Here is a 141,178-nt window from a genome sequence, read left to right on the forward strand (position 1 = left end):
TGAGGGTCCTGCTGCGCTGTGCTGGGTGTCTAACCTGCAGCTAGACGGGGGCTTTAAAGAGCTCCCCCCACCCCAGAAAGCTCTGCTGGCTTGGCAGACTCAGCCACAGCTCAGCACCCCTTTCCTTCAAATCCCGTTGGCTGTGCTGGTCATCTCTGACACCCACAGCCCCAGAGAGGGGCCTGGGGTCCCAAGGCAAAGCGCATCCTTCCCTGAGTTCCCTGCAGCCTCAGCTTCCTGGTCTGAGCAGTGGGCATGAGGGGACCCACTTCACACTGCTGAGAAGGAACTGTGTTCGTTTCTGTCGCCTTTGTAACTGCAGCATCTAGAAAAGCACCCGACATACCTAAGAAAGATGAGAAATGCTCGGTGGACACTTGTTAATAATGAAAGAGGAATGAAAGTGCACTGAGGCCTGCGGGGGTGCTTAGCAGTCATTTGATCCGACAAGACAGATGTTTCCATTTTCAGGGCTTCTAAAAAGTTCTCCCCTGCCTTCAAATACTTCCTCCGCTGCCAAGAACCCCCCAATTCTCCCAACATCTTGGTTTTGTTTTTGTTTTTGGTCGGGGGAGGTATTTAGGTTTATTCATTGATTTATTCTTAGAGGTGGTACTGAGGATTGCACCCAGGACCTCGTGCATGCTAAGCGTGCGCTCTGCCACTTGAGATATACCCTCCCCCCCCCGTCATTGGGTAAGGGTGTTATAACTTCAGAGGCCCAAACGCATTCATTAGTCAACACATTAGCAACACAGCTTAGCTTCTCCGGTTAAGTCCTCACTGCCCACAATCGGTGCGGAGAACAGTGCCCTGGAGACACAGGACATGGACTAGCGGCGTGTCCGAGCAGGAAGGTGCCCTGGGCCACTCAGCGTCTGCTTCATTCTACAGATCTGGGAACTGAAGCCCAGAGACGGGAGGGGGGTTTCCATGTCACACAGCAAGTTGGTGGTAGTCAGCACTAGAACCCAGGTCCCTGACAACCGTGCCAGTGCTCTGGCACTGCCCGTCACAGTTCACTGGTCACTCACTCAATAAGTTTTAGGCACCACTTTGAGCCAGAAGCAGATGAACACACACACAGTAGGGTCGTACCTGCACTGTGGGAGCCCCCAACAGAAACTGTCACTTCCAGGCTGAGTCAGCGCCTGCTCCACAAAGGAGGTACTGATACTGATGTGGACCCCGAGGAACGAGCAGGGAAAAGCCAGGAGAGGGCAGCCTAAGCTGAATAAACAGCGCCCGTCTGGGATTTAGGAGCCAGGTGTGCGCCTGGTGAGCTGCCCAAGACTGGCAGAGACAGGGCCCAGAGAGGGCCGGGGCCGAGCAGAAGCAGGAGGAGGGGCTGGAAGACCAGCCGCCCCACCTCAGTCTTTGGAAGAAGCCTCCGCGAGGCTAGGTCTCTGAGGATGGACACACGCCCCCCGCCCCCAGGCCTCTCGTCCAGAGTGCTACACGAGGCGCCTCTTCTCCCGTGATGCGCTTTCCCATAAATAGTTGCTGCTGACGGAGGTGGAGGGAGGCAGTATTGAGGCCCCTGGGGCTGGATCTGTCAGGGAACAAGCCAGGAGGGGTCACCCATGTTCCGGATGGGAACACGGAGATGCAGCTGGGAGAAGCCAGTCAGGGGCACAGCCCAGGTTAATACAGAGGACAGAGCTTCAAAGACATAAGGAGTGGAGACTGGCTGGGGGCTGGAAACCTGGGTTCTAAGCCTGTCCCACCCCCGACCTTGTTCCCTAGCAGTGCTGTTTCTCAGCAGCCTCTGTCTTCTCTGAGGGGTCACAAGGCCAGGCTGAGACAGGGCTGCTGGCGTCACTGGGTATGGCCTTGCTTTCCCACAGCCATCCTTTCCTAGCTCTCCTGCTCCGCATCAGAAACCTGATCACCCTTCACCCACCTAGCTGGGTCCCATGGGGGATTTATTACTGGCTGCCCTGCCGTCTGCCCCAGGGTAATAAATTAGGGCCAAGCAGAATCGGCACCATCCTGAGTGTGGAGCGTATAAAAGGAGAAGGGTTCTTCAGTGGATCCCGAAGAGAGCTGGGGGCCAGGTGAAGGCTGGACCCGTGGAGCAGAATGCCTCGCTGGGGACTCCTGCTGGCGCTCTGGGGCTCCTGCACCTTTGGTCTCCCTGTAGACACTGGTGCCTTCAGACGGTAACTCGGCTGGGAGGGAGGGTGGCAGGGGCAGGGGAAGGGATTCTGACTTTCCTAACACCCCAACTTTCAGATGTGTGATGTCATCCAATCCACATGACCAGCAGGGCAGGGAGGTATGGTCCCAATTCAGAAAGGTTGGGTGACTCGCCCAGCATCACAGCCTGGAGGCCGTGTCTTTCGATCCCTGGCCAGAGCTTTCACTTCCCGCACAGATCACCATGCTAGGCAAGAAGGGGGTACTCAGCGATGACTGAGACATACTTCATGCCCTCAAAGAGCTCACAGCCTGATTACTAAGAAGGCTGTGGTATGGTTAAGTCTACCAGGGAAGCTGCGGGACATAGTTCCACGCAAGGCTTCTTCTAGAGTTGAATTGCCTTGGTTTGCTTTCTGCTCCACTAGCAGAACCAACTAGTTCTGGAACCACGGGCAAGATGCTGAACCTCTCCAGGTCTCAGTTTACCATTTTTAAAACAGGCATAATGACAGCACCTACATTACAGAGCCGCTTGGAAGACTGAACCAGACGATGCGTGCAAATCCCTTTGCTCGGTGCGGGTGCGCTGCAAAACCCAGCTGCGGTTACACGTCGGGGCACATTATCACAAATGTTAAAAGAAAGGCTTAAGGCAGCCCAAGGGAAGGAAGAGAAAGACATAACATTCCTCTTTGGTGCCAGGCCCTGCAGGAACAAGCAATTCTTCAAGGCTGCGGAAGGGGAGAGGTTGGGTGGGTGAGAGCCTCGTGGAGAAAGGGTTTCAGATTGGGGGGTGCAGATGGGACCAGAAGACTTGAAAGTAAGAGGATGAGTTTTAATAACAGAAATGGTTGCTGAGGATTTCACAGGATCCTTTTCCATATCTCAACTTGAGCTACCCTCCCAAAAACCCAACAGCCCCATTTTATAGCTGAGGACACTGAGGCTCAGGGAGGTCGCACATAAGAGGCTAAGCCTGGGCACACACTGGGCCTCTTGTTTCAAAGCCTCTTTCCACTGCTCCCGGGCTCATGGAGAGAAACAGCTGGGTTGGGGGCACAATGTGAGGGACTGGGAGCTTCCCAGCAGCGTGTGCCTGAGCGCAGCCCCCACCCCTGGGGGAAAGACTGATAGAGGTAAAACCGTTCTTCCTCGTTCTCTTCAAAAGCAGAAGAATGGGATTGGGTTAGGATGCAGAGGGCGTCAGGTTTTCGAAACACGCTTAGAGGAATTTTGCCACCTGCCGGGCGCAGGGCACCATGCAAGGCTCTTTGGGAGATCTGACAGCTGGACCCCATTCTCAAGGTACCGTGGTTGCCTTTTACATACACAAACGCCTTTCAGGTTTATCAAGCAGTGGTCAGCTCGGTTAATCTGCACAGTGATTCTCAGAGGTGGGTACTACCATTAAGTCCATTTTTATAGAGGAGTTAATGTGGGCTCAGAGAAGGCCCAGAGAGGTTAGGTAAATTGCTCAGAATCACACAGGTAGGAAGGGATTCAAGCATGTCCTCACAACCACCATGCCCTCACCAGCTCAGACCACACCACCTCCATGGACAGGAGGCTGTGCAGGGCTGGCTGTGAGCACCTGAGAAAAACGGAGCAGGACCCCAGGTGAGGGTGAGGCCAGGGTGGACGGAGATCATGGGGCAAGCTTCCTGGAAGTGAGGGTGCGTGCTGGGCTTTCAAGGATGAAAGAGTGGGGGCCAGGGCGGGGGTGGGGGGGGCACAGGAAGGGACTTTCTGAAAAGGAAAGGTCCAAAGCAGAGGCTGTTCAGAGTAAACAGTGGAAAATGAGCCCTCTTTGGATTCAAGTCTTCTCCAACCCTCCATTTTCCCATCTGTGAAATGAGAGGCTAGAGAATCAGCCTTGAAAAATCAGAATTGTGAAAACACTTTGGGAACAGCAGACTATGTTATGAATATGACGAGTCATTTCCATTAAGATATCAGGCTGACAGGCATGAAAGTTGTGTTTATGTTTGTGGGCATAATCGGTACAGGGAATGCGTGGGGTGTTAGAGGACGGGGCAGTCCAAGTACAGGGGAAGAGGAGGGGTACCCCAGACGCTGGGCTGCAACCCTGGGGTCCCCCAGCCCCGGCAGCCAGGGACATCTTCCTCCAGGCTTTGGCGCACAGAGCTTCATGTCAGAGCCCAGGGGACCCTACATGGGAAACAGGGGCAGACACACCGCTTTGAATCCCTGCTCCGTCACTACGGAGTCACCTCATCCCTGCGAGCCTCTGTTTCCTTATCATAAAGTGAGGACGGTGACAGCCAGCTTGCAGAGTTGTTATGAGGGTTACATGGATGGGCGGGGGGCGTGCACAGTGTCTGGCACTCATCTGGTGGCAGCTCAGTACGCTGTGAATTTCCCAAGTCTCCTTAATTCTGCCTCCCAAAGGTGATAGGAAAGTGTCAGGACAAGAAGCCGAGGGACTGGGACTTAGGATCAAGAAGGCACATCTTTCCAAGGACAGGCTGCCCAGGCACTCTGGAGATGCCTGCCTCTCCCCCTGCCGGAGCCGGTTCAGTCAGTCCACTCCATTCGCGGCCCTGGCTGGGCGCCTGCCTGCGGGCATCCCGGAGCCCCGCAGTGGCCGCTGCAGGTGTCTGCTGCCACCTGCAGGCTCCACGTGGCACTGCCTCCTCCTGTCCAGCCTTGACGGGGGCACCCCCAGCCTTCCTCTCCTTAGAGGGGAAGTCAGTGCTGTTTCCTCCTGTCTCCTCGCCTGCTGGATCTCCTAGAAGGCAGAGATGATCTTTATATCTCTAGTATCCAGCATGGTGCAGGGGCAGAGTTAAGTGTTCGACACGTGATTATGGAAGGGATGAATGAACGAACGAACGGCCTTGAGGTGACAGAGCTCCCACTCAGACAACAGGAGGGAGTTAGCGGAGGGCTACTTGGCAGCACAGGTGGTCACAGAGGTCTGCAAATTCTCCTGCAGAGGCCTACAGGCCCAAGAGCGATTCTTAGGTGCCCGGACTAGGATTGGGGGTAGTTGTCTTAGAAGCTTCCAGAACTCCGCCATTATTACGGGGAGTACAGAGCTCTTCCTTTTCTTACTCCATCCTGAGCCAGGATCTTCCTCAAGAAAATGCCCTCGGTCCGGGAAAGCCTGAAGGAGCGAGGTGTGGACGTGGCCAGGCTCGGTGCTGAGTGGAGCCAGTTCACCAAGAGACTCTCGTTTGGCAACAGAACCACGCCCGTGGTCCTCACCAACTACCTGGATGTGAGTGCCCGGCTCGGGCCTTTCTCCTCCCATCTCCTCCCTCTCTTGGGCCTAAGGCTTTCTTTGCAGTTTCCATGCTGTTTTTGAGTTGCTGAGGGGCACTAAGCACATTCCAAAATTCCCATTTTATTGCCAGAAAGCCTGGGGCACAGAAGGCAGGAAGGAGCCCGGCGGCAGGGGCAGGTGGGGAACTCGGGAATCCAGGCTCTGGGTGGATTGGGGTGGGCGGGCGGGGTGCGTGACCTCGGATGCAGGTTTCTGAGCCCAGGCTCAGTGCAGTTTGACTACTCACTGCATCGGTGGTTCCTTAACAGGTGCTTGGGGCATCATCCTGCTTCATTTCAGTACTTAATTTTTGCCGTCTTGTCTCACTGAACCTCTTACTTCCCGGGAAGTCGTAAGACAGGGCTAAGCATCCCCCAGTCCCTGCTGGAAAATGGACATGTAGAGAGGCTGCATGAGCTGTCTCATGTCGCCCCGAGCAGGCAAGACCTAAGTCTCCCAGAGCCCCTCTAGCCACCTCTTTCCTGTCACCCCTACAGACCCAGTACTACGGCGAGGTCGGCATTGGCACCCCACCGCAGACCTTCAAAGTCATCTTTGACACCGGCTCGGCTAACCTCTGGGTGCCCTCCACCAAGTGCAGCCCTCTCTACACGGCCTGTGGTGAGACCCAGGACTCGTGGTGCCTGTCCCCAAAGCCCCCGCCCTGTCACACTTGGGCAGTCCTGCCTCACACCTGCTAAATCCTTCCTGGCACCACTCAAGCTGCTGCCTCCCCGCCTCTGCTCCCGCAGCCCCTGAGAGGAGAGAAGAAGGAAAGGGCCCTCGTGTTTCTGCCATGGCCACGGGGTGGAAAAGCTGGCCCAGGGAGGCCCCAGCCCACCAGAAAGCCAGCTCTTCCTGAGACTGGGAGAGGACTGAATTCTCAGCCCCCTCCCAGGCCCCTGGGCCGTCTGCACCCTGAGTGAGCTTCCTGGGACCAGAATCTTCTCCCCATCCCAGTGTCAGCAATTACTTTAAAATACTTCATTTGAGACAAAATCCTCAGAGATATAAGTACAGATCAGGGCCCCAAGAAACACTGTCCTTGATTGATGAAACACATGTTTTTCCAAGCCTCCAAGCTCAGGGCCTCCCCATCCCTGCACTCAGGCCTCAACACACAGGCCGTATGCACAGGAACCGCCTCCCTCTTCCTGCCTGGGCCGCCCTCAGCCCTGAGCCTGTGTCCCTCCCCCAGAGATTCACAGCCTCTACGACTCCTCGGAGTCCTCCAGCTACGTGGAGAATGGGACAGAGTTCACCATCCACTACGGATCCGGGAAGGTCAAAGGCTTCCTGAGCCAGGACGTGGTGACTGTAAGTGGGGCTTCCCAGTTCATCCGATCCCCTTCCTGCCCTTCTAGTCCCTGGACCTCTCCCGCCACCCTAGGGCCCATGATGAGGGATGGGGCAGGCCAGCCCACCGTGGGGCTTGGGAAGTTGAGGAGCACCCTCCTCTCTACTTCCCTGCAAAGCAGCAGCACCTGGGGTAGAGCAGACCTGCGCTCCCGGCTCAGCCTGGGTGATTGATGGAGGCTTCTGCATCTAACGCAGGGCTGGTCCTGAGCCCAACAGCCTCTAGCAAGAAACCTGCCTGAGGTCACCGAGCTCTCCCTGGGGCAGGGCTGTTGCGGACATTGTGGTCAGCATCACTTCTGGGGTCACACATAGGTTTTAAGGTCATAGTTGAGGTTAGGCTTCAGATTAAGGACAGGCCTGATTTTTATTGTCATTTGGTCTATGTCTCACCCACTCCATCCTAGAGTTTCTCTCTCCAGCCCCTGCTCTGATGGAGTTGGGGGCAGGGCACGCATGGAACTGAGAGGAAATCACTGTGGTCCTTACTCCCCTTGTCTGTGAAAGCGGGAGGAAGGAGCATGAAGGGCAGGCCTGGCTGAGCTAAAGGAATTGTTAGCCCATCATAAGGGTAGGGGACCAAAACCCAGTCCTGCCGATGTGAAGGCGGGGCCGTTGGGGAGCTCCTGGCATCTTTCCTACTACCGCTTGGCAGTACCACCTTCTCAGCCTCTGCCCCTTCCAGCCATCGGATGAGCCCAGTTCTCTCTGGACCCACCGCCTAGATGTGTATTAGGAGAGGTGATACGCCTGGGGGGCTGATGAAATGGTCTGACCCCAAACTGTCACACCCTGGGGCATGTCAGTCCCTGGGGCCCCCACTGTGGAAGCCTAGATCAGCCTCTGGCCAGAGGATGGGCCATGGGCTAGTCTGCTCTGGTCCTGCCTCCCACAGGTGGGCGGAATCACAGTGACACAGACATTTGGAGAGGTCACGGAGCTGCCCCTGGTGCCCTTCATGCTGGCCAAGTTTGATGGCGTCCTGGGCATGGGCTTCCCCGCACAGGCTGTCGGAGGGGTCACCCCGGTCTTTGACCACATCCTCTCCCAGGGGGTGCTGGAGGAGCACGTCTTCTCTGTCTACTACAGCAGGTAGGCCTGGCCCCAGGGCAGAGGCGGGGGAAGGGAAGGAGGCAGGGAGCTGGGATAGGAGGAACAGAGTTCTGGGCCAGGATTTCGAAGTGTTCATGACTAGGTGGTATTCAATCCATATGTAGAAGCTACACTATCCAATATGGAAGCCGATGCTTAAATCTGAATTAATTAAAATGAAATAAAATGAGGCATCAAGTCCTTAGTCACACGACACCTCTCAAGCACTCAGCAGCCACAGTGGCTAGCGGCTAGCACATCGGAGAGCACAGGTGTATGACATTTCCATTTTTGCAGAAAGTTCTTTTAGACATCACTGCTCTCGAACAAGAGGAGAATACAGGACGGGGGTGATGGGAAGTAAGGCGTTGCTGTGTCCAGCAGACCCTCCCTGGGAGGATCCTTGGCTCCTCAGATACAGAGATAGCTGCCTTCATTCATTCATGAATCCTTTTGTCTATCTTCTCATTCACTGATTCGACAAATATTGGGCAATTATATGGCAAGCGCTGTGCCAGGCTCTGGGGGTACAGCCATTAACACAGTGTGTAAGCCAGAGTCCCTGCCCTCGCAGAGCTTACAGTCTGGCAGAGAAGACGAGAAACATGACAACGTGGTGAGCAACAACAGGGGCTGAACCCTTGTGCTTTCAGCTCTCGGCTGAGCTTCTCTGCAGCTCAGCCAGCCTTGGGGAAGCTGCTGTCAGCTGTTCAGCAGAGCTGTGATCTGCTCTGAGCGGCTGGGTTGAGAAAGACAGGATGAGATGAAGATCAGAAGGGTGAAAACACGAGGCCAGTAGCAGTCAGGACAGAGGGGAGGGTCAGAGTCCAGAGAAATCGTGTAGATAAGATGGAAAGGCGTGTCTGGTTTGGTGAGAGACCGGGAGGGACTGAGAAAAGGCCACCAATTGGCTGTCAGGGGCAGTCAGGGGAAGGGATGTTTTGGAGGTCGGGCAGGGCCAGATGGCAAGCAGTGAAGAGGTGGCTGTGGGTGTCCAGAAGGGAAAGGCAGATGTAGGCTGCCCTGAGAAATTTGACAGGGGTGGGAGGGTCAGATGGGGGTGCAGGCAGAGCGGCAGACAGAAGCAGAGAAAAAAAGGGTGGGTGTCTTTTGATGCTGGAGGATGCCTGAGTATGCTTGCAGGTGGAGGAAGGAGCCAGTGGAAAGTGAGAGACTAAGAATGTGGGGGGCGGAAAAAAAGGAGATAATTGAGGGTACAGAAGCCCGGAGGCCATGGAAGGGAGGAGCATGCAGCAAACAGGAAGAAGGCGGGCCTTGTTCAGGTAGGGCCTACCTCTTCCTTTACCCTGGGATGAGAAGGAGGGAACGTCCAGGGGGATCATGAAGGGCTGAGAGAGGCCAAGGAGACTGGTGGAGGGAACTCGTGCTAGCACATGCGCATAGGTACTGGATTTGTAAAATGCAAATTGATGGCACTTGCACCAAAAACGTGTGCAAACTATACACCATGCACACATGTGCATGTACACATGCCTCTGCTATGAATGCTGGAAAACCCCATCCCTTTCACACACACACACACACACACACACACACACACACACACACACACACAGGAAACCAGCCCCAAGGTAGGCCCTGAGCTAGGGGAGGCATCCTGCAGCCTGGAGGAGAGGAAAGCAAGGGGCATGAACTTCAGACTGGGAAGCACTGGGAGCCTTGGCTCCAGTCCCCCACTCACCCCACTCACCGCCGGGGTGACTTCACCTCCTGGTGATTCCACTGCCTGCGAGGTAAAGAGAGGGCATAAAACCCACCTTGCCAAACAACAGGCCGGTGAGGCTCGCCTGAAACAAAGGCTTCCATCCTGCTGTGTCTCTTTCTCTGCAGAAATTCCAAGTAAGGAGATGGAAACCCCCTACTTGGCCCTGACCCACCAGAGCACTTGGCCCAGTATCACACATGCCACCTGCCCAAAACTCACCTCGGCAGGCCCAGGCTCCGCTGGAGGCCGCGGTTCTCCTCCCCTCCTCCCCCTGCGCCTCAGGCCCCTGCCCACCCCCACCCGACAGCTCCCAGAGGCCCGTCCCCTGTCCTATGCACCTGCTCAGCCCGCAGCTATCAAACCCAAGGGAGGGTGGGGCCAATTTGCATCCTATTTGCATTCTACTCCCTGCCCTTGTGCCTGTTTCTTTTCTGTGACCTCTCTGGGGATGCTTTTTTGGGTGCAGCTGGACTATCCTGGAACCACCTCTGGGTGGGCTTGGGGAGTGCAGAAGCAGTAGGCCCTGCAGCTTCCCCGCCCTGCCAACCACCCTGCCTTCCCCTGCCCGAGCCGGCATCTGGCACCGGCACCCGTGCCCAACTTCCCTTGCTGCTGGGGCTATTGAGTCTCTAAGGCTGTGCGTCTCCAAGAGCCTCTGATCTTCCCCTTAGGAACTCCCACTTGCTGGGGGGAGAGATTGTGCTGGGAGGGAGCGACCCCCAGTATTACCAGGAGAATTTCCACTATGTGAGCATCAGCAAGACTGGCTCCTGGCAGATCAAAATGAAAGGGTCAGGAATCCCCACCCCTCTTCTCTCTCCAGAAATGCTGCTGCTGCTGGGGGTGGGGTCAGAAAGGGGAGGGTTACCGTCCTGCCCTCTCTTCTAATGCTGCTGATTCTTAAGGCTCAGCTGACATTTGCTCTCTGCCTGCTTTGTCCAGGGATGGGGGACACTGAGATAGATGGCCAGAGGGGAGGGGGCCTACTGAGAGAAAGTGGAGTGTCACTAAGCCATGTGCTGATGGAGGGGGCAGCACCTTTCCTCCTCCAGCTCACGCATTAACCATCCTTCACTGCACCACTGGACCACAAGCATGGCCTCCCATCACTTGCTGTCACTCAGGAAAGCTATGCAGCCTGGTGATGCCCCATCAGGCTCCTGTCCATCTGTCTGTCTGACTGTGGCCTCCTCCAGGGTGTCTGTGAGGTCAGCCACCTTGCTCTGTGAGGAGGGCTGCATGGTGGTGGTGGATACCGGTGCATCCTACATCTCGGGTCCCACCAGCTCCATGAGGCTGCTCATGGAGACCCTGGGGGCCAAGGAGCTGAGCCCGGATGAAGTAAGGAGCTAGGGAGGGAGGGAGGGTACCAAGGATGGGGGGAGCAGCACCTGGTCCAGGCCCCCAAATCACTCCAGGAAACATTAGGTCCCAAACGAGACTGTTCCAGGCCTCCCTCTCCTGCCTCTCATACCCTTCCCATGTGTGGCTTTGTCTCTAGTAGTAGGGGACTGGGGACTTGGGGACTGTGCCCAGCCCTCTCCAGAGGAGGGACCAGGCCACAAGCACAGGGCTGTGTCTGCTGGGGGACCTCCCACACTCAAATGGGCTCCCTTTGCCCTCCCTGATGCCAGTATGTCGTGAACTGTAACCAAGTGCCCACACTTCCCGATATCTCCTTCCACCTCGGAGGCAGGGCCTACACACTTACCAGTGCGGACTACGTATTGCAGGTGAGTCTCCAGTCTGCCCCTGGGTGACAGGGGAAGGGTGGGCAGGGGTCCTCAAAAAGAGACGAGGCATTATGCACAGATTACATGCTAGATCAGCGGTTCTCAAACTAGGTTGCTATTAGAGTCATCTGGGAGCTTTTAGAACTCCCAGTAACAGGCCATGTCCCATACTTACTGAATCTCTGCGGATAGCAACTGGGCATCGGGGTTTTCAAGACTCGCCAGGTGATTCCAACATGCAGCAAATTCGGGGATCACCGTGCTCATCTCCTGATCTCCGTTTTCTCATCAATGCTGCGCTCATACGTTCTCATCCACTTGTTTTCCTCAGTGGGTTTAGAGGCGTTAAATACCTTGTCTAGGATCAGAAGCTCTGCCAGACTGTAAGCTCCTGAAGGCAGCACTGTGTCTAATGCATTGTTAGCCCAACATCCAGCTTCGTGCCTGCATCCAGGAGGGGTGTGATGCATAATGGTTGAAGGGGTCAGGATGCAATGGGGGCCCACTGTGGATGGGGCATGGGACGGCTGTGGGGGGTCAGGAGAGGTGGTTATGTGTTGGGCAGTGGGGAACCTCTCTTGCTTCCTGCTAGGACCCATACAATGATGATAATCTTTGCACACTGGCCCTCCACGGTCTGGACGTCCCTCCACCCACTGGGCCAGTCTGGGTCCTGGGTGCCACCTTCATCCGCAAGTTCTACACAGAGTTTGATCGGCGTAACAATCGCATTGGCTTTGCTCTGGCACGCTGAGGCCCTCTGCTGCCTGGCAGGCCCTGCCCTCAGCCCTAGCCCAGAGCTAGAGCACTCTGGGTGCCGCCCACTCGCCTGTCTTTGTGCCTTCTCTCAGGGGCACGGTGCATGGAGCTTTTCCTGGATGTGTGCCCTGCCCCTAGCACTGGCTCTTCCCTGCTTTGAGAACAAACAGAATAAAGACTTCATATTCACAACCCCGTTGCACCTGGGTTCACTAGGGTTTGAAACAGTGGGAGGCATAGCCATGTGATCATGTGCAGACAAGAATGTGACAGAATGATAAACTATACATTCCCTCACAGGCACAGGTCCCTGCGTGCAGGGCTGATGTCATCCATCCAACGTCAGCAGGGCTCAAGTGGACTTGTTTATATAACCTGGGTGGGAAGTTTGCAGAGAGCCAGCCCCTTGAGGACCAGGGCTACAACTGTGGCAGTGGACTGTGGGCCGGGAAGATGCTCCCAGCTCATGGAAGCCAGCCTCAAGTTCAGGCTCTGCACTCAGGCCCTGCAAACCACCGCCCCACCCCCACTCCCACACAGCCAGTGAGACATGCAATCTAAGGCACTAACACCTAAAAGCGGAGACCACCAGAGATCGGACTGATACTCCCTTTTTACATGTGGAGAAACTGAGGCTCAGGGAATGAAAGCTTTGGCCAAGACTGCTCAGTGAAGTGTGAAAAATCAAGACTGGAACGCTGCCAGTCTGACTCAGGTCCTGGGGGCATCCCTTCTTACCACATACAGGTGTATCTTCATCCTGGCGTGGAGCCAGGTGCGCAAGCACACAGATGCATGTACTGCTGTCCTCCATCTCACCAACTTGGGACTCAGCATGCTGAAGTCTTCTCCCCCTCCCAGCCCTTGGCCTGTCTGCAGGGGATGTGTAGCTTGGGGAATGTGAGGTGGCATCCACCTGCAGTCACTGAGGTCATCCCTCTTCATGATAACTGCTCACCCTTCTTTTCACCAAAAAGGGTGAGGTACTGAGTAGCCCACCCAGGCCCCAGAGAACCTTATACGTCTAGAATCACAGCCCCTTGGGATTATATGGGACCCCAGAGTCCCTCTAGGGCTGCATTCCCGCATCTGCAGCAACCCTGTGCAGAGCCAAGGGCACAGTTCTGAGTTTGCTTGCCAGCTTGACTCTATTTCCTCATTGCAAAAAAGAAGAGTTGGAATCAGTGTCCTTCCCAGCTTGACATCCTGGGGCTCCATGCCTTAGGGAGGCAGCACCTCCCGCCCATCGTCTCCTACCCTGTTCAGTAGGACAGCCATAGATGGCTATTTACATTAAACGTACAATTAAATTAAATGTCACACTAGCAACATTTCAAGTGCTGGATAGTCACATGTGGCCACTGCAATGGACAGTACAGATAATAGAACATTTCCATCACCGCAGAAGTTCCCCTGGGCAGAGCTGGGTTCTGGACAGCAATCATGATAGGGCCTTGTGACTGAGAGGTTCCTGAATAGCTGAAAGGGACAACGTGGAGAAATAGGCACTTTTCTGGGTGGTACAGTGAGGGCTCTCCCACGTGGGCTGGTGAGTAGGGAAGTCCCTATTGGCTCATCCACCCCCAAATGTAGCCCCCAAGGTCTCCTCTCCATCGAAAAAGGTCTTTGAGATGCAGCAGGGGCTGCTCCCTCCCGCAGGACCTCTTCCAGGAGTCTAGGGACTGGGGTGGGGGCAGGAAGCTGGGGCACAGGTGGTCCCGACCAAGTTGACCTCTTGGGAGCAGCCGTATCTCCATACTCCAGGATGGAGTGGGGGCGCAGGAAGAGCCTTGCCACGACCCCGCCTCAGACTACACAAGGGGAGCGGCCCGAGGCGAGGGAGGGAGGAGGCCACCTCGCCGTCTCGGAAGTGGGGGAGCGAGCCTGGGGCAGAAGGGCCAGAGCCCCGGGTCGGGGCGGACCCGCCCGCCCTGGCCCCGCCCCCGGCCCCGCCCCCGGCCCCTGCGTCACGGCCTCTCCGGGGGCGTCACCCGGCCTCGCGCTCCAGGTAGCGGCGGCCGCGGCGGCCCCGAGCGGCGGGCAGCGCTCCCCCGCGGCCCGCGGGGCCGGGGAGGGGGCGGAGAGGGGGCGTTCCCGCGGCCCCAGCCCCGCGGCCCGCCGCCCATGATGTCACAATCGCGGCCAGCCGCGGCGTTCCCGGCTCGGCTTCGGGGGCCCGGCTGCGAGGCGGCGACTGAAGCGGGCCGCCGGCTCCTGAGTCATGGACTTCCCCTGGCCCCTCCTCTACCACTCCCACTCCCGCGCCGGGCCCCCCCGCGGCGGCTAGCGTCCGCGCCGCGGCTCCAAGGGGGTGGGGCTGCAGGGAATGGCTGTGCCCCCTTCGGCTCCCCTGCCGTGCTCGCCCTTTTACCTGAGGAGGCAGGCGTCTTGCCCGCAGTGCTCATGGGGCATGGAGGAGAAGGCGGCGGCCGGCGCGGGCTGCCGGGAGCCGCCGGGCCCCCCGAGGGCCGCCGCCGTCCCGTGCTTCGGCATATCTGTGGACCAGGACGACATCCTCCCCGGCGCCCTGCGCCTCATCCGGGAGCTGCGGCCGCATTGGAAGCCCGAGCAAGTTCGGACCAAGGTAGCCGAGCGGGCGCGGGGCCCGCAACGGGGACCCCCCGGGGCTGGAACGGGGATGCGTGGACGTCTGTCCGTGCATCCTTCCGGGTGTCTGTCCCAGGGGTGCGCGGCTGCTGCGCAGGAGAGGGCTGAAATGGTGGTTTGTGTATTTATTTCTTTCTCCATCTATTTTGGTCCCTAAGCAAAGCTAGGCTCCCGCCTCTCTCGGCCCTCCACACGCACCGCCCCTCTTGGGGCTCTCGGGCACGCCGGAGGTCCACCTGCCCGCTGTCGGCACGCTTCGCGTGCGGGCCCCACCCCCTGTGGCCGCGTGCTGATGCCCCTCGCTGCCCAGAAGCGCGTACCCAGCCGGCTCTGAAACCTGCAAAGCAGGAACTTTTAAGGGCACCCCCCGACACACACACACACTTATATACACATCGCTGCCCCTTTGCCAACCCATGGGAGCATCTGTCGGTCCCAGGAGCCACCCTGTGGAATTTGGCTGGCCCCTAGCCCTGCGCTGTGTGGAAAGCCTCACTGTCTCTGGGCTCTGGCTCCCCCACCCTCCACCCCAACCCCACTCGGCACCTTCCCACCCTGCTGGGCGCACTCGCAGGGACACAGATGTGGGCAGAGCCTCCCCCTGAGAAGCCTCAGGCTGACTCCTCAGCTGACTTGCCTCCCCTGTAAAGAGTCTTCACCTGCCCCACCCCCTCTGGGAGCTGCCTGGGGAGGAGGGTGCCTGGAGTGGGACACCTGCAGCTTGTGCTGGAGTGGTTGGGGCTCCATGCTAATAGGCCTTCTGGGTGGGGAAAAGTGAGGTTCTGGGCCAAGTGTGGAGGCTGACAGACCCCTCTTGGGGGAGGGGTGGGTGGGTAACATTTTCAAAATAAAAAACTGTTCGGTGTAAAACTGTCGGCATCAAGCAGGCCTGAGGTTGATTCCAGCTCTGGCCTAACATGCTATCTTCCAGTCCCTCCCTTCTCTGAGCCTCAGTTTCCCCATCTTTTATTGGTTCAGATGTCCCTTAAGGCCCCTTCCAGCTCTGTTCACACGTGGTTCCTTCCTCTTTGTCACCCTATGCAGAGAGCCAGCTGTCCCAGCCCAGGCTCTGCTCTCTCTGTCTCTTCTGCCCTAAGGAGCTCTGACTGCCAAAGCCCTGGTGGGTGCCAACCTCAGTACCCTCCTGTACCTCTGCCCCTGGGTGGGGCAAGAGGGACAGCAAGGAGTCCTCTGCCTGGCAGGTGGAGAGACGCAGGTTGGGTCAGGCTGTACCCGTCCTGGGTGACTCCCAGCCCTCCTCTGCCACATTCTTTCAGGGCCTGATGGGAGAGTGAAGAGGGGGAGGGGGCGTCTACCCACCAAGTTGTGTGGAAATTCCTCCACTGCCAAATCCCATCCACTAGAGGCAGACGCAGGAGAAGTGTGCCTGCCATTTTTTTTCTCGAACTCTCTGGTCTACCTCAAGCATTGGGAGAAGGGAGAGCACTAGGAGCTGTGCTGAGCTCTTTACTAGTGAGAGGGCAAAAGGATAGGGTTTCTGCGTGATTGTGCTCAGCATTCAAATGAGCGCCCTGTGCTGGAGCTGGAGCATCACGGGGCCAGAGCAGAGTCCCTGCCCCACCCATCCCCTCACTGCCCTCTCCCCCATGCCAGCGCTTCACTGATGGCATCACCAACAAGCTGGTGGCCTGCTACGTGGAGGAGGACATGCGGGACTGTGTGCTGGTCCGAGTGTATGGAGAACGGACGGAGCTGCTGGTGGACCGGGAGAATGAAGTCAGGAACTTCCAGCTGCTGCGAGCACATGGCTGCGCCCCCAAACTCTACTGCACCTTCCAGAACGGGCTGTGTTACGAATACATGCGGGGCATGGCCCTGGGGCCCGAGCACATCCGTGAGCCCCGGCTCTTCAGGTGAGGAAGGTGCCCAGGGCACTGTTCATGTCCATGATGCCACAGGCCTTGGGCTTTGAAATCCTTGGCCAGCTTCCTTGATAGGGTAGAGTCCATGAATGAGAGTCTTATGATCTGTGAACTCCCTGAAACTGCATGAAAAGTTTGTGTCTATCTGCCTTTCTCTGCAGAGAGGAATTATATAGCTTTGTATGGATTTGCAGTGGGATCTGCTAAAAGGGAGCATTCTTGGGGCGACAAGTGAGGATTTTGGTGACTGTGGGACCACAGGCGAGATCTGCTCCCTGGCCCATGCCTCAGTCCTCTGCCCATCCCAAGTCTGACCTGGAAACATCTTGGAACCTTGGAAGTGAAATCAACCAAGTCCCCAGAGCATTCAGGGTTTCCTGTCCCTCCCCTCCTGCCAAGAAGTCAAGCATGCCTGGAAAGTGGGCCTTATCCAGGGTGAGTGTGGTTTTACCAGCCTAGGGAGGAGCCATCCCTCCCCCTAGTCTGAGCTCTTTCTGGGCTTCCTGACAAGATGGGAGCCCGCGTTTGGGGAACTGCTGAGGCTTCCTTCCAGAGGTTCACAAGGACCCCTGGTCCCCCAGGAGCCCCTCCCAGTAAATGCCTGGATGTGTAGGACCCAGGAATTGGACTTAACCTTTAAGCCCTGTGGGTGCCAGTGTGAGGTCTGGAAGGGGGAGAACCAAAGAGGAGCTGGTATAACGCTCTCCTCTGACCATGCTGGGCAGGGATGTCAGGCAGGAGCCTCCTTCCTCCCCACAGCACCACGCCCACATGCAGGGCACTCACACTGCAGCGAGGCCAGAGGCAAGCTGCAGTTTACCCCTGACACCAGGGACAGGGGTCTGCCTGAGACCCTTGGGATGTGTCCTGTCCCACCTTAGGGGAAGGAGCCTTCCCAATCCCAGGGAGGAACAGGAAAGCTCATGTAGGGAATAGAAACCAAGAAATTTCTTTGCTACCCTCAAGCTAGTGTAACTGGCCCTATTTGCAGGGAACCCATCTAGGGACTTAGAAGGAGGGAATCTGAGTGTATCCCGTCCCCATGCTCCTGAGCATTGCCTCTCTGGCTGGTTGGGCCCAGGATATTCAAGTGGAGTTGTATGTTGTAGCCATGTGTGTGTGTCTGGAGGTCAGCAGAACATACAACCCTGTGTGAGGGTCTTCTCAGGCTCCAGCTGATAGATGCACCAGCTGGAGATGCGAGGTCGGAGTGGGGTAGGGGAACCCTGTCCTGGCTTCTCCCACAGCGCTCCTCCCAGCTCTCCCTCAGTCTTGTGCAGAGGAGCTCAGACACTGGCAGGTCCTCACCACTCCCAGGCTCCCGCCACCTCTGTGAGTCTGGTGCTGTCACTCATTTTCTCATGGGAACAATTACCATTGTCAGGAAGATTGAAGATGGATTTAGGTTTGATAAGAAGAACTTTACATTTGGGGGAGAGCCAGCACCCGGGATAAGTGTAGGAGGTAGACCCTTCCTTGGTGACTTTCCCAGGAGAGACCGTTACCCTTCTGGGGTGAAGGTGGATCTCGGAGGGAAAGGCAGGGAGCAGGCCTCAGGAGCCACCTCCCTATGGTCCCCTGAACCCCACCTTCCAACTCTGCCTTCAGAGACTTTGCAGCAAAGAAATGCTGAGCGTTGGGGTCACTTTCATTGCTATTCCAGACAACAGCCCCGTTGATATTCAAGGAGACACTGTTTCAGGCTCTTTTCGAATCTTCCTTTGCAAAGGGAAGCCCTGGGTCTCAGGTCTTGCCTTGCTCAAAACCTGACTGGCTCCCTCCTGGCCCAGAGCCTCTAGCCTCTGAAAACACAGCCCTCATCCCTCACCTGCTCGGTTGCCGCCACGCCCCTTGCCCCTCCACCCTTCAGGAGGTGGGAGGCTGGGGGGGGGGTGCTTTGGGAGGAGCTCTGCTGTCCTGTTGGGTGATGTCCTGCCCCCTCCCAGGACCTGGCAAGGGGGGTGGCATCCCTGGAACAGCTCGGTAACAAGGTTTCAAACAGCCTTTGTTGTCTTTCCCAGTGATTATTATTCGAGCAACAGGCAGAGGCGAAGGAAGCTTGAATGTTGGAGGCTTGGCAGCTGGGTGGGGGTGGGGCTCCCGAAGGGAGAGCTGGCTGAGGACCCGGCCAGCCGGCTGGGACGCAGGGCCTCAGACGCTGGGGTCCTTATCAAGGTCCTCCCTCTCTGACCGGTCAGGCCTCCATGCACCCCCGCCCTCTCCCAGCAACCTTCCCAAGCTCTGCTCTCTCCTCTCTCCACCACCCCCTCCTTCTCTCCCGGGACCTTGGATAATGTCCACCAGAAAACTTGAAAATAGAACACGGGTTTGTTTTGCGTCCTTGGCACCCAGCCGCCAGCATCAACTCCCTGCCTCAGAGGAAGGGGCTGCCCTAGGCTGGCCTGCTTCCCTCCCCACCTTGGCCAGGCTGATAAAAGATGGGCATTTCTTCCCCGTCTGGCATCACCGCCCCCTGATCACTTGGTGTCCTGCATGTACCTCCCCCTGAGGTATGAGGGCATGGGTCAGAGTCCAACATGGGGAGGAGGGGTACCACCCCCATCCCCAGGTGACCCCTCTGCCCTCAGGGGTTTCTGTAGGTACACAAGCTTGGGGTGGGGCTCGGCCACTGACCTGTGGCCAACAGCCCACTGCTGTGCCCTTCTGCTCCCTGCAGAGCTGCTGGACTGAAAGCCTTATCTTATTTTCATGCCTTCTGCTGAGACCTCCTTCCTGCAGGACTGAGAGCTCCTAACAGATCTGTAATAGTCCCACACTCGGCCCCAGTGGACCTTGTAGGGCCATTTCTTTCTGGCCAAGGTGGGGCTGAACTGGGGAGGGGCTGAACTGGGGAGGGCCTGCCTGCACTCATGCTCTATCTTCCTGTTTCTTGCTGTAGGCTGATCGCTTTAGAAATGGCCAAGATTCACACCATCCACGCCAACGGCAGCCTGCCCAAGCCCACCCTCTGGCACAAGATGCACAATTATTTCACCCTCGTGAAGAATGAAATCAACCCCAGGTACAAAGATCTGAGAGCGTTCAAGGCTGCCACTGTCTCTACGGCATTAGTATGACCTCCCCTCCCCAGCGCACCCCGACAGGAGGTTTAGGGGGCTTCGGTCCTGATTGCTGAGCCTCTGTTTCCAAGCAGAGTTGGGCCGATTGGCTAAATCTCAGGAACTTGGATGTGCAGTTTTGTCCCTATGTGCTTATTTCTCCTTAAGTGTGCTGGTTGTGGCAGGGACTAGGGTCGAGGACAGCGTCTCCTCGTTTTACTGGAAGGGTACTGAGCTCAGAGATTAAGCTTTGCCCAGTGTCACAGGGCTAGTCAGAGGCAGGGCGTCTGTTTCCCAGCCCAGAGCCCTTTCTCCCTGAGCTGCCTTCTGAGCAGTGAGAAAGGAGGGCCCGGCCCTCCTGAGAATGAGGTGGAGCTGAGTTCAGAGTCAGTCAGAAGAACTCAGCTCATCAGCCGACAAGCCCTTGGGACTTCAAGCTTCCTGCTGCTTACTTTGACGCCTCTTGTCCCCACATGCCTCTGGGGCCCCTGCTTCCCACCTTGTTCAAGCTGACAGCTTCCTACTTCTTCACTGCTCTCTCCAGGGAGGGGGTGCCCTCCACCCATCCTGACATTACCTTTCCCCAGACAGTTCCCTGAACCTTAACCTGGGAGCCCTTCTCGCCTTCCGATCCCTGACTCCCCAGCACACCCTTGAGTGCTGAGAAAAGGATGGTGACGTGGAGAAAAGACTAGGGTCACCCCTGCCCACCTCCGAAGGGCCATAGTGAGTCTCTGAGCTCTCCCTGTTGCCCCTTGGGGTTGAACATCACTCTTCTCCATGTATTCATGGGAGCAGGACACAGAAGATGACAAGACAATACTTAACCATCCCGTTCATGTGTCTGTGTCACATGCGCACACGCATGACTTTATATAGATCCTCCTGCTCGCTGATTCCCAAGCACTGCTTTGGGACCATTTGTCTAGGACAGCCTGTGCTCAGACCTTCCATGTCACATGTCATCTGGGGACAAGGGCTGCCTTCCCTCTTAGGATAGAAGAGCGCGCGGAGGGCAGGACCCTCTGAGCATCCACCCACCACTTTCATTAGACAGATGAGAACACTGAGGCCCGGAGGAGGCATGTGCCTTGCCCAAGGTGCCACCGATCAGTGGCAGTGTAAGGACTAGAGTCCAGGCCTGATGCTCAGGCCTGACCCTTGTTGCTGCAGCTGCTTTTGGCTGAACTGTCACTGTGTAATCTTGAGGGGGTGACCTTGTGGGGAGGGGAGTGCTCCCTGAAGAAGAGCCAGCCAACTTCCTTTGCTTTTGTCACACCTTAGACCCCGGACAAACCAAGTTGCTTACGTCGAGCCTCTTGAGGGGCTGATACCTGCCCCGAACTGTCTAACCTGCCGCAAGCAGAGGCTTGATAAGCAATCACTCAGATGAGGTGAAGCGTTTAGGTCTGGTCATTGCCTGATAACCCTGATTTAGTCAATCCTTTATTTCACAAACATTCACTGATTGGGATTTAAAACAATAAAAAAAAACCTTGAAGGTGACATGGGCCCTGCCTTCCAGGAGCTTAGGAACCATCCATGGAAATAGGACCTGCCCATGCAGGGCGTGTGATGTCCTCTGGGGTGCGGGCACCAGGGAAAGTCTTCTTGGCAGAGGTGGTATGGCAGAGACGAGAAGAGAGGCCACGCCGGCTGGAGGAGGCAGCATGAACATGGCTTGCTTGTGGATGGGGAGTAGAGGAGGCTAGCTGGAGCTTCAGGAGGGCTTGGGGATGGGTCACGGGAGAGGGGATTGCAGAGGTGAGTTGGAGCTAGATTGTGAGTGGCCTTCAATGCCAGGTTCAGGAGCCAAGGTTAAGTTAGCAGGCAGTGGAGAGTCATCGTGAAGGTGTTGGAGCCAAGGACTCAAGACTGTGATTTGGGAAGGAAGCCTTGTGGTGTTGTAAAGGACAGATTTGGATGGCAGTTGGGGGATTCCAGGTAGGGAGGGCCGCTGGGGGAGTGGGGGAATTAGACACTGGATGGGCTCCATCTAGGACTGGGATTCCCAAATTTGAGCATGAGACTCCCCTAGGGTGCTTGCTCAGTGCACAGTCCAAGCCTCACCCTGGAGACTGATTGGGAGGGCTTGCATTGGACCCTGGGAATCTGCATTTTGGCAGGCTCCCCAGGTGATCCTGAGGCAGGGGATCAAGGAACCACATTCTGAGGAACGTTGCCCTAGGGCAGCTTCACTGCAGGGGGTAGAGGGGATGGAGAATAGGAGGGTGAGTCAGACCTGGTGGAAATAGATCTGGTGGTCTCGGTGTTGGGTTGGGCATGGAGGAGTCCAGGGTGGCTGGGGAATGTGGGGTTATAACTGCTTCAGAGGAGATAGGTTGATTGGTATGAGGGCAAAGGTGATGGGCTGGTAAGTTCCAACACTTAGAAACACTTCTCCATGGGTTGAGGGTATTTCCCATCCACCCCGCCACCTGGGTCCTGAGCACTGAGCAGACACTTGCCAGGCAGCAGCGCCTTCTTCAGGAAGGACCCCCCGGCTTCCCTGAGGAGGCCCTTCACGCGCTTCTTGCTGCCTCTGAAGGACGGAGGAGTAGGAGGAGCCGTGCCGCCTGGGATGTGAAAGTTTCTGTGATGCGGTGGTGGTTACTCTTCTGCCAACCCCACAGCCTTGAGAGTTGAGTTATGCCAGGGCTGAAGGTAGCAAAGCTGGCAATGTTTCAAGTGTTCAGAGGAGGGAAGCAGGGTGGCTGAGGTAGGCTGCCCAGGGAGGTGGAAGGCCTGGGTTGTTCCCACAGCAGCCAGATGCGTGGCCTTGGGATGGGTAAGGTAGGGCTCAGACAGAGGTCAGGGCCTGGGCAGCAGGCATCTTGGATGTCAAAGACCTGTTTTTCAGGCTGCGACTTGGTCAAACCAAAGGAAGCCTCCTAATTCTTAACTTTGGACGGTCTCAGTCCAAGGAAGAAAAAAAGGAATCTTAAAAGAAAACGTAGCTTCCTAAGGAAAGCCAAGATTGAAATGCATCTTCCCGCCCCTAGCAGACTCCTGGGCTTGGAGTGGCCTGTGCAGAGCCCCCCCACAGTTCGTAGGCTCGACTTGATTTGGGATTCTTGGAAAGGCTGAGGACTCCTTTCCTTAGGTGAGGAAGTAGAGTACCCAGCTGTGTAAGACGCATCTGGAGGCTGGAGGAAGCCTCTGCCCTTCCTTGAGCCTCAGTTTCCCCATGGAGTTGGACTGGGGCCCTAAGATCCACTTTGGCTCTGACCTTCTCAAAACCTGGGTCGGGGGCGTGCTGCCCGTCCTTTTCCAGAGGGGGTGCCTTAGTTGCTGAATACTCTTCCCTGAGTCTGGCTTCTGGGCTGGGTGAGGGGTGATGGGGCGTCCTGTGGGAGGACCAGACAGGGGGTGTCTCCTTCTCATCCTCCTGCACGTACCCGCACCGCCCTGGACAAGAAAGCAAACAGGACACACATGGATGGAGGGAACACCCTAGCCTCCTCCCCTCGACCCATTGGTGGTTCCAGGGTTTTAAGGGCTCTGCTAACTATTTGGCTTTTCAGTGTACACAGACCTGTGTGCTTCCAGGGACCAAAGTTCAGAGCCTCAGAGCGCAGTCCGCCCTCCCCAGCCTCCCCACGGCCTCTGAGAAGGCATCGATCGACCTGTTCAACCATCCCTCCACGTGTACTTTTTTCAGCAGAAATGCCTGCCATCTGCAGCAGGACAGGGTGGGGCGGAGGGACAGGCGGCCTCCACGTGTCTTTGTTCCTGCCCCCAAGTTGCCCACACACAGGCAGGGGCCTGGGGCAGGGAAACACTCACGGTTCGAGGGGGAAGGGGCATTGCTGGGGCGTTCCAGAGCAAGAGCTTTCTGACTGAAAGGCCCTGATATCCCCTAGGCCTCGTAGAAGTGGACCCAAGAAGCAATTTTTTTGCTTTCTAGTCTTGGCCCAGGTGGTCTTGCTGTGCAATGGGAAGTTGGACTGGATGATCTCTGGTCCTTTCCCCCTGTACCGCTGGCCGCTAGAGCGTGAGGGAGACACACCAGGACATCCCTCTGCCTCCTCAAGAGGGCGCCAGTGCTCCCGCCCTCCTGGGGCGCTGTTACTCTTCCACTGGGGGAGCTTTGCGGGGTCTTGTTCTCCACAGCCACACCTTCCCCAGGAGCTGTTCCTACTGTCCTGAGAGCAGGCCTGTCTGCGCCCCTCCCCCGCCGCCCCGGTTGTCCTACTCTGGAGTAACTGAGGTGGGACACTCGCCCTCCCCTCCCCTGACATCTCCCTGTGCCTCCGTCCGATATCCCTTTCCCTTTCATGAAGCAGCAGGGTGCTGTTTGGTTAGGGTTTTTATGCTTTGCAAGATGATTTTTATGTTCACGTTTTAGTCAGCTTCTTGGAGTAACCACAGAAGTCAGAAAGACAGGAAAGCTCAGTGCCATTTTCCAGATGACAGAAGGGAAGGTCAAAGGTCCCTCTGCAGTAAGAAGTCAGGAGAGGGCCAGAGCTCAGGGCTTTGGAGGCCAAGCACCTGCCTGTCTGCTCTCAGCCCTCCCTCCACTGGCCACTTTTTGCCCCTGTCCAGCCTTTCTGCAGATGTCCCTAAGGTCGAAGTGTTGGAACAGGAGCTGGCCTGGCTGAAGGAGCACCTGCCCCAGTTGGACTCCCCTGTGGTGTTTTGTCACAATGACCTGCTCTGCAAGAATATTATCTATGACAGCACCAAAGGTATGGCTTCTCTGGCCCCAGCTGGGCAGCAGCAGGGCTTGGGCTGGTTGACCTGCTGGCTTCAGGGTCCTCTTCCTCAGCCTGGCACTTGGACAAGCGAAGTGAGACCTGCTGGTGTAGGGCTCAAGTTAATTTGTAGGAGAGAAATGAAAAAGACACAGATTCCCACTTAGAAAAATCTTTGCCAAGACTCAAAATCGTGGTTGGTGGAGCCATTCCCCCGACTATGTTTTGGGCTTACGAGGGTATCTTGGCGGCACAGAGCCTTCACAGAGAGAACCTCGCTGTGTTCCCGATTAGAGCATCACCCCCGGGGAGTGCTCCGCTTTACTTCTGGTCCTCAGCCATGCTGAGGACAGACGTCTGTAGATGGACAGAGCCTGAGAACCCAGCTATGTGAGAGGGGCAGCTGGAGCTGGGGAAAGGGCAGGTGGCAAATGGACAGGTGGAAGGAAGCAGCTTAGAAGACTGTCACTGGGAAGCTGGGTGAGGCTGGGTTGCTGCAGTGGCCAGGGGGAGTCAGTGGGTGTGTTCCTGAGGTCTGTGGAAGCTTGACCCGGCCCCATTTCCAGGTCAGGGGCTAACTGTCACTGCCTCTCCTCTACCTTGTAGGTCATGTGCGGTTCATTGACTACGAATATGCCGGCTACAATTACCAAGCTTTTGACATTGGCAACCATTTCAATGAGTTTGCAGGTGAGAAGGCATTATTATGTAGCCTATGTCCAAGATACCCTCCTTATGATGGAGGACCAGGTCCAGGGGGAGGGGGAGAGGGGTTCTGTACCTGGGGAGTGGAGGCTGGACACCCCTGTCCTCAGCACGGCACAGTTCGGGGAGATGGGGAGGCCCAGCCTGCCTTGAGAGCTCCAGGTCTTGTGGGGAAGCCCAGACCCCCCCGACACAGAGCCGGTCCTGCTGGCCCGAGTGGCACTTTGGTACAAATAAGAAAAACGCGCCCTCTGTAGGATCCCTGAGGATACTCGGCTTGACGTGTGAGTTACAAAAAGACCCCTTTCTCTGGCCAGAGACAGCCCCTGCCAGCTGGGCCAGCACAGGGCAACACCAGCCTCCACTCACCCTCTTGTCCAAGCTCCTTTGTACCCAGTACAGCCCGCACAATTGTAAATAGGGGCCCTGCGGGCAGATAAAGAAGCAGAACAGGCTGCAGTAGCTGTTTGCCTGGTGGCCTGATGAGATTAATCTTGGTGGAGCTAGGGAGGGCTGTGCTCTCTGAGTCTCGACTCCCCAGGTTCACACCTGGGCTTTGTTGCTTACTAGCTGCGTGACCCTCGGGGCAGGTTACTTACCTTCTTGGTGTCTGGTGTTTGCTGCTGACGTCCGGCAGGCAGGAAGCTGTCCTGCAGCCGAGAGAGGCTGGAGTGGGCATGGATGCAGGCATGGATGCGAGCATGGATGCGGTTGGAGGAGGGGCGTGTCCTGGGGGTAGGAAGGCTGGCCTTCCGTAAAGGCAGGTGTGTACAATAGAATCCTTTGTGTAAAGGAAGCAGGGCAGGTTTTTCCAGCTTGAGGGCTTCATTGTTGAACAATTAGATGGGGCCAAAGGGGCAGCTGGTGGATGGAGCTGGACACTGGGGACACTGGGCTAGAGGGACATCCCCAGGCTGACAATGTGGGGGCATGGTGTGGTCAGTCCCTGTGGCCTGGGATAGCTGAGGCATATGCAAGCCAGCTGCAGAGCCACTGCCTGGCCCAGCCTCAGGCACTCCCCAATCCAGGCCAGTCCAGGCGGATGCAGAACCTCGGGCCCGGAGAGAAGACATTTGTGTCCCTTCTGGCACCCCAGGTGACCAGGTCTGTCACGCACTGCTTGCACCCGAGGGCATGACTCCCCAGGGTGGCCACCAGCTGCATCTAGGAACTCAGGGGACAGATGGGGCCTCAGCTGGGCAGAGCAGCTGAGCTGTGGGGTGGCGCAGAGCAGAGGCTGGCCACCCGCAGGGCAGGTAAGTACTCAGCTGCCAGACCCACCCGCCTTTCCAAAGGGGTAATTTTTAAGCATTTTTTAAGTCCTTCTCACCCACCCCACAGAGCAAAGTCTAGCTGGAATTTCTCACAGGGGGCAAATTGCGTTCTGCTTCCTAGTTGAGAAAGAAGGAGGAGGGCGGCAGAGGAGACGGAGGGACCCCCTGGGTTCTGAGGAGCACAGAGACCTGTGCTGGGTGCTGGGAGCTAAGAACCAGCCTCTGACTGGCTGTGTGACCTTGAGCAAATGTCTGCTCCCTGGGCCTGGGCTTCTTGTCGCGCCGTTCTCTGGGGGCCCGGGAGACTGCGCTTCTCCGGGGACTGAAGGAAGAGGAGGAGGAAGGGACCAGGGAAAGTGGCTCTGGGCTGGCCCTGCCTTAAGTAAACCACTTCTTTCTGTATCAGCTCTGAAGCCGGGGTCCCTGCCACCATGCCCAGGTTGTGGCGGTGTGTGTTGGGCTGGCAGCTTGAGGACTCGAGGAAGGGGGGGACTGGACAAGCTCAGGGGTTCCAAGCTGCATTTCGAATCATGTGGAGAATGGGTGGGGGCTGGGGAAACTGTATTTTGGCCAAGCCCTCCAGTTGATGCTTTTTTAAGGAACCGGCTCAACATGGTCCAGGAAGCAGTGTTTGAGACACATTAAGTCCAGCTCCCTCACTTTGTAAGTGAGAGGAAGGGGCCTGCCTGAAGTTGCCTCCAGGTTAGCATTAGACCTCAGCCACCTAGGCCCGTGAGTCAGGGCTTTGACTGAGCGCCTCTTACGGGCCGTGGTTTTATAGAGGGTGCGGGCATACAGTAAGTGCTGCCTTAGGGGTCCCCATCACTCTCAAGACTGTGCCCCTCAGCGAGTCTCCCTCTCTCTCTGCTTTCATCCAGCTCAGCGCACTGAAAGCAGTGCCCTCAGCTGGGATAGGGGTCGACACTCCACACGTTAGAGTCTGGTGGTCAGAGAAGCTGCTTTCTGAGGCTCAGCCCCACCGGGCAAAGTAGATGGAGGTTTTGAGGGCTTCAGGGAGCACCTCCTGAGTTGGAGGAGACCCCTAGGCTGCCCCGCCTCCTAGCGACTTGGGTGTGGCTGCCTCCCGCGCAGGTGTGAACGAGGTGGATTACTGCTGGTACCCAGCGCGGGAGACCCAGCTGCAGTGGCTCGGCTACTACCTGCAGGCACAGAAGGGGGCGGCCGCGGCCCCCAGGGAGGTGGAGAGGCTCTACGTTCAAGTCAACAAGTTTGCCCTGGTGAGTGCTTGTGGCTGGGGGCAGGGAGGGGCAGGGGAGGGAGAAGGCAGGAGGGACTCAGGACCCACCCCCAGCTCTTACCTTCCCACAGCCTTGTGGTGGATGGAGGAGGAAGCAGAGCCCAGGGTTGGGTGTGAGGTCCTGGGGACTCCCATCATGTGATCCTGGAACCCAGCCTAGGGGTGTGGTCTGGGAAGACCCATCGTGGGCATCCCCTTAGTACTAAGATGCCCTGTTCCCTGCTTTTCTCCCATTTCATCACGTCTAGGCGCTCTTCTTCCTCGAGAACTACTTCCAAGAAAGATCCCAGCTCCCTATTTTAGCACTTCTCTCATTTGGACAAGTTCTTTCTAGTGTCTAACCCTTAGCCTTTCATGCTGCAGTTAAATACATGATTTTTTTTTTAAGCCTTTGGAGGAGATAGAAAATGTCAGTTCTAATCCTCCTTGTTAACTGTCTCCACTGACTCAGAACTCTGTGTAAGCCTTTCCGTTCAGGCTCTTCCTTCACAAATGACTGTGCTGTCAGTTCTGGATTTTGAGTGCTGCTTATCCAAGGTACACAGTTCATGCCAGGTCTCCACCGGTGTGTGCCCAGGGGATTACTAACTAGTCTTGTTAATGTCAGCTATGCAGAAGCAAAAAGATAATACAGCTGCCCCGAATTTCACAATATGTCATAGAGCTTCAATAAAATCTTTAATTACCTATGATTTGGGATTGCCTAGTCCATCTTCCTCATTGACCAAGACTGATTCTCCATCAGGTTCTTCCCCTTAACTGCCCCACCCAGGCCTTCTGCTTGCTTAATTTTTACTAATCATTCCCACGTGCTAATTGATCTATGCCCCTCCCCCTTTAAAGTCCTGAAAAGGGAAGAAAATGGAGGGAGGGGCTGTATAGCCAACCCCAGAGTGAGTGGGACTTGGGGTGGGGGATGGCCCGGGAAAGCAGTGGCATCACTGGTGTCTGCTCAGTGGCAGCAGGAAGCATGGTGCTCTGGCTTCTTGAGCTCGAAGTGGCCTGGGCCCCGTGGGGTCTGGCTCCGGGGAAGCAGTTGTGGACTCGCGCCCCCTTGTCCTACAATTACGTTCATTTTCTAACCTGACCCGCCTCTTGATAAAAGAGAGGGAAAGGGGTGGAAGAGGTCAGTTTAGGGGTCTTCCAGCAGTCTGGGCCAGTGATGACCATGTGGCCAGGGCACTGCCGACGGGGTACCAGCCCCTCCACTGGCCACCAGGCCTGAGCTCTGGCTTAGGAATTCTTCTCGTCCTGGATGCCTTGGCCTTGAAGATTCTCATGGTCCGGGAGTGGCCAGGGCTGGAGTTTGGGTCCTGCTTGGGCTGGGGAACAAGCTGAAAGTCCCCATCCTGCTTAAGCCCCAAGGCTACTCTGCTTACCTTTTTCTAGAAGGAGTGAAACCCCCAAAACCATCCAGTGACTTGGCCTCTGGAATACCCCCACCTGTGCTGGGGACACCCCACTGTGTCTCGGCCAGTGCCCCGGTTCTGTGTCTGAGACTTTGTCCTTCCAGCTCCATGGGGTCCATGACAGGTATGGGGGGCTCGCCACAGTGACCTCCTCTGGTCTATTTCCAGGCGTCTCACTTCTTCTGGGCACTCTGGGCCCTCATCCAGAACCAGTTCTCCACCATCGACTTCGATTTCCTCAGGTGAGTGCAGGGAACAAGTCAGAGGGGGAGGTGGGGAGGAAAGGAAGGGCCTCGGGCCCAAAATGTGACAAAGGACAGCCCAGATCAACTGTCTGGAGCACAGGCTTCCGCTCTGCTGGCTCACCTCCATTCAGCCAGCCCACATCCAGTGGGGTCGCTGCTCCAGGGCAGATGCCTGCGGACGCACGCAAGCCCAGAGCGCCTCTCTGAACGTGGTCAGCAGCCCTCACACCCCGCCTCCTGTCTCGTAGGAGATCCTCGTTCCTTCTTACAGCCTGCCACCTACTCACAGCCTACCACCTACCCACAGCCTACCAACCACCTACTCACAGCCTACCGCCTACTCACAGCCTACCAACCACCTACTCACAGCCTACCAACCACCTACTCACAGCCTACCAACCACCTACTCACAGCCTACCAACCGCCTACTCACAGCCTACCACCTACCCAAAGCCTACCAACCACCTACTAACAGCCTACCGCCTACTCACAGCCTACCAACAACCTACTCACAGCCTGCCACCTACTCACAGCCTACCACCCACCCACAGCCTACCAACCACCTACTCACAGCCTACCGCCTACTCACAGCCTACCAACCACCTACTCACAGCCTACCACCTACCCACAGCCTACCAACCACCTACTCACAGCCTACCGCCTACTAACAACCTACCAACCGCCTACTCACAGCCTACCACCTACTCACAGCCTACCAACCGCCTACTCACAGCCTACCAACCGCCTACTCACAGCCTACCACCTACTGACAGCCTACCGCCTACTCACAGCCTACCAACCACCGACTCACAGCCTACCGCCTACTCACAGCCTACCGCCTACTCACAGCCTACCAACCGCCTACTCACAGCCTACCACCTACCCAAAGCCTACCAACCACCTACTAACAGCCTACCGCCTACTCACAGCCTACCAACAACCTACTCACAGCCTACCACCTACTCACAGCCTACCGCCTACTCACAGCCTACCAACCGCCTACTCACAGCCTACCACCTACTGACAGCCTACCGCCTACTCACAGCCTACCAACCACCGACTCACAGCCTACCGCCTACTCACAGCCTACCGCCTACTCACAGCCTACCAACCGCCTACTCACGGCCTACCGCCTACTCACAGCCTACCACCTACTCACAGCATACCGCCTACTCACAGCCTACCAACCGCCTACTCACCGCCTACCGCCTACTCACAGCCTACCGCCTACTCACAGCCTACCAACCGCCTACTCACAGCCTACCGCCTACTCACAGCCTACCAACCACCTACTCACAGCCTACCAACCGCCTACTCACAGCCTACCGCCTACTCACAGCCAACCACCTACTCACAGCCTACCAACCGCCTACTCACAGCCTACCAACCGCCTACTCACAGCCTACCAACCACCTACTCACAGCCTACCAACCCCCTCTCACAGCCTACCGCCTACTCACACCCTACCGCCTACTCACAGCCTACCAACCACCTACTCACAGCCTACCAACCCCCTCTCACAGCCTACCGCCTACTCACACCCTACCGCCTACTCACAGCCTACCAACCACCTACTCACAGCCTACCACCTACTCACAGCCTACCAACCACCTACTCACAGCCTACCGCCTACTCACAGCCTACCAACCGCCTACTCACAGCCTACCACCTACTCACAGCCTACCAACCGCCTACTCACAGCCTACCAACCGCCTACTCACAGCCTACCACCTACTAACAGCATACCAACCACCTACTCACAGCCAACCACCTACTCACAGACTACCGCCTACTAACAGCATACTAACCACCTACTCACAGCCTACCGCCTACTCACAGCCTACCAACCGCCTACTCACAGCCTACCGCCTACTCACAGCCTACCAACCGCCTACTCACAGCCTACCGCCTACTCACAGCCTACCAACCGCCTACTCACAGCCTACCAACCGCCTACTCACAGCCTACCACCTACTAACAGCATACCAACCACCTACTCACAGACTACCGCCTACTAACAGCATACTAACCACCTACTCACAGCCTACCGCCTACTCACAGCCTACCAACCGCCTACTCACAGCCTACCAACTGCCTACTCACAGCCTACCGCCTACTCACAGCCTACCACCTACTCACAGCCTACCGCCTACTCACAGCCTACCACCTACTCACAGCCTACCAACCACCTACTCACAGCCTACCGCCTACTCAGCCTACCGCCTACTCACAGCCTACCAACTGCCTACTCACAGCCTACCGCCTACTCACAGCCTACCACCTACTCACAGCCTACCAACCACCTACTCACAGCCTACCGCCTACTCACAGCCAACCACCTACTCACAGCCTACCAACCACCTACTCACAGCCTACCGCCTACTCACAGCCTACCAACCGCCTACTCACAGCCTACCGCCTACTCACAGCCTACCATCCGCCTACTCACAGCCTACCAACCACCTACTCACAGCCTACCACCTACTCACAGCCTACCGCCTACTCTCAGCCTACCAACCGCCTACTCACCGCCTACCGCCTACTCACAGCCTACCACCTACTCACAGCCTACCAACCGCCTACTCACAGCCTACCTCCTACTCACAGCCTACCACCTACTCACAGCCTACCAACCGCCTACTCACACCCTACCGCCTACTCACAGCCTACCACCTACTCACAGCCTACCAACCACCTACTCACAGCCTACCACCTACTCACAGCCTACCAACCACCTACTCACAGCCTACCAACCACCTTATCACAGCCTACCGCCTATTCACAGCCTACCAACCACCTACTCACAGCCTACCGCCTACTCACAGCCAACCACCTACTCACAGCCTACCGCCTACTCATAGCCTACCAACCGCCTACTCACAGCCTACCAACCGCCTACTCACAGCCTACCAACCGCCTACTCACAGCCTACCGCCTACTCACAGCCTACCACCTACTCACAGCCTACCAACCACCTACTCACAGCCTACCGCCTACTCACAGCCTACCACCTACTCACAGCCTACCAACCACCGACTCACAGCCTACCGCCTACTCACAGCCTACCGCCTACTCACAGCCTACCAACCGCCTACTCACGGCCTACCGCCTACTCACAGCCTACCACCTACTCACAGCATACCGCCTACTCACAGCCTACCAACCGCCTACTCACCGCCTACCGCCTACTCACAGCCTACCGCCTACTCACAGCCTACCAACCGCCTACTCACAGCCTACCGCCTACTCACAGCCTACCAACCACCTACTCACAGCCTACCAACCGCCTACTCACAGCCTACCGCCTACTCACAGCCAACCACCTACTCACAGCCTACCAACCGCCTACTCACAGCCTACCAACCGCCTACTCACAGCCTACCAACCACCTACTCACAGCCTACCAACCCCCTCTCACAGCCTACCGCCTACTCACACCCTACCGCCTACTCACAGCCTACCAACCACCTACTCACAGCCTACCAACCCCCTCTCACAGCCTACCGCCTACTCACACCCTACCGCCTACTCACAGCCTACCAACCACCTACTCACAGCCTACCACCTACTCACAGCCTACCAACCACCTACTCACAGCCTACCGCCTACTCACAGCCTACCAACCGCCTACTCACAGCCTACCACCTACTCACAGCCTACCAACCGCCTACTCACAGCCTACCAACCGCCTACTCACAGCCTACCACCTACTAACAGCATACCAACCACCTACTCACAGCCAACCACCTACTCACAGACTACCGCCTACTAACAGCATACTAACCACCTACTCACAGCCTACCGCCTACTCACAGCCTACCAACCGCCTACTCACAGCCTACCGCCTACTCACAGCCTACCAACCGCCTACTCACAGCCTACCGCCTACTCACAGCCTACCAACCGCCTACTCACAGCCTACCAACCGCCTACTCACAGCCTACCACCTACTAACAGCATACCAACCACCTACTCACAGACTACCGCCTACTAACAGCATACTAACCACCTACTCACAGCCTACCGCCTACTCACAGCCTACCAACCGCCTACTCACAGCCTACCAACTGCCTACTCACAGCCTACCGCCTACTCACAGCCTACCACCTACTCACAGCCTACCGCCTACTCACAGCCTACCACCTACTCACAGCCTACCAACCACCTACTCACAGCCTACCGCCTACTCAGCCTACCGCCTACTCACAGCCTACCAACTGCCTACTCACAGCCTACCGCCTACTCACAGCCTACCACCTACTCACAGCCTACCAACCACCTACTCACAGCCTACCGCCTACTCACAGCCAACCACCTACTCACAGCCTACCAACCACCTACTCACAGCCTACCGCCTACTCACAGCCTACCAACCGCCTACTCACAGCCTACCGCCTACTCACAGCCTACCATCCGCCTACTCACAGCCTACCAACCACCTACTCACAGCCTACCACCTACTCACAGCCTACCGCCTACTCTCAGCCTACCAACCGCCTACTCACCGCCTACCGCCTACTCACAGCCTACCACCTACTCACAGCCTACCAACCGCCTACTCACAGCCTACCTCCTACTCACAGCCTACCACCTACTCACAGCCTACCAACCGCCTACTCACACCCTACCGCCTACTCACAGCCTACCACCTACTCACAGCCTACCAACCACCTACTCACAGCCTACCACCTACTCACAGCCTACCAACCACCTACTCACAGCCTACCAACCACCTTATCACAGCCTACCGCCTATTCACAGCCTACCAACCACCTACTCACAGCCTACCGCCTACTCACAGCCAACCACCTACTCACAGCCTACCGCCTACTCATAGCCTACCAACCGCCTACTCACAGCCTACCAACCGCCTACTCACAGCCTACCAACCGCCTACTCACAGCCTACCGCCTACTCACAGCCTACCACCTACTCACAGCCTACCAACCACCTACTCACAGCCTACCGCCTACTCACAGCCTACCACCTACTCACAGCCTACCAACCACCTACTCACAGCCTGCCGCCTACTCACAGCCTACCGCCTACTCACAGCCTACCACCTACTCACAGCCTTCCAACCACCTACTCACTGCCTACCACCGACTCACTGCTCCGGCTCTTCCGCCAGAGCTCTTCCACACAGAGCCTGGTGGCAAAGGAAATTGTTGGAAATAGATCTGAAAGATCACGAATCCGACCCTCATTTTATATCAGAGGGGACAGAGTTCCAGAGGGCAGAATGACTCACTGGGGTCACCTGGGTGGCCAGGGGCTATACCAAGACTTTACTTGAATACTGAACTACTTAAACGGCCCTGTCGTGTGAGATACATGTGTTCCTAAAGGACCAGGAATCATGTTGTCTTCCATTCTTGTCCAGTTTCTGTCTTTATCTTTTCCACCCACCCTCCGCTGAAAAGGAATCACTATGCTGGCTTCAAAGTGTTCACAAAAATTAGAGAAATGGAAGTCAAAGCCACAGCCAGACCCCCTCACACCCACTGGGATGGCCACCCTTAAATAAATAGGAAATAACAAGTGTCAGTGAGGATATGGAGACACGGAAACCCTTGTGCACTGCTGCTGGGAATATAAAATGGTGCAGCTTTTGTGGGAAATTATACTCTGCTTCCTCAAAAAGTTAAAAAATAGAACTACTGTATAATCCTGCAATCTTACTGCTGGGTATATACCCCAAAGAATTGAAAGCAGGGTCTCAAAGATGTTTGCACAGCCATGTTCATAGTAGGATTATCCACAAAAGCCAAGAGGTGGAAGCAACCCGAGTGTCCACTGATGGATAAATGAATAAACAAAACGTGGTCTCTGCATACAAAGGAATATTATCCCGCCTTTAAAAGGAAGGAGATTGTGCCACATGCTCCAACAGGGATGAGCCTCGAGGACATTGTACTAAGTGAAACAAGCCAGTCACAAAAAAAAAGACGAGTATCGTATGATTCCACTTAGATGAGGAAGCTAAAGTAGTCAAATTCATCGAGACAGAAAGTAGAATGGTGGTGGCTGGAGGGAAGTGGGTAGTTGCTGTGCGGTGGAGACAGAGTTCCAGTTTTGCAAAATGAAAGAGTTGCGGAGATCTGTTGGTCAACAATATGAATGCACTGACCACACTGAGCTGTGAAAAATCAACAGACAACCAAACATGTTTGGGGAAGGGTTGCTCCAGTCTGATCTAAGAAAAATAAAAGTATAGGTGAAGTAAAACAAAACAAAACAAAACAAAAAAACCCATTCTGGGCTGGGGTCCATTTTCCCTGACCTAGATGGTACGAGTTTGGTGAGAACTTACCTTGTGATGTGAGTGCCCCAAGCAGGGCTCACCCAGCTTCCCTTTTTACCCCCAGTTCCCTTTCCTGTTTTTTGGCAGGTACGCAGTGATCCGATTCAACCAGTATTTCAAGGTGAAGCCTCAAGTGTCAGCCTTGGAGATGCCAAAGTGACCAGCTTCCCCATCCTTCCCCTACCCATCTGCCTGGCCAGACCTGTTCTCCAGGGCTCAGTTCTGCTCTGGGGTCTGCACCCTTGGACAAGGTGGGAGAGGGGACAGGTGGGAGTCCCGGGAGAAGGCAGCTCTGTCCTAGTTGCCAGCCCCCAGTGATGTTCCTGGAGGTCACATTCTTGTTTGGAGGGGCTGATAGGACCCAGCTCTGGGGGTTCCTTCAGCTTGCCAGACGGGAAGGGCAGGGGCCGGGAGCGCCTGCAGCCAGCCAGTGCTCAGACCACAACCACCCTGGAAAGCCCAGCATTCCTAGCCCCAGGTCATGGAATCTGGGCTGCCTTAGATGTGTCTTTGACCTTCCTGGCTTGGGGAGGGGGGAAGGTGGGAGGGCTCCTTTCTACCTCCAGTGTCCTGAGCCCCCAGCCTGTCTCCCCCTACATGCCCTGTGTGGGAGGTGCTGAGCCCAAACCAGCGTCCTGCCAGCTCTGACAGATGGATGCACAAATCTTGGTGGGAGTGGTCTGGACTTGGGTTTGATGGCTCCCCTAGTAGCCCCCTCATCTGAGATCCCTCCCTTTCTCCAAACCAGATCCAATCAAAACAACCCTGTCCCGAACCTCAGCCCGAGGACACGTGCTCTCCTCCAGTGCCCTTTCTGCTCCGTGCTTGTGTTCTGTCCCTCTGGTGCCTGCCAGGAGGGAAGGCAAGGGAATGGTGACATCCTGGGCCACCAAAGACTGGCTCTGCTTCATGCTGTGGCTTGGCCAGAGGGGACGTAGCCAAGAGTGGGGTGATTGGACAGCACCTTCCTGCCGCGTTCCCTCCCCTGCCCTCCAGGCCCTCACTTCCAAGGAACAGTCTCTCCATGTCCACCTTCTGTCCTGAAGTTGACCCAAGGTCCCCCGACTTGGGAATGACTAGTAGGGGTCAAAGGGCAGGGGCCAGGGACATCCAGGGCTTGCCCAGTGTGCTGGGGCCCAGGCAGGATGGGTTGTGAAGGTGTTGGAGGAGCTGTTGCCCCAGACTCTCAGGGGCCTCCCCTCCTTTCTGTCCTCACAGCCTCTTGGGCCCTCCTGGCTCTGGCCCATAAAATGATTCATTTGTAAATTATCATGGTTTTCTGCATTAAAAATGGCCATTTATGGACCACTCTGTCTGAGCGCCAATGGTGAGGATTCGACTTGGATGTGTGATTAGTTCTTCTGCGGTGGTGTGGGGAGGGGTGCTCCAGCCCCTCCTCTCTGGGGTCCCTTTGGGCTGCACACTTTCCACCACACCCTCCGTGCACCTGGCTCCCAGGGCCTGGGTTCTTGGTTTGGGGTAGCTCTGGACAGGGATGGTAGTTTCATAGCTCCTCTGTTTTTGACCACTTTGCAAGAATAAGTTGACCCTGAGAAGGCACAGCTTAGAGGGAACCAGGCTGTGGATTCCAAGAACTTGGCCTCCCCAAGTGATGGACCAGTAAGACCCTGAACAGAAGTCCTCAGGACTTCTTCCTGGGTCCTCTCTGGCTCCTTGCTGTTGGGGAGTTGGATGAGGGGTTGCTGTGCCTGAGAGCAGGCAAGGGGGATTTCTGGAACCAATCTGTCACCTTCTGAGAAGGCCAGAGGGAAGGGAGAGCAGAAGCACAAAGGTGAGTGGGGCACCCCTGCAGCAGCTCAGGCTCACCTCCAGGGCAGCCCCTGCCTCCAGGGCCTCCAGAAGGAGCCCGGTGCCCTTAGTGGTAGCAACGCAACAGGAGCAGCTGCCTGCCAGGTGGACTCTGGCTGTTTGGCTTTTGCTTGCAGAAGTACCAGGGTGCCATGGCAACCGCTGGAGCTGAGCTGGCACAGGCAGCTGGGGCCTTCTTCAAGGTCATGGTGATCCAGGGAGGCCAGGCCCCTGGTGGGTAGCAGTATCGAGCCTAGGAGGGGTGCCAGTGGGGACATGGGGGAAAGGTCTAGTCCAGCATAGGGACGGTGCCACGGCTGGGCAGGTAGGGCCCCGAGAGTCATCTGTGGGTTCAGGTGGTCATGGGTGCAGCCTTCCTGTGGACTAAATGGCAGGGTCACCCTCCTTGTTTTTCTCCGACCCACCTCTGGAGCTGAGGGCAGAAATAACCACTGCAAAGGCAGCTCCATTTCCAGCCTCCTGGGGCTTTGATGTCACAGCACTGAGATGGTGGTGCAGTGGTGGGCAGTGAATGGCTGGGACAGGGACCCCTCGCAGGTGTACCCCTACAGCCCCAGCCACCACCCACACCAAAGGAGCTCACTGCAGGCACCATCCCACTGCCTGCCTGAGAAAGCGTCCTCACTGCCCCAGTTCTCCAGGGGAGTGGACAGGTGGGGGCAGGGAGGGGGCTGGGGAGTTCAGGCACACCCCTCCCCCACAAAACCCAGAGTCCCACCATCTCTCCTTTCACTGCCTCCCAGACTAACCAGCCCCCTGGCCCATCTGGCTCAGCACCAGGCCTTGGAGACTCTGAGGAGTCTGACACTCTGCTCTGGCCAAAGCGCTCCTGGGCAGAGGGTCATCTCTGCAGGGCTCGGACCCTCAGCCTCCACAAGAGAGGCACAGAGAGGACAAAGGACAAGCTCATGCCCCAGCCTTCCTAGTAATGTCCCAGATGCTCTGTTCCTGGCCTTTCAACCCACCTGACCCCGTCCTGCCTCTCCTGGGGCCAGGGGGGTGGGGCTGCAGGGCACCAACCACAGGTTCCCCAGGCAGAGCCATTCCTGCCCTTAGGGAATGCAGGGCATGTGACTCTTGTCCCAGCAGCTGGAGTAAGTTCAGGACAAGGGTTGCTGGAGTGGGAGAGAGGCAGTACTGGCCTCAGGTCCCCTGAGGCCACAGAGGACCTGGGAATAGGGAAGTCAGAGGCGCTCCGGACTGGCAGAGGCCACACAAACCTGGCTGGGAGTGTCCTGACCAGACTGCCCAGATTTGGTTTGGAACACAGTCCGGGAAGGTAGTGGGGACTAGAGGGTTGCAGAGATGGGCAGCGACGTTGAAATGAGCAACTCTCCCCTGTGGCCACTAGGGGGCAGGCGCCAGTCAGCCATGCTCCTCTTCCCAGGGACCGCCTGTGTCTTCTTGAGGGGACGAGGAAGCTGGGCTCTGCTACTTGCCACTGCCCTGCCAGAGACCTGGGGTGGAGAGGTCAAAGGAGAGGAGGCTCAAAGCTCTGGGAGGCTGGGCTGGGGAAAACCAGCAAAGACTAGCAGCCAGGACGCTCCCTAGATCAAAAAGCCGGGACCCTATTCTTGAAATGACTTTACTCCCAAGTTTGTGGCCCTGGAGTCAACCACACCTACCTTCTCTCACCACCACTCTCTCCAATTTAGAAATCCCCTTTCCAGCATTCAAGAGCCTCTGCTTGAATACTTCCTGTGTTGGGAAGCTCTCTACCACTTCTGACCATCTTTGTCAAGGTTTTTTATGTTAAGCCAAAAATATTGACCAATGCGATTTTCACCAAGAGGCCAAGTGATCAACAATAGTTCAATTAGAGAGAAAAAGAGGCCAAGTGCTAGTGCTACCCTCTGAGCCACATCGAGTATCTATGTGTTGTTCACCTGACAGCTTTGTCCACCTCACGATCTTGTCCTTTCTGCCCTCCCCTAGTCTCCTCTTTTCCGGACTAAACATCCCTGGCCCCAGCCTAGTGGATGGGCCACCAGCCCCTCTAGTCCTCCGTACAAGATGCCTGCCTCTGGGCCCCTTCAGTGTGACAGCGGCCTCCTCTGTTGAAGGGCCTAGGACAAGCAAGATGCACTTGAGACCAGGACTGTGTGGTGTATACTGGCCCATCACCTCCCTTGTTATTAACACATGCTTCTGTTAATTCAACCCAAGTCTCTCTCACACCCACTGTTCAGCTTTGTTGCCCTCATTCCATATTCATGGCATTAATTTTTTAGCCATGAGAGTTGGTCTTTTATCAACACTTGTTGCGTTTTGAGAGTTTCAGTCTGTTCTTCAGCTCTTTCAGGTCTAATGCACTATTATTTCTCCTAGTGTGATGTGTAAGTCTTTGAAATCCTGCTTCAAAGAGCCCTGAAGCACATAGAGAGCCTGCTTCATTAATCAGTATCCTGGGGGCCTCATAAATGGGCTCATGGTGTCTCTGTGTGCCCCTTTCTGGGATGAGGGTCCACAGCTTTCATAAGATTCTCAAAGGGCTCCTTCTCCAAAAGAGGATAAAGGCCATGTAAAAGGTTCAACCTCCTTGTTTTCAGATGAAGACAATGCGGACCAAAGGGGAGACATGATACCCCACCACCACCACCCCAACACACACAAAGCCATGCGTCTAGTTCTGGGGAGAACCAAAGCTTCCTGACTCTTACTCCAGTGCTCTCACCTCTCACCATTGCCTTCTTTCTTAGGACCTGGGTGGGCACTTTGTGGTGAGGTCTGGCTCACCTCCTTGAAATAGGGGTGGTATCTTAGAGTGTGGGTTGCAGGGGTGGCATCTGACCTGGGCCTCCCTTCATGTTTCCTCCCAGGCTCCATGCCTGCAGTTCCCCAGAGCTGCCACCAGGGGGCAGTGGTGCCTGGGCTGGTGGCACATTTACGAATTCTGGACTTGGGCCAGCCTCCCGGCTCCCCACCTCCCCCAGCAAGGGCCAGATTCTGAAATGGTCTGTCTTTATTACGCCAACAGAGAACAAAACAAAAAAAAATCCCCAAGTGTAAACAGGAGAAATGTGCTGGTTAAGTTACTCATCATTATCTTATTATTAACAAAATAAAGCACTATCTATGTTTACAGTCATAAAAATAAAAAAAAAAAAAAACAGCCTGGAGAGAAGTTGGGCTTGGGAACTAGAAGGGAAGGGGAGAAGGTGGGGGGTGGACACAGGCTCCACATCTGTCCCTGGGGGATTCGGGGTTCCCGCCCACCCTGACCCCAGGGCTGTTCTGGATCTTTGGAGTCAGGTGCCAACGGGATTTGATTTTCTTAGGGAAAGACGTTGTGGAAGGGATCAGGAGCGGAGGCAGGTTCCCCGGTGTGGAGTGGCGGAGGGGAGGGGAGCGGGCAGAGCGGTGTGGAAGGGGATGAAGCCTGAGTCTTCTCACCAATCTCTTCCAGGAATGGGGAGGCCCCAGCCTCAAAAGGGAGACGTGGAGACCAGCTGCCACGAGAGCCCTGCTCTCCAGGGCTTCTGTCACTGACAGGAAGGGGGCACCATCCGTCCTCCTGCCCCCCCCACCCCATTCCTGGCACTCAGGTTGGGACCAGGGGCCAGGGCACCAGGACAGAGCCCCTTAGAGGCCGAGGACATTCCTAGGCTGCTCGGAGCTAAAAATGGCTCCCTGGGAACTGACAGGCTGAGTCTGGGAGGGAGTGAAGGGGCAGCAGGGGAGGTCAGGACGGCTAGGGGGCCCAGGGCAGACCAGGGGCCTTCAGAGATCCTGTGGGCATCAAAGGGGCAAGGGCAGACACCGAGGAAGGGAGAGACACAAAAAGGCCCTGCAGAGAAACAAGGACAGAGAGAAATGCACCAAGGACACACACAACCTGAGACACCCAGACTGACAAAGAGGTAGCAATTAGGGGACAAAGAAGCAGAGAAAGAGCCCCCTGGAGAAGCGAGAATGGCATGAAGAGACACCCACAGGAACTCAGCCCCGGTGCCTGGCACATAGTGGGCACTCAATAAATATCTTGTGCAACGAAAGAACGGATGAAAACATGGGCACGTGCGCACATGCGTTACACACGCATGCACACACGCACACACAGCAGCCAGAGGCATGACAGGCTTGGCAGAGGATAGACAGGACAGCCAGACCTTTCTGCACAAAGTACAAAGTGATCCTGGTGCTAGAGGAGCGATCTGGGGTGCTGTGGTGGAGGGGGAGACATGTTGGTCCCATGATGGCTGGTCCAGCCAGGAAAGAATGGAAGCAAAGCATGTAGCCCTAGGGGGACAGGTCTGTAGCTGCCATACCCCCAGGGTGGGCAGACCTGCAGGAAGGGAAGGTCATCCAGTGTCCCCTGGCCATGAGCCCCAAGGGTCACGGAGCTCAGCCAGCCCGGCCCACCACCACCATGCAGGACCTGCCCCCGAGGCCATCAGCTCCTCAGGTGTGCCCGCAGGTGTGGTGGGGAGGGGGCATCTCCCCTCATGAATGTATCTACAGATGCACGCTGTGCCCATCTCCCGGGCATGCCCAAGTCCAAGTACCAACATAGGCCAAGTGTGGTGGCTGTGCCCACTGGCTTGGGGCCAGATCTTCCCCAGGGAGGAGGCCAGGCCCACCCAGCTGGGCTCAGTCTGTGAGCACCACCAGCTCCCCGTCACTCTTCTCCTCGGCCTCCGAGTCCTCGTCCTCGCTGTACCGGTACATCTCGCCATCGGCCACCGAGTGCCTGTCGTCCGGGCCCTCGCCCTCCTCCCGGAGGCTGCAGGTGTTGACAATGACAGGCATATTCGGGTCCAGGCTGCGGGGCACAAAGTGGTCCACCAGGGGCTGTGTCAGGGGCACGCCTGCCACCCGAGGGTACAGGACCTCCGAGGCGCTCATCTGCATCTGGCCGGGCTGCGGGCTGCGGGGCAGAAAAGACGCACGGTTACAGGGGGCCTGACCCTGCTCCCCTCCGCGCCCCTTCAGGGCGTGCCCTCCCACCTCACATCCTTTGGGCTCAAGACACACACGCTCTGCGCCCTGATGGCAAATTCACAGTCAGCTACAGACTGACACATGCTTGCAGCCCCAGGGCCAGATAGTCCTGGAGGATCGCGTGTGAATCCAATATCTGGAAATTGTATATTTCAAATGCCCCAGGGTATTTCCTGTTCAAAGGAATCCACTAAGATCCTTGGTCAGGAATCCTCTGTAAGACACGTACCTCGATTTTTAGTACCTCTGAATTTGTATTGTGTTTGTCAGAAAGGGGACCCACAAGCACATTTCTCCAGATACACGCTTGTCCCTCACGGTCACTCAGTCACGAAGCAATTCCTGAGCCACTAGGTGCTTACCATAGACACAGTCACACACACGGGCCCAGCCACACACAGATGATGCCAACACACTCATGCACACGTACCCACGGCCAAGCCACACAGTAACCCCCACCGCTCACAAAAGCTACACACACATATGCGCGCACACACACTCATACACACACAGTTACAGCCGCTGGGGAGGCCTGCTCACGGGGTCGCATAGCTCTGGCGGGCATCCTGGCGCCGGGTCCTCATCAGAGCCTTGTACTCGCCCACCCGCAGGCGCTTGCCCTCCACGATGCAGGTGCGCTTGGGCCGCGGCTTGTACTTGTAGTCGGGGTACTTCTCCAGGTGCTGCCGGCTCAGTCTCGCCTGCTCCTCGTAGTAGGGCTGCTTCTCCTGGTTGGTCATGGACTTCCAGCGGGAGCCTGGCCCAGTGCCCGGGGGCGGGCAGTCAGCACTGGGCTCTGCCGACACCCCCCCCCCAGTCCCCTGCAGGCCCTGGAGGCCCCGAGAAGGTTTTGATCCCCAGACATACATGCACGCACATACACATAGCAAGGGCCTGGCCCCTTGTGGGTGCTCCGTGGTGCTGAGCAAATGAATGAAGCTGGCATGTATAAGCGTATCCAACTGCCAGCTTAAGACACAGCACCCACCCATATACCAGACCATCTGGCAACTGGTGGCCTCTGGTCTGCATGATTTGCACAAACCAAAGAGTAGCCACCAGGCCGCAGCAATGCCGAGAGCTCCCTGAGGACAAAATGCTTGGTGCCTCAGTACGCAAGAGGCTTGTGTAGACACTGGAGGAGCTGAGGCTTGAAAACAACCGCCCTCTTCTAGCCCCACTTGTCCTGGCCTACATTTCTCCCCAAAGAGGACGTGTAATTTTAAAAACCTTTCTTTACTGACAGCCCGAGAATATCCATCTCTCCTGTTTCCTGCCAGAGCCAGCTCCAAGGGTCAGGGCAAGCAGGGGAACAATTAGGGGAGATCAGTGGGGCCAAAGAATGTGTATACACACACACACACACACACACACACACACACTCCCTTCCCCTTCCCCCTCCTCTAGTTCTCGGGTGAGAGCCATACAGTGTACAAGACCCCAGGACCCAGCCACCCCACATCCTGCCTGACTCTCACACCCCATGATTCCACTGGAGTTCAATATGGCGTGGACTATCTCCAGCAAGCTCCAAGTAGACCCAGCTGGCTCCCGCCACCAGGTTCTGCTGGACTCTGACGCCTGGAGCACCTAGAGCCCCCAGAGCCCCCACCCGCTCGCCCTTACCGAGGATCTTGCTGATGCTTGAGTTGTGCATGTCTGGGAAGGCTTGGAGGATCTTCCTCCGCTCGTCCTTGGCCCACACCATGAAGGCATTCATGGGCCTCTTGATGTGGCTGCTGTTCCGAGACTCAGGGAAGTGGCGGGAGCCTGGGGAGCAGGGGAGAAGTCAGCCAGGCAGGGCAGCCGATGTGGGGTGAGGAGAGCCCTCCAAGGCCGGCAGAAAAAGACACGTCCAGCTTGACCACCAGGGGGCGCGGGCAGGCTCCCACAGGGGCCACAGATGGCCAGCAGTAAGACATCAGCAGACGCCTAGCCCGGGACCCAGAGACAAGACAAGGGACAGGCACATAAGGGGACTCCACAGACAGACTAAGGGAGACCAGGGACTGGAAACACGACCTGACCCACCCTGGCCCTGGGGGGAAGCAGAGGTGGGCCCTCCTGCCCATCAGCCCAGTACCCGGGGCCCTCACCATCCACGTCACAGCCCAGCATGGCTTCTTCCAGCGGGTGCACACAGCTCTCCTCCAGCCGCTCCTTGGCTGGGGATGTGTCCAGGCTAATGAGGTCCTGGGTAGACAGGGGTAGCTTGTGCATCAGCCCCTCTGCGCCACCCTGCTCCCCTCCCCGCTCTTCCAGCTGGCTGTCCCAGCACAGGGGAGTGGGAGCCCCTACCTTACGGAAGGGGGTGTTCGGGGAACTGTCTAAGGCCCCACTGTGGCCGTGCAGCAGCTGTCTGGCATCCTGGATGGCTTTGGTGACAGCGTCCCCTTCACCAAGGAAGCCTATGGGAAGAAGGAGAGCGAAAAAAGGGAAAAGAGGGGTTATCGAGGGGATTGACCCAGTTCATGCCTTGCCACCCCTGGGCTGGAGCTCCCCCTTCCCTTCTGTTGCACTGCACGTCCCCTAGAGGGCGCCATTTACATCCCCAGTCACTCCTACTAGAAGTGAGAAACCACCCCTGAAATTGTGCAACTCAGTGGCCTGAATCCCTGATGGCGGGGTGCCCAGTCAGATACGGTGGGGGGAAGGAGGGAGGGGATCTTCTGAGACACTGAATGCTGAAATTGAAGGGGGTTGGAGAGAGGAGGTCTAACCCCTTGTTTTACAAAAACTGTAACCCACAGGGGGAAGGGACATGCCAGGGCCATCTCCTGCCCCCCTGGCTCTCCCCAAGAAGAAGGCTGAAGGAAGAGGTGCAGGAGCCTTACCCAAAGGCAGGCTGGGGGGGCTGGCCTGCAGGTCCCGCGTGGGGGCCCCATGGCTTGGGGGGCGGGGGCCACAGCTGCCCATCTTCAGGCTGGGGGAGCTGGAAGCGCTGGGCAGCTCGGGCGCCTTGGGCTTGGCCGTGAGGTTCAGGGGTTGGGAGGGCTCCTGAGGGAGACCCAGAAGCCAGAGGGTGAGAGACACCAAAGGAGACCCCCCACAGAGGGACAGCGGGGACACATGGTGACAGAGGGACAGAGGAGACAACAGACCTAGAACAGCCCAGGAGACACAGGAAAAGAAGACAGAAGGAGCATGTGAACAAGAGCAAAGGGCCCCCCAGGGTCCCCTCGGCCACCGCGGGCCAGTGGGTGGGGCGGTACCTGTAGGGGGTGGTGGGCAGGCATGGCCCCAGGCCTCTTCACCACGGGGGCGGGGGGCGTGTGCAGCAGCTGCAGCGGGTACTCCACTGTGGAAAAGGCGGCAGGGAGAAAAGTCCTGGATGAGCACAGAACAGCAGACACCCTGCTTGACGAGGTCCCAGCAGCGCCAAGCAGGCAGAGGCCCAGGGGCTGGCGCAGCTTGCTTCCAACCACTGCCCTCCCAGCCCCAGAGCGCTGCTGGGGACCTCCCAAGCCCTCGGCCCCCACTGCCCCGCACACTGATCGGCCTCCTCACCCAGCTCCTGCCCTTCCCGACCGACGGACCACGGAATTTCAACCCACTGGTGACGTGAGAACAGGTACACGCATATTCATTCTGCGGACACTTGCATTTTATACCTACTATGTGCAGGGTACAAAAGCAGCAACCTGTGGTGTAGCCTGTCTCGTGTGCACTATCTCACGATAGTGTGTGGCATATAACAGGTACTCAGTACATCATCCCATTTTACAGGTCACGAAACTGAGACCGGGAGAAGTTACATGGGTGCCCACAATGTTAATCAATGGGAGCACCAAGATCTGAGAGCTCCGGGTTCTCTAGACTTTTCCCCACTACACAGCACTCTCTCTGCTCTACCTAGCCTACCTCACTGTCCCTCAAGCTGGCCCAGCATCACGGACTTGACAGTTGAGGGGGGGAGATAAGCCATGTGGACAAACCACTGACCACATGGCCGGAGGTGACAGGCACTACAGGGTGGCATGCCAGAGGACTCTGTTCAGCTGGGGTGACTGGAGCAGGCTTCCTGGAGGAGGTGGGGCGCGAATGAGCGTGGCAGGTGGGCAGGTGGAAATGGAGCCGGCGGGTGTGGGAGCGAGAGGTGGGGAGTGAGACTGGCATGCGGTGGGCCCGTGAGGGCTGCGCTCGGGAGTTCGGACCCTAGGCTGTAGGCAATTGGGCATCACCTGAGGCTTGTGGGCAGGAGAGGGGTGTTGTTCATACTCAGCCTGGGGCGGGGGTGGGGCGTCTGGCAGCCTGCAGCCTCTGCTTACTAGGATTCTATAGCAAACGAAGCAGGTGGAGCCTAGCCAGTCCAGGTTTTCCACAACTTGCTTCCTGCCTCCCTTGTCTGGAAAGCATGTGGCCCCCTCCCCCAACCAGACCTGGGCCCTCCTCAGCCCAGCAGCTCGGCTCCAGGCACCTAGCATTGCAATGGTTTTGCGTAACCTGTCCTTCCCCTGCACCCCTCCCCCTTCCCAGTCCCCACTCCCTCACCTCAAACAGGAAGCTTCCTTCAAAGTAGGGCCTGACTTCCTTCGTTTTTGTGTTTCTCCTTCCCCTCACCCTGGAGTCAGTGGGGTTGATCGATGAACTGTGCCCATGGCCCGAGGGCCTGGCTGGTGGACCCATAGGTGCTCACCTGGATGGGACTGCCCTGCCTTCTCTCTCCCACGGAGCAGGGAGACTTGAAAGCTGCTCCCCTCCTGGGGCAATTCCAGGCGGCATCTCTGCCCTGCCCCCAGGGCCTCTCACAAGGAGTCCAGGATCACAGCCTAACGATTCTGTCTCTGCCTCGGTCCCACTGTCACTGCCTCAGTTCAGGCTGGATCCCCTCAACAGGTCTGTACCCCTCTGCTTCCTAGCACCTCCAGCCAGTGTGCAACGCGTCCTCTACTGAAACATTCGTGCGTGTCCCATAGTGTACAAAATAAATGCTAAAGTCCATGCTCAGCCCCAACTGCCCTCCCCCGCCACATCCCACCACCCTGCCCTGTGCTGCCCTCAGCTCCACGGGGCCCCTGCCTGGACCACCCTTTCCCCGGCCCTCCACCCTCAGCTCCCAGCTTCACCCTCACAAGTCTGCTCCCCCAGGACCCAACAAGCGGCACCTCCTCAAGAAGCCTTCCCAGATGCCCCGGCTACTGGTATCCTTCATTCTCTCTCCCCAGACTTGAGCTCAAAGTCCACATGTCTTCACCCCCAGGGCTGCCCAGCAATCACTCAGCACCTGACACGTGGTCGGTCGTGGTCGCTGAGTCTCAGTGACGGCGCAGAAGGTCAGGGCAGGAGCAAGAGATGTATAAATCTCAGTTAATGTTCAAGATATTGAAGATATTAGGGAACTGGGGGACTAGGCCTAGACTGGTGACATCTGCTTACATCTGGAAAGCAGTTAAATGGTTTTCTAAGTGTGATTTCTCTTCATTCTCCCAGTGAAATTCAGAAAGAAGGGATTATTCTCCCACTAGACAGATTCCAAGCGGAGGCCCAGAAAGGCCACACTGCACATCTGCGGATGAGAGCAGTTTCTGGGCTCCTTCCCTGACCTCGGGGCAGCCCTCCCCTCTCCCACACTCACCTGGTTTGCAGGGGATGGGCTGGATGGGCAGAGCCAGCTGGGAGTCAGGGGTGACAGGCAGAGGCTGGTGGCCTGGGGGGAAGGCTGGGATCATGACGTAAGGCATGTTGACCTGCTGGGGGCAAAGAAACCCTGTGTGAGTCCCTGAGGGTCAACCAGCTACCCAGCTGTGTCGGCCCTGGACACAGGAGACAGACCCAGGGATGAGAGACACAGGCCTGGGGCAGAGACAGTCTTCCAAAGGATCCAGCTGACCCCACGCCCCTTCATGGGCTCCTGTCTTCCTGCCTCAGGTCCCAGCCGGGAGGAAGATGCTCTAGGCCCTGCCCTTGAAAAAAGGGGACGAATAAAGGGGAAGGGGCTAGGGCAGAAATAAGCCCCCTCCGTAGGGTCAGGCCTGAGTGCTTCTGCTTAGTCCACATCCCCTCTCCTTCCCTGTCCCTAATACCTGTCAACTTCTCAACCTCCCGCCCTCCCACCACCCAGCCTTCGCCTCTTTTTACCTGGATCTGCTGCTGAAGGAGGTTGATCTTATGCTGCTGCTGGATCAGCTGTTGCTGCTGCTTAGCGATCTGGCAGAAGGAAAGAGCAGGCGACAGGAGCGGGGACATTAGGCCCCAGGACCCCACCCCGCACAGGGCCTTTGTGGCCCCCATCCACACCCTGCCTTCCATGCTACTGCGGACCACGGGGGACAGCTGGACAGGGCAAGAGGCAGAACAGCCAACCTCAGAACTTATTCTCCTTTTGCGGGGAGCTCACCCTTCTGTCAGAGGCCTGGGATGGAGGCTGGGCAGGGAGCAGCCAGCCACCTTCGCTTGGAGCCTCTCAGCGCCCCTCCACCCCCCGGCCCCTCCCAACATCCAGAGATGGGAATCCTACAGCCCCCGCCAGTGCCCTGTCTGCGCCGGCTAGGCCTTCCCCCACCACGTCCCTCTCCAGGCCCACCCGGACCCCCGCCCCTGGAAAGAACCCCAGACACCAGGGCCAGCAGGGACCTACCTGCTCCTGCTGCTGCCGGGCCAGCTCCATCTGCTGCTGTTGCTTCTCAAAGAGCATCGCAGCCATGTTCTTCTGCTCCGAGTGGGCGGTCAGGAGCTGGTCCCGCAGGGTGGACAGCTGGTGGATCATGACCAGGAGCTGGAGCTCCTTCTCTGCCAGGCTCTCCTGGGTCCCTGCTCCACAGGGAAACAACCACCACTGAGAATTTTTGTTTGTTCATCTGTCCAGCCGTCCATTCGTATGACATTGAGCAACTGCTATGCCCCAGAGGCCCCTGTTACAGGCAGGACGGCAGAGGTGACTGAGACATAATCCTTGCCCTGGAGGGGGCTCCTCCTCTTGTCAGCTGACAACTGCGTGCTCTCCCCATCAGTCACTGTTTCCAGGCCCTGGAAATGCTGATGGTGGAGCGTCTCAGCCCTGGCCCACCTCTTGGACGTCCTCAAGTGGCCAGTGCCCGAGGGTCAGAGTGGACAACCCACCTCACAGGTGGGCCCAGCGTGACACCCTCAAGCTTTGGAGCAAGACAGGTCTGGGTTCAAATTCCCCTTTGAACCCATCCCTCCTGGGAGCTGTTGGGCAAGCGACCAACTTCTCTGCACTTTAGTGTTTTGAATCTACAAACGAGCACAATGATTGTCACTTCACAGGGTTGCTGTGAGGGTTAGTGGTATTGAATTAGAAGCTTCGTCCTGGATCTGCCACGTGGTCCTCAGCTAGCAAACATCAATGCTTCCCTGTCTCCAGTCTTAGTCTCCTAAGTGCCAGGCTGCAGAGCACCTGCATCAGAATTACCCGAGGAGCCTCTGAAAACTACAGATGCCCAGGCCCCCATCCTCTGGGGTTCTCATTCGGTAGGTGGAGGTGGGGCCTGGGCACCTGCTTTGTTTTAAAGCTCCCTTTGTGTGGTGTCATCAACCACACTGGGAAACTTATCACTCTAATGAATCCAAGCCACAGCCTTTTAATTCGCTCAGTTAGGTCCCTGGTGGCCTAGAATTAATTTTCGGCAGTGAACGGGAACGTTCGGCTCATTTTATAGTTAGATCCAGGAAGTGGCAATGACATGCTTGAGGTCATAAGGATCTTGGCAGGAGCCCAAACCCCTACCCAGGGGATCTGATTCCCTCCAGGCCTCTGCTTCAAGGGAAGGAGCCCAGGGCGGGGGCCCTGGGGAAGGGGTGGTGCTGACCGCAAGGGCTGGAGTGACACGGACCAAGTGTGAGGCACCAAGGAGCCCCAGGAGTTGCCCTACAGACCTAGACCGCATGGCCAGGCCTGGAGAAGGGCATGGGGTCCAGACACCTCTCCCCTGCCCACCCACACGGGCCTTCACCTTTGACATCTTTGGTTTCCACAGAGCTCCTTCCCAGAAACCTCTCCTTCCAGTCACTGGACAGCAGCTTCTCGATGGCCGGCACAACTGGAAGGCACCAACGGCATAAGGAGCAGCCAGTCTGGCACCTCCCTCCCCAGGCCCCTGTCTCTAACTAGGGCAGGCATCTTACCTTCTTTTAAATTTCGGTTGAAGTCCAGCTTCTCCTGGCTTCCAGAAGCAGCCTCGGAGCCTCCTGGTCTCCTGGGTTCTGGGGATCCATTGCTCTCCAGGGAGCTGCTGTCCTGCAAGACATGCTGAATGTCACTGTCACCCCCCAAGAGAAGGAGGGGCAGACTGCAGTGGGGGGCAGGATGCTGAGCACCCCAGAAGTGTGCACCCTGAGGGGACCCCTGAATTACCCCCAGCCCGAGGAGGGCCCTCCCTCCCCACCTGCCCTACCTTTGTTCTGACGTGGCTTGATAGGTACGGTGAAAAGAACAGAAGGTTTAAAGACAAGAGACCTGGGCTCAGTGACACAAGGTGCTTGATGCCACATGAGTCCCTGAACTTCCCTGAACCTGACCTCCCTCTTCTGAAAACAGAATACTAATATCTCCCCGTCATAGGATTGTTGCTGGGAGATCAAGGGAGTTAATGCATGTGAATGAGGTTCGCCACTGCAGAGTCAGAGGCCAAAAGTCGCTATTAATTATTTCTCCCTTGTATATACCTACCACTCCAGCCCAGCTGGTTACCCCCAAAGACCCCACCCTACCCCTCTTTAAGACACCGTCCCCTTTTCTCTTCTCATCTGAGTCCTCTCCATTCTTTAAGGCCCAGCTTAAAGCCCTATTCCTCCAGGAAGTCCTCCTTGATCACCACCCCTAACCCCAAGCCCTCCTGGCTGGATCTCTCCTTAGAGCCCTTAAAACTCTCCTCATTTTCACTCATTTGGCTTTTGACTATATATTCCTTTTTTACACCTCTTGCATGGAATCGTGGCATTTTTAACAGCTGCAAGAATCCTCCCTGCTCTGGAAGTTCAGTTCTGCCATTTCAGGGACGAGGAACCACAGGGTCTTGAACAGCGATTTAACTCTGGTTTGAGCAGTAAGACTCATATTCTCAGACCAGTGGGAACAAGCAGCAGGTTACCTTTAAGCCAGACTTTTGGGCGCGTGTGTCATGTCTGTCTCTCAACTAGTCCCCAAGGGTAAGGACTGGTCACACACAGGTGAGCAGTTCCTGTCAGGTGAGTGAGGGAGTCCACGTCCTGCTCAGACAGGTAGCCTGACCCGCCCCCCTATGTCGCGCCCCAGAGATGGACACTTCCGCCTGCTGCTCGGCCCGGCCAGGGCGCCCGCCACGGGCAGTGGCACAGGCACAGGGGCTACAGAGGCGGGGTGGGGACACTGACCCAGGAGCCCCTAGGAGAGTGCTGGGCACCTGGGCTGGAGCTTGAGGGTCAGCACCATCCTGGGGGACCCGGGCTGGGTCTCCGGGCTGGGGCTCGGCTGCGGTGGCCGAGCCCTGGGGGGCTTCGTGGCAGGGCTCCTTCTTTCCCTCTGACTTGACAGTACAGTTCACCATGGTGCCAGCGTCATCCAGGGCCAGCTGGGCAGAGCCGGGGCTCCTCATGGACATCCTGCAGGGGGTGGGGGCGCAGAGTGAGTGAGCTGGGACCTGAGCCCCAGAGGCAGTGCCTCGGCCATCCGGTCGCCCACTCTAAACAGGTTCACTCCTGCAAAAGGCAAGCTTTCATTCGGAACCCACTGTGGCAAGCTAGAAAAGATTCTTGTCCCTGTTTTTTTTTTTTTTAAACAGAAAAGTCTAGAGAAGGCTGGGCCGAATTTCGTCACAGCCTGCCTGTTGCAATGCTGGCAGAGTGGGCTGATGGGGCCACCTGAGAAGGCCGGAGATTGTTAACCGGCTGCTCCGGAACCCAGTAAAGCCAAGATTACATATACACTATGTGTCTGTAGTGTCTGTGTATGTTGTGTATGTACGTATTGATAATTAGTTACCGAAATTTAAAAGCTCAAGAGGTATCACATCACTGGATTTGAACCTCTCCTGAAGTTGGTCTGTGGCAATAATTGGCTGGAATTGGGCAGCAGTCACTCCTTATGCACAGTCTGCCTACTCTCCTCCACTCCCTCCTACTCCCCGAAAGGAAAACCAAATATCAACTACCTTATATAATACATTTAGTCTTTGTTTTTCTTACAGCAGAGGGAAGGTAAAAGTGAACTAGCTCTTATCTGCATGCACCTGTCAGCCAAAAGTGAGGGAAAAAACAAGCCGAGAGATGAGTGGCTTTAAGAAAGCTATTTTCTTCTGTCTAGCTAGCGTCTCTCAATTGGAGTCTGGCCCCTCAGGCATCTGCAGTCCCTGGTGTGAGCGGGACAGCGCGCACTGCCTCCCGCTGCTGATACCCACCGCCCGGGATGGCTGAGCAGCTGAGCGGGGTCCTGGGGAGAAGTTTTCAGTGGTCACACCAGGTGCACGGCCCAGAGCGCACCTGCTCACCCTCCAAAGTCATGGAAGACCAGTGCGGACACACAGCAGGTCCTTAGTAGGCAGGGGTCTTCCCTCAGCTGCTCCACCAGCTGCTGCGTGACCTTGGGCAAGTTACTTAACCTCTCCACACCTGCTTCCTCATCTGTAAAATGGGCGGCGGGAGGGTCATGAATTAATATTTACGTGGTGTTTAGAACAGTGCATGGTACCAGGAAGCATCACGGTGGCCTCTGTGAAACCACTGCTGCCTGGCATGCAGCACAAGGACCGCAGCCTCAGCAGAGCCCGGGGGGCTTGCCTGAGAAATAAAGTCATTGGTCACCCACAAATCAGAATTTCTGTGGGTGGCGCCGTGGGTCTCTTTTAACAAGCGCTCCAGGTAATTCTGATATATACTAGTTTGAGAAGCATCATTAAATAAAAATTTTTGAAAAAATGTTTACACGGGCATTAAATTTTTAGGAGGGGAGTGTTGGGCAAAACTTAGATACAGTAAGACGTCTCTTAACTGCAGGTGCAGTGTTGTATTTGCACATTACAGCAATTCTGTGTAAGAAAATGTTTCTGGTAATGTACAACGAATGATGCAGAGGGCCGTGGACAGTAGGTGTAAACAGCTGTACACAATCTGCGTCCAGTATTTTACGTGAAATAACTGAAGCACCATTCGAGTCGAGATGTATGTGTTTGATTTGATGCCATCCTACACATCAGACCAGACTTTCAAAGGGCAGGGTGCCCTGGGGGTCTGGCGGCGGTGCCCCAGGGACAGGGCGCTGCAGGTGAGGCGAGAACATCAGCCCAGGAGGAAAGGAGAGACCCCAGCCCGGCTGCCCTGCGGCTTCAAGGTGCAGCTCTGGGTCCCCTCCCACCACCCAGGGACCTGGAGGGCGGCCAGGAAGCGGACGGCTCGGCCCATCCAGGCCCTGGGAGGGGCGCAGAGCCGGGCAGAGCAGGGGGGCCGGGCGCGGGGGAGGAGGAGCCGGGGAGGGGTATTATCCTGGAGCTGAGGGCAGCAATTACATAACAAACAAACCCGGGGCTCAAGCTGTGAATTAATCAAACCGCTGAAAATAAAACCTTCCTCTCAGGAACTTCAGACAAAAGAAATGAAAACAACCAGGCTGGCTGGAAAATAAAAGACAGCAGCACTGAAAGGGGGACAAAAGGAAACCAGACAATAGGGTGTTGGACAAAGGCAATAAAGCCAAAGGAAGTGTGACGGGCGAACAATGCGGGCCTGTGGGCTTCTGATCCCCGGCCGGCTCCGCACCGCGGGCCCACACCCACCGCGCCGGGCAGGCCTCCGGGTTTGCCACCTCGCCCGGGGCTGGGGTCCTGAGGGCTCTCTCCTCCACGCGGTCTCAACTTCGTGGCCTTCCAGCTCCTACCTCAAAGCCTGTCCTCCCTCTGCAGCCCGGAGAGCCCGGAGGCCGCCGCAGGGCGCTCGGTGACGGGAGCCGTTGGGAAAGGCCAGGCCTGGTGGGCACCGGCCTGGGGAGCCCCCCCACCTCCGGCGCCTGACGCCGACCCAGAGCTGTGGACCGCTATCCACCCTCCCAGCTGAAGGCGGAGGTGGAGGAGGTGATGATCTGTCCTAATGAGCTCCCGGGACCGCGATGCCCGGTATCCTGGCCACTCGCCCACGGCTACTGAGCACCTGTACCAGGGTCAGTCCCAAAGGAAACGTGCTGACTATAAAGGACACCCCCGCCTTGGAAGGAAGGCTTAGCATGAAAAAGAGAATGTGAAGCAGCTCACTAATAATTGGTTATTGATTACATGTTGAAATTATAATATTCTGGATACTATTGGGTTAAATCAAATACACTGTTAAAAATCATGTCACCTGTTTCTTTTCTGCACTTCTTATCACAATAGGAACATTAAAAGTATACATGTGGCTTGCAGTGTCTTTCTGTCGGACCAGGCTGCACTAGGAGAACCCCTCCCTTTTAGCTTGCTGGCCTTTCTACCCACACTCAACCCCCACGAGCACCTCCAGCTGGGCACTGGGATTATCCTCATATTGAGGGTCCCGCCTCCTGAGGCTCCCAGGGGCTCATCCTGGCCTCTGGGCATAGTGCCTGGTAACAAAGAAAATGGCTCCTGGTGACCAGCCAAGCTGGCTTGGAGGTGTCAGTCTGTTCACTAGGGCGTGGTACCCACCAGATAACCCTGCCAGGTCCTGCTGGCAGCCCAGACAAGGGCCCTTCATTCCCACTGGCTGGCGTCTGGCTCTACTTCAGGCTCTGGGCACTGGCTCTCTTGTTGGTCCCCCTCTCTGGATCCATTTGTTGATGGAGAAGCAACAGCCCGGCTTGATGCAGAGTGCAGGCTTCAGGATTCAATAACTTGGATTCAAATTCCTGCCCTGCCACCAGCTGACTTATGTGACCGTGGGCAAATTAATTAACTCCGAGCCCCGGGTTCCTAATCCATATAATGGGGTATAATAACCTATATCTCACAGGAGTCCCTGAAAATCAAATAATACGGGGCAAGCATCCATTCAGTTGTCATACAGCCCAGGATGCTCCTAGAGCCAGGTAGCTGAGAGAAAAGTCTCTGGGGTCAGACAGACCTGCGTCTATTTGAATCCCAAGTCTGCCTAATTAATTGCTGTGCAACCTTGGGCAAGTGACAACTTCTCTGAACCGGCTTCCTCCTCAGTGAAATGGGAATAAAACCCCCCAATATGAAAGGATGAGCCTTCCAATAACACTTCCCACTTGGCAATGATACGTTACATATTTAAGTTATTTTTGACTTGCCGGTAGCCCGAGAACCCACCCAGCCCTGCCCAGGGCACTGTGGGAATGTCTGTTTGATTCACTTTTCAGGGGGGTGGTAATTAGGTTTATACATTTATTTTCTGATGCAGGTGCCAGGGATTGTACCCAGGACCTCCTGCGTGCTCAGCATGCACTCTGCCACTAGAGCTATACCCCCTCCCTTGAAACAGGCTTATTTTTGCTCATCACTGTGACCAGAGTCCAGCACAGTACCTGGAGCACGGCAGGTGCTCAAAATAAATGCTTGTACAACACTCAGAGGGCACAGTATACCTCGGCGGCACGGCACAAGGCAGCCTGGGTGCATATCAAGCGCCAGCTGCTGTTACCATCGTTGTTAGAGAGATGTTGCTCTCCGGAGTTTGTTTCCCACGCCCCCATCTCCTGTGCCCAGTTATCCTCAGCTGCCTCTTCCTTGCATCTAAGCACTTCCTGTGAGTGACCCCAATCTCCCAGTAGCAAAGTAAGTCCGTGTCCTTTGTTTTCACCTTAGGACATGCAAGAAACACTTGCCTTAACTTTTGAATTTAAAGACCCTGTTGGAGTCTTCCCTTTAGGTCTCTCCTTTTCCGGAAAGTTTAAAAATAATCCCCTCAAATCCCCTCATTACTCCTTCCCTACGGAATATGCTCCGTGCTTCAACATCCACATGGTTTTCCAGGAGGGTTTCAGGTAAGCGGCCACACCCTCCCCTCTCCCCAGATGCCCAGAAGCCAAGGACTCTTAGTACACAGGAGACGTCAGTAACTGGGCTCCCCCAGTTCCCCCCAGGCCCTGGTCCAGGGCCACAAGCCCACGCGTACTCTGGTTGGACTCTATGTGCCCAGCTTCCTCCCTCTCACCTAGCCTTACTCATATTTTATAAACTGAGGCCCAGAGAAGTCTGGTTCCTGTGGCTTGTTTGATCAGTACTGCTCCCAGCATAGAGTGAGAGGACCTTGAACCAGTCAGGACACAGAACGGCATCCCTGCTCTGCCCTCCCTTCCCTTCTTGGGAGCCTACCCCACAGACCCTCTGCTGCCTTCTCCTTGGCCTCACCTCACCTGAGCATCCATAAAAGGGGAAGGCCCTAGGGGGACCGGGCTCTGGCCATCCTCACCCTTGATGCCGCAGAGTCTTGAGTCTCGGAGCTAATGTCTGGGAGGCCCTGGGGCCCCCAAATCCAGTGCTTGGACAAGACATAGAGACGCCTGCCCTCCACAGAGGACCAGGGCCTCAGAGCACAGCTCTTATGTGACAAAGCAGACTACAGGTGGCGATCTCTTTTCTCCTCCCCACAACCAACCCAGCCCCCTGACGCCCCATCCACCCTAGGCACACACACAGAGCTCCCTCCTACCCAAAACAAATCACCAGCCACTTCCTCTCCCAATCAGCCAACAACCAGCCCAGCTGGACTGGAATCAAAGGAGTTTTGACTCTCAGACCTTCCTCCTTCCACAATGACAGCCCCCTCGCTGCCCCTCCCAAAATATCTAGATACAGATAAAGATAGAGATAAATTCCAGTCATCGGAGCATGACGGGTGACTCAGCCCCAAGGGTACAGGAAAACAGCCCGGACAGACAGGCAGACCCTCGGGGGAGGGCTAATGACACATTTCCCCACTGGCACACACCGAACCTGTCCGCTGAGACTCCCACTTCCAGGCTGGCCCTGAGGACGTGGTGCTGAGGGGCACTGCCAGGGAGACAACCACGTGGCAGGGGAGGTGCAGGGCCTGAGTCCCAAGGGAATGTCACTTCCTTTCAAAGCCCCAGAGAGCCGAGAGCCTCAGGCAGCCCTAAACAATAGCCCAAGGCGTGGGTGCCCAGAACGGTGCCCCGGTGCCACATCCTGCCATTCTTCTCCCAGGCCGCACCCTGCCACCCTTCCTGGCTACGCCCCATCCTATCTCCGATGTTTACTCAGAGCTGGGAGCTGGCCTGGCCGCAGGCTTGGAACAAAGCTTTCCTGAGAGGCCCCCTCACCCTCTCCAGCCTCTGTGGGCCCTGAGGGTATCAGATCCACGGTGTGGCCCAGTCTGGTCTAGCCCAGCACAGGGAGGAGGGCACAGCCAAACCCCCCAGCCCCCCGGGCTGTTTCCAGGCTGGTCAAGATAGTATGTAGCGACCTGGTGCAGCAGCCAAGACCAGCTGGACGGAGGTTTGGTGAACCCCCGGGCTCCTGCACCCTCAGCCTGCTAGGGGAGGCAGCCTCTTCCGTGCATCTGGCACAGAAGCCCAGCTGCAGACAGAGCTTTGGCAGCTGCCAAGATTCAGCTGACCCCCAGCCCAAGGGCACAAAGGACTGAAGGAGCTGGAGAGAAACTGAGGCTGTGATGTTCCCATCCACAGCGCCATCTGAGACTTCCCTCAGCCCGGGAGGAGAGTCCAGGAAGAGACAGAGGGGACAGCTGGGAAGTGCTGTTGAGGGTCCCAGTGGGATGGGTACCTGCCCCACTGGCCTGGGGTAAAACTGCAAAGACTTAAACGAGGTCTCCAGGAAACCCTTTCTCTGGGGGCCCTCCTGCCTTCAGGACCTGATGCTGTATCCAGCCCCTCCCCAGCCCCATCAGCAGCCCACCCACAGTGCTAGGAGGCAGCCCCCAGTCCTGCCCTTACCTCCCAGTGGCCAGGTCCAAGCCTACATCCTGCGCAGGGCTGTGTGTCTTGTCTTCTGCACAAGCAACGCCCAGCCCAGCCAGCACACAGCAGAAATGGTGCAGCCAGGCCCGACTGGCCTTGTTAAAGGCCTCCCTTTTGGGATAACCCTGAACATTAAGACAAGGGAGAGGAGGCAAAAAGGAGCATGCAAGGGCAGAGCACCCACTGGGCTGCGAGCACTGGGCGAGGGGCTCGCCACTCATTTCTGTCTCATCCAAGTGGAGAAGCCAGGACTCACTGGTGCCCAAACCCATGTCTCTTCATCTATCAGCTGATGCTCCAGTCACTCTCCTCCACCCCAGATAAGAGGATCTGGTCCAGCAAAGATAGATGTGCCCCTGTCTTCGCTGCTCACAGGATTCTGGTTGTTTTTGACTGAAGTCATGGCCAAGGAAGAATTAGTCAAGAGAAACCAAGGCCGCTTTGGGAACTTGGGGAAAAGATTCAACCTCTCAAAACCTCCATTTCTTCATGTGTAAAATGGAGATTCTAATACCTACTTTGTGATTAGAAGGTAAGCACAAGCTTGGAGAACCTGGTACAATTCAGGGAAGGAGAGAGGGAGAGAGACCTAAAGCGAGAAGGGTGCTCTCCCTCCCCGCCCCCAGAGCACCAACCTACCGGCGGCGAGCAAGACACCCACCCTGCCTTCCTCCCCGGCAGGCCCTGCATGTCCCTGACTCTCCAGAGGCGGGCAGGTAGGTGAGACCTTCTGGCATTGCTGGGAGGCATCCTGACATGGCTAAGAGAAATGGGCTTTATTGTCACCCAGACCAGTGCTTGAAGCCTGGCTCCAGCATGTACTACTGTGCGACGATGGGGAAGTTTGAGTTTCTCCACCACTAAAATGGAACAAATAATAACCCTCTCACAGATTTACTGAGAGGGCTGAATGTGATGTTTGTTCAAAAGTTTGCTCTCTGAACCCTCCTATCACCTTTGGGGACACCTCCCCCACCCCTGCAGGGCCAAACACGCATGTCAGCCTCTTCCACCTCCACCTGCCCCGCAGATCCCCCTCTCCTTGGCACCATTTCACACGCTGCTTAGGCTGTCTGCACACTCTGTGGGTGTCCCCAGCCACCCTGAAATCTCCCCTGGCCGGTGCCCACACTGAGCCAGGCACCCAGGCCCAGCACACGGCAGACAGGCTGAAAGGACCCAAATTTGCCAAGGAAACCCCGCATACTCAGCGCCACTGCCTGCCTGGTCCACCCCTTGGGCCGGGCCTTCCCGTCCCCGGGCTGATGACACTACCATTCTGCAGACCTCACAAGTGCCTCATTTCCTCCGGAGCCGGAGCCGAGAAGGCAAAGTGTTGTTCTGCGAACCCCTGCAGTCCCCGGCCAACCCCGGGAGGGGGCAGGAAGGTGGACCACAGAGGGGGAAGCGGACAAGTGGGAACGGCCTGTGAACACCAGGATGAAGTCCCATCTTTGCAAGGCACCGCTCCTCCCAGGCTGGCACGGGCTGGGCAGCGTTTGGCTTCTGCATGGTGACAAGTCCAAGCCATACAGACTAAGCTCTAGGGGTCTGTGGTGACACTCTGGTTCTGGAGACACCTGCAGGTGTTTCAAACCCCAACAATTCTCTAACTAGCAGCATGGATAGGCGGACTTACTAGCTCTCCAAACCTACCACTGCCTTTAACTATAAACGCAACATGGCAACATATACCCAGCAGTGTGGCTGTGAGGCGTGAACAGTACAGTGCAGGAAAGGCCGGGGCCAGGGCATATGCATCCTAACCCAGGGCTTGGGGGGCAAGCGGCGGGTGGAGAGTCACCGGTTCCACGCTGCTCTAAGTTGGAGCCCGGTGGATACTTAAGACTTAACCTCTATACACCTCAGATGCTTTATCTGTGAAGGGGGCTGACAATAGCTACTTGTCACGGTTGCTGGAGAATCAGTAAGTCTTGTATATAAAATACTTAGCGCAACGCCTGGCACAAAGCCGGCTGGCACTGAGCATTGTTATCATGGTCACACGAATGAATGACTGTGCTTCCAGGGAACTTCTGCCAGCCAGAGCAGTCGGCCTCAAGCCGGTGAATGTTTTGAAGGCCCTTCTTAAAGGTATTTCAACTATCAGCCTCCACATATCTGGGAACCCACAGTCCCCTCTCAAAGTGGGCATCCTGGGGTCCCCGAGGGCTCAGGAAAGGTATCTGATTCCCTCCCTAATTCTTCTCCCTCTTCCTGCCTCAGGCACCCACGGCAGGGGCAGGGGAAATGGAGCAGTGATCGAGATGGGTAAATGGTAAATGCCGGTCACCAAGAAGGCCACCAGGCTGTGTTGACAGGGAACAATCTAGCACCCAGAAAGCCAGCATGCAAATAATCAAATATACTTGGCCTCATCCTCTAGTCCCTGGGATGTACCTCCCTAAGGCTCCATAAAAGACACACCTTGAGAGAAGGTCTGGGGGCTTCCAGAGGGGCGCAAGCATCCAGCTCCCCAGCTTGAGCAGACAATGGAGAAACAAGGTGGCTCACGGTGGCCGTGGCCCGAGGGCTGGACCGGATGCACCGCCTCACCTTTGGGCGCCTTGCTCAGGTCTGCTGCTTCCCCCATCGCCTCCCCTTCCCCGACCCCAGGGGTTCTGGGTGGGACACCACCTGTGCCTTGTGAAAACCTAATCACCACCATCTCCCCCAAGACAAGCTCACTCATCGGAAACCCCAACTGAGCAGCTCTTGCTCAAGCAGCGTTCATTCTTCCAGCAAACAAAGTGTTCCGTTCTGTTTCTCTGCAAAGGCCGTGTTTCCTCTCCCATTATCTACCCCATCGGCAGCCAAGCCTGCCGCGAAAGCAAGATTTCTTCTTTCTTTTTGTTATTTTCATGGTCTCCTTTATTTATGGGTGGCTGTTTTTTCTTGCCTTTGGCTCCTTTTCAAAAAGGCAGGGGAGCAAGGGGAGGAGAGCTGTATCACCGTCTCTGATTTCATCTAAAATGCTCACCAAACAGTCCCGGGGGCAGCCAGCCTGCACCCCAGTCTGCCTGGGACCCCAACTTCCATCACTGCCACCCTTTGGAAACTGGGGCAGGACCACCTCAACCAAGAAAAGAGCCAGACCAGGCAAAGGGGTGGGATGAACTATGATTCTGGGGGTGGGGTGGGGTCTTGACATCTGGAGCCCTCGGTGGTAATAATAATTAAATAATAACAGTGACATTCAAAGTATTTAACAACCAAATGATGAGCAGGAACTAATTAGATGAGACTCTCGGGACAACCAGGTGAGGTGGCAGATGCCAGCCACACACAACTGGTTGCCACTCTGCTGTATATCAGCTGAAGGCTACCTCTGACCATTGCGAACATTTCCTGAGTATTTAGTACATGCCAAGCACTGTTTGACTCACTTTTATTTACATTCATTTATTTAAATTTCACCATAATCATCTGAGGTAGATGGTATTATTGTTCCCATTTTACAGATGGAGAAACTGAGGCACAGAGGTGATTTGAGCCCGGGCAGTCTAGCATCAGAATCCTCTCAACCAGACAACAGGAATCAAGCACACAATAAGCTAAGTTCATCTGTAGGGACTGGCTCTTTTAATACTTTCAACAGCCCTACGAAATAGTTACTATTATCACCTGTTTTTTTTTAATTATTGTATTACTTAATTATTTTTTATCTTGGGGGAGGTAACTAGGTTTACTTACTTTTAGAGGAGGTACTGGGGATTGAACCCAGGACCTCATGCATGGTAAGCAGGCACTCTAGCACTTGAGCTAAACCCTCTCCCCTCTTTATTATCATCTGTTTTACGAATGAGGACACAAAGGCTTAAGGAGGTGAAGCAACTGCCCACGGTCACAGCCAGTGAGTGGTAAGCAAGATACCCACCCAGCTACTGGCTGTTGAGTCCCTTCTTTTATGTACTGAACTGTACTGGCTTCTCTTCCACTTATCTGAGGTCCCGAGAGCCATGGAAAAATCATCTCCTGGAGCCTGAATCACCTGCCCCTCTACCCCAAGCTCTGCCGGGCCACTGCTGCTCTCATGATGGGGACCCAGGCAGGTCCTCGTTCAGTTGCTGTGAGAGAAGTCAAAGGCAAATGCTACATGCAGCCATCAAATGACTCAAAGCATGACTACTGCATCATCCTCTGAGTGAGGTAGGGGTGCAGAGCTGCCCCAGCCCCGACCTCCCTAACAGCTATCAGCTCTCCTTTGCTTCCTGGCCACCCTTCTTTGCCCTCTGCCCCCACACCTCCACTCCCGCTCCCTAAGCTTCCACCAACAGCATCAAGCAGAGCTGTGAACTTCATAGACCCTGCAACATACGTGCCTAACGAGTGGCTACAGTCACCTTATTTTCTTATCAATTTTTCTCTGACTATAAAAGGGATGTGTGCTCATTGCAGAAAATCTGCAAAATTTAGGATAACATAAAGAAGACAAAAAAATTAGTCTCTCATTTCCCATCAATCCAGAGGTGGCAGCTGATAACAATTTGGCATATTTTTCCATCAAATAAATCTTTTTTCTATGCAAGGTTTTTTCTTTTTCATCGTTGAGCTCATAAGCAAGGTTTTATACTACTCCTCGCCCTCCTAGCTTCCAACAGTATATCAGGGGAAGTTCTCACGGTACTAAAAATCAGAAATTATTACAAATTCTTTATAAAGCCATTTGCCATGGCTGCACATCTCCTCCAAGGCATCTACAATAATTTACTTTATCCAACGCCCATGGTTAAAACAGTTCAACTCTTTAAATCTCATATTGCTGAAATCTCCTCTTCACCCCCAAGGTCATCCACCCTCCAGGCACTTTTAGTGGGTCAGGGCCATTCTGCTCCAGTGACAGATGGCAAGGAAAGGGCCCTGACAATCAGCAGGCAGAACAAGGTGGCGGAAGGACCTCACCTGCCTCCTCGTGATGGGACAGTGTAGCAAAGGGGGTACAGGACGGCGGATGGAGGCCACGAGGGAGGCCCGGAGGCATAGGCCCAGGGCCTGACGGCGTCTGCAATGGGGAGGGCACGTCTCAGTGTTTCTTGGGGCCTGACTTCCCCTTATAAGGATGGGGAACCACAATGAGATGCCAGTTCACTCCCATTATAAAATGGCTATTACTTAAAAGAAAAGGAAAAAAGAAGTGTTGGCAACAAGACAGCTGCTGTGGAAAATAACATGGCGGTTCCTCAGAAACTTAAACAGAGAATAATCATATGACCCAAAATTCCCCTTCTGGGTCTATACCCCGAAAGAAGTGAGGGCAAGGCCTGGAAGAGAGTGTTCACACGGCTCATACAGCACTATTTACAAGAGCCAAAAGGTGGGAACAACCCAAGTGTCTGGAGGGATGAATGGATAAAACAAAATGTGATACACATACAACAAAATATTATCAGCCTTAAAAAGGAAGGAAATTTGTGGGGGGGGGGAGGCTGGTAGCATGCAGGCTTAGCATGCATGAGGTCCTGGGTTCAATCCCTGGCACCTCCATTAAAAAATAAATAAATAAATAAGCCCAATTACCTTCTCCCACAAAAAACAAAAACAGAAACAAAAAAAAAAAAGAAAAGGAAGGAAATTCTGACACATAGATGAACCTTGAAAACATTACGCTAAGTGAGATAAGCTGGACACAAGAGGACTCTGCTTACATGAGGTACGTGGAATAAATTCATAGAGACAGAAAGTAAAGTAGAGGATGCTAGGGGCTGGGGAGAGGGGCAGCGGGGAGTTACTATTTAATGGGAACAGAGATTCAGATTGAGATGATGCAAAGTTCTGGAGATGGACGGCAGTGAGGGCTGCACCATGTGAATGTACTTAATGCCCCTGAACTATATAATTAAAAATGGTTAAATTGATAAAATTTTGTTATTGTATACCTTACCACAAAAAAAAAAAAAAAATAGAGAATGAGAAATTGCTAATAATGTACACTTTCACGGGGCCTTTAATCTGCAGATGGACAGAGGCGAGAGCACAAACACAGACTCACAGATGGGGGACTCATGTCACACCGGGTGTCAGGGAGAGTGGCCGGCTGGAGACCAGCTGCCTTCGGAGAACCCCATGCTCACAAAGCCATAATTAACATCACTAATTGAAGTGTCTAAAAGAGCCAGAGCCAGACAGTGCCAGACCTGCCCCACCAACTAGAAGTCCGGCCCCTCAGTGCCTCCCTCGCCTCCAGGAACAATCGAAGGCCTCCACCTGCCACACAGAGACAGGTGTATTTAGGATTCCTCAGCAGGGAGGGCAAGGGATCTGGGGGCAGGAAGATGGGGACAGAGGGAGAGCTTTAGCTTCCTTTAAGTCGGCTCCTTGGCTTTCCTGGCTCCTTTCCTTTGCCTTTCCTCGCATGTCCTTCTTAGGGTAGCAGTTTCAAGACAAGCCCTAGGCTGATGCTTGGTTTCTAGAACAGCACCCCCGCTCCCCACCCCCCAGCTTGCTGAACAACCCTGGGAAAGTCACTCTACAGCTCTGGGCCTCTCGAGGTCCCTCTGAGGAGGACATGATGACAGTAATCCAAACAACTGCTCTAAAGTGGAAGGTCTGAGCTAACAGGGGGGTCACTAGGGTACAGGCCACCTGGGGAGAGAAGAGGGGATGGAGGGCCTTCCCAGCCTGCAGGGTCATCCGCTTGTCCCACAGATGCTGGCTTCTTGGGCCACCCGGACTGTCCTTTTCCTCCTCAACGAGTGACAGGCTGGGACCAAAGTCCCATCCAGCCCTAAGGTTCATCGGACATTTCCGTCTTCTAGTACTGGTGCCTTTACTGGTAAAAGTTACCCAGTTCCCACTTACCCAAGAACACATCACAGGGTTCCCAGTGTCTCTAAGAGCCTGTGCTCCGAGGCCTGATTAAGAGAGCAGGTCACGCTGATGGCAGTCCACCGTGAAGAGAACCTTAGGGATTTCCTTCGGAAACCGAAAAAAGCCACTGGCATCTCTGTCCAGAGAGGATGAGATGAGTGTCACCCTGCCTGCCTGTGCCTCCCCAGGTCCTCCCTCTGCCCCCACTGGGCCTTTAGAGCGGCTCGGCTTCCCTTCCCCCACAGCCTGCTGCCCTGACGGGGGGGTGGGGGGGGGTGAATGATGGGGTCACTGGAGGTGCCCAGCTCCGTTGCTTAGGAAGGAATTTAACCCTCTCCCTCCTGCCTCATAACTATCTACCCTAACATACCTACCTGTGTAGAGGGAAAAAAATCATTGCAGAGAAGCTATAGCCGGCCCAGGTGATAATTCCAAGTGCACAGTGGCAATGATTTGGAAGCGGAAGATTGGAGTTCGAGCCCTAGTTCTGCCACAAAATCAGGATGCAGCCCTGGGCAAGTCTTAATTCCCCGAGCCTCAGTTTTCCTATCTGTAAATTGGGAGTCAAAATATACACTGCCAGATTGCTAGGAGCCTCAGCACAGTGATTTCCTAAACACTTCAAAGCACTTCATACATTAGGTGGTTTAAAAGGCCTCATACAAGGATGAGGGATCTGGATGCCTTTAACTCACTGTAGGGCCTGGAACACCCCACCCAACCTTGCAAGATCTCAGTTTTTCCATTTGCACATGGAGTGAATTAATTCTTCCCCCAGAGATAAAACTGTAAATGGGGAAGGGCTCCAAGGTCTTTGATGCTGTGGAAACAAAAGTCCTGCTAAGTCCCTGGCTTCCACCTCCAGGCTGCAGCCCAAATCAGCAGAGGGACAGTGACAGCACCTGCCATTTTTCAAGTGAGCAGAACAAGCCAAGCATCGCGCAGGTATTTTCGGCAGCAACAAAACTCATTTTTATAATTGAGGCACCTGAATTTTACCAGGTGGAGGCAACATCCCACTGAAGGTCCACCGGACTCCAAGTCCAAAACCATAGCACAAGACCTTCCCCTCAGGCACACCCAACCCCAGTTAGCCCTCTCTGCCGTGGGGCTGGGTGCCCGGGGACAGCCTTCACTTCCTGCCAGGTTCCTGCAGGCAGCTCCCGAGCACCCAGAGTCCAAAGGTTAGTCAAAGTCTGTCTATTACTGTGAATTCTTAAAATTCACCAGCAGTTGGGTTTGGTGAACACAAAGGATTCACGCCTCAAAGTGAGGCCAGTTCAGATGTGAATTTCATCAGTGTTGCAAAAATCCATTATACTTGGTGTAGGACTGTCCCCTTAGTGACCAGTTTACAGGACAACACTGGGGAAAGGACAAAAGGCTTTGTCCACTTTGAGACAAACTATCATTTCTGCTCTACCTGGCAATGCCTTGTGTGCCGCTAGTATGTGAAAAAGTTCACTCCCTTTTCTGGGCCACTCCCCAGCACCAGCACAGTGGTGTCCACGCACTGGGGTGCACACCCTGGCCCACCTCCACCCCACATCCCACCCCTGCTCCAAGCTCCTGGAACGCTTGGGCAGCAGCTCTCGCCCTTGTTTCTTTGAGGGCATGGGTCACTCTGTTAACAACCACCACAGCAACAAATACCTGGATAAGAGTCCCATGTACCAGACACTGTCTGAATACTTTCCACGTAACCCTTTTTATTCAGTCATCTCAATACCAGCTGTGACTGTCCGTGGCATTTTAAGGTTGCGGAAGCTGAAGCACAGAGAAGCTAAGTAACTTGGCCAGGGTCACACAGAGCATCTGTGTGCCAAATTTGAAGGAAGAATACGGTGGGAGGCTGACAGAAGTGTCATAGTCGACAAAATCTGTCCCCACCACACTCTGGAGAGGTGCCTCTCTCCATTTCCCAGGCCCTACAAAAGCCATGCTCATGACCCAAGGGAGGGGCTGCCCCTACACCCAAGCAGACGCCAGAAGAGCCACACCATCCCCACCCCATCACAAGCCCCAGCAACCACCACCACGATGGCCATGATGCTAATATCAGCTCCCATTTATTGGAATCTTCTATACTCCGGCCCTGTACCAAGCACCGTACATCACTTCATTGAATCCTTTAAACCTTATGAGGTAGGTATTATTCTTTTCCTACTTTGTCGGTGAAAAAACTAGGCTGTAAGAAAGTTTTAGTATTTGCCACCAATCACACAGCTCAGAAGAAGAGCTAGGACTCAAACTGGGGTCTGTCTGAGTCCACCTTGCATCCAGCCTCCCAACCCAAGCCCATGGAGATGGAACTAGTCCTAGCGCCCAGGCCAACTCAGCTGAAAGGCTCTGTTCCCACATCGCAGCTCTGTGTCCCATGATCCCGCCTCAGTCCCCAGAGAGATCACAGCTTCCCTGTGGGCAAGGTCTGGTCTCCCCCTGCCGCCTCACCCAGCGCCTTCACATCATGAGGGCTTGCTAAATAAAGCTTATCGATTCCCTGAAAATCTTATTTGTTAAGAAATATATCACATCACTGCCTTTAAAAGACATCCAGGGGAAGATATAGCTCAAGTGGTAGGGCACGTGCTTAGCATGCACAAGGTCCCGGGTTCAATCCCCAGCACCTCCTCCAAAAATAAAGAAATAAATAAACCTAATTACCTCCCTCCCCCTACTCCAAAAAAAAAAAAGACATCCAGAGATTAGTAGTCATCCATCCAGAGCAAAATAAGGTTGCTCATTCATTGAGGAAACGGCACATCCCAGGGAAGTTGGCCCCACTCACTTGACCCCCCGGGGGGCCTAAGCCAAGATGAGTGTGGGTCAGGGCGGCCAGGGAAAAGGAACACGCCATCCCCAGGCTTGGCCCACACCCTGGGAACCCAGGCCCTACAGGGAAGGGGAAGTTGTCTCGATTACAGACGGTTCACCACAATTGAAGGCAGCACAAACGTCTTTGAATGGAAAGAAAAAGCAGAGAGTTCTGTTTGAATTTTTTGCAGAACAATGAGAGAAAAACTTCATCTTGAATGAAGGAGCCACCCATTCTCAAAATTCTCTGAAACACTCTCTGGTTCCTTACTGCTAACAAAGTCCCAGCTCCTTGGCCTATATTCAAGGCTCCCTCTGACCTTGGTGCTCTCTGCCTAACTGCACCCTGAGCTAAAGGCCCCCTTTCCACCCCAGCAGGGCCCCTCAGCCCGGGGCTGCTAGCTTAGTCACCGCTGCTCCTCGCAGCACCTGGTACAGAGGTCTTGGCAGACGCAGGGGCTCCCAGTGGAGCCCTGAGTCGGATGCTGGGCACAGAGTACGTGCTCCATATGCATTTAATGAACTCATCCGTGCTGAATCAAAACAGAGTTCATCCTTTCATGAAGCCTTGGCAAGAGCCTTGAGCCAGCCAGGGAAGAAGATGTCAACCCGTGGACAGAGGACAAGGAACCCGCCTCAGGACTGAGTGGCCATCAGCTGTGTGAGGATAATAATAAGATAATAGTCCAAACCTCCCAGCTGGAAGCCAGGCGCCTTCTCTCACCGCCTAACATCCACCCCCCCCCCCCAACTCAACACCACCCTTCTGCCAGTGCATTACATTCTCTGCCCTGGCTCTTTCCAGAGTCCCACAAAAGCTTCTTATCCTTCCAGTGCATCTGCCCTTCAACAACCATCCAACGGCACCAGGACTGGAGACATAACTGGAATTCGAGAAAAAGCCACTTGAGTGGTTCGCTCTCCCCAAAGCGGCCTGGACTCCTCCCAGCCATGAAGCAGCGCCTGGGGGATCAGGCACCACCATTCGGGGGTGCTGACCCCTTGACGAATGGCTAATGTAGCAACTGCTAGTCAAAGCCAAACAGCTGGGAGGAGAATGAGGGGAAATCAAGGGAGGAATGATACCAAACTTACGGGAGGAGTGGATGGAGGAAGGGGGCTTGCTTCCAGGAATGGGGACCGGTGATGAGTCCAGGGAAGCGTGGAGGCCAGCCTGGCAGAGGAGGCACCACAGACGCTGCTCCTGCCCTCTCCATTGTCTTCCGGGACCCCCACAAAGCCACCTGCACACACGCAGCCCAGGCGCCCGCAGGGCTCTATCTACTGCCCCGATCTCGCGGCCTCCGAGCTAAATTCCACCAGCTCAGCACTTCTGCAGAAAAGGGGGTTGTGCTTCTGCACCATTCTTTCCACAGGGTGGTCATCTCGCCCGCTCCCCCTCTTCCGGGGTTCTCCTGGCACACAGCTGCTCTCCTTTCCTTGTAGGGCTGCAGTGACTCTGCTCTGGGCGTCACTGCCCTGACCCCGTTTCACAGGAAGAAAACCCAGCAGCCCAGAGGGCATGATGTGAGCGGGGAGCCCACTCACCTGCTCACGGGAGCCATCGGGGTTCACATGGGAGGGCGTCTCCCCACACAGGGCTGGGCTCAAACTGGCCCCAGGCTAAAGCTGCCCCCAGCACAGGCCAAGGCACCGCACGGCCAGTTATAACATTGCTGACCGGTTCGTCCTTCCTGTCCGGCCTCTCGCCGTGGCCCTAGGAGTCTTCCCCCAACCCTGGAGAACAGAATGTGCTTGGCTGGAGACCTGGTGGTCATAAATTGCTAATAACAGATTCTCACTCTGAAAAACAAAATAATAGAAGGCCTGGCCCTTCCTTTCTGCTCCTCTCATCCCCAACACTATTTCCTACAAGGCCAAGAAGAGGAAGAAATGCCTCCTTTGGCCACAGTCCAGGAGAGCAATCTCTTCCTCCGAGGCTCACTCTCCCCACCAACCTCTCCCTTCAAGGGCACAAAAGCCAGGCCCCGAGGAGCCTGTACAGGGTATGTCTTTGTTTTCCAACGTTCCTTCTTGTCTCTAATCTTGCTTTATCCTCAGATTTATTGAGCACCTGCTAAGTGCCAAGCTTGTGCATCTGCGTGTGAAGGTGCCCCGACACACGTCACAGGGGAGGGGTGGCCACTGGGGCCCGATGCGGAGGACTGGGGAGGACAGGACTGTGTGTCCCTGATAAAAAGCGGCGGTGGCGGCGGGGCAGCCCTCCGTGTTCACCCCAGGGAGGGCGAGCGATGGTGGGCCTCACCCGAAGCGGACCCTCTCTGTTTCTGGTCACCAGCCCCCTGGTGGGGAGGAAACGAAACAGGAGTGAGGCCAGACACGAGCAAAAAGCCAGAAGCAGCCATCTTTGAAAAGAACAACCATAAAAGGAAAATCTGAATGTGCCTAGGGATAGATTATAAAATTGTGTTCGGTGTATTGGTTATATGCAAATTATATGCAAATATGTGCACGGCCCTTGGAAAAATCCAAGTGTCACTGCTGCTCTTTCTGCCTCTCTCTTACTCAAGCAGTTTCCAGGGCTACCTAGGAAGCTATCTGCCCCCCTGGCCAGGGGACCCCCAGAGTACTGTCTATCCTCAGCCCCATCTCCCCGCGTTCCCCTTTGCACCACCTTCTCTCCTTGGCTTCACCTCACCTTGAGGCCACCTAAGAAATGGGAGTACAGAGGAGGAAGAGAAAATGGGGCTATGGCCACGCTAGGCACGGCCAAGGTGGCAAGTGAGGGAGGAGGGGAGGATGGTGCCCTCTGCCAAGGCAAACATCCTTCCAGATCTGGGCTCGGGATGGGCTCCCCACAACCGTCGGGAGGCCCAGGGGGCTCCAGACATTCCTAGATGCCCCTAGCCCTTCTCATCACCAATTCTCCCAAACCAATGGCAGGATGCCAGGGCAGGAGGCCAGAGGACTCTGTAGCAAGGTCCCAAAGTAGGTTCCCATGTGGCCCAGATGTGCCACCTGGACCAGCTTCAGCCCTTCGGACCCACAGCCCGTGGGGAACTAAGAAGGTCCCACCACTTGGACGAGTCGCTGTCTCCAAACCTCAATTTCCTCATCCACAAAATGAGGCGTTAGATACCCTGTGCCCTTTCAAACTGATCAAGTTTTGTGAGGGAGGCATCCCTAAGATGAGCCGGGTGGAAGGAGGCACACCGTGGAGGGCACCACCAAGTACAGATGCGGGATCGTGACCAAACGTCTGACTCCACATCTGGATTTTGAAACTGCAACACAAAGGACCAGGGTAGCTGTCATCGTCCTCATCTGACTCTATGGCCACAGCAACGTAGCCTTCTCATTTTGCCCCGGGAGGGGTCCAAATGGTCCTTCCCAAGCTGCAGATGGGAAAAGCGAGGTTCCGAGAGGTAAAGTGACAAGCCTGAGGGCACACAGTCTAGACCAGGGCCTTGGTCTCCTCTGGTGCCCACTGGCCTCAGCTGCCCATTGGCTCCTTGAACACCAGCACAGCGATGTCAGAGGACCCCTGGAAGGCTTCAGCCCTGCGGGAAAGGCAGGATGGGCACCCCACTGCCTACAGCACGGGGAACAGCGCCTGGGCTGGGACCACTGCAGGTCAGCTCCCTCCACTCAATCCAGCAGGCCCAGCTGGTGCCCCGGGAAGGATGCTGGCCGGTCCTTCTGGTCCTGGGTCTCTGACCTGACTGATCTACCCAGGAAATGGGCATTCTGGCTCATTACCAGTTTGATAATCATATAAGGAAGTAGACAGGCCACAGTTTCCCTCCTACAGACACAGAGACCGAGGCCCAGAAAGGTGTATGGTATCAGCAAGACCACACGGACGGCAGCCCTAGCAGCTCCTGTGTACTGTACAATTGCTGTATCTCAGCCCGTAACACACCCTCGCGCCCATCCTCCTGATAACTCTGCCGGGGGCGAGACGCCATTACCCCCATTTTATGCGTGAGGAAAATGCAGCTCAAAGAAATTAGGCACATGGCCCAACGTCCAGGCTCAAAATCCAAAAGCTTCAAATCCAGAATTTTCTGCCTCTAAAACTCCCCGGTGTTTTCACCAAACCATCCCGTGTCTCTGTAAGTTGAAGAATATTCCAGAGTGAGTGAGACTGAGTTACTCACAATGTATTGCGTGAGGAGGAGGAAGAAGAAAGATACTGAGTGACGAGCAAAGTTGGCACCTGACCCTGGAGCGGGCTGGGGATGAGCCCGAACCCCTTCGCCCGCTGCTCGGATGCCTTGTGGCCCGGCTGCCCTCCAGCTCTTGTGGTCCAGACCCTAATGCAGGTGCAAACAGGTGCCTTCACTCCTCCTGGCTGCGGCTCACACAGTGCCCCTGCCTAGAAGGCCCTTCCTATATTCTCGACCAGAAAACTCCTATTCCTCATTCAAAGCCCAGCTCAAATGTTGCCCCTCCTTTAGGCATCACCCCATAATAATCCTAGGAAAGTTTATTGTCCCTCCAGGGCGTTCCAGAGCCCCGGGCCATTCCTGGTCTCCAGCACTTGACTGGACTGCAATTATCTGTCTACCTGTCTGCTTCCCAGGCTCTGGCTGGATTTGAGCCCAGGATGCTCTCTCAGGGACTATACCACAGCCATCACACCAGGCATCTCGTCACACATTTAACAGTTAGGATAGCCCCATGAGGCAGTGACTCTTATCATCCTCATGTTACAGATGAGGAAACTGAGACTCAGAGAGGTTAAGTTACTTACTCAAGACCACACAGGGAGTCTGGCTCCAGAGTCCGCCTGTCCCTGCGCCTGTCCCTTCCCTCCCTCTCCCATCCCTAGTGCAGTGCCTGGCACACGGCAGGGGATCAGTAAAGGTCTGTCTCAGTAAGGGGTACAGAGGGACGGGCATGCTGCCGCACCCTCGCCACCTCGACCTCAAATCCCAGACTCCCTCGGCAATTGCTGTATCTCAGCCCGTAACACACCCTCGCGCCCATCCTCCTGTTTCGGCCCAGGTCTCCCTGTTTCTTGCTCCACCTGACGTCACACCTGACATTCGGCGCTTCTTTTTTCCGAAAAGCTCCAGGTCCTTTTCCCAACTCCCATCCATTTCTTCCTTGGGTGCCCCAGCAGCGGTGAGGGTCTTCCTGTCTTTGCGGGGGAAACTGAGACCCACAGAGGCCTCGTGGCCACTGGATCTGTTCAGAGGCAGGTCTCCTGCCTCGGGGGCAAGTGCCTCGCGTGGACTGGTTCTCCCTCTGCCTCAAGCAAGAAAAAACAAGCACCAAGATGCAGGGGGGTCTGGAGGTCAGCCCCTGCCCTCCCCTCACTCCCCGCACCCCGGGCTGACCTGGTCACTGGGCTGGGGGCTGGGCCTGAGAGAAAGGGGAGGGGGCCGCTCCCTGGGGCCAGGGAGGAGGAGACAAGAGGCCCTTTGTGTCCGCAGCTCTCCTGAGACACCTGTCCTCCCTCCTGCCTGCCTGCGGCCCCCTCCCTCCCGGCCAGCCTGTGTGCGGCCTTGTTTATCCTGCAGCCCTGGCAGCCAGACCCAGCCTGCTCCCAGCGTGGGGCTCGGCGGCCCCTGCCAGCACCTGCCCGGCCCTGGCAGCCCCGGAGGCTGCCGGCCAAGCACAATCACCCCGCTGTTGACACAGTTGTTGATTTTCAGGAGGGCAGGGAGGGACGGGAGGGGAGGAGAGAAGCAGCGAAGGCATTTAACGCCAGCCTGGCTATTTCGCAGTTGGTCTTAGCGATCCTGCCCCCCAGCCCCAGCCCCCCAGCCGCCTGGGAGAGGCTTGGCTTTCCAATCCCCGGGCCACTTGGGCCACATACCACAGGCAACCCCCAGCACACCCCATGCAGATTAGCGCACCCCAAAGCCCATGCTCCCCAAGCTGGCACACTCAACTCAAAGCCGAACAAGGCCTCTAGGTGCCAGAAGCCCCTAGCCACCTGGTCTTTGAGTGCCCACTAGTCACCCTCCCCAAAGTCATTATGTACCAGGGTCCTTGGTGATGGACAGGACCATCTGATATAAACTTGGAGAACCAGGTGGGCTCCTGGGAGACATGGGGGGATCTGCCTTTACAACCTTCTCTCTGTCTGACTTGTTCTTGCCAAGCTATCTATCTCCTCCTCACCCTACAGGTCATTATGTTTCCTCTTACAGGGAGCCTTCCCTGACTGCCCACATCTGGCTGTGGTGCCCTTCCTTGATGCTCTCATGCTCTGCAGCCCTCCCCCTACACCTCACTCCCTTCACTTTGTCAGTCAGTATCTAATCTCTATCTTCCTCAAAACTATGTAAGGGCTGCGCTTTCTCTCAGCCCCAGTGTACAGGGCACAGCTTTGAGAGGCAGGCACTCCCACCCCCCCCCCGCAACTGCGGAGAGGGTGGGCAACGGAGCAGCCCCCTGGGGCCCATATTAAACACCCACCCCACCTCCACCCCAAGCTCCCACTTTGACAGTCACCTCTTGGATGGATAGGGCCTGGTGGCCAGTTAAAAGGCTCAAGAACTTCAGGAATCACCTGTTAATTTGCCACCAGCGCAGGAATTTAGATTGCTAAATCCGATCAGGCAGTCATCTCAGAGATCAAAGAGCAGGATCTTGAAAGACAAGGGATGGGTGAGTTTTGACGATGGAAGAGGGAGAGAGGAAGGCACGGACAAAAGAAGGCCCTGTGGGTCAGAGGCCAGCAGAACGCCTGGGGAAGGGGCTGCTGTCGGGTGAGGCAGGATCATCCCCTCTTCCCCACTTGCCCCTACAGTCTTCCCCGCCCCGTCTGGGAGCCCCTAAACCCAGCCAGCCTGGACTCGGGAACCAGGAGCTACTGCATCGGGCCATTATCCAAACAGGACTCTGACTCCACAACTCCAACTCTCCAAGGCCTCCTGAAACTGCCCAATACATCCATACCCCTGCTCACACACAAGCCCCTTCTCAGTGCTGGTTCCCCAAACTCCAAGTCAATCAGCATCCAGAAAGGGGTAACAAATAGCCAAAAATCACCTCCAAATTGAGGGTTTTATGTCAAGGAGTATGAATCTAAGGCCAGGCAGAGCGAAGAGAAAGGAACTTACATTATGAAAACCACAGGTCTCTGATGTTCTGAACTGGTTCCAAAAGGGCCTTCCTGTACAGCTCTGCAGGCTGTGCACTGCACAACTTCAAGAATCTCATTCACCCAGATTTGTATACTTAATATAACTTGACAGAGAGCAGTCAAGTTCATGCCTTGACTTCCTCAGATACCAAAGAGAATGCTCTCCTGCTACCTACCTCTACCCCAGGCCAGATGTGGCAGACCCCCTTCCTCTGTTCACTGCCCTATTTCCTGGTGAGGGTAGCTGTGAATGTGACAGCTGAGTCCTTCACCTCAATTAAGACGAGAGGCTTTCCTCTCCTGCCCCATCAGCCCCAGGTAGGGGACCCCACTGACTCCCCACTAGCTCTTCCCCTACCCACTCCCCTCTTTCTCCAGCTCTCCCCCTGGCCGAACTCCCCTACATGGTGCACTGGGCTGCAGTCCACACTCACAGTGACACGGTGGGAGGAGACTATGTTTACAGAGAGGGGACGGAGGGAAGGAGGGGGATCACCCACTGCCCTCCCCCCAGGCAGAGTGGAATTGAAACTCCAATCCATGTGGGGCCCCCCTGAGGCTCTAGAGAACTGAAGCTCAGGAAGGAGGGGTGAGAGGAGGACCTCGCTCTGCTTCTCAGAACCAGCCCCTCTCTGCCTCCCAGTCACTCTCCCCTTTCTTTCTTGACATTGGTCTTATGTCCACTGTCGCCCGAGGGCTCTCAGAGGCATTGATTGGTTCCCCAGGAGCCAGAGGGGACTGAGCAAGGTCTTCAGAGAGTAGGTCCTGCCGGGGCACCTTCACACGCTTACACATGCATGCACACACGCCCTCCTTCCCCACCAGCCACTTAAAGGGGAGCCAGACAAGCCTAAAAAAGCGCCAGGGCTGGAGGGGCCACTCCCTTCTGCTTTCATCCCCCATTCTCTTCACCCCACTGGCCTCTGAGAGCCTGGCTGTCCTTGTCCTCAAACTCTTAGGTTTCCTTCCAGCCCCTCCCCACTAACCTTTCACTCACTCTTCTTTCCCCACCCCACCCCACCCCACCCCACCCTTCAAGGGACAGGTAGGAAGCAAAGCCTCACAGGGGTGGGTGAATGACTTCAGGCTCCTTCAGTAGGGCTGGGGAGGGAGGGTAGGGGGACAAGATTTCCAAGGTTTCACACTGAGACAGAAAACGCTCCTCACTGCTCCATTCAGGGGTGCACAGGGCCCACCTGGCGTGGTCAGGCAGGAGTTAATTTTTTTGTCAGCGTGGGGGCAGCTTAAGCCAAAGGTCACTCCTTCCTACCTCCTCCCAGGTACCAGGCCAGCGCAAGAGGCCCCTGGGCCCAGTCCCTGGGCAGCCCACCCTAGCCCAGAGCCCACCATGGGGTCCATGGGCCTCCTCAATGGTCATCCTGAAAGGGTATCAGTCCAGGGTAACAAGCACCTTGTTGCATTTCCACTATGACCCCACCTGTCAGGGACCCCTCTTTCTGCAGAATATTCTACTGTTGGTCAAGCCTTGACTCCTGGTCTTCCAGAGGAAAAACCACAACCACTGTCTGCCAATTCTAGATAGATTTTAAACCCTTTCTGTTCTGATGACAAGAGTAATACACATGGTTGTTCTACTTTTGGAAATGACAGAAATATAGGAATAAGAAAATAAATATGAGCCACAATTAAAACAAAACAGAAGTCAACAAAGGATGTAGGTCTGAGGTTGGCCACCTCCAGCTGTGGGAGCTGGGGATGGATCTGCTTGGCCTGCTTGGCCTGGACTCTGACTGGCCACCCACCCTCACCTTGGACCTCTAAGGAAATCCCCCTACCCTGGCTGCTCCTTCAAATGGCTGGACCTGGGCCCCCCACTGCACCCACTTCTGCCTTGGGATTGGCAGCGGGGCACCTCCAGCCCGGTCCAGGAGCAGGACCCAGGCCTGAGGCTCCTACTCCCTCTGTGGGGGATGGGGAGGGGGCAGGGACCAAGGCCCTCTGGGAACTAGTTCCCACCCCATCCTGTTCCACAGGCTGCACATTCCATTCTGAGTCAAGCAGGGGGCGGGGACTGGGGGAGGTAAGGCCGAGGGGAGGGGAGGGGAGGGGAACAGTCTGGCCTCCTCTGGGGCGGATCCCCCAGGGAGCTCCAGCCCTGGCAGGGATTACAGACCCAAACCACCAGGGGAGAAGGGGGCCTGAGAGTTCTGGCCCCATCTGTGGCCCCTTCCTGTTCCCCTCTCCTCAAGCCAAAACACTGACACTACCTCGGACATGTCCCCAGAAGACAGAGGGACAAGATGCGGTGGGGAGGGGAACACCAAAGCCTCCCCCATAACCTGGCCACAATCCCCCAGGCTGCTTATGGGGCTTCGTGCCAAGGCCATTTAAATGCTAAGGCCACTGATGGGGGGAGGGGAGTCTGTGTGTGTTTCAAGAGAACTGAATTCAGGCTTGACAGCCTGGGTCAGGCTTCCTGGAGTGACCGAATGGGCCTGGGTAGTGATGCTCCTTAAAAAAACCAGTGGCAGCTAGAGATACAGTCCCCAGTTCTTCCTTCCTCTCCTCTACCACCCCAACACAGCCCTTCCCCACCCAAACACTCCTGGCTAGAATCTTCAGCCTCTGGGTACAGATCTCAGCCCCTGCTGCGCTCCTGGCCTGTCCTCACGTGCGCACTGTGCGGAGATGCTGGGCAGCCTGCGGCACATCCTGGGCTGTGCCAGCCGGTGCATTAGCCCACAGATGACCTTGGGAGTGGGCAGGGGAAACCCCAGCCACTTCCTCCTCACCTCACAGCCTCTCAGAGTTCTGATCACCGTCACTCTGGACGGAAACCTGTTCCTACGGGAGCCACAAGGGCCTTTGCCACCATGAGGCATGAACAAGGCCGGTCTCATGGGTCTCTGGCGAGGTCCATGGATATAACAGGCCCTCGGGCTGAACTGAATGCCCCATCCACTCCACTCCACCCCACTCTTTGGAAGAAACTACCGTATCATTGCTGTTCAGAGAAAGTACTTGAATTTTTAAAAGAAACAGAGTCACCTCTGATCAGAGTTGGCAGAGGCTGAAGGCACCCCTGCTGAGCTGGCTTGTGACAAATGTCCTGACTGAGCCTTCCCAAGGAGCTAGAAAAAGGACCAAGGAAAGGGCAGTCAAAACAGGGGCCACCAAGGCAAAGAATCCCATCCAGGGCATGCCTTCCTGTTTGGGAGCAGAGAGACAGGGAGATGACAGGAGAGGCGAAAGCGGTCCTCCATGGGTGCCGGTCCCTGTGTGGTGACAGGCACCAGAACAGCCTTCCTGCTAGCACATCCAAGTACCAGGAAGGGGACCAGCAGAGGGTGAGGATCGTAGCGAGTTCAGGCAGGAGCAAGCCCTCCTAAGCAAACACAGAGCTCAAAAATAATTCCCATTCAAAGCACGATTTAGCGTGGGCTTGGCCAGGTCTTCCCAGCACAGAGCCCTTTTCAACACTCAGCTTCACCCCTGAATAAGGCTGGGGAAGGGAGCGTGAGGGCACAGCTGCATTTGAATTCCACTTTTTCCAGGGGGTCAGCTTCCTGGTGACCTACTCAGGGAGCTGTCCAATAAGGGCCAATCTCAGAGCACCCCCAAAGAGGAGAAAACCTACGTAAAATCCAGCGTCAGCCCCTTAAAGGCAGGGACTCCTAGATGCCCTGAAAAAGCAGGTCTACTTTGTTTGGCAACAGCAAACCCAGACCCTTACCATTCATGGAGCACTGCTGCATACTTAATTGGATGTGAGCCTACCCAATTCTGAGAGATATCGTCCCATTTCACAGGTGGGGAAATGGAGGCTCAGAGATGCTATGTGATGAACATCTAAATCCTTCCTACTGTATACGTCGCGTTGACCCGAATCTGCTAATTATCAGAGTAGCAAAATGTTCAGGATGAGGCTCTCCTTACTAGGAGGAAAGATGGGGATAAGGATGTGGATGGAAACCAACACATTTCCAAAGCCAAGGTGGCACTGGAAATCGTCTGTCACCATTGCCAACCCCAGCACTCCTCATCACAAAATCGAAGCTAGAGGTGGAATGGCCTCTCTTAGGCAAGAGCAGTGTCTGGCAATGGTGTGTTAGTGAGACCTGCTGGCTCTGCCTCCAGAATGACCTATCGGCCCACCCCATCCAAGCATCATCTCAATTCAGAACCAGCCTCTCTTTTCCATTCTTGCTCCCCTTCAAAGTATTCACTACTTAGCAGCCGAAGCTATTTCCCTTTTTCACACTTTTCCCCCCACTTATAGAAATAATTCAGGACCACTGTAGAAGATTGGAAAAATCAACAGAAGATAAAGGAGGAAATAAAAATCACCCATATGCTTAGTACCCAGAATGCACCTCTGTAAACGTTTCAAGGCAGCCATCTAGTCTGCTACATATATATGCATGATGGGTATGCATATGCTTACCATTCATTATCTCTTCAAAACTGGTACTATAATACATAGTTTTATATCTTTTTTTTTTTTTTTTTTTTTTTTACTTTTTGTTATATACGTTTTCCAGGTTTAAGCTGTTCTTTTTTAACTATGCTTTTTGGTTTGGGAGGTTTTTTGGCATAGTTGATATATGCCCATGGTATTAAATTCAAAAAGGACAAGAGTCTACAGAAAAAAAAACCATCTTTCCTTCATCCCATCCCTCGGCCACCGTTTCCCTCCCCTGAGGCAACTCTGATTACCAAATAATCTTTTTTTTTCTTGTGTACCAAATAATCTTTTTAAATCATAAATCAGATCATGTCACTTCCCTACTTAAAACTCCCCAATGGCTTCCCATGCCCTGGCCATAAAATCCAGGCTCCTAACCAGTCCTACCAGGTTCCTTGTGACCAGACTCTGACCCTCCTCTGATTTCTCCAGTCTCCCTCCCCAGCCACATTGCTGTTGCAAACCCTGCTCTGGCTGCCGGCAGTTTTCATTTGCTGTTCCCTCTGCCTGGAATGCCCCTCTTTCAGGTCTTTGTGCAGCCAGCCAGCTCCTTCTCATCCTTCAGGCCCGGGCTGAGCTAGCGTCTCCCCAGGGCAGTTTTCACTGGCCTCCCAATTTAGGAGCACCCCTGTCTGTCCCACAACGTACATTCTCTATCACATCACTGTGTTGTTTCTTTCACATCACATAGGACGTAATATTGTCTTGGTTATCTATTTTATTTATTGCCAGTCTCCTCCCACTAGAAAGAAGGCTCTGTGAAGGCAGGCACATACAAGTCTTGTTCACCCCGAAGCCCCGTGGCCTAGCACAGGGCCTGGCACATAACAGGAGCTCAATAAATTTCTGTTAAAGGGATGAGGGAGGGTGACTGCAATACTGGTTCTCATCACTGACAGCCCACTTGCAGGATCTCCAAGCACCAAGAATCACCCTCCTGGCCATCCTCCCATGCCTGGGGAGGGGGTTAGAAGGGTCAGAGAGAGGAGAGAGGAGCCCATTGTCCAAGGCAGCATGGGTGGGCAGCAGCCCCCCCACCCCCCACTCTTCCTCAGTCACTCAGCTCAGCCCTTACTTACGATGTACATTTGCAAGATCTAGAATCAGACAAGGAGCTTGCGACAAACCCAAATTCCTAGAAAATATTCTAATCGCAAGCGGAAAGTTGAAGGTGAAACTTTTGCCCCTTGCTTACCCCAAATCCCAAATCCAGTCTGCCCAGGCAGCTGGGATACTCCAGGCTCCCAAATAGGCCCCAGCAGCAGGCAACACAGATGCCACCCAGGAAGCAGAGCTCCCTGAGGAACAGCCTCAGCCCATTCCACCTGATTCTTCCCCCAGGGGCCCAGACACCTGGGCTCCTCTCTCCAGAAATTCACCCAGCCCCAGAGACACAAATGCGCATTTGACCCTGAGCCAGCAGCCCACGCCAGGACACTCAGAGGACACCCTCCTTGATATGTGCCCTTCCTGGAGCCTGATTTCCACTGAGAGAGCACTCCAAGTTGGGCCAAGACTGACTTTTAAGAATGAGAAAATGGAGGAAATGTAGTGCCTTTTACAAAAATTGTGAAGGGAGGGAGTGAGGGAAGAAGGGAGGAAAGAGAAAAAGAAAAAAGATAAAAGACTTCACAAGATGGAACTAACAGGGAGGTTAGTGAGGCTCTGAGGTGCTAAAATCAGGAAAAGGATGGGAAGAAGTGTGAGGTTTCTTCCTTCCCAGAACTGGACAATTATTATAATTGATTCAATGAGTGCAATCCCAAAATGCCCGTCAGGGCTCAATACAAGGGGGGTCAAGGAATAATGGCCGTAACAGTTAACATTTCTCCAGTGCTTATGTGCCAGGTACTGTTGTATGAGCTTGACTTTATTAAGACTTAATCCTCAAGACAATCCCATGAAGGAGGTACTGTTCATATTAAGCCCATTTACAGATGAGCAAACTAAGACAGAGCAGTAAGGTTAAACTTCTCAAGATCATGTTTCCAGTGGCAGGATCTGGGATCTAACTCCAGAGTCCTGGCTCTTAACCACTAAGCTGGGCTTTCAGTGGTCCAACTACCCTCCTCGCGTTCTTGCCTTCCAAACTAGAATCCCCTAACTGATCATTAGACGCCGGTTTCAAAGATGTGTGCTTAATTCTGCCCATTTTGCATAAGGGAAAATCTAGAAAAGTTAAGGGACTCGCCCAAGCTCAAGCTGCCCAGAGGTGGGGAATGAGAACCAAAGTATGCTGAATCCCAGCATCTCGAGCGCCACTTCCCAGGCGTGCACGGTAGAAACCAGGGTCTCTGGAAACTCCGCCCAAAGCAGCAGCATCGTCTCTGGTTGTCTTTCGCCAGACCCCTTCACCAGCGCCAACGCCAAGGTGCCCTGCCCGGAAATTCCCACAGAGTCAAAGCAAACTTCCCAGGAAAACTCCTCGGCTTCCTCCTAGCGCCTGTCACCGAGGCGGCTGCCAAGAGCGCCGTTGGAGTCCTTGCAGCTGCCGTCGGCCCTCCAAGGCGGGAAGCCGCGGCTCGTGCGCTCGGGGTCCTCCCGGAAAGGTCCAGGGCTGAAGTTCAAAATTCACTTCCCGCCCAGGCATGGCTCGCGGCTCCGCCCGGGACTCTCGGGCAACCCCCACGTCTCTCGCCCTCCCCAGCTCCAGTTAAGTAATGGAGCACCTCCAGCCTGGAAGGCCAGGCGGGCAGATGGGAGAATCCCGCGGGCGATTCCTGCGCGTCTGGGGACTCGAAGCAGCCGGCGCGCACACACACGTGTGTGTGTGTGTGTGTGTGCGTGTGTGTGTGTACGTGTGTGTGTGTTTACGTACAGAACGCGCGGGGTGGGAAAACAATGGCGAGCCGCTGGGAACAGAGCAACTAGCCCCCCTCCGCACCTCTCTACCTCCCTACCCTCAGGCTTTTGCAGTGAAATAGGGATAAAAAGATTCACCTCCGACATCCAAAGGCGGGAGGTGGGGGGTGATAAGGAGGCTAGGGTGGGAGGAGGGAGGGAGGTGAAACTGGAGCAGCCGGAGCAGAAAACAAACAGGATGCAGCGCCCGGCTGGTCCGCTGGGGAACGAACCTGGAAGGGTGGGAAGGGTTGCGTGGCTGGCCCCCGGACCCCCACACAACCAGGGCAGGGTAGATCCGCGTCTCCTCGCGGGCACTCGAGTCCCACGCGGGGCGCGCACTTGGTCGCCTCGGCTTCCCGCTGGGAAATCCTTGAATTGGGCACACAGATGGGTTGGTAAGAAAGCCTTAGTGCCTCCAACCGGTGGGTGAGGAGCAGGCGTGGGGCGGGGGGGCACCCCAAGCTCGGCCCGTGTTGTGCGCACACAGACACAAACACACTCACCCACGGCCTTACCAGGCTGCCACCCCTCTCCACAGGAACCCAGGTCCACGCCCGCGAGGAGCCGCCGCTGCTGGCGTAATGGGGTGGGTAGGTGGGGGTCCATTCCTTTTCGGAAAACTTTGCAAAAGATGTAAACTCGCAGAGACGAGAGCCGGTGTGTGCCCAGAAACGTGGGGTCGCGAGTGTCTAAACTTCGGAGGGCTGGGGAAAGGGGCGCGGCGGCGCGCGCCGGGCGCGGAGGGGGAGCACTTACTACTCAGCCGGTCGCTGGGCTCGGGGCTCGCGGCTCCGCGCTCCTGCTCCTCCTCCGGTCCGGGTCCTCGCGGCTGGCAGCCTGGGCTTCCCGCTCACATGCCCCGGCGACGCAGCGGACGGGCGCGCGCGGGGCTGAGGCTGCTAGGCTGGGAGGAGGCACGCCCCCCCCACCCGCCGTCGGCCGGGAAGTCGCTCGGGACTCGTGGCCACCCCGGGTCCGCACCCCGCCGCCGGCCGCCGGCCCGGGCGGAGAGCTCGGTTCCGGCCAGGCGGCGCCCTCCGCCCGGCCAGGCCGCTCTCTGCACTCTGCCCTCTGCCCTCGGCTCGCGGCCGTCTCCCTGCCTTCCGCGGTCCCGCTCCCGGAGTCGCCGGACGCTGCGCGGGCCGGCCCCGGCTCTCGGGCTCCGCGCTCCGCGCCTCGGTCTCGAATCAGGGCCTGGGAGGCTGACCGCTGCGCCCCAGGCTCAGATCCGGGCTCGCCGCTCCCGGGCCGGGGTTCCAGGACCCGCACTCGCACAGTTCAATTCCAAGCCGGGACTGGGATCAGGGTGCTCGCTGTTCGCTGCCGCGAGGCGACTCCACAGCCTCGGAGGAGAAAGAGGGAGGGAGACAGAGAGCCGGCAGCGGGAGGGGGAGGGAGGAAGGGTGGGGAGATGGAGAAGGAGGGAGGGACAGAGAGTTCCCTCCTCCTCCCTGCAGCCAGGTCCCTCCAGGCATCAACAGCTGGAAACCTCTGTTGGAAAGGGAAGAGCTAAGGTTCCTAGGGGGCGGGGGTGGGTGGAGGTGGAGTGAGGGGCTGGTGAAAATAGAAGAAAGAGGTGGATTCTGCCCACTCCCACTGCCGAAGTAGGACATCTCTACACAGGATCTTCGCTCCTAAGAGCAAGACCCAAGAAGTTGTCCATCCAACTGCCAGTCTCCTAACCCCTCCAGACAGATAGCCTGGATTTAGGTTTTGTTTTGTTTTGTTTTGTTTTGTTTTGTTTTGTTTTTAAAAACCCTGTTCAGAACCTCCCTTAGGAACCTGATCCCACCTGCAGCTAGATTGCTTCCTAATGTGTCAGACCACTCCCTAGACCTGTCATTTTACACTCTCTCAAGTTCTTTATTTTTTTTTCCCCTAACCTGTTAGATATGCGGGGTGGGAGTGGGGTGGGAGTGGATTCCTTTAAATCAATATATTTATTAAATGTCTACAATATGCGTGGCCCACGTGGGCTCCTGGGGACACCAGGATGAGTGGGAGAGTGCTCTGCCTTTCTGGAAGGAGACGAGTGGATGAACATATGATTGCAGTAAAATGGAAGAGTGCTGAGACCAGTCAGATGCATGGGGCATGGGGACCCCACAGGAACTGGGGTCTGGGACAGGGACCAGAGTCTTCTTGAGGGAGGTGTTGTCTGAACTGGGTGTTGGAAAGTAAAGCAGTTTAAAGGAGTGGCACTGCAAATGACACTGTGGCCACAGTGCACTTGGCCAGTGTCTCAGCAGGTGACAGCCAGGCTCTAAGACCGATTAAGGCTTTGGATTCCATCAGCCCCCACCACCTTCCTTGGTTAACTCCTCTTATTCATCTTTTAGTTCTCAGCCCAGACATCTACCCTTCCAGAGCCTTTCTTGATGGCCAAATCTGGGTCAGGTGTCCCATCTATGTATGGGCTCTGGAAGTCCCCCAGTTGTAGACAGAATGGGGACTGTTTATTTGTCTGACTCCCCCAGCTGGACTGTAAGCTCCACAGGGGCAGAGATGTGTCTCTCTGGCTCCCTGTTGGATCCCTAGTGTTTAGCTGCAGCAGGCCCTCAATAAATACTTGTCCATCAATTGGCTGATTGAACAGAATAGTTTTAAGCAGGGTCTCTGCTGAGATCAGTCTAACTGAAGGCAGGGAGGCCAGAGACCAGACAGTGACAGTAACCAGGGTGAAAATAATGCAGGCCTGAGCTAAGCTAGGGGTAAGGAGGATGGAAAGGAGGAAACAGGTGGGAGTAAGGGGGTGAGAGAAGTCAGCATTAACTCTTCAGAGTCTGGCTTTTGGATGACTGTGGATGAAGCCATTTCAGAAACTATGAAAGAGCCACCCAGGTGCCATTAAGCCGTTCCTCCTCCCAGCCAGTATGCTTGTGTTTTCCATATATCGGGCTTTTTCCTTTGGACCTTGATCAGCTTCAGTGGGCAACTTTATTACGGATCCCTCCTGCCCTTAGCCAGGGCAAATCGGAGAGGTAGGAGGTGGGCTCTCCTCTCTCCAATACCCCAACCTGCTATTTCTCACTTCTTTGGTGTCAGCCTTCCAGTCACTGCCACTGAAGTTGAGACCATTATAAGCACCCGCCTACTGTGTCTTAGGCACAGTACTATTTTCATATATAATATCTGTTTGTACCTTATCCTAGGTCTGTGAGGCTGGTTTCCTTATCCCCATTTAGGGAAGAAAAAGGAAGCTCAAGGTCACAGCCAGTAAGTGATGGCGGTGATATGGCTCTGAAGACTGTAGGTCTTTCTATAATACCACACTATTTCCTGGGAACACCCATCAAACTTACACATTTATCCCAGTCGATCACTCCCTCCTTAAAATACTCTCTTCTGACTCCACATTCTCTCGAATTTCTTCTGACCTCACTGGTTTCTCTTTCTCAGCCTTCCTTATTTATATTTCTTCCTCCACCTTTGTCTCCAGGTGGGTGTTCCCTGTGTGCTCTCCTGCACCCCATTTTCCTTTCTCCCTAGGTGAAATTTTATCTGTTTCCATGGTTTTACCAACTATGTGCTGATGATTCTCCCAATTTTTTTTTTGATTCTCCCAATTTTTAAAATTTAAAACGCCAAGACTTTTTAATGTACTTTGGGCTCACGTATCTAACCATACACTTGACTTTTCTACCCAAGGACTCACATCCCAAACTTAACATATTCAAAACTGAGTCTATAACCACCACCCAACAAGCCCATTTGCACCCAGTACCATCATTCCCATCTTAGTAAATGGTACCGCCACCTACCCAGTGGCGTGAGCCTAAAACCTAGGAGTCATCTTTAATTCCTTCTTTCTCATCTAATCAAATTAGTGAGTGCTGTTAATCTACCTCCAAAAATATACCCCAATCCATCCATTTTTCTGTCTTCGCTGTCCCCACCCTAGCCCAGGCCATCATCATCTCTCAGCAAGACCACCCCAGCCTCACTGCTTCTGAGAACTGAGACCACGTGCAGCCACATAATTTAACTAAGGCTGCTTACATTGACGTGACTTTAATATTTGTTCCAGAAATTTCTTGCTCAGGAAGATAAGACCGTAAACCAGTAAATAACTTCATTATTTGCTTCAGGAACTCCCTGAAAATCAATTTATCTGAACAATAGCCCGCTCAAACAGCCCCCTTCTCAGGACAATAGTTTGCTTAACCTGACAAACCACTAGCTTATCAAACAATTGTTTAGTTTTCAAGACCCTCCCCTTGCTGTGTCCTCCAATCCTGAACGGTTATCTCACAAAATGTGCCCAATCCCAATCAGGTCTCCATGTTGAAAGCTCAGCCTTAAACCAGACTTCAAACCCTGTAAATACCTCCTTACCTGGAAGGCACTTCCCCAAACCCTGTCCTTCCCAGAGTGGCTCTGTTTCATTCTCCTGTCTCCACATAAATGTCCCTTCCTTCATCTTTCCTCCTCCCCCATCTACAAGCATCCTCCACCCCCATCTCCCACCTTATTCTTCTCACCTCCTTCATATCACTTACAGCAACTGATACCTGCTTATTTTAGCGGTTTTCGGTTTTCTTGTGCTTTTCTGTCTCCCCTTCAGACTGTAGGCTCTGTAAGGGAAGAAACTTGTCTGCTCCATTTAATTTCCAGAGCCCCTAGGAGATGCTCAAAAAATATTTGCTGAAAGAATGACTTTGATTGGCTTCAGCAAGTGTGGTCTCCAACCCGCTTCATGTGGTCAAGCCTGCTCCTGAGACACTGGTGGGGGCTGCAGTGTCCAGGGGTGGGTGTCCAGGGTGGCTGAGGTTCCCCATCCCGCCTTCAATCTCCAAGGTTAGAGTCAAAGTGTAAAATGCAGATGCCTGTGGGGGAGAAGTAATAAAAGGATTAAATTCACAGAATGGTGTGAATTGCTTTCCTCAGTGTAACAGGAGCAGGGCAAGGGAGAGAAGGCCCAGGAGAGGCAGTGAGTGAGGAGTCCGGAGGACAGAGCCCCTCCCGGTCTCACTGCTTGGCCTGAAGCCCTTCCTGCATCGTCCAGACCACCTGCACCTCCCAAGGGCCATTTTCTCTGTGCAGCCTAGAGGAGGGAGCTTGTAGCTTGGGTCAGGTCAGGGTAGGTCCAGCCTAGCAAAGCTTGTGTGGGTACCAACTCTTCCTCCTACTGATGGAGGAAGTGCTTTCCTGGATCCCTATAGCCAGGCAGCGAATCAGGAGCGCTCCACTGGGTGGGTGTCAGCTTTCAGAGCATGCACTCCCTTCTGGCTGATGTCTATGGGAACTCAGTTCTTCCCAAATTTTTCCAGAGGGTCACCCTGGGGTATGGAAGCTAATCAAGAAGATAACGGGTCAGTGGTAGAGCGCATGCTTAACATGCACGGAGTCCTGAGTTCAACCCCCAGTACTGCCATTAAATAAATAAACAAACAAACAAACAAACAGACAGACAGACCTAATTAACACCCCCCCAAAAAAAACTTAAAAAAAAAAAAAAGAAGAAGGAGATAACAGGTGGATTCACAGAATGTTTCACTTGCCTATCAGAATCCGAGAATATAAGATCTGGAAGGAACCAGCCTTCCAGAACCATCCCCTCCAGCTCCCCTCTTTGCGCGCAGAGAGGAGCGGTACCTTGCCCAGGGCTGGCACTTTATTTTACACAGGTGATGTCCTTTAATCTCTCAGCAGCTCTGTGAAGATGGAGGGCAGTTCCATTTTACAGTTGAGGAAAATGACACTCCAGAGAGAGGAGGGGAAGTTTCCAAGACCACGTGGTGAAGGGGAAAGAGTTGCCATTTGAACCCAGGTTTTCTGGCCCCCAAGCCCGAAATTCTTCTGCTGTGTCATCCTGCTTCACTTTTTATGGAGTTTTACGGTCCTTAGGATCTGAGCCATATAAACGAACACTTGAGTATTATTCAACAGCCTAGATTCTAGCCTAGACCCTAAAAGTAGAAACTCTTTACGTCTTATGTGTCAGCCTCCTCTCCTCCAACTGGAAGACTTTCTCCCAAGGACAGAGGTTTCTACCCTTTCTGCCATCCCCCAGCACACTTCCATGCGCACACATGCACAGGGACCACACTCAGTGCATGTCCCCTTGAGTGAGCTAACGTCAATGCCTTGAGTTTTTTATACACACACCCATGCACACACCAGCTCACACACGGACACTCACCCTTCTAAAACTCCTTCCCTCCGTTCTTCACATGCTTAGCTATATAGGGAGCTGATTCTGGGGAAGAGGGCTGGAGTAGTCCTTCTCACTTCCAGAATGAGCACAAATTCTTTTTCAGGAAATTTAATTATTACTAGTCCTAAACACCTAAACACCGTGGATAAAAATCAGGCCGCCTGTCTCACTGATCAACCTGGAATGGGTGCAGTGCAAAGACAATCACCTTCCTCCAACAGGGCACCCACCACACACACACACACACACACACATACACACATACACACACATATACACACATACACACAATGATTGGTTTTTTTTTTCTTTTCTCTTTCTATTCTGTCCTATTCCTTCCCACAGAAGGGGGGCCATTGAGCCCCACCTGAAAAGGCAGCTGATTGAGGGACAGAGAGAAAGAGGGAAAGAGAGTGTTCCCTTCCTAGAAGCCTAGGCAATTTAGAAAATCCTGCTGCAGCCTCTTCCTCTTCCCCTCCCCCCCCACCACCTGGTTTATCCTGCCCCACCCCCATCACCTAACTTTTTTTTTTAACTCTCCTTCCTGTCTTGAGGAGACCTAGATCCTCATCCTGGGAGGGACTGGCAACAATTAACAAAGGCACCATGGAGGAAAGACAATTAACAATCCAGAAAAGAGGGGAAAGAGAGGCTTTGTTCTGGTCTCCATGGCAACGGGGGGGAGGAGGGGGAGGAGGAGGAGGGGCCGTCCGGAGAGGCTGGTACTTTCACTTTCCTTTCCTCCCTCCTCCTCCCTCCCCCTCCCGCCCCCTTGGGTTTCTGCCAGGGAGGCTGAGGGGATTTTGAAGGAACAGAGCTGGGACAGGCCAGGTCTGCAGGCTGGAGACTTGAGGTGGGTGACTGAGGCTCATGCCCCAGCTGTGAACTCACTGAGGAACTGAGGCCAGAGGGACAGCCTTGGGCCTGAAGCAAAGGCGTCCTCCCTTCCTCCTCCCTCTATGAAGGGCTTATCTTGTGCAAAGAACTGCACCCAGAGTCCCTGCTCCGGACAGCTCATGGTCGGAAGGAGCCTGGGTGGCTTGTACTTCCGTCCTCATCAGAACCCAGCGGGAAGTGGGGGCGACGGGCAGGACTGGCTGCCACCACTCAGAGGGCCCAACGCAAAACGACGTGTGGTGCCCTTGTTTCAAAATTATCGAGAATTCAAGATGGCAATAGCAGAGCATTCAGTCCAGCACAGGGTCCTTCTGAGCGCCAGGCCCTGTGCAGCTGCTCAGGTTGAAGGCCCGAGAAGCCGGCCGTGCCAGAAGGCTGGGCTCTGCCCGCCTGCTCAGTGCGTGCGTGCACACACGTGCGTGGGAGAGCGAGAACACTGTGGGGCAAGTCTTTCCTTCCTGGATTTCTCTCTCAACAATTAACGAGGAGACTGAACTAGGTGATCTATGGGTCGGGGCCGCTTCTCCAGGGTAAGAGGAGAAGGACTTGCCAGGCTTCTCTCCACTGCACACGGTTACGACTCCACCTCTGAGCAAGAGAGACACCGAGTACAGAACACTCATTCCTAAGAGTGGGGTGTTCCGGGACCCAGCGCTCCCAGGCTTCCCTGCCTACAAAGGGCAGAGGCCGATGAAGAACAAGCACTGAGCCCTGGCTGGAGCTCATGCCTTCGGTTCAGGGGGAATTAGAAGGCACCTTCGAGCTCACCAGGTGTTTGTAGCCAGAGCACAGGTGTCTTGGCAGGAGAAGCCAGGCGCACTCGAGGGGGGGCTTCCCCGCTAGCCATAGGAGGCTGGCTGCTGGGGCATTTCTTGCTCTCAGCAGCCCTAAGGACATGAGAGAAAATGGGTCAGGGATTCCAGAGCCTTATCCTTCTCAGACTCAGCCTTACTGCCCCGTGGGCCCAAGTGAACATTAATCAGACACTCAAATCGAGGAGAAAAATTTTCAGCTCCATCAGAGGCCCCAAACCACGCAAAAGGTCAAAGACTCTGCTCTCTGCCTTTCTCTCTCTGCTTGGAAGGTGTCCTCCCAGGGACTCCTTGCAGAGATGCTGTCATGGGCTGCACTGTGCCCCTCCTACCCCAAACTCATGTATCCTAACCCCTAATACCTCAGAATGTGACTATATTTGGAGACAGGGTCTTTACAGAGGCAGTTAAGTTAAGTTAAAACGGAGTCCTTAGGGTGAGCCCTAATCCAACAGGACTGATGTCTTTATAAGAAGAGGAAATTTACATGCAGACAGACACACAGAGGAAAGACACAAGGAGAAGATGGCCATCTCCAAGCCAAGGAGAGAGGGCCGAGACAGGGCCTTCCCCCTGTGGCCCTCAGAAGGAACCAACCCTGCCAACACTCTGATTACGGACTTCTAGGCTCCAGAAATGTGAGAAAATAAATTTCTGCTCTTTAAACCGCCCAGTGTGCGGTGCCTTGTTAGGGCAGCTCTTGCGAATTACTACGGATGCTTGGAGGTTGGGAGGTCTGCAGCCTTGAGGCTGCCAGGACTCAGAGAATGAGTTTGCACTGCAGCATTATTTTATTGCATTATTGCATTGCATTGCAGCATTATTTTAACTTGAAACAACATTGATCTATTTCTCTCTTCCCTCATAGCCCCGTCTTTTAAATTTTTTATTTCTTTTGGTATTGGTTTAATACATCTTATTGTTTTAATCCCTTTAGTCTTTTATTTTTCTGCTTTTAATGATTTTACTTATCGCAGTCATTTTTAATCTGTTTTGTCTTTCTTCTAGCTCTTTTATACTATTTTCTTTTATCTCATCTTATCTTCTAGATTTATTGTTATTGTATTATCTTTTTATTTTCCATCTTTTATTTCTAACCTTTGCCTTATCGTGTCTTTGTTCCATCTTTTAATTTCTTTTTAATTTATTTGGTTTATTTTTAGTTCATATTATCACTTTGCCTGCTGCCTTTTTTTTTAAAACTGGTTTTACCGTCTTTTTATTTCTTCTTAGTTTACTTTATCTTTTTATTAGACTGCTGTATTATCTTCCACAGTTTACTGTTTTCGATTCTCTCAGCTTATTAAATGTGGAGGCTGGAAACACAGCCCTCATGGGAGAGGTGTGGGGCTAACCCAGCTCCTGAGCAGAGGAGGCTGGAGGCTCTGCTCCCTTGAGCTGACCGTCCCAGCAACTCCCAAGAGATGCCTCGTTTGCTCCAAAGCTGGCCTGTCCAGTCTGTAAGAATTAGTCTGTGCAATATGGGAGAACTTGGGATAAACCTCTCTCAGGAAGAAACCAACTTTGCTTACAGTAATAGCACATTAGATCTGCTGGAAGAGCCAGCCATCAAGCAGGTGCTAGACCAAGGCTACAAAGAAACCACACAATTTTCAAGGGTGGGTGTCAAGGGTAGGAAATTTTACTTCGGGAAGGAATCCCAACTTACCTCCCCGGGTTTAATATTAACAAGAAACCAAGTGGTCTGCATCTTTGCAACAAAAGTCCTTGGGAAGATGCACCACGGAGGGTCTTGTGAGATGCTTACATTTAGCTGCCTCTTATCCATTCATGCATTTGATACATATGTGTTTGAGAACCTACTATGTGCCATGAACTGTGCTGGGCAAGGATGATAAAGTGAAAAGCCAAAAGAGCTGGGCTCCTTGCCGTCATAACGTTTACAGTCTACGGGGATGTTCACCCATGACTGATCTGCTCCGCCCTCCTTCCATGCAAGATTACAGGAGGTTATCATGTCGGAGACTGCTAGTTGTCCCCCCAAGATCCCTTTTTCCCTTCTAGAGTAATATAAGGTTTAGCTGAGAAACTGACTGCCAATCAAAAGGCTGCACCCCCAGCCTCCCTTGCAGCTAAATATGGCCAAGTGCCTAGGTTCCACCCTAAGGACCTAAGCAGCAGTGATAATAGAACTCCTGGTTCTGCCCTGCAGGCCAACTCAGAGTAATACCTGCAACTCTCTGTGCATGTCCTTAACAAGAAAGGTTGTATGCTGCCCATTATTTCTCCCTTTTGCTGGCTGGAATGTGGGCATGGTGGCAGGAGCTGCAGCAGCTATCTCAGGCCTTGAGATGAAAGAAGGGCATTGAAAAAGAAGTCTGGGTCTCTATGGAGACACCGTGCAGCTCTCTACAGCTTAGCTTTTGACAATTACAGGAGAGATTAATAAACTGCTACTTTGAATAAGCCACTGTGACATCGGCCTTTGTTACAGCAGCTGGCTCAGTTCTCTTTAAGCATGCAGGTCTCCCCCGAAGCTTTCCTTCTTTGAAGGTAGACTGGAATCATATTCTTTGGAGAAGTTTTGGAGCAGAGTTTGATCTATCCCTGCTGGGTTGCTTCTGTGGGCAAGAAAGAACCCTTCCTTGTCACCAGGGTGCATGAGGGGGATGATCTGCCATGTTTCATGACTATACAAGCCTCCTCATGGTGTCCTGTTCTCTTGAGTCCTGGAAAAGTGAGCTAGGTCTTAGCTCTTGTTTCCACTTTAAAAATCCTTTTCATGACAAACGATTTATGCAAATTGAAGAAACTGTCTGTTAAAAACAATCCTTCATCAGTGGAATCTACACCAATGACCCTACTGACCCCACCCTTCCACCAACAATGTGATTCCTCTCCAAATTGTCTACCATTGGCTTAGAACTCCAAGTTGGCCCTTAAAATGTTTACATTCATGCTCCCCAGTCACATCTTCAGTTACTTCTTCAGCTGCTGGTGCCCCATTCCATCAGCCCTGCCCCTCTGCAGACCGAGGCTGCTGGGAAAGCCTGCAGATTTTTCCATCACTGAACACTCAGTAGAATCCTAAAACTGTGACTTTAATCTTGACAGTAACCCCTTATATTAGTCTGCTCCAGCTACTGTAACAAGAAGCTGTAGATGGGGTGGCTTAAACAACAGAAATTCATTTTTCACAATTCTGGACGATGGGAGTCCAAGATCAAGGTACCCAGTTGGATTCCTGATGAGAATTCTCTTCCTGGCTTGCAGGCTGCTGACTTCTCCCTGTATCCTCACTTGGTAAAGAGAGAGAGAGCTCATCTCTCTTCCTCTTCTTCTAAGAACACTAACTGTCATCATGAGGGCCCTACCCTCATGAGCTTATCTAGACCTAATTACCTCCCAAAGGTCTCACACCCAAATGCCATCACACTGGGGGTAGGGGTTAGGGCTTCAGCGTATGGATTTTGGAGAGACACATTCAGTCCATAATACCCTTCATCCCTACTCCCGTCTGTCTTCAGTCCCTAAAATAAACAAATTGACTCATAACCTTGCATGATTCTAAACTATCAAAGGATAATAGTTATGTCTTTCCAGAAGATCCCTTGAAGTTGCCTCCTAATGTCTAAGGCATGTCTCCCAGCATGGGGCTGGATATGCTTCTCAGTTAAAAACTCCTATTACTTCTTTTCCTTCCAGTTTTATTGAGATACAATTGACATACTGCACTATGTAAGTTTAGGGTGGACAGCATAATGATTTGACTTACACACGTCATGAAATGATTATCACAGTAAGTTTAGGACATGCAACATCTCATATAGATACAAAATTGAAGAAACAGAAAAAAATTTTTTCTTGTGATGAGAACTCTTAGGATTTACTCTCTTAACTGTCACATGTAATATACAGCAGTCGTCGTTATATTTATCACGTTGTACATTACATCCTTAGTACTAATTTATCTTATAACTAGAAGTTTCTGCCTTGTGATTATCTTCATCCAGTCCCCCTCCAGCCACCCCTGCCTCTGGTAACCACAAATCTGATCTCTTTTTCTATGAGTTTGTTTCTTTTCTTTCATTTTTTTGGGGGGAGTATAATTGACCTACAACACTGTGTTAGTTCCTGTTACACAACACAGTGATATGTTGTTTCCATACATTTCAAAATGATCATCACAATAAGTCTAGTTACCATCTGTCACTAAACAAAGATAATACATAGTTATTTGCTATGTTTCCCACACTGTACAAGGCAATATATATATATATATATATGATTATTTTAAGTTGCTCATTCTTAAGTTCAAACACATTTTAACAACCCTGCATCCTTACTCCCTCCTCCGCACTTACTGTTTTTGACATCATATTTTACATCTTTTTGTTTTGTGTGTCCCTTAACTATTTACTGTGGATATACTTGATTTTTACTGCTTTTGTCTTTTAACCTTCCTACTAGCTTTATACATGGCTGTGATTTACTACCTTTACTGTGAGATTTTTCCATTCGTAAGTTTCATGTTTCTGATTGTGGCCTTTTCTCTTTTGCTTAGAGAAGTCCCTGTAACATTTCTTGTAAAGTGAGTTTGGTGGTGTTGAACTCTTCTTGCTTGTGCATGTCTGTAAAACTCTTGATCTCTCCATCAAATCTGAGAAAGCCTTGCCTGGTAGAGTATTCTTTGTTGTAGATTTTTCCCTTTCATCACTTTACATACATCATGCTACTTCCTTCTGGCGTGCAGAATTTCCACTGAAAAGCCAGCCGACAGCTTTTTGGGAATTCCCTTGTATGTAACATGTTGCTTTCCCCTTGCTGCTTTTAATATTCTCTCTTTATTTTTACTTTTTGTCATTTTAATCACCATGTGTCTTGGTGTGGTTCTCTTTGGGTTGATCTTGTTTGGGTTTCTCTGTGGTTTCTGGGCTTGGGCATCTGTTTCTTTTCCCAAGTTAGGGAAGTTTTCAGCTATTCTGTCTTCAAATATGTTCTCTGTCCCCTTTTCTCTCTTCTCCTTCTGGGACTCTAATAATGTGAATATTAGTTTGTGTGATGTTGTCCCAGAGGTCTCTTAAACTGTCCTCATTTCTTCCCATTCCCCACCCCCGCTTCTGCTGTTTAGCTTCATTGGTTTCCATTACTCTGTCTTCCAGCTTGCTGATCCGTTCCTCTGTATCACTCAATCTGTCGATTCCTTCTAGTGTATTTTTAATTTCAGTTATTGTATTCTTTAACTCTGGTTCTTTTTATATTTTCTAACTCCATTAAAAACTTTTAACTATCTCCTCATTCTGTTCATCCAATTTTCCCCCAAGTTCTCTGAACATCTTTGCAATCATTACCTTAAACTATCTACGGGGTACGTTACCCATCTCCACTTCACTCAGCTAAGCACACTAGATTCCTGAAGCTCAGAAACTGTGTGAGACAATGAGGTTTATTACTTTGAGATGCTAAGTTTGGGGGTAAGTTGTTATGCAGCAAACAGATAAGGAGGTAATCGATAAGGGTGTTAATATCAGTAAGAGATCTCTGCAGCTTCTACATATATTTACCTTCTATGGATGGGATCAGCCACCTGCAAAAAAGAACATCAGTATGTAAACGGGAACTCGAGAGACTATTCTCTGGAAAGCATGGTTGAATAATCTGCGTAAGTTGTGTTCTCCCAAACTTCTTATCACAGTGCTGGACTCAAAATTAGCTAACTGATTAACTGACGATGCTACTGAGACTTGCACTGCTTTCTGTTTGCCTTATGTAAACCAATATTTAGTAGGTTCACAAAGCTTCTTCTGGAGTGAAGAAGAGTTCTTTTGCCTGGTGAACCCACCTTAACTGTCTTATCTGAAGTCTTCTCTGACCACTGCCTACCTCCATGCTCATCTCCACACCAGCCATCAGCGTTCAGCACCCTCTTCAAGGTACCCTGAGAACACCTCTGTTACGGCACCTGGCACCGCACTGTATGTGTCTGATTACTTGCTGTCTCCATCATCAGGCTGAGAGACTTTTGAAGGCAAAGACTGTGACTTATTCTACTCTGTTCCTAGAACAGACAGTGTCTGACCCACAGTACAAGCCTAACAAACGTGTCTTACGTGAATGAACAAGAATATGTTAATGAAGGCAAGAATGAATAAACGAGTAAATGAGCTGGCCTTGGAAGAAAACTAAGTGGCCTGAAGATAATTTCTCCGCTTCGGATTTCTGTTCCGCTGTAGAATAAATGGGTTGGACAAGATGATGTCTAAGACCCCTTTCCATTCAGAGCTTTCATGGTTTATGACTAAAGATGGGAGTGGAACCTACGCCCTTCAAGAAGCAATGTCAGGAAGAAAGTAATGAAGGTAAGAGCAGAAATCAGTGAAATAGGAAACAGAGCAACAATGAAAAGAATCAATGAAAGCAAAGGCTGGTTCTTTGAAAAGATCGATGAAATCAATAGACTTCTAGCCGGATTGATCAACAACAAAAGAGGAAAGACACAAGTTACCAGCATCGGGATGAAAGGGAGGGAGCATCACTTCCAATCCTATAGATATTAAAAGGGTGAGAAGGGAGTATTATTAACAAATTTTTAGAATAAAATTGGCAACTTACATGAAATGAACAAATTGCTTGAAATACACGTATTAGAAAAACTGGCCCAAGAAGAAATAGAAAATCTGAGTAGCCCTCTATCTGTTAAAGACTTGAGTTCATAAAACAAACAAACAAACAAAAAAAAACCCTGGCAAAATCCTATCAACCATTTAAGGATGAAATACTACTAATCATATATTAATTGTTTCAGAAAACAGAGGAAGAAGAAATATTCCCAACTTATTTTATGAGCTGAGCATTACCCTGATGCTACAACCAAAGATATTACAAGGGAAGAAAACAACAGACTAAAATCCCTCATGAACAGAGACACAAAGCCTTAACAGATTTTTGCAAATAGAATCTAGCAATATACAAAAGGATAATACAGGACCAGTGTAGTCCAGGAATGCAGGGCACACAGAGTGTAAAAGAAGAAAGAAAACTGTCTTCATTCACAGATAAAATTATATGTATGTAGAAATCTAATGAATTTACCAAAAAAAAAGTAAATAAATAAAACCCAAAAAACCTGCTAGAACTAATAAGTCAGTTGAGCAAGGTTGCAAAATACAAGGTCAGTATATAAAAATCAGTTGTATTTCTGTATACTTGTGACAAACTATTGGAAAATGAAATGAAAAGATGCCATTTACAGTAGCATCCACAAACATGTAAATCTTAGAGATAAATTTAATGAAAGTTGTGTAAGACATTTACATGGAAAACTATAAAACATTGCTGGGAGAAATTAAAGAAGGTCTAAATGAAGAGATGTGCAATATTCAGGGATGGGAAGACTCAATATTGTTAAAATGCTGATGCTTCCAAAGATGCCCTATAGATTCAGTGCAATCCCAATCATAACCCCTGGTGTGGACGAAGTGTTTGTGTCCCCCGCCACCCTAAATTCACATGTTGGAACCCTATTCCCAAAGTGGCTGTGTCAGGAGGTGGGGTCTTAGGAGGTGATTAGGTCATGAGGGCAGAGCCCTCACAGATGGGATTAGTGCCCTTATAAGAAGTCCCCAGAGAGAACCCTTGCCCCTTCTGCTATGAGAGGACACAGTGAAGAGATAGCCATCTATGAACCAGGAGGTGGGCTGTCACCAGACACTGGGTCTGCTGGTCCCTTGATCTTGAATTTCCCAGCCCCTAGAACTGTGAGAAATAAATTCCTGTTGTTTAAGTCTATGGTAAGTCTACAGTATTCTGTTTTGGCAGCCCAATGGACTAAAATAATCACTCAGTAATTTTTGCAAAAATCAACAAGCTTATTCTGAAATTTACATGGAAATTAAAAGGACCTAGAATATCCAAAACTATCTTGAAAAAGAAGAGCAAAGCAGGATGTGTTACTTGACTTCAAGACATAATCTAAAGCTATAGTAATGAAGTCAGTGTGGTGTTGGTGTAAGGATGGACACACAGATCAGTGAAACAGAACAGACAGTCCAGGAATAGACCTATACATGTTTTGTCAAGTGATTTTGACAAAGGTACCACAGTAATTTAAAGAGGAAAGGATGGAGGGTAGGGGTAGTGGTAGAACATGTTCAAGTCCCAGTACCTCCATTGAAAAACAAACAAATAAGTAAAAATAAATAAACCTAATTACCTCCCCTTCCCCCCCAAAAGAAGAAAGGATATCTTTCCAATAAATAAAACTCGAACAATGCTATAGTCTTATGGAAAAAAAATATGCCTTGACCACAACCTCATAATATATACAAAAATAAAGTAGAAATGGAGCACAGATCTAGACATAAAATCAGAAATGATAAAAATTCTAAAAGAAAACATAAGAGCAAATCTTTGTGAACTAGGAGTTACTAAAGATTTCTAAGGAAGGACACCAAAAAAGAAACAATAACATTGACTCCATTGAAGTTAGAAACTTCTGCTCTTCAAAGAACACTTTAGGGAAAAAAAAAAAAAGGAAGTTACAGGCCGCAGCCTGGGAGAAATTATTAACAATAAACTTGTGCTCAGAATATATAAAGAACTCTGACATTTCAATAAGACAAGCTGCCCAATTTGGGTTGAGGTAATTAGGCTTGTTTGTTTGTTTATTTGTTTGTTTCTTTGTTTAATGGAGGTACTGGGGATTGAACCCAGGACCTCCAGCATGCTATGCACACACTGTACCACTGAGCTATACCCTCCTGCCGCCCCTAAATTTTTTAAAATGGACAAAAGATGTGAACAATCACTTCACTGAAGAAAATCAATGAATGGCCAATAAGACACATTTAATATCATTAGTTATCAAGGAAATGCAAATTAAAACTGCAATGAGATTTCATTAGACTCCCACTGGAATGGCTAAAAAATAAAGGTGGACAACACCAAGAATAAGCAAGGATGCAGAGCAACTGGAACGTTTGTGTATTGATGGTGGGTGCATAAAATGCTCCAACCACTTTGGAAAAGAGTTTGGTGATTTCTTATAAAAGTAACATACACTTACCATATGACCTAACAATTTCCCTACTAGATAAATACCCAAGAGAAATGAAAATATACGTCCACAAAGACTTTTATACTAACACTGAAGGAAGTCTTAGTCATAACAGCCCCAAAGTGGAAATCGTCTAGCTGTCCATGAATAAGGATGGATAAATAAATTGTGGTGAAGTTACAGAATGGAACACTCTTCAGCGATGAAAAGAAAAAAAACCACAGGTACACGCAACAACTGGGTGAAGCCAGACACAAGAGTCCATACGCTACGGTTCTGTTTATATGAAAATCTTGAATTTGCAAAACTTAGTCTCTGGTGACAGAAAACAGATCAACGGTTGCCTGGGGCCAGTCTTGGAGGGAGGCTGGCTGCACAGGGGCACGAGGGAGCCTTCTGGGGATGACGGAGATGTCCTACACCTTGATTGTGGCGGTGGTTACATAGGTTTATGAACTTGTCAAAATGCATCGAAGTGCACACTTAAAAACCGTGTTTTACTTTAAGTAAATTACACCTCGATAAAGTTAATTTAAAAAGAAAAAAGGGCAATGTTGGCCACACCCTACATTGAAGGAGTGGGGTTTGATGCTGGTCTGTCTCCATCTTCCCATCCCCCTCCAGCGTATTTCCAGCATCGTTACTTCAAAGCCGTCCCACAGCAGGGGCTCCTTTCTCTGTGAAAGGTCTCTCTCCCAGCATGTCCGCCCCACCTGCCACCCCAGCCAGGCCTCTCTTCATCAGCCACCACAATCCAGAACCTTCTGTGCCTCCAACCCGCTGGCTTTGAGGATAAGCTGTCTGTTTCCCCAGGTAAGGGCCTGGGGCCAGAGCTGAGCAGTCTTAGCAAATTGTGCTCAGCTGATGCAGGGTTGGCCCTCGACTAAACACATCAGCCTCACCAGCTCTTGCTGGGTCTTGGCAAGGGTGAGAGACTGCACACAGAGTCTCTGGCACCTTTGCCTCCAGCCTGCAACCGTTCTAATCCTGTGGACCACCAGGGCCAGGCGTTCCACAGACCCGGCCTCGGCTTCTTGGTCTCTTCCCCACCCGCGTCTCATCCTCTTCTCAGATCCAAGCTGCCTCTGTTCCAGGTCCTCTCCTGTCCCTAAGACATCATTCCACCTAAGAAATCTCAAAGAGAGCTGTTTAAAAGAAAGAAATCCAGCTTGGCAGTGATTGTGGCTTAGGGCCTCCCTCATGACCTGTTAGAATCCCTCGAGAAAGGACACCGTGAGGCGGCCAGAGTGCTCCCCACCAGGCGAATGCCTCTGCAAGCTGGGTGACCTTTTTGCTCACATTATTCGTGCGCCCTGCCACCACTCCATCCCATCCTCACCCCGACACCAGGGATATATATATTTGGGGACATAGGGAACAATCCTAGCTAAACACAGAAAAAGGGTGCCGGGAGGACTGAGAGGCTTGGTTAGGGCTCCAGCCCTGCATTTGTTTCTGCATCTTCTTTGCACCCCTGTTCCAGGGAGAGTCTGATGCATGGAATCTCGGTGGGCAGCGGGGACCACAGACCTCCTGTCAGGGACTGTGGGGGCTTGGGCAGCAGCATCCTTAGGGGAACTATGGCTCTTTGCCCCCAGCCCCTTGTCCTCCTCCTCCTTTTGGACGGCAAAGAGGATGCAATTACCCTGGTCATGGGAATGGCTGGACCTGTCCGACTTGAAGACAATGGCTTGGCCAGAGCACGTGGGCGAGCCCAGGAGACTGGCTCGGATCTGCGGCTTCCTGGGAGGAAGTGAGGCATTGTTTCGGGGGCTGTGTGGGCCCGCTGGAACTCCGCACAATGCAAGGATCAGTGGGTGCCAGGTCCAGCCCACCGACAATCGGGAACTTGTTTATTGCTTTAATGACCCCACAGTGGATCCACCTGGAAACAGACCTGCTAATGAGCGGAGACAGAGCTGGCGCAGCCCCAAGGGAAGCCTGTCGGGCCAGCTCCCCTGGAGGCGCTAAGGGTGTGTGGTCTGAGACTGGGAGAGCTGGGAAGTAGAGACCTGGGTTCTGTCTGGGAAAACCACAGGGAGACCTGCTTCTCCATCCCCATCCGCCTCCTGCTCCGGGGTCATGAGGAGGCAGAGCGGGGGCGGGGAGGGCTGTGGGATTCAGAATGGGAGGCGAACTTGAGCTCCCCATTCTAGCCTCTGCTCCCAAGTGCTGGTGGCCTCGACCAGGCTAAGCTCTCTGGGCCTCAGTGTCCCCATCTTTCAGGAAGGGATGCCCAGATCATTCCTGCTGTCTCTCCACTTTCCGAGGGTGTTGGGAGGATAAGGTAAGATCAGACGCCGCAACTGCTTTGAACTCCTCGGAAGGAAAAGCCCTTTTAGACATCAAGGCTTTACACTGTTTGCTTCTTTCCCCTGTGGCTGGAACCTGGGAGCTTGGGGAGATGTACTGTCTGGGACTCGGTTTTCCTAGACTGTTTGTCAGACACCTGCCAGAGACTGAGACAGAATTAACAACTGCCCCTGCACCAAGGACATCTGGGAGCCAAGGGTGGGCAGCACAGGAGGAGGCAATGGTGTGCTGGAGCCAGCCCATGCCACGGGAGATAAGGCTTCAATGTTCAGGAACGCTAAATCCATTGGTGGCTTGCAATCAGCCACTGCAGGAGTCCACCGATCAGGATTTTTTGTTGGTTTGTTTTGTTATGAGAGAGGGTTTCTCAGACACGGTCTGCAGAAGGCTCGCTCAGTGCTACTCTGCCCCCCACTGCACCCCCATCCAGGTCTCACCAAGCAGGTGCGGCTTGTTCGCCCTCTGGACCGAGGTCCCCAGAGACTGGAGGCCTGAGCAGTTAATGGCCCCAGTCCAAGCAATGGTGGCCAGTGAGATGTAGGTTAGTGGGCCCAGTGCTGGAGCTAGGGGACTTGTCTCTTCTGTATCATACTGAGTTCTGAGCGTCTGGGGGCCAAACCAAAACTCCAGCTGGGTGCTGAGGACCACTTCTGCTCTGGGTACTTCTCTGACCTGGTTCAAACGCAATAGGGTTTGGGGATGGGGATGGGCCTGGGAGACCACGTGAGTTGAACATAGCAGGCATCTATGAGGACACTTACAGGAGCATGGCTCAGAGATCTCATTAATTATTTGAGGAATTGTTTGTTTGCTTGAGTTTGAGGGATTTGTTTTTAATGCAAGTAGTTTCTATTCTTTCTTTTTTAAAAAAACTTTTTATTTTATTTTTTTAATGGAGGTACCGGGGATTGAACCCAGGACCTCGTGCATGCTAAGCACACGCTCTACCGCTGCTACGCGCTCTACCCCTCGCCCCAAGCAGTTTCTTTATAGACTGAAAGGGGCTTTCTAGGCTGAAACAGATCATCTGACATGGCAGGCAGCAGGGGATAAAATTATGAAACTGAAGGAGGAAGCTGCTGGTGACCTGGGATGGGCCAAGGGGACAGCTCTGATCTGGAAGCCAGAATACCTGGGCTCTAGTTCTGGCAAACCACACTCTGTGGGCATCCACTTTCTTGTCTGTGGTACATCATTCATAGTTAAAGGCATTTCCTCTAGAGTCCAGGAGGTCCTGGGTTTAAATCTTGGCTCTTGCCCATTACTAGCTATGTGACCTAGGGAAGGTTGACTTCTTGGATCCCATCACCTCATCTGAGAAATAAGAGTGAGCAGAGCCCTCTACCCAGAGTTACTGGGAGAATTCAGTAGGATAATTCACATGAATTCCTGGTGCAGTCCCGACCCACAGTGGGTGTGCAGTGATGGTAGCTGTGTGCTGTCCTTCATTCGGAGGGGGTACTGCTCCCTAAAGGAAGAGAACACAGGTGGGCCCAGGAAGGACCTGCCACTGAAAAGAAGTAGGAATCCCCTGTCAGGGAAACCTGTCCATCCCCAGGCAATCTTACTACGATTTTAACGCAGCAAGTGAAAATCACAGCCTCCCAGCGGAGACCCCCACATTGTGACAAGGAAACGACGTAATCGATCTGAGGTGGAGAGGCAGGGCACTCAGGTTCTGGTCTTGACTTGGGCATGTCACTTAGCTGCTCTTGCTCCCAGTTCTCACTTAATGACACGGAGCTCGTCTCTGTCCAGCCTCATGGCCCCAGACAAATGAGGTCACGCTGATGAGCAGAATGAAATCAGTAAAAATATTTTAGACTATTCTATGAAGTATATTATTATCACAAATAATAATATAATTAATCTCTGTGGCCTAGGACTGTCCCTGGAGATTTATTTGTGGGTAGAAGAATTCTTTCTCTTTCCCATTCTTTTCCAGGCAGGTTTTTTTCCAGTAGGAGCCTCTGCATCTCGGGTTCAGAGTGGAGCTGAATGTCCAGTGTAGTTCATGGTCCCGTCTTCCACCCTCCCACTCATCCCTCCACTGGGAAATCTAAATATATTTTTAGGGAAACTCATTCCTCCCGCCCTGGTTTCCTTTCCAGGGCATGCCTGGGAAAGCTCTCAGAACTCGGGAGCGGAGGCTGCTGCGGGGATGTGCTTTCACAGTTCTCCTCTCTGACCCTGGGCTTTGGTCCCCAGGAAGGCTGAACAGGGTAGGAGGCCCAGGGCTGAGACAGCCAGAAGGACAAAAGGTGTGGCAGTGACAAGGAGAATGAGAAATGCAGTGAAGTCCAGGGTAGGGGCAGGGACACAACTGCAGAGGCCCCCAAGGAGAGAAAATCAGTAAACAGCCCAGCCACTGATCCCAGGTCCTCAGCACAGGCTGAGGGCAGGGCTCCAGGCCTGAGGCAGGTCAGCCTCAGCTCTGCAGAGCTGGGGGTGGGGCAGGCGGGTGACACACGCTCCTCTGGGAGGGGGATGAATAATCTTCAGTGGCAACAATAATGATCAGTTATGACCTAATCGCCCAGCCCATCCCAAAGGCCCAGGGGGGTGGGTCTCTTCCTCCTGTCCTTCCACGTTTAATTATCTGAAGAGTCTTTGGACTTTGAGAGACTCAAAAGAGAAAGAAGATCTGCAAATAATTAAGCCAGGGAATGGTCTTCATGAAGAAGTGTCCGTGGGTGTGGGGCAGGGGACAGAGTCTGCAGCAGGTCCCCCTCAGCGCCTGTGTGTGGGTTGGGCGTGGGGTGGGGACAGAGAGAGAGGCAGCTGAGACAAAGGCGCCAGGGCCAGGAAGCAAACCAGAGTGAACCTGGAGAGCCCTCGTTCTCTGCCCAGGAAGGCAGGTACCTGCGGAAAGCTGCCCTCTGAGGCTCCCTTATACCCAGACATTCTTTACCATGTTCACGGCTCCTTTTCGAATACTACAATTGTTGGCCGTATCCTTGGAGGGACTGAAAGAACTCAAAACAACACTGAACAAGTCAGCGTAATGGTCGCACTCACCACTGCAGTACACAGAGACACAGAGTCCAGGAAAGCACCCGCCGTTGTCTCCTGGTCACAGGGACTTGTCACCTTTGGGGCAGAGCTGCCTCTCTCTGACACCATCTCGGCAAAGTTCTCGCATGCTCAGTGAAGCCTCTTGTGTCTTCTTGGCAAGGACAGGCTTGGCACCATCTCACACAACTCGCCAGATCCACATCCTGCAGGACCTACGTCACGACAACATATGTGTATCCACGGCGGTGGCAAAGATCAATTTCACAGTGATTGAAATCTGTGAAGACTCACGCCATGTAAGTTACACGCTCCTGCCAGGATTAGGGCCAGGCCCGCTGGTTTCCCTTAGAGGAGTTCGGGGTTACAATTCATTCGGCCTGGTCCTTCGTTTCTAATAGAGGTACCCGTAAGGCCCCTGATGGGATTTTCCTGTCTCCTGCACCATGCTTGGCCCTGGATTCCTGAGTAAGCACTCACAGCTTGTTGGCACCCAAAGGAACAGCAGAGGTCTTCAAATCCACTTCGCAGACGAGGAGACTGAGCGCTCTTCCCTAACCCAGAGCTGGCTCTCTGAACTCCTGTTTGCTTTCTGAGTGGCTTTTCTCGTTGGGTTTTGCTAATTAGGTACATCTGCATTGGGATAGTTTTACACTGGCCCCCATATTTTTTTTTATAGTTTACCCGTTACTGTGATAGATTCACGTGCTATTGTGATAATTTTACGTGTGCCCCCATAATTATTAACATGACGATGGAGACTCACCCTGCGTTAAGCTGCATCCCCGAAACAGCCCACTGGGAAGTTAGGACACGAGTTGCCTGTGAGCATGAGACCACCCCTCGCTAGCACTGAGGCTCTACCGCGTTTTGAAATTACCTTGGTATATTTATATATTAGAGTTCTTTTCTATTTTGAAAACGCTTTCCCATTGTGCTTTGGCTCACTGGGGCAATGTTGTTCTCCTGGTTGTGCCAATAGGCTTTTCAATCAAAAACAAGGAAAAAAAAATCCACATTTCTGTTTCTTTATATATCTCTGCTTTTTCAGGAGAATAAATATTTGTTGAATTGAAGCAGAAAAATTTTTGAGAAAAATGTTTTTGTACCCTGTGTGTTTTGCTGTTATTGTTAAGTAAGTGCTTTTGGTGGGGGACGGGGCTTTTGTTCTGAGAAAGGGCTTTTTATGTTGAGCTTGGGGGGGGATGTTGTGCATCCATGGGGCTGTTCAGAGCTTCAATCATGTAAGCCAGCAGTGGCTCCTCTTCTCCCCCACTTTGTTTCTGCCTAATTCAGACATTCCCTCCTATCACGGATGATTATCCACCCCCCAGCCCCGCCTCCTGGACCTTCCAACCATTGTGTTGTTGGAGAGAAGGGAAGAAGGGAGTTTGTTAGTCCACTGAGGTCCCAGGACCATCGGAAGCGCCACAGAACCCACCTGATCCAGAGTGAAGGGTGGGAGAGGCCACCTTGAGACGAGTTAAAAGCTGTTCTGGGGTTCCAGTGCCTGGCCACTGAAGTCACTCCTTTGTCCAACCCAAGGATGTTTCTAGTGCCAATTCCCCTGGCTTTCTCAAGGATTGTTTCACACGAGAGTTTTATGGTGGAGACACTGATGTATCCTCAGCCAGCAGGGGCCGACGCCCTGGGAGCAAGGACACAGTGTGGGTAGACGCCAATCCCAGCCATCTCCATGGGGCTTTGCCCCATCTTGTGATGCATCTCTGCACGTACCAGATGCTGGCTGAGGACTGCCACCAGCTCAGCACTCTGCCGGCTCCCTGGTGATGCAGCGGTGAAGGAGTCACAGCCCAGGCCCTCCTGAGTCCCACATCTGGCAAGGCACAGGCTCTCAGACAGCTGAGCACACCTGATGGAGGGTACATGTTATGGGGGGGCGCTCTGGGTGCCATGGGGTCACTCAGGAGGGACCCTGATTCAGGCACCTGAACTTCCTTAAAAGATGTGTAGGTTTTCGTCAATTAAAGAAGGGGAAAAGGCATTTCAGGAGAAAGAACGATGTGTGAAGCAGAGTCACTGAAAGGAAACCTCAGGTAGTTCAGGAGGCGTGTCTGGAAGCAAGTGCAGGCAGGACGGGAGAGCTCCTGGGCCTCACCTACGGCTGCCAAGCGCTGTTTTGGGTGCTGAACAAGAGACAGGCTCCCTGCTCCTGTGGGGCTTCTATTCTAGTGGGGGAGACAGAGGATGAACACCAAGCAAACAAACCTATCGGAGTGATCAGTGCCAAGCAGAGAGTTACTGCAGGAAGACATGCAGGCGAGTGACAGGGGCACCACTTTGGGTTGGGCAGACCCTTCTGGAGAGAATTGAACCAGAAAGTTAGCAGTGTGAAACTCAGGCGTCCCGGAGAGAGGAAACGGCTACAAATGAGGCCCCAGTCAACGGAGCTGTTTAAGGACATCTGAACAGAGGAATTGCTTCAAATGATCCCCTCACTCGTACCTCTCTTGCCCCTTGAAATAGTTATTGCTGTGTAACGAATTGCCCCCAAATTCAGTGACATAAAACAATGAACGTATTATTTCATGTAGCTTCTTAGGATCAGGATTCTGGAAACAGCTTAGTCAGGTGGTTGTGGCTCAGAGTCTCTCTTCCTCACCTCATGGGCCTCTCCCTGGGGCTACTCACAACATGGCAGCTCGCCTCACCCAGAGTGAGTAAGCCGAGAGAGACGAAGATAGCACACTCAGAACAATGGCCACAGTCTTTGATAAGCTATCTCAGAAGGGGCATGCCAGCACTTTGGCCATATGCTACTGGGGCCGTGTGCAAGGGGCTGCCTAAAGGTGTGACTACCAGGAAACAGTGGTCACTGGGGGCCTTTGTGGGCTAGCTACCTCTGCCCTCTGACCCCCCAGTGTTCGCATCCCTTCCACATGCAAAATACACTCAGTCCCACCGGACCCCAAGGTCTCGCCCCATTATAGCATCAGCTGTGTCACATCATCTAAATCAAGTCCAAGTGCAGATAAGGCTCCTCCCATGTAGTTCCTTAAGCTCAGCTCCCAAGAGAAGTTCCTCTTGACCAGTTAGACAAACAGATGAGTTATCTGACCACCCGATTTACACGCCCAAAATACAGTGTGGGAAAGGCATCGTAAAACAGCTTGTCAAACAGGGGAAAGTGGTCCACCGCAATTCTGAAACCCAGCTGGCCAGATGGAATATTCTTCACGGCTCTTGGCTTTCCCCTCTGATCTCCTGGTTCTGACCTCCGTGTCATCCTTCCTTTTTCATGAAAGCTAGCATGTGTTTGCAGCTGAGTAGGTTTCTCAGCTTGCTTCCTACCAGTAGAATTTGGGGCCTCTTTTCATTTCGTATAGTCTCAGTGGGGAGGGCATAGCTCAAGTGGTTGGTAGAGCACATGCTTAACATACATGAAGTCCTGGGTTCAATTCCCAGCACCTCTTCTAAAATAAATAAATAAACCTAATTACCTCCCCTCTCCAAAAAACAAACAAAAATCCATTTTGTATTGTCTCTATAGTATATGAAAATACTTAGGGGGAAAAAAAAAGAGAGCTCGGAGCCTGAACTACAAAAAATATTCAGTAAATGGTAGCAATTATTATTAAAGGGAAGAGCCTAGGCGGGTGTGATAGACAGAATAATGACCCTCTAAAGATGTTCACATCATAATCCCTGGGAACTCTGAATACGTTACTTATGCAGCAAATGAGACTTTGCAGATGTAATTAAATTAAGGGGAGGTAATCTTGGATTACGCAGGTGGGCCCAATGTAATCCAAAGAAGTCCTCTAAATGAAGGAGGGAAGCAAAGTACCTGGAGGAGACGTGATGACAGACGCTAACATGATACAGTCTTTGGCACTGAAGTTGGAAAGGGGCCACAAGCCAAAGAAAGCAGGTGGCCTCTAGAAGCTGGAAAAAGCAAGGAAAGGGGTTCTCCCCTAGAGTGTCCAGAAGTAATGCCACCCAGTCAACACCTTGATTTTAGCCCAGTGGGAGCCACTCTGGATTTCTGATCTCCAGAACTATAAAATAAGAAGTAGACACTGTCCTAGGGCACTAGGTCTGTGATTATCTGTAAGAGCAGTAACAGGAAACTAATTTAGGGAGTATTGGTGCCATTGAGATACGAAGGGGTAGGAGAAGATTTGGGGACAAGAAAAGTCTATGTTTTACACATCCTGAGTTTACAGAGCCCGGGCGCAGACGTGCCAGATGTAGCTGGGTATTGGAGGCTGGAGCTCGGGAGGGACGTCTGGGCTGGGGAAAGAGACCCATGGTTTCAGGAGACATGGAAGCCATAAAAATGAATAAAGGAGGATAAATGAACAACAACTTTCTTCTGTATAGCACAGGAACTCTATTCAATATCTTGTAGTAATCTACAATGAGAAAGAATATGAAAACGAACGTAAGTATGTATATGTGTGATCGAACTATTATGCTGTACACCAGAAATTGACACAACATTGTAAACTGATCATACTTCAATAAAACTTTTTTTAAATTAAAAAAAAATGAATAAGGGATGAGAATGAGAAGAACAGAGGATGGAGGATGCCTGGAGGGCAGGTCAAGAAGAAAAGCAGAGGAGCCCTTGGAGGAGAGAGAAGCGAAGAGTTAGCAAGGATTAACTGGGGGCTTAACATCCTTTTCCAGAGGCGGTGAAATGATAGCACAGAGAGGACTCTTGTTTCACTGCTTACTTCCTGGGGTCTGCTGCTTATTTGCTATGTAACAGGAATCCCCGGAGTTTGTCTGGAAAACCTCATGAGACGGGAGCTTCGTTGCTCCCAGGATCCCAGGGAGAAGGGCTGGAGCAGAGGAAAGCATGCCTCCACAGCGGCCGTACCATCAGCCTGGGAGCGAGGCCCAAGACCTGGCTCCCGTCTCGGGAGCACACCTGGGCTCCTCAAGGGGACAGAGGGGCACAGGGACCATCAGGGTGAAGCTATCTTTTTCACTTCTTTGGCATTCAGCCCAGGGGCCTCAATTTATCCTGCACTGAGTGAACAATACTGGGCCTTTCACCTGGGAGTTGAGGATGCAAACGTGGTGCAGGCACCTGGGCAGGAGGCCAGGTCATGCTGGAGAGGGAGAGAGATCCTTCCAGATACTTCCTTTCCTAGATGGAGGGCCTTGGTGACTCATCTCCCCCGTTCAATTGTAAAGGCTGAGGGGCTCCTTTAAGTCTCCTTTCTTTGAAAACATCTATAAGCAAGTTTATCACTTAGGAATGCTTTTCAATAACAAGAAACAGAAAAGCCAACTTACAAGGGCTTAAATAAATTGGGATTTATTTTCCTTACATAACAAGAAGTCTGGAGGTTGTCAGTAGCTGGCATTGGTTTAATATTAAGGCACTATAATATTACAGATAACATCTTGTATTTTTCTTGGACTTTTTCTCAGAGTCACAATAAGGATGCCATAGCTCCAGCTATCACACCCCCATTCAAGATGGGCAACAGCGGTAAAGAATGGTACCAGCTATATCTATCCCATTTATTAAGAAACAAGGGTTTCCCAAAACCCAAACAGGTTTTTGCTTATGTGTAATTGGCCAGGACATTGTTAAAAGTCACCTACAGCTACAGAAGATAAAAAGGTGGCTTTGGTTTTTCCAGCCTCTTGAGTCGAGCTAGGGGAGGGGAAAGGAGGTTTGGAGTGGGTGTGGGATAAGCCAGTCTATAACCAAAGGAATGTTGTTGACTCAAACTGCCTCTTTTTACAGGAGATATTTTGTTCCATTTGAGGGCAGCTGGGGTAAAAGGGACCTCTTACTCTGTGAGGCACCCCTCACCCAGCATGGTGGACAGATCCCAGATGATCTATCCAGGCACCTGGCATCAAGGGCTACAGCCCATGAACATCTCCCCCTCTGGGGGCTCCTTCCCACAGAGCCACACCATTGCAGGAGAAGAAGATGAAGTCTGTCTTAACTTCCAAGCAAGGAAACTTACAGCTGTTTTTTGAGGTCAGTTAACTCAGAGAGGAAGTCAAACCAGTTGTCTGGGATGGGGACTAGTTCTCACCTGTCAGTCAGCTGCTAGGCCTTGGTGAGACAGCTGGTACCCAGGTCCGGGGTTACATGAGGGTCTCCTTTCAGCCAGCTCTGCCCCTTTCCCTCCCCCTCACCTCTGGCTCTGCTTCACCTGGTCCCACCTGCTAGCCGCACCTTAGTTAGGGCTGCCCTCCCATCCACCTCTCTCACCTGCAGTTGGAGCATCTCTGAAACTGATAATGTTGACACCCACCCTCTTCCTGCTCACCCACATACTGTCCACCCCACTGTGGTGGGCTGGCTGGAGCCCCATCATCTTAACCAGTCCATGCCGGGTGCACACATGCTCCTGGGAACATTCCCCAGGGCAATGCAACGCTATTAGATGTGGCGGGAGGGTGCAGAGAGGGAAGGCTCTGCCCACTCCCACTGGGAGAGGATCAAGATTTGGGAAAAATTCAGACGGACCTTCAGGCCTGACTCAACGCTTGGTGCTCAGTGGGTGTCTGCCCACATGAACAAGAAGATAGGCACCCGCCCATTCTTAAGCATGCCTGGGGGTCTCCTGCTTGAGTGGGTAAGCTGCTGTTTCTGCTGAGCTAAAGGGAGCCCCTTGGCACGGGCTTCAGGAGCTGGACCTTCAAGGTGACCGCACCCAGCCTGCCTGGGGGCGGAGCCAGAGCAGGAGCTGTGATTAGTGGACAAATACTCACATCAACCCCATTTCCTGGATCCAAATATCCTGAGAGCCGGGTGGGTCAGGGCGGCGGGGGCAGGGGCATGCAGGGCGGGGGCAGGCTGATGCCAGAAGAATTTCCAGAGGTCTGGCTTAGACCTTCTGCTGTGCTGTTGAGGGTGTAAACAAAGGGGGAAAGCGACCCTCTTATAAACTGTTGGCAGGAATATAAATTGGCTTAGCCTTTTTGGAGGACGGTTTGGCCTTACCTACCAAATTTTAAATGGACCTCTGCATGTCTACGCCACAAATCTATTTCTACACATGTGTTAACAAGATTACTCTGAGTCTGGAGCAGGACTGGGGGGGTTGGGGGACACACATTTCTCTTCATACCTTTTTGTATTTGTATTTCTCAATGATGAGCATGTGGCACCTTTCTAATTATAAACATAGCATGTGCTACCATCATCTCCCTAGTTCAAATATGTTACCAGTATAGGTATTATTACTACCCGGGGGAGGAATTCTGGCCTGGAGGCTCCTGAATTCCACAGGTAGAAGTTTTTAAGAGGGGTCACTGGGGACAAGATGTGCCTGGTAAAAAAAAGATATTATCCCTAATATTAAGGGTTAAATCAGAGATGGCAGAGCATCCAGCCGTCTTTGCTTGGGCTCCTCCTGGCTTTCCCCTGAGGCCTGGGTCCCCAGAACCCAGTGCATTAAGGTGAAGAAATAGAAAACAAAAAGGGAAAGTAAAAAAGATTACAACAGTTCATTTTTTAAAAAGTATATTAAAAGAAATGAAAAAATTATTAAGATGATACAAAAAGCAGAGTGCAACTAAATGATGAAACGAACTAAAAATAACCGCCAGCTCAGCCCACAGCTTCCCAGTGGACGATCAGCCTGAGGTTGCTGAGCCACTGTCCTGACTGCACTGAGCAGGAGGGTGGGCTGGGGAGGCAGGCCTCCCCTCTATTGCTCTGTCCTACGTGAGGACACAGGTGGCTCCCTACTGCTCACAGGTGAGCTGGAATCTGGTGGGATTGTTCAGATGCACTACATGAAGGCTTGGGACCCTTGGAGAGGCATTGGGATGCCGGGAAACATACAACTGACAACCAGTTATGACCAGGGACACTCTCCGAGTGCCCCCAGCTTCATTCTCGGCCTGCTTCCCTGCTCCCCAGGCCTGCCTCTCCTTCCTGGAGTGGGGAGGGACTATGTTTAGGGCCTTGTTATCCTCGGAGCCCCAAGGCACTCTCAAGTCCACATCCCCAAGATTGTCCTCTTGGGGTCTGCCCTCTCCTGGGGTAACTGACAGAATGTGCCCCACTTTGGGACAAAAGAGCTAGTGTAGGACTTGGCCTAGCTCTGAGGAAGTTAACCAGCCTCTCTCCCCATTCTGTACATTTCCCAGAGCCGGGCTCCTCAGTCTGGCGTGCCCCCACGGGAAGACATCCGCGTTCCCCCACAGGCGGAGCTAGGGTTATCTCAGTCTGGCTGTTCCAGGGCATCTCCGCCAGGCGGGGAGAGTACAACACCTGGCCCTTCTGGTAGCTCCCTCTGAACCCCATGTAGTGACAGCCAGACAGTGCCACAGCCTCACTCATCTCTGTGACTCAGGGAACAATGCCTTCTTCATCCCCACAGAAAAGAAACACTGGCAGCTGGGGCAAAGACCAAACCCACATCACTGCATCCTCACCGTGGAGTGCTCTCGAGCACGTGAAAGGATGATGAGTATCTGTATGTGGGCACGGGGACGCGCATCTGTGCCAGGTTATTGAAGCCAGAGTCCGTCTCCCAGAACAAAGAAATATCTGCCCAGAAATAAATCCCCACCACTTAGAACAGCTTCCTGTGTTGATACTAGGTGTTTTCCAAGGCTTCAAAAGTCCTAGGACCAATTCCTGGTTGAGGTGTGAGTTTAATATTCGAGGGCTCCCCACCACCCAGAAATCTCCTCAGGGAAAGAAACTTTCCTGAGAACAGAGCAATCTGGCTTCATGGGAGGGACAGCGGGTAATGATCACTGCTCGAGCTTCCAAACCCCAGGGGGTCTTTCCCTGTCACTAAAAAAAAAATAGTACAATAACAATAAAAATGAGAAGATAAGATGAGATCAAAGAACGTAATATAAAATTATAAAGGACAAAACAGGGGTGAGGAATGATCAAGATAAGCAAAACAGAACTGGAGGACTAGCAGATTAAAAGGATAAAAGAAAGAAATGAGCTTTAAAATTACGCACAAAAATATAATCAACAATTTACAAGCTTAGGAGCTGTTATAAAAACAGAGACGGTTTACGACGCTCAAACAGACCAAGGCGATCAGAGCTGCGTGAAGCCAGCAGCACGCAGGGGTCGCCCGTCTCTCACACACAGTCAGGGTCTGAGCCCCATTTAGCCATCTCTGACAACAATCCTAAATTACATCTTGCTGCTTAAACACCATTGGACTTCCCAAAGCAAAGTTTAGTAGGAACTAGTGAAGTATAGGTTCACAATGCCCAACTCTCAATTCTGAAATCCATAAGCCCTGAAGACCAAGAATGTTGTCATCTCTTACTTAGAGGCATAATCTGATCCAGCCGGAACTCATCTGGTGGCAAAACCCAACCGGAACAGGAAGTAAAGTGATTTCCGGGATGAATGTTCATGCATTTCCTTGCAGAGATATTGATGTGTTTGGTTGCTGGGGACCACTGCAGACCCTGCGTGGGGAGTTGTGTAATATAGGATGTATGCACCTTATCATCTTTCTAAAATTCTGAAACATATTTGGCCCCAAGATTTCAGGTAAGAGACGGTTACCCAGAATTAAAGTCCTCCATCAGAGGATGAAAGAATTGATAGAGAAACTGTGGTGTATTTACACAGTGGAATATTACACAGCAATGAAAATGGCTTGTGGACACTATATGCAACATAATGTTGAGAGAATGAAGCCAGCCACTTAAGCATGCCTGTAGAAGACATGCCCATAAGACCGCTTTGCTTTTGTTTGTTCATCTCTTAATTCTATCTATAGAATTCAAACACAAGAAACCTAATCAGGTAGGATTCCTTTCTGCAAATACAGGCCAGGACCCTGATCACCTCTTCCTGCTCAGAGCTTCAGCTGACCTCCGTGGAGAGTTCGCTGCCACCCCCCATGCTTGCAGCCCCGCCACCAGTGCAGGGCCGGTCTCTGTGCTCCCGTCTTCTCTGCCTCCCTCTCTCAGCCTTTGTCTCCAGTGCCTCTTTGCTTTCCCCCTGGTGGAGTGGCTCATGGGATGGTGGCAATCTTGTCTTTTCATGCTTTTGTCCCAACTCCGTTCGGGGTCCCTCCCCACCCTCTTCCCTGGCCATTCACACAGCCGTTTTATCTTCCCCCGTTCCCTCTTCCTCCTTGGCTTGACGGGGCTGCTGGTCCCCATGCAGCCCGTTCTCTTCCTGTCCTTGTGTCTCCACTGTCTGATCCTTGGGATCGGCCAGTTTTAGGCTTTTGTTTGGGCCGCAGGGCTTTCTCTCTGCCTCTGCCTCTCTCTCCCACCACCCTCCCTTCCTTCCCCCTCATCTCGATGTCCTTTGTGGGATGTGCACTTTTATCTTCCTTTGATTTGCTCTCTCCTCTTTGTAGAGAGAGAATGAAAGTCTCGGCTAATTGTAGCAGGAGGGCAGTGATGCCCGGGTCCCCTTCCCGGCATCTTCCCCACCAGGCTGAGCAGGAAGGGAAATGAGGGCAGTTCAGACTCCCACCTGCTCCCCGGTCGGCTCCAGATCTCTCTCCCTCCTGGGCTTTCTTCCCCATTTTTCTCAAGGGGAGATGAGAGAGTCCTGGGGCCCCTCACGACCACCTCCACTAAGTCCCCCTGGACCCACCCCTCATCTATTTACACATTCACCACACACCGGTGTGTGCCAGCCATCATGCCAGATTCTGCACACAGAGTGGTGAACAAGGCAGGTGTGCAGCCTCCAAGTTCACCGATCATAATGGTAATGTGGGTCGGGGGTGTGAGAGGGAAATGACAGTAATGTCTCCAACAGAGGGCCTGAACTTGGAATGGGGGCAGGGACCACCGCTGAGGAAGTGATGTCTAAGCTGGGCACTGACTTGGAGGAGTTAGGTGAGACAGCAGAGGAGTACAGCTCCTAAATTGAGACAGCATGTAGTCTAGTGAGGAGTGAGCATGATGATATAAATGTATTATATAAATTCATGGGGCATAAACTGCTGGGGAGCTGGAGATAGAGTTTTTAAGGAGCTTGGAATTTATCCTAAGGATGCAGGGAAGTCATAGAAGTGTTTTGAAGGAGATGTGGACAGATGACCTTTGTGTCTGAGGGGGCGTGAGTAGACTGGAAGAAGAATTAGGATGTGTATTTACTTTCTACCATGGCTGTGACAAATTACCACAATTCTGGTGGCTTTAAACAACACACCTGTATTATCTTACAGTTCTGCAGGTCAGAAGTCCAAAGTCAGATTCACCGGGCAAAGCTAAGATGTTGGCAAGGATGGTTCCTTATGCAGGTCCGAGTGGAAAATCTGTTTCCTTGTCTTTCTGAGCTTCTAGAGGCTACCTGCATTCTTTGGGTCATGGCCTTTTCTTTCACCTTCAAAGGGCAAAGGGCATCTTGCCAATCTCTGCTTCCATCATTGTATCCCCTCTTTATGTCTGACCTTCCTGCCTCTCTCTTGTAAGGACCCTTGTGATTACTCTGGACCCACTCAGATAATCCTGGACAATCTTCCCACCTCAGGATCCTAATTTAGTCACATTTGCAAAGTCCTTTTTCCCATGTAAGGCGATACATTCACAGGTTTTGTGGATTAGGACATGGACATACATCTTTGGGAACCCTTGTTCTGCCTACCACAGGAGGTTATTGTGATCCTTCAGACAGGACATAATAGCTTAAGCTGGGTAGTAGCAGTGGAGATGGAGCCAAGGGATAGATTTGAGATCACCTTAGGAAGTAGACTCAACTGTTGACTACTTGGATGTAGGAGATGAGAGAGAAGGATGAGCAGGGATCACTTCTAACTTTCAGACTCCAGGACCTGACCAGATGGAGATGTCTGTCATTCACAAGATAGAGAACACAAGAGAAAAGCCAAGTGCAGGGATCAAAAAACAAACAAACAAACAAAAAACAGGAGGAGATGAGTTTGAGCTACCTCTGAGACATCTAAGAAGAAACACCCAGAGAACAGGTGGCATGTATTGGAGGTCCAGGAGAAGGGTCTGAAGAAGGTGATACAAGTTAGAGCAGGGTGACCCTACTCTAGTAGAGTAGGTGAGAAATCGCACCCAAGGAACAGAAAGAACCATAGAGGGACATTCAGAGTGAGTAGCCAGAGACATAGGGAGAAAACCAGGAGAGTAATCTTGCTGCAGAAGACAAATGTGACAGTCTTAAAATATGTCCACAAATTCTTTGATACTGTAGGGGATCAAAATGTGTCACCCCCAAATTGCCACTTTGTCAGAAAGATTATTTTGAGCTAAAGACAACCGAGAAACAGCAAACACAAAAAAAACCTCTGTCCTTCCCCACTATTTGCCTATAAGGAGACTTAAACTCTTAATTACAAGAGACTCTTAGCAACCCAGAGACAGCCCTGAGGGGATCCTACACAACAAACCTTACCAAAATAACCCTTACCTTCCATTAGTTTTCCCCGTACATTTACCTTCCCACAGTTTGCCATTCTAGGAAGCCTAAATCGCTTTTCCTTTGTCTTGCCACTTCTCTGCAAATGTATTGTTTTTTGTTAAGATGCTACAAGCCTAAGTTCTAACCACCCCTTTGAGTTACTCATCACTTTTTCCTGCATGTATGAACTGTACATGTTAATAAACTCTGTTTTTCTCTTGTTAATCTGTCTTTTGCCAGTCTAATTTCCAGGGCCCCAGGCAATCAATCTAAGAAGGTAGAGGAAGAATGTTTTTTCCTCTCTTACAATACTCCTCCCTTTAAAATGTGGAGTTTAATTCTTATCCCCTTGAGTGTGGGCTAGACTTACTGACTCAGTTCTAAGAAATAAAGTGAAAGTGATGATATGAATTTAGAGATTAGCTCATAAAAGGACTAAAAATTCCTTCTCTTTCTTTCTGGAGGGAAGTATGCCATGTTGTGAGATCTGACAAATGAAACTGACCAGGACCCTGTGGGCTCCCCACCCCCAGATACAAATCCTTTCCCTGTTCTCCATTTCTTGTTTGTAGGAGATAAGATTCATTCAGCCTCTTTGGCCTTCCCTGAGTTCCAAAGGGCAGATTCAAATAGCTGCTAATCAGAGAAAGGAGGGAATGCAGAAACAAGGGAGGAGCAGTCAAGAAAAATCAGTGTAGTGAGAAACCAAGGTCCTGGTTCCTCCTGAAGAAATATACATGACAATATATCTTTGAGTTCTTCTGTAGGAACTAATGCCCCCACCCAGGTGGAGGATGGTAACTTCAGGCTGAGCACAAGATTCCTGGAACACCTCCCCAATACCCCACCACCAACCAATCAGAAGAAACTGCACATAGTGGAAGATATCAAAGACTCTACTCTGATCCCCTCTCCAAATGATTAACTGCAATTAACTTCCCCTTTCTCCCTTTAAAAACTTTCATGGTCAAGTAGAATCTTTAGAGTTGGTTCTTGGACATGAGTCTGCCTTCTCCATGGATTGCCAGCCTCCTAATTAAAACAACCTTTGCTTTTCAACCAACACTTGTATCTCAAGTATTGGCTTTCAAGGATTGGGCAGCCAGATCTGAGTTTGGTAACATGAAAAGCTTACAGAGACGTTCACATGCAGAGGGACAGAGGCTTCCAGCTGAGACCCAGAGAGGAACTGGGGCCTCCTTCCACAAGCCAGGTGAATGCACCATCTTGGTAGATCCCCAGCCCTCGTCAAGCCTTCCGATGGTTGCAGCCTTGGCCAGCATCCCAGCTGCAACTACATGAGAGTCTTTGAACAAAACCACCCAGCTAAGATGCTCCGGAATTCCTGACTTATGGAAAGTGTGCAATAATAAATATGTTGCTCTAAGTAACTAAAGTTTGTGGCTAGTTTGTTACACAACAACAGATAACTATTATAATAAGGAAATAAGTGTTTCAAGGGAAGAGTGATTAAGTATGTTCATGCAGCGAAGAAGTCAAGCAGAATTTAGTACGTTGTACCCATAGTTACCTTCCAGTGTGTGCTGAGTCCTGCTGGATTCTTCCAGAGTGGAGGAAGGCTAACTCAGCTTTTGCAGGAGTCCCTTGGCCAGGGTGAGTTCAGTTGTGTGAAACTAGCAGTCGTCTGTTTTTTCACTGATGTAATGCTAGAAAGGAAGGAAATAAAGGAGCATCTGGAGGCTGGTCTAGCAGCACTTGTAAGATAGTTTTGGCCCATCGCAATGTGAATTTGGAAGAGCCTTATTTTTCTTAAAAAAAGGCACCAACTCCCAAGTCCTCCCTATGCCTTTGGTTAGGAGGCTTATAGAGTAAAATCAAATAAATGGATGTCCTCTGCTACCTTTCTGAATTCCTCTGAATGAAACCAATATATCTGTTGATAGCTTTATTATTTTCAGTAAATGATCCAAAGTGACTTGTACTTCGTCAGTCATCACCTAACGGAACAGCTCTTGAGGGGAAAATGTTCCAGTGTTCAGTTTCCACCTCTCAACTAAAATTTGTCCCTTAAAAGTTTCACAGAACCCTATGCCTAATAGACTGATCCTTTCTTGGTTTCAGACTTTTTGACATAGATCAGCCAGTTTGGTGAAAGAATTAAGCCCTAATGCTCTAGGCATATACTGTGTGCAATGAATTAACTTCTCTCCTTTGCATTTAAATGGTACTAGTTATGTGCCATCCTTGGGAGAATTGAGAAAAATCATTATTCAGATGGAGGACCCTTGCTGAGAAAGATGTTCATATAGGTATGCTGGGTTTTATGGTTGCTTCAGCTTGAAGAATTCTTGTTGACTTAGCAAGCGTGAGATTGTTACGTTTTTGAATTTGTTATTGCTCCAGATTTAGACACATTTACTATGGGTCCTTTTTTTTGTACATTTCATTTCCTTCTATCATATTTCCCTTTAAAAGTTATTTAGTCCTTTTAATCCTTCAATCTTTAACTTGATGTGGCACAGTTTAATTGTTCTTAATGTGCTTTGTCTTTTCTTACTATTTTATACCTCTTTATTTCATTTAACTTTTTGTTTTCAATTATACTTTTTTGCTTCTCTTTCTTTTTTTTTTCTTTTTGGCTCTCTTTCTTTCTTTTTTCTTTTTTCTTTTTTGTCTTCCTTCCTTCCTTCCCTCCTTTCTTCCTTTCTTTCTTTCTTTCTTTCTTTTTTTGTGGGGAGAGGTAATTAGGTTTATTTATTTATTTTGATGGAGCTACTGGGGATTGAACCTAAGACCTTGGGCATATTAAGCATGTGCTGTACCACTGAGCTATATCCCCCACCCCTTTTTGTTTGTTTCTCTTTATCATTTTTAACTTTATGATTGTCTTCTTTTTACCTTGTCTTTTGTTGCAGTTTCAATTTTCCATTTATTTCTAACTTTTCCCTTTATCTCTTTATGAATTGCTTTTTAAAAAAACTTCTTTTCTGTGAGTTATTAAATAGGAGTTATAAGCACATTTCTAGGGTGAGCTGTGCTATGCATGACCCTCACCATAAGCTAAGGAGGCTGGTGGGCTTCCCCACCTCTAGTTTACCCTTCCAGCTTTCTTTAATGGGCCCAACATTCCCTTCCTGATTCAAAAAACTGTAAAAATTGATATAGGACATCCATCAGCCAGAAGATTCCCCCCCAGATCGAGTGTGTTAGGCAGAATTTTAAGATGACCCCTAAGAGTCCCACCCCTCCCAGAGCCCTGTCCTGTATAATCCCCTGCCCTTGAGTGTGGTGGGACCTGTGGGTAGGATGGATTTCACTCCCAAGATTAGGTCACGTTATATGACAAAGATGAAGGGATTCTACGGATGCATTTAAGGTTTCAGATTTGTTGACTTTGAGTAAATCAAAAGAGAGGTTATCCTGAATGGGCCTGACCTAATCAGGTGAGCTCTTAAAAGGGACAGGGACCATCTTAAAAGTCAACGACAAATACTCTGTTCAGAAAACTTCAGTGACTCCTTGTTGGCTCTAGGTAGAATGACCATTTCATTTACTACCCAAATCAATATTTTTGGAAGTGAAAGGGGGCAGTGTCACTAACCGCCACAGGAAGCCAGGCATAAACTAGGAGGCTCCTGGGAGAGCAGCATATGTGGTCCTCACAGCTATAGGAGGAACCAGGACACCTCTTACTCATTGTCATCCTCAGTTTAATTTCATTTAAACCCAACTCTCCAACTACTCTGGACCTACTCCCATGGGGCTGAACATGGCTGGGAACTACACACAGCTATGCTGCCTGTTCTGCTTTGAATTCATGACCATTCATCTCATGTGACCCTCAATGCTGCCTGGCAATCATGCCATATTTCCCACCCTCCTGGACAACGCTTCAACATCTCTGTCCTCCCAAACTCCAGCACCTCCTACTTCACCCTTCCTCTGAGATAAAGGCCTTAACCCTATCTACCCACCTCCAGGCTCCTGTGCCCACGCGCTCTGCCTCCTCCCCTGCTATTGTGTAGACACCGTCTGGCTCCTTGGTGAGGGCGACCCCTCCATTCATACACTAGATTCTGTCTACACTCGCTCACTCAAGATTTTGCCCCACTAATTTGCCCCTGTCTCTCCTGTTTCATTAGTGCTCCCCTATCATTATTTCCTCAGCACACAAACATGCTGTTATAGCTCCCATATTTAAAAAATCCCCTCTCTTGACTCCATTTTCCCCTTCAGTTATGGCCCCAAGTCCCTTCCTCCCTTCACACAAAAATTATTTGAAAGAACACTCAGTCTCGGGGGGGTGGGGTATAGCTCAAGTGGTAGAGCGCATGCTTGGCATACACAAGGTCCTGAGTTCAATCCCCAGTACCTCCTCTAAAAATAAATTAATAAGTAAATCTAATTACCTCCTCCTCCAAAATTTAAAAAAAATTTTAAAAGATTAAAACCAAAAATTAGTCTCCAATTTCTCTCCTTTTATTCTCTCTTCAACCCACTCCAGTGAGGGTCCTGCTTCCACCACTTCGCCAAACATGGTGACTCCAGCCACGGTAGCTAGTGCCTCTACATGCCACATCCAAGGGCTATGTCTCATCCTTTCAGCAAAATTTAACAAAGGGATCTAAGTCTTTCTTGAAAGATGTCTTCATTTGACTCATAGGACACTACATGCACCTGGCTTGATTCCTACCCCTTTGGCCACCCGTTTGCAGTCCTCTTGGCTGGTCCCTGCCCCAGCCCCCACCTGCCATCCTCAATGTTGGAGTGCCCTGAGGCTTAGTCCTTGGGCCTCTCAGCTTTCTGGCTGCACTAACTCCTTAGGGGATTTTATCCAACCTCAGATCTTTAAACTCTGTCTACATCTGAGGGTTCCCCAACTTGTATCTCTAACCTGAACCTCTTTCCAGGGCTCCAGCCTTAATTAGCCAGGTGTTTCCTCTGCATCTCCACTTGGCTGTCTAACAGGCATTTCAAACTTAACATGTTCGAAAGTGAACATTTGCCATTTACCCTAACACAGCTCCTTCTTCAGCCTTACCAAACACATATAAATGGCAACTTTTTTTTTTTTTTATTTCGGTTACTTAGACAAAAAACAAAACAAAACAAAACAAAACAAAAAACCCATGGAGTAATCTCTGACTTCCCTTCCTCTCACTTTCCATAGGCAACCCATCAGCATATTCTGTCTGTTCTACCTTCAACGTGCTTCCAGAATTAGACTGCCACCATCCCTCACCTCCTAACTTGTCTTCCCACACCTACCCTTGCTTCCCTTTGGTCTACTCTTAACACAGCAACCAGATACATTTGGTTAAAAGCCCTAAGTCAGGTCACGTCACTTCTTGGCTCAGAACTCATATTTCATTGAGGGTAAAGATGAAAGCATCCCTCTCTCCATCACCTCGTTGACATCTTCTCTTCTTCTCCTTCTCACTCTACTCTAGCCCATTGCAACCTGCTGTCCTTCAACCTCACCAGGCACGTATAGTTGCTCATGCTGTTCCATCTTCATAGAAGGACCTTCCCCCAGACATCCTCATAGCTTCCTCCTGCACTTCCATCCAGGGTTAATCCAGAGGTCATTTCAGATGAACTTCCTTGGTCACTGTGGTAGCCAGCCTCCAAAATGGTGATCCCCACATACTGATATTCATACTTTTGTGTTATCTTCTTGTCCCCTCCCACCCACACTGTACCAGGGTTGGCTTGTGTGATGGCAGGTTGATGGTAGGCCACTGGAGATCAGGTTATAAAAACCTACAGCTTCCACCTTGGGCATATGATCTCTCTTCTTGAATCATTCTCTCTGGGGAAAGCCAGCTACTGTGTTAGGAGCAATCCTAAGGAGAGGCAAGAAACAGAGGTTTCTCGCCAACAGCCATGTGAGCTGTGGTAGCTCATAGCCGGTACCTTGATGGCGATTTTATGAAAGAGCCTGAGCCAGAACCTCTCCTGTTCAGCTGTTCTTGTCTTCCTAACTTTTAGAAGCTGTGTGAAAGAGTAAATGTCTTCAGCTGTTAAATTTTGGCATAATTTGTTACATAGCAATAAATAATTCAGACATCACATCCAAACCCATCCCCAGACACATCATATTGATTTTTCTGCTTTTTTCTCTTATTATTGATTACTATCTAACATATATTTTATTATTTTATTAATAAAATACATATATATTTTATTTATTTATCTAATTTTTGTGTCTCTCCTTAACTGGGGTGTAAACTTCTGGAGGGCAGATATTTTTGTCCATTTTGCTCACTGCCGTGACCCCAGCACGTAGAATAGAGTCTGGCAGATTGTAAGCACTCAACGAATAGTTGTCAAATGAATAAATAAATCCGATTTCAGGCTTCAGTTTGAAAATTCTCCTACATAAATTCAGTTTTAGTCCTAGTCATTTGTTCACAGTTCTCTAAGTATTACTTTTATTCCAAAACCTGTGCAGTCAGTTCTGCTATAACACAACACGTGTGCTCCTAAAAAGCATCCCAGTATGCAAAAGCCATGCAATAAAAACCATAGGGCTTGTGGGGAAGATGGGTTTAGAGATCATAAAGCTTAAAAACTTTGTCAGTAACAGCAACAAAAAAGACAGGAACCTAATAAAAAGTTTATGCCTACTAAATGGTTAAGAAATGCACGAATACTACAATCAATATGGCGCCATACCTTGAAACAGACCTGAATTTGGCAAATGGAAGTGGGCGCAGTTGATGAGTTACTGTGAATGCTGGAAGGAAGTTTATCTGAGATTGGAAAGAAAGTTACAATACACTCTGTGAGCTTAGGTAGGTGGTTGAAATTGGAGGGATGTGCTTGTGTACATTTTGTGAATTCTTACCCTGCTTGGTTCATTTTTGTCCATTCACCTATTGTTTCTCAGGGTAAGATCAAGCGTAAGCAAATACCAGATTTGCATTATGCTCAAATTGCTCCCTAATCTATGAATCAGGTTGGAACAAATTCATGTTTTCAAAATAAGCCTTACAGAAGCACTGACTGTATCTTTGTTTACATCATTTCCTGAGGCCATAAATAGCCTTCCTTCTCCTTTTTGCCTGGCCAATTCCACCTTTGCTTCAAAGTTTATTTCCTACTGCCTCTTTTATTACCTACATAGACTTTATCTTCTTTGAACATTCTTATGCTTCCCTCTCACTTTTATTTCATTATTATCCTGAGATCTCATCTCAGGTCACTCTACGTGTGATTTTGTCTCTCTCTCTAACTAGCTGTAAACTACCAAAGGAAGGCGGGTAGCCTCCACCCCATCATATCTTGTCTCTCATCTTCCAGTCCTCATCCTCAGACTGTGTCTTGCATACAGTGGCTGTTGAAAATTATCTGCTGATTTGATTTTGCTCCTGAGGCAGGACTAGACAATATGACAGCAGCAGGACCACTCATAGAGATAACTCAGCCCAGGAATGAGGACAAGAAACCAAAACCTCCGAGTAAAGATGAATGTGGTGCTAAGTAGGTAATGAGTCCAGGAAAGGGGCAGTGTTCAATGACCACAGCCTGGCTGGTTTAATCAGGGAATTTAATCCTAGAATGCCTGAGATTTGAATAGAATTTTGAAGAAAAAGAAGGATAATTTTGACTCAGAGTTTAAAACTTCTTACCCAGAAGGAAAGCGGCCCGTAGGATGGACACCTAGTCCTAAATTAATACCTCCTGAAAAGTGAAGGGTGGGCTGACACTAAACTTCTCTCCGAAGGTAACAGGCAGAGCCACAACAATGGGTGCTGAGAGCAATCTAGGTACCAAAGGTGAGAGGTTGGGAAAGGGAATGGGTGATTTTGGTGCTTCACTGATTCTGAGAAGCAAAAACAGGTCAAGTCACATCATTGCTCATTCCAGGAGGCATCATTCAGAAAGCATTAGTCCCTGTGAACTTCCTGTCTGCCAACCGGAAGTGAGTCTTTAAAAGGGAGACTGACAGCTCACCTGCTTTTAGGTGTGCATCAGGTGTGAGGAGAACACGGGGGCCAGGGGTGGTCAGGGAGTGCATGATGCTAGAACTCACCCTAGGGGTCTCATTAGGGTCTACAGCAAGGCAAACACACAAACAAAACCCTGCAATATTAACTCTAAGATAAGAGCTCAAGTTTATAGTTATTTTACATGTGACTTACATATTCAGAAGCTGAAATCCCTTCTTTACTTTCCACAACTCAGGATATATATATATATTTTTTGTAGATTCACCCTCCCATCATTCCCCTAAGGACCCAAGAAGCCCTCACATTTCCCTAAAATCTGGGAGGAAAACCTATTTTCCCCCTACCCATCTTAGGCTGGCCAGTCTGGGGGTGATTAGATCATATCAGAAGACAAACATGAGGGCGAGGGTATAGCTCAAGTGGTAGAGTGCGGTTCTGGGTTCAGTCTCGAGGACCTCTACTTAAAAAAAAGCCAAAAACTGTCCCTTTTGGCTCTCTGAACAGCTCCACAGCAGTCAGCAAGGGCAAGCGCCTTACGAAAGGCGGCAAAAAGGGAGCCAAGAAGAAAGTGGTTGATCCACTTTCTAAGAAAGATTGGTATGACGTGAAAACACCAGCTATGTTCAGTGTAAGAAGTGTTGGGGAAACACTGCTCATGAGAACTCAAGGAATCAAAATTGCATCTGACGGCCTCAAGGGTCGTGTTTTTGAAGTGACTCTTGGTGATCTGCAGAATGACAAAGTTGCATTTAGAAAATTCAAGCTAATTGCTGAGGATGTTCAGGGCAAAAACTGCCTGATGAATTTCCATGGCATGGATCTTACCCGTGACAAAATGTGCTTCATGGTCAAAAAATGGCAGACCATGATGGACGCTCACGTTGACGTCAAGACGACCGATAATTATTTGCTTCATCTATGTGTGGGTTTTACTAAGAAACGCAACAATCAGATTCGGAAGACCTCTTATGCCCAGCACCAATGGGTGTGACAAATCCGGAAGAAGATGGTGGAAACCATGACCCGAGCTGTGCAGACAAATGACCTGAAAGAGGTAGTCAATAAACTGATTCCAGACAGCATTGGAAAAGACATTAAACAAGCTTGCCCATCTATTTATCTGCCCTCTGTTATCTTTGTTAGAAAAGTAAAAGTGCTGAAGAAGCCCGAGTGTGAGTTGGGAAAACTCTTAGAGCTACATGGTGACGGGAGCAGCTCTGGAACAGCTCCTGGGGCTGAGACTGGTGCTAAAGTCAAACGAGCTGATGGAGATGAGCCTCCAGTCCAAGGATCTGTTTAAAATTCAGACTTTTAATGGTGACAAATAAAAGATTTTATTTGTGAAAAAGAAATAAAAATAATGAATAAATAAATAAACCTAATGACCTCCCCCACCCCCACCCCAAAAATAAATAAATAAAAATAAAAATAGAAAGAAGAAGAAGACACACATGCACCTGCTGAAGGAGTAAGAGAGCATCTGAGGCTTTGGTCCCAGTCCTGCCCGGGGGCCGCGCTTTGTGGACGAGGAGAGCTGGGGGCCGGCTGCTGCTGTGGCTGCTGCTTGCTGAGTGTTGGGGAAAAATGGTCATGCCTCGACCCCTGTCTTCTGTTGCTGAGAATTCAGAACTAATTATAAATACACTCCGGGGTAGTTCACCCCAAACCTTCGCATTGTTTTTCTCTTCTCTGTCCTCCCCTAACCTGGGCAGTGGGGGTGGAGGGTATCAGAGATAAATGGCCTGGGAGGAGTCCAGAGGAAACTTCTGAAAAGCTGATTTTCCAGTTTGGCTGGCCAGTAGATTGCCAGCCCCCGTCACTCTCCCCTCCTCCCAAAACTTGACTGCCTGTATAGATCAGAAATTACGTGGCTATTCATTTCCTTGAACAGAATTGACGGGTTTGGTCAAGGAAGACTGTCAGATAAACACTGTGCAATGGTTTATAAGTTTGTTTAGAGTGGCTTAGGACATACGAGCCATGGTGATCTTTAATGAAGATGGTGAATCTTAGTATACAAAGATTAAAAGAACCACAAAGTAATGCTTTCTGTAAGTGGACACCAACAAAGGTGTTTTGGTGTTTTGTTTTGTTTTGTTTTTTCCAATCTATGGGAGAAAAACATTTGAATTGTAATTGTAAACATTTGACTCAATGGGGGTGGGGGTATAGCTCAGTGGTGGAGCACGTGTTTGGTGTGCACAAGGTCTTGGGTTCAATCCCCAGTGCCTCTGTTAAGGGTAAAAATTAAAAAAATAATAAATTAAATAAAAATAAATATACATTAAAAAAAGAAAAAAAATTTTTTAATTGACTTGATTCCTTTGTAACTTTCTACAAGTTGGGAAGATGGCACCATTGTCTGAACAATAGCAACAAAATCTTTCTGTCTAAGAGTTCTGAACTGGGCTTGAGTGCCCACCCCTGCCCAGGAATTGCTCTGAGCTGTGGGACATGCAGCAGCCCCAAATAGCTCACTGTACTGCCCTGTTTGCACCGAGGACATCAGAGGAAAGGAGGAGATGTTCCCATCTCATTTTGGAGGAAGAATGAGATTCTGTGTGTCCTCTGCTGTGAGGCCCTTCGGTCTGCCCTGTGCAGGTGTGGAGACATCTCCTCTCTCCCATCAGTAGGGATGGCATTAATCAGCTTGAACTGGCATAGCAGAATCCTATAGACAGGGTGGCTTAGACAGAAATATATTTTCTCACAGTGCTGGAGGCTGCAGGGCAAGGTCCAGCAGGGTCAGTGTCTGATAAAGGCTCTCTCTCTTCCTTCTCACCGTGTGCTCACGTGGCAGGGAGAGGGAGCAAGCTCTCCGGTGTCCCCTCTTACATAAACTAATCAGGATCCCACCCCTGTGACCTCATTTACCCTTAATTACTTCATTACTCCAAAGATAGTCACACTGGGAGTTAGGGCTTAAACATACGAATTTGGTGGGGGGGGGCACAGTTGGATCCGCAGCACTCAGCTCTTGGTCCCCCAGACTCATGTCTTATTGCAAAATGCACTTACTCCAACCCAACAGCCCTCAAAGTTTAATCTCATTCCAGTATCCACCCTGAAGTTCAAAGTCCCACCTAAATACCATGTAAAGTGCGTATGCGTGACACGTGAGGTATATTCATTCAACTGAAGGCAAAATTCCTCTCCAGCTGCGTGATCCTGCAAAGCCGGACAAGTAATTCACTTCCAAATACAGGGGTGGACAGGCATCGGGTAGACGTTCCCATTCCACATGGGAGAAATCCTAAGGAAGAAATGAAGTAGTAGGTCCCAAGCAAGTCCAAAAGCCTGGCAGGACAAATCTCATTAGGTCTTAAGGCTTGTGAATAATCCACTTTGGCTCACTGTCCTGCCTGCTAGGCCCATGGCGGTAGCTGTCCTGCCTGCTAGGCCCATGGCGGTAGCTGTCCTGCCTTCAGGACCCACTCGGGCAGTGGTCCCACCTCCAAGCTCTGCTACTGGGATCCTGCGCCCAAGACTCTGGGTAGCCCCACCCTCAAGTCTTCCGAGGCTGTCTGGCTGGCAGGTTGAAACCAAGGCAATAGCCCCAATCTCTGAATTACCTGAGGGCCATTCTTTCCTTTTCTTGAAGAACAGCACATGTTTGCAGAGCCTAACAGCTCTGTGGTGTTGTTCTTAGGACCTGAGAAGTCCAGCAGCCTTCCTTCATTCTGTTTCCTTTTCTCTGTCCCCTTTAATTCACATGGCAGTGTCTTTGCTGGTGTAAGCATATCTGCATTCCTGGCTTCTGCTGGGATGGCTAATTAAGTCCATGAGTTGCCCCCACAATCTCTTTATCAAATGGTAGCTCAGCCGCACCCTTAGCATTCTCTTTACAGCAAGCTTTCTCTCTCTCTCTTTATTTTATTTTTTTTAGCCCTTTGGTTTGATTGATTGATTTACTGAAGCTTTCTCGCTTTTTACAATATGAATAGGCTAATAATTTTCCAAATCGTCAAGTTCTGGTTCCTTGTTGCTTAATAATTCCTTCTTCAGTTCATCTCTTGATTCAGTTCATCTCTTTTCACATTGTACTATCTGAGTCAGGAGAACCCAAGCCACTCCTTCAGAACTTTGCTTGAAAATCGCCTCAGCTAAATATCCAATTTATTACTTTCAAGTTCTTCCTTCCGTAAAACAGCCAAGTTCTTTCCCATTTTATAACAAGAATGAGCTTTCTTCTAGTTCCCAATAACATGTTTCTCATTTCCATCTGAAATCTCACCGGAACCCCCTTCACATCCATAGTTCCAGCATGCGTGTTAAAAATCTGCCAGCCTCTGCCTGGTTTCCAGTGCCAAAGCCACTTCCACATTTGTTACACCAGCACCCTTGGTACCAAAATCTGTACTAGTCAGGGTTCCTTAGAGAAGAAGAACCATAGATAGATGGATAGAGAGAAAGATGGATAGATATGGAGATATAAAGACATTTAACATAAGAATTTGGCTTACATGATTATAGGTCCCAATATCTTCAGTTGGCGAGCCGGAGATCCAGAAGGCCATTGATGTAGTACTAGTCCAAGTCCAAAGAGAACCGGGAGACCTGATGGTGGAGGCTTCAGTCCAAAGCTGACAGGCTCGAGACCCAAGAAGAGCTGATGTTTCAGTCTGGGTCTACAGACAGGAAACCAGTGTCCCGGCTCAGGGCTGTCAGGCAAAAGGAGCTTCCTCTTACTCAGTCTTCTTTTTCTCTTCAGATCTTCAGCTGATGGATGAGGCTGACCCACACTGGGGAGGGCAACCTGCTTTACTCGGTCCACTAACTCAGACGTTCATCTTGTCCAAAAACACCCTCGCAGACACATCCAGAGTAACGTTTGCCCGAATGTCTGGGTACCCGGGTCCCAGTCAAGGTGGTCCACAAAATTACCTACCGCAGAGATCATGCAGGGAGGTCATAACAGATTTTTCAAACTTTTCTCCCAGCAAACATTGATTGAGCATATGCTAGGTGCAAGGTCCCATTCCTAGGAGTCTTTGAAAGTGAATTTAATTCTGTTCAATCTGATTTGATTCCAACTGTGTTTTGTTGGGGTTTTTTTGTGGGGGGGGGCATAATTAGGTTTATTTATTTATTAATTATTTTTAGTTTTAACAGAAGTGCTGGGGATGGAACCCAGGATCTCACGTATGCTAAGCACATGCTCAACCACTGAGCTCTACCCTCCCCCATATATATTCTTTTCATATTCTTTATCATTATAGGTTATTGCAAGATATTGACTATAGTTTCCTGTGCTCTACAGTAGGACCTTGTTGTAAAATGCAATTTTTAATGCAGCTGTTCTAAGGTAGAGCTTGAGATTCTGCACTTCTAACAAACTCCCAGGTGATGCTAATGCTGCTGGTCCAGGGACCCCACTATGAATAGCAAGGTACTAGATGAGTTTTAAGGTCCCTTCTGATCTTCATAATTTGGTCCAATTTACCAAGTGTTCATTGAGAACTTATTATGTGCCATGATGCTCCAAGGTAGCCAATAGAGGTAAAAAAAATGTGTTTCCTGACTTTGAAGTGCTAACTTATATTGAGAAATCTGGACAAATAACCACAAGTTTCACAAAGTAAGTGATGGCTCAGACCTCTGGGTCCACCTCTGGGTGTCTGGTCTCCTTGGAAGGTTTTTTTCCTGAAGTTTTCTTGTTTTTAATCTTTTTTCAGGAGGTGGGGCTGGGGTAATTCGGTTTATTTATTTATTTGTTTTTAGAGGAGGTACTGGGGATTGAACCCGGTACTAAACTAAGTACCGCTAAAGCACATGCTTAGCACTTGGACTACACCTTCCCCCTTCCTGAGGTTTTCATGTCAGTGACTGCCCAGGAAGCGTGGTCTCAACGCTTCTGAGGAAACTAGGGATCTGCAATGTAGTCGCTGAAACTGGAAAACTAAGTTGAGCACATGAATAAGAATAAGAACAAGACCAAGATCAGTTAGATGAAAAAGCCTGGGGTTCTTTCTAATCCCACAAGGTCAGCGGTGGCGGGGCACATCCCTGAGAAAACTAACAGCACACAGCCTTGTGCACGAGGCAGCTCTGGGCAAGGACACCCCTGAGGACAGTCTAGGGTCAGAGTCCCTCTAAGAAGGAATAGGGGAGGTCCTCAGGAGGGAGTGGCTAATACTGTGGACTGGGATCATATGTGCTCTGAGGGGAATGGCCACTGGGCCTCCAGAAGGGTCAGTGCTATCAAACGGGTTTCCCCCCAAGCTAAGGACCTTGACCCCTTAGGCTTAACTTCGAGTGGCAAGTGTGGGGGAGGGAGGAGTTGAGAGGCAGTCAAGGAACTGGTAACACTATAAACAAAGAAGGGAGAGTGCAAAAGGGCTATGAGGGTGAGGTGGGGAGCACGCTGGCACAGAGGAAGAAGGGAGCAGAAGGGCCACAAGCAAAACGCTTGCTGGGCAGGACTTTTCACAGTGAGCAGCTCAGGCCAGCCTTGTGACTGTTGATGAACGCAGAATCCACTTCGGGGAACAACCCTCCTCACACACCCCAGTTCTCCAGCCCCTCCTTGTCCAGCCCAAGAATCTCCGCTCTCTTCCGTCCATGGCGACACTGGTAGGGTGGCGGGCAACTGGAAAGAGCCTGCTAGAGACCCTCCCCACTGGGTCCCTTTGTCCTCACACCCCCTCCAACCAGGGCCCTTGCCAACCCACCCCCCACAACCAGGCCAGTGACTTGAGCTCAGAATGTCTGAAGCTGGTGGGGGGGGGGGGAGGCTTGGAAAAGTGGGGGAGGGGGAGGGAAGGAAGAGGAGAATCAAACAGAAACCTTCTCATCTTTCTCGCAGCAGCCATGCAAGGAATATTGTTCAGCACGGCACAAAAGCGGCACTGAAAATAACTGCGGCCAGAGCAGGGCTGCCAACCACTGCCTGAGATAACGTCTACTTGGAGACACTGGTGTCTTTGTGGGGCTGTCAGTGTCCCTATTGTTCCCGAGCCTATTGCCTGGGGAATATTGTTCCCAGCTTTTGTCTCCCCCGGTTCCCTTTTGTTTGCCTTTACTTACCATTTCATTCCTTGCTCCCTTTGTGCTTGTCCCATTCCCGCCTTTGTCTCGCCCTCTCTAAGCCTGCCCATGGCTGTGGATTGGTGCCCACGGAGACAATAGCCGTGCTCCCCACCTACGGCCCCACCCTGAACCACACACGCCCCAGAGCTCCATTCCATCTCTCCCTCTCCCACGTGGCACCCAAGATGTCCCCAAGGCAGGAGAGCCTTGAGGGAGGGTGGGGGCCAAGCTACCCACTCCCCTTCTGGTAACAGCGAGGAAAGGCCAATGGAATATTTGCTTCCTGGAGGAATTCTGAAATGCCTGACGTGGGTCCCTGCCTCTTTCTGGATCTCTCTCTCTTTTAATAGGTTGTGGATCCAGTCAAAGGACTAAGGATGCACTCACACTTCACATCTCCAAGCCCTCTCTCAAGCGCCCAACACGCACTTCTCTGGCCAGGGCACTGAGTTTTCTTCCCCTTCCCTCTCAGCCTCGTGGATCAAAGCGACTTCTGTTTATTTGCACATACAAATCCAGACTGCCTCCAGTAACCCGATCCAGTCAGGCGCCAGGACGGTGCGAGCAAAGCCCCGCCAGCACCCTCCCCCACCCAACAGCCCTTTGGCAGAACAGGGTAGGGAAGGGGGCAGGGGTCTCCTGGGGTCAGAACTGGTAGTGGAAGAGAGGCTGGCAGTGAGATAAACCCTCAATTCGTTTCGAATGGCCTCTGATCCTCTCACTTCAAAGGCAGGGAAACCAAGGCACAGAAAGAGACGTAAAAAACACAGGAATCAGCCCCCGAGTTCGCCTGCTAAGCCCCAGCGTGCTCAGGGGTCCGTCCGACTGCAGCCCCCTGGAGAGGTTCCTTAGTTCCAGCTAAGAGGACAGGCCCAGGCAGTCCTTGAGGGGCTGGCATTGACTTCAGGTGTCAGAGCAGTTGACAGAAAGTGCCTTTTTGTCTGCCTCCCCCATCTTCCTGCCTCTGTACAGATGGGGACAGAGATTTGGAGAGTTGAGGAAGCTTTTACTTTGGGGGAAGCCTGAGAGCAGGGATGTCGCCTGAAGCCAGAGAAGAGCCTCTACTCTCTCATTGTTCTAGTTCCAAGGACAATGGGAATAGTCTCCGGAGAGTCATTGTTTCAAAAGCTGGAAATTGGGTAGGGGATTTCCGGAAAGTTTGAATGGAAGCCAAGCTTGGCTGAGGAGACTGGAGGAGGTGGAGGAAGGGGAAAAGGAAGGGGAGGGGGCAGTCTGGGGTTAGGGGAAACTACTACAGGGCCCTGAGAACAAATTTGCCCTCCCGACTTCACTACCCTCAATCCCAGGCTGCTCTTTTGTGTTCTGATTCTTGCTCTGCCCTTCTCCCCATCCCCCTCCTCCAGCCAAAATTAGCTGTAAACTCTTCTTACTCTTACGCATAAAGAGAAACAAAAATAACTTTCTCTGCCTTAAGGGAAAGAATTGAGTCTGCTCTACCATTGTAAGCCAATGTTGTACTATAGAGCAACCGAAAGTGATGGCCCACAGGCAATATATGCAATTTGCTTGAGACTAAAATAGTCCCTGTGTAGCTAGGGATGGCCAATGAAATCTAAGTGGAAGAGATGAGGTGTCTGGGAACTTCTACACGGGCTGACTCAGGTGGGAAGCACACCTTTTTGCTCTTCTCACCTTCTTCTTTTTCCTGGCTGGAATGTGGTTGTGATGGCTGCAGATCTAGCAGCTATTTTGTGACCACAAAAGGACCATGAAGGGATTTTGAAAGCCATGTGTTAAGGAAGGCCAAACAGAAAAAAAGTGCTTGGGTGCCTGATGACTGAGAAACCACAATATTAGCCTTAAACTGCCTACCTGCAAAGTTTATTTATGTGAGGGGGGAATAAAAACCTTTTATTAGATTAAACCCTTTAATTTGGGCCTTTATTATTAGAAGTCATACACAAGTCTCACTAATACAGGAGCATGATTTATATCAATGAGGAAATAAATTTCTATACCATTTCTTTCTGTTTGCTGAACTGGTAGAAAAAAGAAAAGGAGTCAAAAGAGATATCCCATTGTGTACTACAGCGTGTGAATAATACTGTGGGCTTTCAAAGTGAAGTCACAAGCTGAGTTTGGAGGCAGGTTGCTAGAGAGAACACAATTGCTCTGTACAGTAAAGTAGGAGGAGTCATTCTGAGGTGGCTGGGGAGAATTGAAGAGGCCAAGCAACATGCAGAATATTGCTATGGATGGGTGGATGGGCATTAGAATTAAGTGGCTGCTGATAGCCTGAAAGAAGATAAGACGGGGGAAATCTCAAGGAGACTGGAGACACAAGAACTGAAAGGACACCGTTTATTAATATTAATCAAGCTTTTGCAACATCATACAAAAACGGACAAGTCAAAATTATGCATACATGTTATCAAAACAAGTCCACTCCATTTAGTTAATGCAGGAGCCAAGTTCTGGGTCCAGAGAGCAGGTGGAGTAGATGCTGAAAACGCCTCCTCCTTCTCTGAACACATAAAATGAGGGAGAAAATAGATTTAAAAACTCATAGCCACGCTTGAAAACAAGAAAGGGAAATATTAAAAGTTACCAAAGGGTGAGAACAGCCTATTTGACAAGGAACAAGATCCGATTGATACCAGACTTTCTCACATTTAACAGCAGATGCCAAAAGACAGTGGAATAAAATCAACAAAATGGTGAAATAAAATAATGCTAAATGTAAAATTCTGTGCCCAGTGAGACTGTCATTCCAAAGTAAGGGTAAAATAAAGACATCTTTAGTCATGCAAGAACTCGGAAACGTCAGTAGCCACTGACTCTCCCTGAAAGGATCATTTCAACAAGAAGAAAAGCGAATCCTGAAAAAGAAAATGTGGGATCCAAAGTTTGACAGAAGATTTTACATATAAAATATACATATATTTCCTTTTTAAAAAGGAGCTGCATAGGTAGGTGATACTACAGTAGCAAATGCAATCCCCAAACCCCAATGGCTTATAATCACAAAGGTGTGTTTCTTGCTCGTGTCAGCTCAGTGCAGGTTGGCTAGGGCTTTGCTCTATATGACTTCTTTATTCTGAGATTTAATTGGAAACAAAAGTTTCTATCGGGAAGAAGCTAAGCTCACAGCAGAAGGAAAAGAAAAGTGGAGTACCATGTTTATGACAGCATCATCTAGGAAGTAGCACGTAGCCTTCAACCCACAAAACAAGTCAGGTGGCCACTCCTGCCAAATGGGATGTGCCTGGAAACTCACATGGCAAAGGGAGGGGGTACACACAGTTCTCTCAGGAAAGGGTGTGAATAATTTGGGAACCGTAATACAATCTACCACAAAAGGCAAAAAGACTGGAAAAGTATGACTGTTAACAGCAATGAACTCTGGGGAGGAGAATATAGGTAATTATATTCTGCATTTTTAAAGTTCTCAAGATGAAAAAAGAAGACAAAGGAAAAAGTTTGGATCCACTAGAATAAACACATTTGTATCCTGCCTTTTAAACTTTAATATTAATCTTGTGAGTAGAAGAGAGGGGAAAAAAACTTTCTCCTGCTGGGGCCCTGGGAATTAAACTGACAAAAGACAGATAAACAAGAGAAAAACAGTTTACTAACATGTGCAGAGTGCACACGCATGGGGCGAACTCAGTGATGAGTAACTCACAAGGGTGGTTAGAACTCAGGGCGTATATAGCACCTTAACAAAGAACGATAAATTTATAGAGAAGCGACAAGACAAAGGAAAGTTAGCTTAGGCTTTTAGGTTGGCAAACTGTGGGAAGGTAACTATATAAGGGAAACAACTGAAAGATAAGGGTTATTTCAATAAGGTTTATTTGCAGACCCATCTCAGGGCTGACTTTTCGTCTTCTTCATGGCCATAAAACTCTCTCAGAAGAGATTTATGGCAGGCCTCATTTCCCACAAGTTTCTGCTTTTAGTCAGTAGGGGGAAAGCTCTGAGAAGGCGTCTTTCTGCATCTGCTGATTCACTTGCCTCCAGCTCAAAAGAATCCTTATGCCAAAGTGGCATTCTCTGGGGTGGCATATTCTGATGTCCTGCAGGAGTATTTGCTCGTATACCTAATAGTCTTTCCCATTTATTCTTTTTTTTTTTTTTTTTTGAGGGAGCGATCTAATATGGTTTAGAAAAACCAAGATAGATGAGATGATAGAACTTTGTGGATTACAGAGATACAACTTCGGCATATTTCCCAAGGAATCAGGGTATCTGATGTTTTATTGTATGTAATTATGATTCTGAGTGCCATATAGCTTTAATTAACTGCAAAACTATTTTTAAAAATGAAAAGGCACCAAATAGTATTGAACACATAAAAATACTGGCTAGTGAGAGAATCAAGAAGAAATATGCTTACCAACATCTCAGGTCTTTTCATTTCTCAGGAAAAATTGTAAAAATATTTTTAAAGTGGATCAAAGAATTACTGGATGTCTTCAATTGGAAACTATGCATTTTCTAGAGCACACTCTTCTAGGTTATCTGATTCTATGAAAGAGGTTTGCACCTTTCATTGTCTTTGAGCTATTTTACAATAAAATTACAGGTAACACGGCAATGCAAATAATTGTGTTTTATACACTTGCAAATGAGTCCTGTCCATTGAAGGAACAATTGATTTTCCTTCCCTCTCACCCTCATCCCCCCACCCCAAAAAGCTAGTTTTGCATCTATTTGTAGATTCATTGTAGGACCTACATGTACGTCTTGTCTTTGAATTCTCCTTTGAACTGGCTGAAACCTCTTACTTATTCCTTCATTAATTAATGAGTTAAATAAAATCTTTGACATTTGTTCATTTTATATTTGAGAAAGTGTCACAATTTTACCTGTTTTAAAAGTTGCCCTTTAGCATTGACTAGTCCACAAAACTTGATTTGTTACGAATATTTATTAGGAGTTAGTCTCTGATGCTATGTTTTGGCAAACACAGGTTATGGGACAATATTTTGAATTATTTTAACTGTTGCCTTTTCCCCATGATTTCTTCCTTGACTCGCACCTCATTTGGCCCAAGCTTGTTCCATCAGATCCCCTCTCTTAGTAATGTAAATTCAAGGACAACTGTGAGTTCTGAGGCTGGGGGAGAAGTGGTATCCACTTGGCACTGGTGGGACCACAGTCGTCTGTGAGATCCTGGATGGAGAAGCAGGAGAGGACGTGTGTTGGATGAAGATGAGGAGACAGACACGCCCGTAGCTTGGTTCCTGACTGCTGCCTGCGTCCTGACCCTTGACACCCTTAAGAACTGAAAATTATCCAGAATTCTTCCAAGAAATTTTCTTTTTTGATTTACCTAATGTGTGCTGCTTTCCGTTATTTGCAATCAGAATAGCTTTAATCGTAGACACAGAATACAAACTTGTGGTTGCTGGGGGGAGGGGGGGAAGGGAAAGACTGGGAGTTTGAAATTTGTAGATACTGACAGGTATATATAGAATAGATAAACAAGATTATACTGTACGGCACAGGGAAATATATATAAGACCTTGTGGTAGCTCACGGTGGAAAAGAATGTGAAAATGAATATATATGTATTCCCATGTATGACTGAAAAACTGTGCTTACACCGGAAATTGACTCAACATTGTAAACTGACTATAACTCAATTTAAAAAAATGGTGGGGGTAGGGGGAGGAGGATAGACTTCAAACGGTAGAGCACATGCTCAGCCTACGTGAGGTCCTGGGTTCCATCCCTGGTACCTCCCCTAAAAGATAAAGAAACAAGCCTAATTACCTCCTCTCCCAAAAACTAAAAAAAAAAAAAATTAAAAATTAAAGCAAACAACAACTACAAAAGCCAAAATGGCATCAAGAAGGAAACCATTACCCTGGTTCAATCCGAGCCTCTGTCCTGCCCAGATCCCTGTGGCTGGAGAAAAACACCCAACCTCACTGATTGTTCTCGCTTTGAATTCATGACTGTCAGTCTTGGTGCGTTTGTATGCTGCCCAGCAATCATCCTTTCCTTTTCGAACCTCCCTCTTCTCTCTCCTCACATGCCCACTGCCTCCTCTCACATCCTCACCCTGGGCCGTAAACCTGGTTCGCTTCTTCACCAAGAAAACGGAAACTATCAGGAGAGCACGTCTACAGATTATCACCATTTCTGCTCACCTGGCTTCCAGGCTGTCTCAGCTTCCTTCCCACCTCACAGCCTCCTCCTTCTCAGTCTCCTCTGCTGGGCCCTCTTCTTCCAAACTTCTAAATCTCTGCAGTCCAACAGGTTAGCTGCTAGCCTCGCACGGCTGTAGAGCCCCAGAAACGTGGCCAGCCTGAATGAGACCGCTGTAAGTATTCCATCCATGCAAGATTTCAAGGGCTTACCAGGAAGAAAGGGGATACAAAATATTTCATTGACAATTTTGATAGTGATCACAGGTTGAAAATGATAACATTTTGGATACCTTAGGTAAGTAAAATACAGTTCAAAATTCATTTCACCTGTTTCTTTTTCCTTCTCTAAATGTGGTTACTAGGCAACTTGAAACTGATGGGGCTCACGTGATATTTATATGGTCAGCGTGCTCTCAATGTCAGAGTGCCCCAGGAAGCAGTCCTCGATGCTCCATTCTTCCTCTACACTCACTCTCTCCTTTATGGCTTTGAATACTTTACATATGCCCACACCTGCTAGACCTCTCATCTGAGTTCCTGGCATGTGTTTCCAGCTGCCTGCTCAACTTCTCCACCTGGAAGTCTAACCTGCATCTCAGACTGCCTCTCCCAGCTCAGCGGACGGCAATGTTGTCCAGTTGTTCAAGAGAAAATCTTGGAGTCAACTTTGACTTCTTCCTTTCCTTCAAATGCCAGATCCATTTCTTCCTGTGGGCTTACATTCAAAGTACATCCAGAATCTAACCACTTTTCACTAGGATGGGGTTCAGGACACATTATTCCTGAATGCGGCACCTTGGCATATTGAATATTTTCAGCTGAAGGATTTTGAGGAAACAGCAGAAGCAAGAAGATCACTCTGAACTCCCCCTGCCCTTTCCCCCTGAGGTAGGTCCCAAGACCCTCCCTTATGTGAGAGGCATTCTCATTATACCCAGAGGAATGGAAGAAAAGGGACTTGGACACGGAGAAGAATCTGAAACAAGGCTTGCTGAGTTTCCCCTGGTTTACTACGCTTAGCTCAGACTCTGTCCTAGCCTATGACTTTCCACTCTTCATCAAACCTAGCATTAAAAACATTCAAGTTTACCCAATTTTTTTTTTTTCAGGTCTTCAATTCCTTATGAAAGCCCTTGTGTCATGTAAAATAAACATGTATGCTTTTCTCCTGTTAGTCTTTATCAGTTTAACTTTTAGACCACGCCAAGGGGTCCTCGGAGAGTCAAGGAAAACTCTTTTCTGCCCTACAACTACTTTTCCTGCTACCCCGATCTTTTCTTGCCTAGATTACTAGGACAGCAAGGATCAGATCTCCCCGCTTCTACCCTTATGTCTTTACAGTCTGTTCTTAACACAGCACCCGAGGGATCCTTTGAAAACTTAAGTGCTGTCACTCCTTGGTTAAAAACCCTGCCACGACTCCCCATGTCACTCAGAGTAAAAGCAGCAAAGTCCCTACAACGGTAAAGGCCCTGCACGATCTGATCCCTACTGTTTCTCTGGCCCCATCTCCCACCAGCCCTGTTCACCCTGCACCAGCCACACCGCTAGTCCTTAACAGGCCACACGTTAGATGCTCCTCCAGGCCTTCGTATTAGACGCTCCCTCTGCCTGGAATGCTCTGCTCTTAGATATTTACACGGTTGAAAATCCTGAGATATTCACATGGCTGAATATCTAATTCAACTCCTTCAGTTTTTTGTTCAGATGCCCCATTCTACAGGGGGTTCTTCGGTTTAAAATTGCAATCTACCTCCCCCTACCCCAGTCCCACCTACTTTTTTTCCAGAGTACTTACATCACCTTCCAATATTCTACACAATTTAAAAAAATATTTGTTTTGTTCTGTTTTGGGGGGAGGGGAGGTAATTAGGTTTATGTATGTGTGTGTGTATTTAATGAAGGTACTGGGGATTGAACCCAGGACCTCGTGCATGCTAAGCACATGCTCTACCACTGAGCTGTACTGTCCCATCAGTATCCTATAGAGTTTCCTTAATTATGTTTATTGTTGTCCCATTCACCATCCTTGCCCTGTGGGGCAAGGTCTCTTTCGTTCCCTGATGCATTCCAAGTGCTTACAACAGTGCCTGACACATAGTAGACACTAAACACACAGCTGTTGAATGAACTGTAGGCTAATCAGAGTCGGCTGCTTCTGCTCACAAGCTGCAATAAAGACTAATTCTAGTTCAAGGTGGCCAAGCTGGAAGCAGCAAAGAAAAGCAGAATCACAAATCAGATTCTGAAATTCAGATCAATAAATCGATTACTCGCCAGATCTAAATGCAGCCAACCGAATGGTCTGATGTCGCTCCTTTTCTGTCTTAGGTTGGTACAGTTGATTGGGTTGGGGAGTAGCCTGCAAATCTCACTGGGGATATGGAGAAGGCACCAGGCATTGCTGCAACCCTGACTCTGGCCCCTAAACAGCCTCTTTTCATGCATGCTTTTGCTGAAAAGAGGATCTCATTCCAAGGTGAAGAAAGGAATGCAGTTACCGGGCAAGGACAACATTCCTGGGGAGATTAGAGAAGGTAGGTTCTTTGCAGCCTCCTTTCTACTTCTTTGTTCTGGGTCTAGGCCCGGAGGCTAAGGCCATTAAGCAGAAAACAATCGGGGATGCTAAGAACCCAAGGCCAGCAGGCCCTGCCCTCCTGTGTTTTTTTCAGTTCAGCTGGGGTGGGGGTACACGTGACAAGACCCAGCAATGTTACGAACATTCTTTCATCCATAAACAAATATTTATTGAGCTCCTATTATGTGCCAGACCCATTCTTGGTCTTGAGGAAACAGAGGTGATTAATAAAAGGTCCCTGCTTTCATGGCGCCTATGTTCTGGTTGGGAAAACAAAATAATCAAAAGAAAAATGACTTGGAGGGTAGGGTATAGCTGAGCCGTAGAGTGCGTGCTTAGCACGCATGAGGTCCTGGTTCAACCACCAGTACCTCTGTTAACAAAAATTAAATTAAATTAAGGCAATACATAAATAAATAAACCTAAATATCACTCCCCAAGGAAACAAAAAAAAAATTTTAATGACTTAGATAATTTCAGATCATGGCGCTTGGTGGGCACTAAGAAGAAAATTGAAACAGAAATGTGACAGGGATTAGGCTGCTTTAGTTTGGGTGGTTAGGAAAGAAGAAGGTAACATCCTGTCTGAGACCTGGATGATAAAAGGATTTCGTCATGCCCAGAACAACCAGGTAGAAAGAACAGCGAGCATCAAGGCTCTAGGCTGGAAAGGATGTTCATGGAAACCAGAAGAAGCCTATGTGGCTTGGGAGTAGGGAAGGCGAGTAGAAAGGAAGACGGGAAGAAATTGGAGAGGTGAGATGAGGTCAGACCATGCAACGGGCAGACACTGACAGGAAATATCATATTCTAATTTAAATTTTGTAAGTAGCCCCCTAAATTGTAGGGACAATTTAAAAACTAGTGCAATAGTACAGGTGAAAGATAATCACAGCCTGGGCA

General features: G+C 51.7%; 3 protein-coding genes, 1 long non-coding RNA gene and 1 pseudogene across 9 annotated transcripts; 3 read left to right on the forward strand and 2 right to left on the reverse strand.

The window, feature by feature from the left end:
* Positions 1-1,991: 1,991 nt before the first annotated feature.
* Positions 1,992-13,053, forward strand: REN (renin). Of its 2 annotated transcripts, XM_010967082.2 has the most exons (9): positions 2,006-2,162; positions 5,233-5,383; positions 5,926-6,049; positions 6,627-6,745; positions 7,680-7,876; positions 10,274-10,393; positions 10,799-10,943; positions 11,237-11,335; positions 11,928-12,286. In XM_010967082.2, the coding sequence occupies exons 1-9, from the start codon at positions 2,083-2,085 to the stop codon at positions 12,087-12,089; spliced, it is 1,197 nt and encodes a 398-aa protein (XP_010965384.1). In that variant the 5' UTR covers positions 2,006-2,082; the 3' UTR covers positions 12,090-12,286. The 2 variants fall into 2 exon arrangements, with proteins under 2 accessions (XP_074208112.1, XP_010965384.1); XM_074352011.1 differs by lacking the exons at positions 10,274-10,393; positions 10,799-10,943; positions 11,237-11,335 and having other exon boundaries at positions 1,992-2,162; positions 11,928-13,053.
* Positions 13,054-14,121: 1,068 nt separating this feature from the next.
* ETNK2 (ethanolamine kinase 2) lies at positions 14,122-36,837 on the forward strand. 3 transcript variants are annotated; one of them, XR_012501899.1, is made up of 9 exons: positions 14,126-14,678; positions 16,316-16,575; positions 19,484-19,606; positions 24,189-24,331; positions 24,944-25,027; positions 27,409-27,554; positions 29,152-29,225; positions 35,620-35,783; positions 36,281-36,418. XR_012501899.1 is itself a non-coding variant. In XM_074352015.1 (8 exons), exons 1-8 carry the CDS (start codon positions 14,421-14,423, stop codon positions 36,468-36,470), a joined length of 1,278 nt encoding a protein of 425 aa, XP_074208116.1. In that variant the 5' UTR covers positions 14,122-14,420; the 3' UTR covers positions 36,471-36,837. The 3 variants fall into 3 exon arrangements, 2 of the variants coding, with proteins under 2 accessions (XP_074208116.1, XP_010965485.2); XM_074352015.1 differs by lacking the exon at positions 35,620-35,783 and having other exon boundaries at positions 14,122-14,678; positions 36,281-36,837; XM_010967183.3 differs by having other exon boundaries at positions 35,620-36,422.
* On the reverse strand, positions 21,077-25,824 carry LOC141574779 (uncharacterized). The gene is made up of 2 exons (XR_012501900.1): positions 25,642-25,824; positions 21,077-23,051 (listed from the first exon to the last, which is right to left on the reverse strand). It is a non-coding gene; the product is annotated as an uncharacterized LOC141574779 (long non-coding RNA).
* Positions 36,838-40,383: 3,546 nt separating the features above from the next.
* On the reverse strand, positions 40,384-83,560 carry SOX13 (SRY-box transcription factor 13). Of its 3 annotated transcripts, none has more exons than XM_074352013.1 (15): positions 82,599-83,554; positions 82,326-82,464; positions 51,645-51,843; positions 50,389-50,500; positions 50,217-50,303; positions 48,881-49,053; positions 48,382-48,450; positions 47,879-47,990; positions 45,516-45,601; positions 45,138-45,300; positions 44,602-44,711; positions 44,400-44,496; positions 43,930-44,073; positions 42,844-43,060; positions 40,384-42,229 (listed from the first exon to the last, which is right to left on the reverse strand). In XM_074352013.1, the coding sequence occupies exons 1-15, from the start codon at positions 82,699-82,701 to the stop codon at positions 41,953-41,955; spliced, it is 2,088 nt and encodes a 695-aa protein (XP_074208114.1). In that variant the 5' UTR covers positions 82,702-83,554; the 3' UTR covers positions 40,384-41,952. The 3 variants fall into 3 exon arrangements, with proteins under 3 accessions (XP_074208114.1, XP_074208113.1, XP_074208115.1); XM_074352012.1 differs by having other exon boundaries at positions 47,879-47,993; XM_074352014.1 differs by having other exon boundaries at positions 42,090-42,229; positions 42,813-43,060; positions 47,879-47,993; positions 82,599-83,560.
* A 40,781-nt stretch (positions 83,561-124,341) lies between these two features.
* On the forward strand, positions 124,342-126,402 carry LOC105079075 (small ribosomal subunit protein eS1 pseudogene; annotated as a pseudogene).
* Positions 126,403-141,178: the final 14,776 nt, after the last annotated feature.

Source organism: Camelus bactrianus, chromosome 23 (genome assembly GCF_048773025.1).
Source record: "Camelus bactrianus isolate YW-2024 breed Bactrian camel chromosome 23, ASM4877302v1, whole genome shotgun sequence".
NCBI classification, from domain to species: Eukaryota; Metazoa; Chordata; class Mammalia; order Artiodactyla; family Camelidae; genus Camelus; species Camelus bactrianus.

What these genes read in the sequence shown, in the direction of transcription:
- SOX13 (XM_074352012.1), bottom strand. Translation starts at nt 82,701, where the DNA reads ATGGACCCCCACCTACCCACCCCATTACGCCAGCAGCGGCGGCTCCTC. An exon ending in GCAGCCTGGTAAGGCCGTGG is followed by an intron (nt 82,465 to 82,598) that starts GTGAGTGTGTTT and finishes GCCCAATTCAAG; the next exon opens with GATTTCCCAGCGGGAAGCCG. An exon ending in AACCCTTCCCACCCTTCCAG is followed by an intron (nt 51,844 to 82,325) that starts GTTCGTTCCCCA and finishes CACCCCCTGCAG; the next exon opens with GATGTCCATGAGGAGCCCCG.
- REN (XM_010967082.2), top strand. Translation starts at nt 2,083, where the DNA reads ATGCCTCGCTGGGGACTCCTGCTGGCGCTCTGGGGCTCCTGCACCTTT. An exon ending in GACACTGGTGCCTTCAGACG is followed by an intron (nt 2,163 to 5,232) that starts GTAACTCGGCTG and finishes ATCCTGAGCCAG; the next exon opens with GATCTTCCTCAAGAAAATGC. An exon ending in TGGCAGATCAAAATGAAAGG is followed by an intron (nt 10,394 to 10,798) that starts GTCAGGAATCCC and finishes GGCCTCCTCCAG; the next exon opens with GGTGTCTGTGAGGTCAGCCA.
- ETNK2 (XM_074352015.1), top strand. Translation starts at nt 14,421, where the DNA reads ATGGCTGTGCCCCCTTCGGCTCCCCTGCCGTGCTCGCCCTTTTACCTG. An exon ending in AAGAATGAAATCAACCCCAG is followed by an intron (nt 19,607 to 24,188) that starts GTACAAAGATCT and finishes GCCCCTGTCCAG; the next exon opens with CCTTTCTGCAGATGTCCCTA. An exon ending in ATCGACTTCGATTTCCTCAG is followed by an intron (nt 29,226 to 36,280) that starts GTGAGTGCAGGG and finishes TCTCCAAACCAG; the next exon opens with ATCCAATCAAAACAACCCTG.